This window comes from Myxine glutinosa, chromosome 13, assembly GCF_964187855.1.
Source record: "Myxine glutinosa chromosome 13, kmMyxGlut1.1, whole genome shotgun sequence".
NCBI lineage: Eukaryota > Metazoa > Chordata > Myxini > Myxiniformes > Myxinidae > Myxine > Myxine glutinosa.
The window spans coordinates 39,391,980-39,536,158 of NC_136273.1; the positions used below are offsets into that span (position 1 = coordinate 39,391,980).

Sequence of the window (144,179 nt, forward strand, 5' to 3'; positions counted from 1 at the left end):
CATGCTTTTGGATGGCGGATCTGAGATGGTGGTGAACAGTTGTCTTGAAGATCTGGAGAGAAGAATGAGATGGAAGAGAATGTGGAAGTGGTTCCATAGGTGGAAAAAGAGGAAAATAATGAATGAGTGGAGGTGAGAAACGAATGAGTGGATATTAATTTTAAATAGCATTATCAGCTGGTCCTAGTTCCTCACAGGATGGTACATAGATAGGTACCACACTTTCCTTTGAGCCGTCTCATCTGGGCTCGATTTCAGGCCCGACTAAAAACTGTCAGCTTCACATTCATGATGCTCCATCACAAGGTGCACCTTCCCTTAGGTGGACGATATGCCAGGTGTCCCATCTATCGGCATTGTCTGGTGGACATTAAATATCCCACAGTTTCCTTTGTGGAGAGTAGGTGAGCAATTGCAAGCACCAGAAACAGATTTATTGATGAACAGCGGGAACTACAGTAGATCGACCACATCACCAAACTGGTTTCTAAGGCAGGTGAAAGCCTCGGTATTTTCTGCTATTTTTTTTTCTCAATTTTGATCTACTTGAGCTCATTACCAGTGTAATCTGAAATATCATTGTACACTGGTCCCCACTCTGGTGACCCTGGTGTTGGGCTAGCGGCTAGGGTGCCGGCTTAGGATCCTAGGATCCTGGGTTCGAATCCCGGTCGATCGCTGAATTAACGCCAGGGGGGTTGACTCAGCCTGTCATCCTTCCGAGGTCGGCTAATTGAGTACCAGTTCACTGGTAATTCCCTGTTTGTCGTTAAAGGCGTCAAAAAGGGTTGGCGTCAGGAAGGGCATCCGGCCGTAAAACATTGCTTCTAAAAGGGGACCAAAAAACAACAACAACCACGGTTCACGAAAAAGGCGAACCCCCGCTTGCGGGGAAAAATGGCCTCTAAAGGTGTGTTACGGTCCGCGGATTAGATGTTATTTTTACCGAGCGGTGGTGTAACCGCGGCCGAACTGTTCTTCCCCGATTCACCCGATTTACCCAAACGTTGGCCGTATCGCGCCACAGATACTCAATCTGGAAAACTCTAAAGCGACCGAATGCAAAGAGGAAGAAGACGTACAGAAGAGTAATGGGATTTATTATTATTTACACACATAAGCAAAAAGAGCAGTCACGATTATTTACAGGGGACATGAGACGCAGGTGACACAGTGAAAATTACTAGCTTATACAGACTTAGTTACTACCCAGGACAGAACAAACAAAGACGACTCACACGGGGAATTGCAGAGTGGATTGGCTGGAAGGAGGTGTGTGTCTGGAGGGGGAGGACGGCACGGAGCTGCCTGGAGCTTGATCCCGCACAGGACGTCGGGCTGGACCTCGACGGCCGCTGATGCCACCGATCCTGTCGTGTGTGCGGGATCACGGGTCGGATCACGGTCGGAGCCGACGCGCTGGTGGGGGGTCTGGCGTGACGGGTTCTCTCCTCTCTCTTTCTTGGTCCAACCACTCTTTCTCCACCGACAACTCAACGCAACCAACGCAACCACTCAACGCAACCACTGACCACCCCTGATGACCAACTCAGCTCTTGTCATGGACCTCTCTTTTCAGACTCATCTCCTTGTCTCAGTAAAAGCGCATCTCTTCTGGGGGCGTCTCTCATGGGTTATATATAGCCCCTCCCTTGAACCTTTGCGAACCTCCCCGATCGCTCTTCCTCCGCCCTCTCAAACCAAACCCCTCGTGCTTGGTTGGTTGTTCGGGGCCGGGCCACTCCTCCCCTCTCCGACGAGGTGGGGACCCGCCTTTCTTTCCCAAACCTGCCTCGTGGCCAATGGTGGTTGAAGAAAACCGCCCAAAATGCAGTTGGCCATTGAAATGAAATGAAAGGGGATCTACTCTTATTTCACTCGGTGCAATGGAGTATTTAAATTAATGGGAGACACAGCCTTACCCGAAGACACATAATAAGATATAAGCTACTGAACAAGGGTTTTATCGGGTCCTGCAATGTGGTGTTTATGGAATAACTACCGAGACGCCCTTTGACCTTTACACTACGGAGGTATTTACAAGGAATCATTACATTTTACAGAGGGTGATATTTACAACAATTTACTATACAATACAACACAATAAAAAAAAAACACAATCCTCATATCCGCAACACTGCACCCTCCTCCTCTTAGGCACGTCCCGGGCCTACAACTTTAATTTAGTGTGACACGTAGGTGTAGTTCCCTCTACTTTTAACCTGACCCTGAGTGCGACAGTTTTAAAACAAATAAATGTGTCCCGCTGCTCCATTGCACCCTGCCTAACAGACTTACGCCCACAGTTAACCGAATTGCGGAATGGTCTTCAAACTATACATTGACGGTGGGGAGCATTATTTACAATTGACGCTACTTTTATTTACAAAACTAACCCAGGACCTGTAATTGTTCTTTCTGGGGGGGAGACAGTCTGCTCTGCATCGACGCACCATGAAAGCACCCAAAAACGCACCAATACACCCCCAAGCACCAATCGGTGCAGTCATCACTGTTCATCAATGTTCAATAATAAAAATAACCAAACAACCCCTAACCCTGCAGGTGATCTCTTGCTCTTCGGCTCCCTCTGCTGGCTATTATTATTTCTTCCAGTTGTTGTCATTTTCCTTTGCTGGTGGCCTATTTGTATTAAAACTTGCACCCAACGTGTCCCTTTTATTTATTTATGGCCCACCAGGCTGACTACGTGTGGTTCACCTGTGGGGCATCGGTGCCCTGTGGCCAAGGTCCGCCAGCAAGATTTCGGGCCCTCATGGCCGGTTCCAGCAGAGGGGCCATGCCCCCAACCCATGGGGTCCATAAGTGGTGCTCGGCCACTGACATGTGGTCCATAATGTGGTGCATCGATGCAGACAGCTGGTTCTGGGAGTTCCGGGCGCACAATGGCCGACTCGCGCACGCTCCCCTCGGCGCCCAATGGCGCACAGGTCATGTGGGAGACAAAAGGGGGACAAGACAAATGAGTGAGGGGTAAGGTCACAAGGGTACACGTCAATAAGGCAATGCAAGGCGAAATGCGTACGGAGAGCGAAGTGAGAAAACTCGTCCCTACCGTACGTCACCCCCCCTGTCACCTACACTACCCTTGCCCTTACCCCATATTTACAAAATCTACACATTTACAAATTCGTCGCTACTGTCACGTCTTCCCCACATTTCCCTTACACCAAATTCGTCACCACAATCCCTCTAGCCAAAATTTGCCATCACCCAATTCGTCATCAATCCTCATGAGGAAGAGATGGAACAACAAAGCACAATGTCACACCCACGTCATGATGCGTCTCACAATCCAAAACATTTGCATCAAAAATAATTAAACCAACCTGGCATGGTGTGGAGGTACGTCATCTTTACCTCAGGTGAGTGCATGGAGATGGTGCGAGGAGACTTCCTAATCCTAACTATCCTCTAAATGACTTTAACACACTTTACACTACCCGGGGTCTTTCCCTGCCAATCCATTGGCCAACTTACACTATGGGTTCTAAAAACCAATTCCCATTGACCAAACTGTGGTGCTTCTCAATTTGGGGTCTCACTCCCCCGATTCATCTCCCGGTGCCCTTGCACAATTTCTGGGCTGGGTCGTGTAGCTCTCCCAGCAGGTCTACCCACCTGCACACCTCCACTACTGTAGTTGCCACCCGAGCTTACCTAGCTCCTCACCCTAACCTAACTAACTGGGGAAGGCCCCTCCTGGCTCTGTCACCCCACTCGGTGCCCTCTGGCACTGGGCTACCCGGGTCCGTCCTCCGGATCCTCAGGCCCCATCCACAACAACTACCGGCTCCCAGAGCCCACCTGCGGCCTCACCTGGCCGACATCCTTACAGTGGTGGAGTGCCCAAACCAACTACACACACTAACAGGCTACACACCCAGCCATTTCCACAACACTAATGCACCCATCCAAACCTCATTCTTCCACCCGCACCACAGATGCTAATATCCAACCACAATTTACCTATACCCTCTACCTAACACTTACACTACCCGCCCCGGGTATTCGTGATGGGGGTCCACTCTTCCCCCATTCACACCTCCGCACCATCCACTCCACTCCACAGTTTCCACCATACTCACTCCACCACCATCCATTCCAATACTCCATATATTCCACACCATTTATTCCATACACCTGTTCCTCATACCTGTTGTCGCACACCTGTGCACTCACACCTGGTGCCACCTGCACCCTCCTCCTCTTCCTGGACCATCTGGTCAACACAACACGCAATCACCACTACTCCCTCATACACTGCTCCATACACCTGTTCAGTTGCACACCTGTGCAATCACACCTGTTCAATCACACCTGTTGAATCCTCAAACACACGGCATCATCTCATCTAACTGCTCCCCTCTGAAACTTGCGCTGCCCAGTCGCCCCTTTAAACTATTGCGCTGCCCAGTCGCCCCTTTAAACTATTGCGCTCCCACGTCATTATCATCCACTCTAATCTACCTGCATCCCCACTACAGGTATCCTTGTCACTAACTAATCTTAACGTTACCTAATGTCATCTCTCTAGATCCCTACACACGATATATCCTAACCCACCCGGGCTAGTTTTCACTGCCATCAACCCCATAAACTAGTGCTCCTTTGCCCCCCCGTTGTGAGGGATGGTGGATTGGCCATCCCATCACATGGGGCATCTCTTACTATAAATTTTTCTCGTCCAATTTCCACAAATCAAAAATTTGCCAATCATCTGCCAATCACTGTACCATTACCAATCATCTCTGCCAATCCTTTGCCAATCATCAAATTTTGTTTTTCTAATTTCGGGGCCAAAACACTATCCTCGTCATCACAGTCTACTTACTAGTGCCTCTCGGTGCGCCAATTCACTTCCAGAGCTCGGCTTCATAAAGCCGAGCAATGAATGCGGGTTGTTTTGTGCCAGCGGCTGGATACGTCCCGCATTCGGTGCAGGGACGGGGGCTTACCCGGGCCGAGATCCCACCCACCCCCTCGGCACGGAGCCATCCCATGGCCCGATCTCGACCTGCCGGAACGCGTCAACAAAAAGGGGTCGCTATGACGACCCTTCCTATCGGGCTGCCCGCTCCACCTAGTGGAGCACGGACGCGGCCGTTCAAAGCGATGCCCAGCGTGGATCGCGTACGGCGGTCCTTTCGAACCCGCCGTGGTTCGGATCCCCGCTGGTCCTCGCGGCACGCGAAGCTGCCCGACGCGCACCGAGGGCCCCATTCGGCTAAATGTCGTTCTAACCGCTAACCCGGTTACCGTCGATGCCTCACCTGCATGCTTACACGCATACGCTACCCCTTTCACCCTCACTGAGCTCGATGCTCCAACGCCGCCCGTACACCCCGCGTACTTCGCTATTGCAGTCGTTCTTTCGCTCATACATCCAGCTGTCCCCATGCTCCTCGTCATTGCACCTTCTCTTACACACCCAGGTACACTCATTCCGCTCACCGACTTGGTCACACACCTGACCACCGAACACCTTGGCACACATTCGTCGTTCGCACACCTCACCAACACACCTCTTCGCGCCCCCTCCTCGGTCACCTCCTCTGTGACAACCACAGGTGCGCTCTCACTCGCACACCAAACCACGTGCCTCACGACCAATTCCAGTGTGCATTCCCACACACGCTCTACCATTCCAGGTGTGCTTCCTTTCTCACCTGTCACAACCAACTCACGCTCCGGGTCACTCTCACTACTTTCACCTCCACTCTTGACAGCGCACTCACCCTTACTCTCGACAGCGCACTCTTTCCTCATGCACCTGTCCGTTACACACCTTTCTCGCGCACACTCTTGCGCACACTCTCCCGTTACTTCCTCTGTAACACTCACCACAGGCGTGCATTCTCCCTTACTCTGGACAGCGCACTCTTTCCTCATGCACCCGTCCGTTACACACCTTTCTCGCACACACTCTTGCGCACACTCTCCTGTTACTTCCCCTGTAACACTCACCACAGGCGTGCATTCTCCCTTACTCTGGACAGCGCACTCTCCCTTACTCTGGACAGCGCACTCTTTCCTCATGCACCCGTCCGTTACACACCTTTCTCGCGCACACTCTTGCGCACTCTCTCCCGTTACTTCCACCGTAACACTCCCCACAGGTGTACACTCTCTCGTTACATCCTCTGTAACACTCACCACACCGCGCTTCCATGTGCCCTCTCGCACACGCGCTACGACCGACTCACTCTCCACAGTACACTCACTCCTTGGCGCGCACTTTTTCCTCACACACCCCAGAGTCTGACATTCTCGCACACCTCTTTTTCGCACACCAGACCTGTCGCACACTTCACCAACGGCCTCTCACGAACACCCGGATCCGAATCAACCCCCAAGCCGACTGAAGCTTTCCTCACATCATATACATTGCCGAATATTTCGCCACTCACCTTGGCACTTCGTCTCCGCACCTCCTTCGCCACCTGCAAACTCTTTATTTGGTTAGCGAGCACATCATCACGATTTGAACACAGACCTTGCACATACTCCATCACTTCCTCCCTTATCTCCTTTTTAGTTTCTGTCCGTCTCTTCTTAATTTCACTCACCTCTTCTTCCACTTCCTCTAATTTTTGCTTCACCTCTTTTATTTCCCGGTGCGTCTCCTCAAGTTCGTCCTCTAAGGCTATCTTGACCGTTTCTATGTGCGTCCTCACCTGCCGGTCCTTTGTCTCCATTACCTCTGTCACCTCGTCCATCATCATTGTCAGTCCCTCACGTACCATCTGACATTGCCTCTGTGTCGCTATCAAGTCATTTTTTATGTCGTTTTGTGTCGCTTTTAACCCTACTAGTACCGCAGTGTTCCTTTGAACCTGCTCCACTAACCCCGTCTGTCCCACCGTCAGCTGTTCCACCTCCTTCGTCAGGTCTTCTATTCCCCCCTGTTACCTAGCCGTTCCATTTCTCACCTCTTTCTCTATACGCTTTTCACCTCGCTTTACCTCCTCGCGTACCCCCGAGACCTCCTCACTTACACCTCGTCGTATCTCCTCCTTCATCTCCTCCCTCTCTTTTGTAGATGCTGCCCTCATCTGTCCCAATTCATCCCTCTGAGCATCCAGTTTGGTTTCTACCCCGATTTTCACCTCCTCTATCTGCTCTCCCATTTGTTTAATTTCTCGGGTGGATTGCTCCCCTATTTCCCGCAATTTGCCTTCCATCCTATTTTCTAACCCCATTAACCCATTTTTCACCCCCTCTATCTGATTCTCCTGGGCAGCCATTCTATTTTCCACCCACGTTAACCCATGTTTCACCCCTTCTATCCCATTGTCTAACCCCTCAAATTTCTTGTCTAATCCCTTAAAATTATTGTCTAGCCCCTCAAATTTAGCTTCTAGCCGTTCCCCCATTTCTCCCATTTTGCCCCCCATTTCGCCCATTTTGTCCCCCATTTCGTCCCTCATTGCCCCCATACTGTTTTTCAAACCTCCAATTTGGTCTCCCATTTTGGCTTCTAGCCTGTCCATAAGGGCCCCCATTTGTAACATAAAAAGGTCCGAATCCCCCAGCGGCGCTGCTACGGTCACGGGCGCGGCTAGATTTGGTGCCGCTGTAACCGCGTGCGCAAAGGCGCCATTTTGCGCGCCTGAAACCTGGACCTCGACGGCCGCTGATGCCACCGATCCTGTCGTGTGCGCGGGATCACGGGTCGGATCACGGGTCGGAGCCGACGCGCTGGTGGGGGGTCTGGCGTGACGGGTTCTCTCCTCTCTCTTTCTTGGTCCAACCACTCTTTCTCCACCGACAACTCAACGCAACCAACGCAACCACTCAACGCAACCACTGACCACCCCTGACGACCAACTCAGCTCTTGTCATGGACCTCTCTTTTCAGACTCATCTCCTTGTCTCAGTAAAAGCGCATCTCTTCTGGGGGCGTCTCTCATGGGTTATATATATAGACCCTCCCTTGAACCTTTGCGAACCTCCCCGATCGCTCTTCCTCCGCCCTCTCAAACCAAACCCCTCGTGCTTGGTTGGTTGTTCGGGGCCGGGCCACTCCTCCCCTCTCTGACGAGGTGGGGACCCGCCTTTCTTCCCCAACCCTGCCTCGTGGCCAATGGTGGTTGAAGAAAACCGCCCAAAATGCAGTTGGCCATTGAAATGAAATGAAAGGGGATCTACTCTTATTTCACTCGGTGCAATGGAGTATTTAAATTAATGGGAGACACAGCCTTACCCTAAGACACATAATAAGATATAAGCTACTGAACAAGGGTTTTATCGGGTCCTGCAATGTGGTGTTTATGGAATAACTACCGAGACGCCCTTTGACCTTTACACTACGGAGGTATTTACCAGGAATCATTACATTTTACAGAGGGTGATATTTGCAACAATTTACTATACAATACAACACAATAAAAAAAAAACACAATCCTCATATCCGCAACAGGTGGTTATTATATATATATATACTGGTCCCCACTCTGGGTCTGCTGCCCGAGAGGCAGTCAAGTCCAAGGTTTGGTGTTGTTTGCACATCTCGGCAGGAGGTCGAGTCCCAAGGTCTGCTTCTCGCCCACGGCAGTCAGCTTGGTGGACTCTGTCTTTTCCATTTCCTCAGGCCTCTTTCCTCCTGCCATCCCCAAGCCAAGGTTGTGTGTGTTCTCCTCGAATCCCACACCTGAGTCCATTCTTTAATCCTAGTCTCTTGTGTTCGAACCAACGTCCTGTGGGTGGTCTCATGTCCCTCCCTTCAGTTCTTTGGTCCTCTTTCAGCTTGTTCTCTTGTTGCCTCTTGTTTAGCTCCTTTTTGTTTATAAATCTGTTTAAAACATCTGACTAAGGTGTGACCTATGGGCTAAATGAACGCTCTATCGGATAAGAGGGTACTTTAAAGGTGTTGTCCAAGCCCCACCGACTTGCCTTGGGCACATCCTTATTTCATTCCATATAGACGTGCTAGTGTGTCCTGTAAAATTGCGGTGCGGTCATCCACAGATATCTGAGAGATCGTTCATTCTCTGATCATACAAGATCATCAGAACGTGTAACTTTACGTCACATTGGAAACTTTGAGCTGTCATCCCACGTGCAACGCTACTGTATATTAATGAGCCAAGGCCACGGGTAGCCACAGGTGGAGGTGCAGGAAGCCACACCCAGAGGGACGCCGCTACCCTTGATTCAAGCGAACAGGTTGGATAAAGTAATCGGGTTTGATTCCCTTTATGATGGTTTTCCTGGTGCTGTCGAAGATAAGGAGGTAAAGCACAGGCATGGTGGCCCAAATGGCCTAACTATCGTGTCGACTTTGCCTCGTATTTCTTTTGGCTCGGTCGAGTTCCAAGATGGCGCTATTCACCCACTATAGTATTCACCAGTCACTGAAGCTCTCGAGGATGGAGCTTGGCTTACAGACCAGACTCCACCCACAAATCAGACGTCCGCCATTTTGTTCACCACTCGTAGGCCTCAGGCTTCAGAACAACAATTTTATCATGCAAAAAATGGAAGATTGTGCAAATCCAGGATTTATGGAAGGTTGTGTTAAAATAATTTCATTTTTCAGAGTTTTCAAGGCTGAATCGTGTGCAAAAACAACCTGTATTTCACATGTGCATGGACATGTATTCACATGATGTGAAGTAAATAAATAGTGTACATTACGTCACTTCTGGATCTGCTGAATTGCCAGTAGCCATTTTGGGAAACGACGTTCAGCATGTAAGTCAAGATGTTCAAATGTCATGCAGGTCTATGCCCGTGGGTTTCCCATGAGTGATGGCCTACTGGTCGTGGTTTTAATACACGACCACGTACTTCGGTATGAACAAGTGGCGATGATTTGGTGATTGTTCTACTCTTCACGTACAAAATGCCCTGGACTCGCGCAACACAATGAACAAAGCATAAACGAGTCAATACGTTGGAACAGGTCATTTGGACCATCATGCTTGTGCCGCACAGGTATACCTGCACCTGCACACGATGCATGTAAAACACAACACATCTTAGGGTGGATGCGGAAAGTGTTACTGTGGAATAGAAAAGGAAGAGTAAGCTCGAACACCTGCATGAAGAGGACGTGCAGAGATCGACACAACGAAGTACGTTTCCACCTGTTACTTCATTCACCCTGTTGTACCTAAGTGCCTTTGTTTAGCACAGTTACCTGGCTGTTCTCATTTTGAACTTTTTTTTCATCCACGAACATTCTATGCAAGATATACGTACACAATTACTGCAGGTGTAAAATGCAATGACAGCCAGGTAAATGTTTTTTTTTGTTCCGAGGTGATATAATCGATAATCGAAGAGTGAAGGTGAGCAGAGAGTCTTGATTTTGGCAGTTTCACCGTAAGAGGGTTGCAGGCAGATCTTGTGCGATCTGTAGGAATATTTGGGGGACACAGCACAGACAGAGATGGGGCAGCAAGGCCGGAGAGGAGTCGGTAGAAGACAGAAAGACCACCAACCTGCACGCAGTGAGTAAGTGTAAGGCCTTCAGAGATAGCTTCATCGGAGGAGATTCCAATGATTCTGAACGCTTTGGTTTCAACAGCGTGAAGCCGAGCTAGGTGTGAGGCAGGAGCACCGGCCAGAGGGGGGGAACAGTATTCCATTGAGCTGCGGATGAAAGCCTTGTATGTGGTGAGGAGCTCAGGTGTGCCAAGGAAGGACTTTGCACGACCGAGGATGCCCAGTCAGCGACTGGCTTTGGAGGCCAGATTGGAAATGTGGTTTTCCCAGGAAAGATCATGGCAGATAGTGAGACCCAAAAGCTTGAGTGACAGAACTTCTTGGAGAGGATTGTTCAGAAAGTGGATGGGAGGGTTGTCCAGTCGGTCTTTTCGGAGAGACATAGTAAGAGTGTGGGATTTGTCAGGATTGAAAGACATGTTCCACTTGTTTGACCAGTCTGTGATTTTGTCCAGGTCTGCAGAGAGTGAGGAGGCTGCAGACTGCCGATCTGAGGGATGAGGAATGGAGCGGCAGAGAGTGGAGTCATCAGCAAAGAGATAGTGAGGATTTTCAACAGAGTCGGAGAGATCATTTATGAAGACCAGAAAAAGCAAAGGGCCCAGAACACTGCCTCGGGGAACTCCAGCCTGAGCAGGAAGGGGTGATGAGAGAAATCCATTCAGGGCCACACATTGACTACGACCAGAGAGAAGGTCCGCAAGCCATGCGTGGAGATTTCCATGGATACCAAAGGAGGAGAGTTTGGTGAGCAGAGCGGGGTGCCAGACAGTATCAAAGGCACGTGATATGCCACGGGGGACAGCTCTGATTTCCTGTTTGGCATTGAGGACCTCCATCCATTGTTGAGAAGTCCTATAAAGTCCTATCAATTATACCTGGAGTCCTATAAAGCATCCGACATGTATCTTATTATTCGTACAATTCCTAACCTCTATTCACACATAATTCAATCCATCAATTCCCTCCTTAATGTTGTTGTGGAAATGACTTCGAGGGGATAATAATGCAAAGATTAGAATAGTTATTTCACTTAATTTATATTTCCTTTTTATTGTTGTCCCTTGTAAATTTGTCCTTTAATTCTGTTATTTTAAAATATAGTGGGCTTGGAGGCAGGCCAGAGGACACAAGTTGAAGTGCAGTGATTTTGAACAAATTTGGTGTTGATGCAAAGGTCAGTCAAAGGTCAAAGGTATATATGATGCAAAGATGCACCGATTGGATTATGGCATCAACAAGTCAAAGGTCAGGGTTCAGGTTAAGTAAAAATTATGTTGCCCACCAACTTGTGAACTGGTGATGGGATTTTGAACAAACTTGGTATAAGTATGTATGATGCAAAGATGAACTGATTATATTTTGACATCAAAGTTGAGGAGTGAGGTTATGTTGTGATTTTGATGAGGTCAGAGGTCATGCCAGGTAAAATGTGATACTTGAGAACAGCTGAATGGATTTAAATCAAACTTGGTGTGTATAATGATGTAATAATGTGGGCGGAAGCATATTGGTCGACATCGTGACGTCGAATAGTGTCGTTCTTCGAGTAGTTTAACCCAGTTTGTCGATAGGCCCTTGAGGGGGAATGCAGTGCTAGACCTCCTTTTAATAAAGGATCCAGTGAAGAAATGGGGAACGATAGACATGTTAGTTTGACTTCAGTTGTGCAGAAGGTGTTGGAAACACTAATTATGGATCAGATGAGGAACCATTTAAATAAATGCAATCTAATTAAAGGTGGTCAGCATGGGTTTACCAAAGGTAGACCTATCTAAGAAATATTTAAGAGTTCTATGAAGCAGTTTCTGATTGGGTGGACCTGGAAAAATAAGGGATGTGGGAATGAGGAGCAGGGAAGGACTACAGGGTGGACAAGATGGATACAGAAGCAAACTCTCAAGAAGGAAGAACTGGAAATTTGGAAGGAGGTGAGTTTTGGGGAGAGGGTGTTTAACAGGTGTAAGATAATGGTTTTGGATGGGGGATGATCTGAGATGATGATGAGGAAAAGCTGTCTTGAAAACCTGGAGGGAAGAATGAGATTGAAGAGAATGTGGAAGATTCCACAAGTGATTCCACAAGCTGGGGAAAAAAAAGAGGAAAGATGAGTGGAGGTGAGCTTTAATCCTGAATTTATGTAGTTTCACCAGAAGGGGCTGGACTGTGTGCGTCTTAAAGGCAGAATGGACCATGGTGAGAAAGGACTTAATTCTGCTGTTAACCAAACATAATTATAACCAAAAAGGAATTTTTAAAATTTCCATCTCAGTAACCATTGAAGGACCACATCTTCCTATCCCAACGACTACCATTTTCAACACATTTACCAATTAAAACCAATGAATGAATATAACATTTCATAAAGAAACAAGAAAGATTGCACTGTAGTCGCAACCTGCGGAAAAATCCAGCAATGGACCAATTGGGAAACACGCATTTAAAATGAACAGTGCGATTGGGAAACACATTTAATGTGTTATTTAAAAAATTACTCGGCACCTCTCATCCATGACAGCCTCCGCCATGGTTATATCAGAACGAGCTGATTCGTCACATGGTCAGGGATTGCTTAACCTCAATATGGGCCGATTAAAAATTACATAACACTTTTATTTTAAGGAGCCGCTTAACAACGGGCTTGATTAAACCTTACTGAGAATTTTTATTCGACATATGATTTGATTTTGGGGGTCCCTCATTGTGAGTAACACGCAGCTCAAACAAAGCCAATGGAAATCAGATGCAACAAAATCCAATGCAAAGCAGTGTATAATCAGCAGAGGCCTACAATCCTGATCTATTAGGCCCACCCAAAAACCAAGATGGCGGCCATATTACTTCATCTGGGTGCCATGGTGTTATCAAGTGATAAAGTCAAGTGATAAATGTGGGTGCGGTCTGGCAGCTGTCTGACCAATGGGTGCACATTACAAAAATAATGCACTCCCAACAAAAACAGCAACAACAACCACGTGGAGCTCTTGTCGACCTGCGACACATCGCAGATAAAAAGTTTGATGTAAAAATTTACTTCATTTAATGCATTGAAATGACAACACTTCATTGTGTTAATATGCTGTGCCAGCATCGATCAACAGTACCACTTGGTTAAGAAAAAAAAAAAAAAAAAAAATTACATAAACAAAGGGCAGCCTTACTTCAATACAAAACTTCAGATTCTCCTTTGGTTGTAGAATAATCCTCGATTTGAGGCCAACATGTAAATGTCCATTCGGAATAATAAAAACCTGTGCCTATAAATCAGACATTTTCACACAAGCATAAAAAGCTTTGCTAAGCTGACATATTCATCAGTTTGCCTCAATTTTAAATTAACATTTCTCAAATTTACCCACTGTACATGAGATGAATTGTACATACCAATAAAACATGGCCACATATGTAAAAGACAAATATAACACATTTCAGGAGTATTTGACTTCAATGCACAACTTGTTGAAAACTTTTTCTACTGCAGGACCCTCTCTCTAGTCTAGACATACAGTTCTGTACAAAGGTTTGGGTTATTTCCACTTTTGTGGTGATATTTCCCATTAAACATTTTGAGGAAGTTCGAAGCATGCAATATCGGTAGATAATAATTTAAAATTGCTGGGAAAGTTAATTGAATAAACTTAATTGAATAAAAAAGTTAATTTAATAAAGCTTTCGGAATTAAATAAACTTTCGAAAATAAATAAGGGAATTTAAACAGTTTTATTATATTATCATGTCCACTTACCACAAAGGAAATATTGTACATGCATGAAGCTCAGTTTGTGGATTTTTGTCCAGTAAATAATAACAAATTATTGAAGTAATCGGCACCAATTACATTCATGCAAATTACAAGAAACTGCAATAAAAGTTGCAAATTTGTGAATATGTGAAATTAGTTTTCATCAGCTTGCTTCCTTTGAAAGTCTATCAATGGGTTCAGAACGGCACGGAGTAAGCAACTTTCAACAAAACAGTGTGTGAAGATCCAAACTCTGAGAAGAAAGGGGGACTGAGATTTGCAAGGCAACACCTAGATTGAAAGACTGAACAATGGAATCTGGTACCCTGGTCTGATGAATTGAAGTTTGAACTTTTTAGATCGAAGATATGCCGGATCATATGCCGAAGACCTGCATAGCGTTACAAAACACATTGTTTGCAGCCGACTGTTAAACACGGGGAAGGCTTTGTGATTGTCCGGGGTTGTATCTCAGTCTTTGCTGCAGGAAAACTTGTTAAAATCAATGGGACGCTAAAAATGAGACGTGCAAGCAGATACTGCAGCACCAGGCAGTTCCAAGTGCAAATTATTTAAATCAGAGGAGGATTCATTTTCCAACAAGATAATGATCCAGTACACACTTCCACAATAGGAAAACAGTATTTGGAGAGCAATGTTGCAGCTGGTTTGCTCCACATGTTAGATTGGCTACCCCAGAGTACAGGCACGAGTCCCATAGAAAGGTGTATGTGTTTACGTGGAAACAAAGAGGAACACGAGGAGAAAAACTAACCTTACGGAACTGTGGAATGTACTACAGGATATTTGGCAAAAAATGCTTCATTCGTACATGGGAAGCTGAGGAAAAGTGTTGGCACTCAACAAGGCAAAGGGTGGCCATACAAAGTATTGACTGAAACTATAAAATGACACTGTTTTTATTTACTTAAGCAGTTTGATTGCTATGCATTTATAAAGGGTGACAATTTACAATATTAAGGACACATAAGACTGTTATCACTGATAAATGTACCCTAAAGTATTGTTATGAATTTGGTAGAGCAACATCTAGAGCTAGGTAGATCTGTATAGGTAGGTATTCGACTGTCGTGACAGGGACTCTACATGTAATAAGTTCTTGATGTTTAGGCGTTTGTCGGGATAAAGTGTATAATTGTGGATCTACCAGGAGATTCGTGTGATAAGTAGTGAGGGATTAAAGATAACGCCCCTGTGAGTCTCACCTAGTAGTCAAACCTTTGTCCATTATGGCACTGCAAACCACATAAACATTAGTTAGGTCCCTAGCGCAACATTAAATAATTCCTTTCCCTGACAATGACTTCGGAACAAACGGACAGGAAACCAGGCCAAAAACACCGCCACAATTGGCCGCCACCGTTTACACCTCCAAGGCCTACAAACCTCGCCTAGCACGTGTTATAACACAAGGACCACGGGGTCGGGGACGGGAGAGTGGAGTGATGCCGCAGGGGGCATGACCTGGGCGAGCCGGGAGGCTATTATTGGCTGAGGAGTGCGCCAATGTGACGTCATCGGCCAGAGAGATTATCGACGGTCGGACGCCATTTTCGGCAGTTGGCACTTGGTAGTTGGCACTTGGTAGTTGGCTGCCAGCACTCCCGCAGAGAGTCGAGTCGAGTGGAGTCCGAAGGAGTTCACGGCTTGAGAGGGCCCCGGTGCGATCGAGTTTGGAGAGTCCTTCCTGTCCCTGGTCAAGTGGAGTTCGTTTGCTTTGTGCAGCCCTGCGTTGGACCTTTGGAGCAAGGGAGCTGGTGGTGTGCCGTTGAACCGACGAGGCCTGGTGGTGCTCGGAGGCGGTCGGAGAAGGCCTGGTGGCGGCCGAGCGGGGCCGTGTTACAAGAAGACGACAGAGACAGATATGCCCGAGCTCCGTGTACACTGTACACGACGTGACGTGTTTCTTTTGTAATTCATAATCTCCCTCGTATCGTGTTTGATATCTGTTGTGTGTGGGATCCCAATTTAGGCTTCTTATTAGAGTTATTACCGGCGCGTGCTTTTTCACCGTCTTTACTTTTCATGAATAAATCCTTGTATTATTTTCTGTATATATCTGAACGCAGTTTCCTGTTTGATTTTAATAGGTAAGGCTGCGGAGCTTTGCTGTGTCTCGTCCCGCCATTCCGCGCCTTTAACTTTAAGTGTTTGATTTGGAATCCGCTATTGAGTTTTCGCCTCGGGAGTTAAAGCCTCGTCATCGGCAATCCGCAACTGTGGTGTTAATCGCGGTTGCGCGACAGTATCAATATCATTTGAATAACCCAAACTTCTGCGCAGTACTGTATAGCAAGCTTTTGATACAGTCTGGCATCCCACCTTGCTCTCCAAACTCTCTGCCTATGGCATCCAAGGCTAACTCCACTCTTGGGATAATGACTTCCTCCAATCTCGTAGCATCTCTCCCTGTCAAGGTTGAAGTGCTGCAAGGCAGTGGTCCAGACCTGATCGTATTCCTGATCTTCATCAACGATCTCTCTGACTCTTTGGAAAAGCCCCTTAATCTATTTGCTGATGACTCCACTCTCTGCCGCAACATCCCTCATAGACAGGCTGCAGTCTCCTCTCTCTCTTCAGACATTGATAAAATCACAAACTAGTCAAACACTTGGAATATGTCTTTCAATCCTGCCAAATCTCACTCTCTCACACCCAAACTCTTATCCAAGGTCTTCATCTGCAGGAAACATGGATTACTGTTCTCCCTCTGAGATGGCACCCCTGCATCACACCTTGCTCAGCTTTATGATCTGGAATCCAAGGCCTTCCAGATCATTGAAATCTCCAATGATGAATACGAGTCTACGGGCCTATCACTTTCCCATCACAGACAGGTCGGTTGTCATTCTCTCTTCCACCGCCTCCTTTCTGGTCTTGCTCCCTCAGCTTTCCAAGCTTTGCATCCCCCCCTCCAGGTTCCTACTGGGGCACACGGTCCAACACCAACCTCCTTCTGGTGAAATTTCTAAAATACAGAATCACTGCTCACCTCTACTCATTTGTTGCTCTTTTTCCCCATCTGTGGAACCAAGTTCCACAGTCTTTTCAATCTCATTCTTCCCTCCATGTCTTCAAGACAGTTGTTCACCATCATTCCTTTTTTACCCCATTAAACCACCGCACCCACCCCCAATATTTTTTCTTTAATTTTCGTTCTTACCCACATCCCCTGTTTGTCTGTCTCCATCTATTTTGCCCCTCTGTCTTACTGTTGGCGTTTCCTCTACCCCTATCTTAATGCTATTCCCTTTGTTCTGTTGTGTCTTGATCCGTTATGTGTTGTAGCCCTTCCACGAGCTTTGACTTTATATCTAAAAAAAACCATGGGGGTGTCTGTGCACTATCCTCCAGGTTCTGAGTGTTAAGTGAGAAAGCAACACCGACCATTTTAAAGATCTTTTGTACGACTTGGCCAAATTAAGAATACACCAGGCAACCTGCCAGACCCAGACTGGATGCTCCAATCACAATGCCAATGAGTCTGGTGTATTATGGTTGAGATCATGAACACTGATCCTCTTTGTCATTGATACATTTACAGATCTTGTCTGATGTGCATAAAGGCATGATGCAACTAGAACGTCACTCGGTAGAGAGCATACCTCCGCCAGACTGAACAGTTTACGTTTGTATCCCATTGATAGGCCCGATATGGATTCAGACTTGAACCAAACTCTAATCGCTTTGTTCTTGTCACCTACCAACACATCCACCGAGTTTTGTCAAAATCCGTCCACAACCTTTTGAAATATCATGCTATATATCGTTTTTGGCCCTATCACTCAATGGTGAAGAATCACTTACGGACTCAATCATTTACGAATCACTCAATACGGATCTGTATCCGGATATTCACCAAATTGAATCGATTCTTCCTCGTCACACACCCAAGCTGTCCACCAAATCAAGTCCACCTTTGGTGGCGGAGGTAGTAAAAAAAATGCTTGCTGGCAACTCAAATGCAACTGAGCTGAGCAGGATAATTTCGATGATGCGGTTCAACTACCAGTACATTAAATATGTAAAAAAGAATTCTGTTAAATATATGCTTGTATATAATTTTTGTTTTTCCTTTTACAATAACTTGCCTTTTATCGTCTGTACTCAAACTCAACCAACTATCCGACAAGCTGGTATTTATTTACGATAGACATTCACTTGGTGCAGTGGACGTTTCGTTTCGTTTTATCTACAGACTTTTTGGAATGCAGCGCTAAGTAAAATTGGAGAGCTACATTAGATAATTGATCTTAACACAGGTTATGACAGGATTAACCGGACAATAACTTTGTGTAGCCAGGTCTACAACAGTAACATTCACCAAATCTTCAAATTACAAGTAATGATATGTTTGTAACGTTACTTCCAGGGAGTGCTGAAAGTGCAAAAATACAACAACAAAACTTGTAAAAGCAAATAATAAAAATGCAAACATAGCTAATTGATTTTGGCTTCAGCCTCAGCTATTACAAATACGATTTAAAAAAAAGATATCTGGTAGAAGAGCTGGAACAAGAGGGAGCAAAAGTCATGCAGTGAGAGTCTCTTATGGATTCACGTGGTATCCCCACAACCGGAAGCAGGACGTTCGCACTCGCAGCTGTGTTCCTCTTCTTCCTCTGCGCTCCATTCGCCGTGACCATCCGTACCAAAGTAACGATCACCAAAATTACCTGCCAGATCAGCTCGATTGGGATCAACGAGGACACCGCCACACGCCAACAAAAACACCCCAATCTACAGGATAAGATATAGCTGTCTCAAAATCCTCAATATTTGCCAGTACAAATCTTGTTCACATATAGTTATATTCACATATAATTATTATATAATTAATTATAATTAAATTATTATTAAATAATTAATTCTAATCAAATTATTAAATAAAAACAAAATTATTAAATTATTATTAAATTATTCATTCTAATTAAATTGTTAAAATTATTAAATAAAAATTAAATTATTAAATTATTATTAAATAATGAATTAAATTCAAATTAGTAAAATTATTAAATTAAAATGAAATTATTAAATTATTATAAAATAATTAATTATAAGGAAATTATTAAAATTATCAAATTAAAAAAAAAAATTAATAATTAAAATTAGCTTATTAAAATTATTACATTTAAATTAAATTATTAAATTATTACTAAATCATTAATTAAAATTAAATTATAAAAATTATAAATAATTCACATATAATTATTTTGTTCACATATTGTTATATGTGAACAAAATAATATCATTTATCATAAAGGTCATATGCTAAGCTGATGGTGGAAAGTTCATCTCACAAGTCCAAGCAGAATGCTCACCAATGCCAGGAATGATGTGGAATTGGTCGTTGACGTCTTTATCGAGAGCAGTTGTTATGATTTTCACCTTGGGGAAGGCGTAAGCCACTGAATGGATTCCTACTTGAGCCATGAGGATGGACACCAAGAAAATTTTGTCCTCACAGACATCGTGATCCTGCACAGAATTCATTGTCATGCAAAACAGTAATAGTAAGGTGTCAGATAATATGATCTCGAATGCTAATTTTAATTGATAAGGAAACAAAAAGTAATGGCATCATTTTTTCAATTACTCGGAACAGCAGCTAAGCAATACAAGAAGAACTACAATGGAACTCAGAAGAGTGCATACCTCTGCCAGGTGAACAGTTTATGTTTTGTATCCACTGATAGGCCGGATCTAAATTTGGACCTGAACCAAAATCGATTTGTCCTTGTCACCCACCCAACCTGTCCACCAAATTTCTTCCGAATCCGTCCATACCTTTTTGAGCTATCCTGCTCACAAACAGACAAACAGACAGACAAACAAACAAACAGGGGTGAAAACACAATCGGTGGCAGAGGTAAAATGAAACCATCGCTTTCTTGCAAAAGACAAAACCACCTTTAGAGGCCATTTTTCCCCGCAAGCGGGGGTTGGCCTTTTTTCGGGGACCGTGGTTGTTGTTGTTTTTTGTTGGTCCCCTTTTTTGAAGCAATGTTTTACGGCCGGATGCCCTTCCTGCCGCCAACCCTTTTTGTCGCCTTTTTACGACAAACAGGGAATTACCAGCAAGCTGGTACTCAATTTGCCGACCTCGGAAGGATGACAGGCTGAGTCAACCCCCCTGGCGTTAATTCAGCGATCGACCGGGATTCGAACCCAGGATCCTAGGATCCTAAGCTGGCACCCTAGCCGCTACATCAACACCATGCTTCTTGCAAAAGACAGATAGATATAAATGACAGCACAAAGATGTTTAGTATCGACATTTCAAAATACAGGAAATTATTTAAGTTTCACAAATGCTTGCTTGAATGGGCCTTTCCCTCGATCAAAATATGAGATTATTTTACATGTGTGTGCGGAGAGCAGTTGCATGAACTAATGTTATTTGCATTAATTAATTAATTAATTATATCGCTTTATGATCCAGTTCAAATCATAATTACTTATTCCAATGTTTCATGCACCTATCATCCATACTAGTCATACTTGCATAGAGACTACAATGAGTAAACAACGATCCATTCACATTGTCATATTTAAGATAATCCAATAAGATTTTGTGGAGAAGGGCAGGGGAAAAAAAAGCAGGGATTCCCTCCCATCAATATACAGAATGTTTGCGTTGCAGGCCTTTAGAAATCCAAATAAAGGGATTATCAAGCTTCTGGATGGTACACATAACATTGTCCTTGTAAGTTATACAGGGTTGGTCACAAAGAATTGACACAATTTTAATTGTTTGTTAATTAAATCTAAAAATTTTAATGCAAGACGATATAATTTACATGATACAGAAAGGAAGTCGTAAGGTTTTGTTTGACTCAAACAAGTGTTTAAAATGCCCTCCTCACTGTTCTGCACACTTACGGTTACGGATGGAATAGTTTCCGAATACAGACTGAAGTGTTTCACATGAGACTATATGAATATAACCCTCGTTGCAGCATCTTTGAGTTCTCTGTGAAAACATTTTCTTTAACAAATCCTGACAGAACAAAATGTAAAGGTGAGAGATCAGAAGATCTTGGAGGCCAAGGAAATCCAGATCAGTGTGGAATTAATCTGACAGAAAAGTGATTATTGAGCCACTGCATGGACAAGCGAGCTGTATATTCAGTTGTTCCATCTTATTGAAACCAAGCAACAGGAACGTTTCTCATGTGACTCCAGAAAAATGTGTTGAACATATGTACGCAATGTTCCGCATTCACAGCCAGCACTTCCTCGGTATCCTCATCTTCAACAAAGTATGGACCGTAAATCCGATGACTACCAAGTGCACACCATAATCGTTATTTTTGGGGAGTGGAGAGGTGACTCGACAAAAGCGAACTGGTTTCTCTATGACCCAAAACTCACAATTCTGTTTATTTACCATTCAAGTAAACAGGACATTCATCACTCAAAATTGTGTCCTCCATGTATCCCACTGAATTGCACACAAAATTGATAACGTCGACACTCGTCATCTGAAGTTAACTGCTGTATCAATTGAATTTTGTCAGGAAAAGCCTTCAGATCAGATTTTACCACTCTAACGACTGTTTTGAGACATTCCAATTTCATGTGATTCCAGCCTCTGCCGTATCGTTTATCATCCTTTAGACCGGCAGGCAGCAGCCTCTTCTCTCTCTCCAGACCTGGATAAAATCAGGAGCTTGTCCAACACTGGGAATATGTCTTTCAACCCCAACAAATCCCACACACACACCCAGTCTCTCTGGAAGGACTCTCTCACAAATCCTCCCACATACTTCCGAAACAAAACATTTGACAACTATCAGAGACGCCTCTTCACAGTGGTTGTACCCCCCCCCCCCACCCCCCTCCAAACGCAAGTCGGTGGACAAATCTTCCCCATTCTTCCCTGCTGCCCCCATTCTTCCCTTCAGAAAGCAGATGGGAGGGTTGTCCAGTCGGTCTTTTCGGAGAGAGATAGTAAGTGTGTGAGATTTGTCAGGATTGAAAGACATGTTCCACTTGTTTGCCCAGTCTGTGATTTTGTCCAGGTCTGCAGAGAGTGAGGAGGCTGCAGACTGCCGATCTGAGGGATGAGGAATGGAGCGGCAGAGAGTGGAGTCATCAGCAAAGAGATAGAGAGGATTTTCAAGAGAGTCAGAGAGATCATTGATGAAGACCAGAAAAAGCACAGGGCCCAGAACACTGCCTTGGGGAACTCCAGCCTGAACAGGAAGAGGAGATGAGAGAAACCCATTCAGGGCCACACGTTGACTACGACGAGAGAGGAAGTCCGCCAGCCATGCGTGGAGATTTCTATGGATACCAAAGGAGGAGAGTTTGGTGAGCAGAGTGGGGTGCCAGACCGTATCGAAGGCACGTGATATGTCGAGGGAGACAGCTCTAATTTCCTGTTTGGCATTGAGGACCTCCATCCATTGTTGAGACAGCAGAAGCAGCATGTCCAGAGTAAAGTGACCTGGTCTGAAACCAAATTGATGATCAGAGATCAAGCCATTGGAGAAGAGGAAAGATTTCATATCTGAAGCAATGATGGATTCCATGACTTTGCTGATAATTGGGAGAAGGCTGATTGATCTGTCGTTGCTAGGATCTGTTTTTGCACCTTTTTTGTGCAAAGCGGTGATGTTGGCTAATTTCCAAGCAGATGGCAGTTGACCTTGAGCAAAAGAGAGGGTGAAGAGAACAGAGAGAGGGAGTGAAAGAGCGGAAGAACAGGATTTTAGGACCCGTGGGCTGATGTCGTCAGGTCCAGTTGCAGAATCAGAGTCGAGGGTTGACAGAAACTTTTCCACCTTGTCAGGAGGAAAGGACACGGAGTCCAGGAGCAGCTGGGTATGACTGGGTACAGTGGGTACAGAGAGGGATGGGTTTGGGACACAGGATTTGGAGGCAAACACAGAATTGAGGCATTCAGCTTTTTCACGTGCGGAGTCAGCTGTGTAGCCGTTTGAGGTAAGGGAGGGGATGGAGGGGGAACAAACACCAGAAACAAATTTGACCAGATGCCACCAGGATTTGGAAGAGGGAGACAGATAAGAGAGTTCGGTCTTGAGAACGGAGAGATATTGTTTCCTGGCTCTCCTGAGGGTGGACACACACTTGTTTCGGGCTTTGTGAAAGGAAATGAGATTTCCTTCCATTGGATTTGCTTTCCAGGAGACGAAGGCAAGTTGTTTCTGGGCAACAGCCTCACCACAAGATTCCGTGTACCATGGACGGGAGGAAGGGTATGACAACTGGAGACGAGATGGGATAAATCTGTGCATGAGAGAGAGCAATTTACTTTGGAAGAATTCCCAGGATGAGTTGATGTCAGAGGTGGTAGAGATGGGAGACCAGTCCAGATGATTGATGGCTGCTTGAAGACCGTGCCAGTTGGCCTGAGTGAAATGCCAGACTCGTCGACGCTAGGCAGGCTCCCTGAGAATGGTCAGAGAGATGTCCACTTTAACAAACACATGATCAGATGAGCCGATCGGAGCAGAAGAAGAGCAGCAGACATTTTCAGGGAAGTTAGTCATAACCAAGTCCAGAAGAGAAGATGCTCCGTTGACTGAGATCCGGGTCGGGAAATTGACAGATTGTGTCAGTTCCAGTGAGTCGCAGAAGTCCTTTGCTGAGGAGCCATGGCTGGTGAGAGAGGTACCCACACCCAGCCAACTGGCATGGTGACAATTGAAATCACCACATATGAGGAAGAGAGAGTTGGGATGAGTAGACAGAAGTTGGTCCATATTATCAGACAGCAAGATGTAGATTGAGTCATCACTGTTTGGTGGACGGTACAACACACATATGAACAAGAGGTGGGAGCGAAGGGGAAGCCGTAGCCAGAGGTATTCCTGGGGGTGAGGTGGAGAGAGTGCATTGCAGGGCGAGTGAGGAAGAGAGTTTTTGATAAAGATAGCAACCCCACCTCCAGGACGAGGCTCAGGTCTATCATACCGGAGGAGGGAGTAACCCGAGAGAGATACTAAGGAATCAGAGACATCATGAAGGAGGAAAGTTTCTGTTAAGCAGATCACGTCTGGTTTGACAGAAGCAACTTGTATGGAGAGATCAGTTGAGTTTGAACGAAGGGCCCGGATGTTTGAGGTCCATACCGTTAATGAAGAGGAAGGGGGAGCATCGGATACAGAACAGGGGGGAGGAGGGGTAGGGAGAGCTGTTGAAGGTGTGTCAGAGATTTCAGAATAGCTCGGAGAAAGGGAAGGATGGGGCGGACAAAAGGTTTGATGGTGATTGGGTGAGGCACAATGAGGTGTTATTTGAGGCGGGGGAAGAGCGAGGCAGAAGCTTGGGGGAGATGGAGGTGAGAGTTAGAAGCGGGAAGAAGCGGGGAGGACGCCTTGAGGAGGGGGAGTAAGAGGGGGGAAATTGAGAAGAAATGAGGGTGGGGAGATTTGAAGGGGAGGGGCGAGGGGGGAGTTTAGGAGGGAAGGAACAAGGGGAGGGATTTGAAAGGGATGGGATATGGGAGAGATTTGGAGGGGAGGGGTGAGGGGGGAGTCTAGGAGGGGAGGGGTGAGGGGGGAGTCTAGGAGGGGAGGGGCGAGGGGGCGTCTTGGAGGGGAGGGGTGTGGGGGGAGTTTAGGAGAGAAGAGGCAAGGGGGGAGATTTGAAAGGGATGGGTGATGGGGAGGATTAGGAGGGGAGTGGCAAGGGGGAAGATTTGGATGGGAGGGGTTATGGGGAAGATTTGGAAGGGAGGGGTGAGATTGGATTTTAGAAAGTGTACGATTAATGGGAAACAAACATTTATTGCAAAATGAGTTTCTTGTGATCTTCGAGTCAAAAATACGTTTAAGGACGCTGGAGGGAGGATGGAGTGCAGGAGAGTTTAGGGAATGTAGAAAAGAGACACTGAAAGAGATGGAATTTTTTTTGGGGATGAATAGATTTGGTGAGCAAGTCGAAAGCAGCCTTTTAAAGAAGAAGAAGGAAAAGGTGTTATAATATACGACGGAATACAGAACTTGAGGGGAAAGTGTAAACATTTTAAGGTTAATAACAGTGAAAACTATCTGGGGAAATGGGGGAGAAACACGTGGTCAAAGAACGAACGAACGAATAAGAAGGAATAAACGAATAAGAACAAAGAATAAGAACAGAGAAGGAAATGTTTTTTTTTGTTGTTGATTTTAAACAAGGAAGTAGGCTATGGGGTGAAAAGACTGGGAAAAGCAGAGAACGAAAGTTATTGGAGCACAAAACGACGGACCGCTGAGAGGAAAACAAAGCCTCAAGGTTGGACACTGTACAAGGCCTCAAAAGACGACACGAATTAACACGATTTTCTATACAAGTATGAAAGATTTGCACCGAAAATCTTCCTCGGGACACACGATACGTACAACACCATAAAATAAATACAGTTATAACGAAAATACAAATGGGAACAATTACTTAACTTCGATTTCGATGGAGAGCGTAGACAGCTGCGAATAAACTAAACCTCGCCGGCAAGACCGGAAGCGGTTGTCCAACGAGACGGAGAGGAGGATATATGGAAATGCTGTTGAATACAGAGAATGAATGGGATGGCAACATAGAGAGTAACCCAGTTTTAGGACCGGCAGAGAAGATAACTGAGAAGGAAGTTGAGGAAGCGATAAAAGCAATGAAGAGTAGAAAAGCGGGAGGGCCGACGGGAGTTGTGGGAGATATGTTGAAGGCAGCAGGAAGTTGGGGTGTGAAGAGAATGACAGAGATCTGTAATCTGGTGGTGAAAGAAGGCCGCATTCCAGTGGTTTGGGAACTGAGTACCCTCGTCCCTCTATACAAGGGGAAAGGTGACCCTCTGGAGTGTGGCTCGTACCGAGCGATAAAGTTATTGGAGCATGGAATGAAGGTATTGGAAAGGGTGTTGGAGAGTAGGATAAGGAAGAAGGTGAAGATCGACGAAATGCAGTTTGGATTTATGCCAGGAAGAGGAACGACAGACGTGCTCTTTATTGTGAGGCAGTTGCAGGAGAAGTACATGGAGAAGAGGAAGAAGTTGTTTCTTGGGTTTGTTGATCTGGAGAAAGCATTCGATAGGGTTCCACGCGAAGTATTGAAATGGGCATTGAGGAAGTTAGGAGTGGAGGAATGGTTGATCAGACTAGTGATGGCAATGTACAAAAGAGCGCGCACAGCTGTAAGGACGAAGGACGGGAACAGTGGTGAGTTTGAGGTGAAGGTGGGAGTGCATCAGGGGTCGGTACTAAGTCCACTACTATTTGTAGCTGTGATGGAGGTGCTGGCTCAGAACGTAAAGGAGGGTTTACCGTGGGAGTTGTTGAATGCAGATTATCTGGTGTTGATTGCGGAAAGTATGGATGGACTGAAGGAAAAGATGAACAAGTGGAAGGAATGTATGGAGACAAAAGGTCTGAAAGTGAATATAGGAAAGACGAAGGTGATGTAAAGTGGTAAAGCATGTGGTGAGGTGGAAAGAACTGGGAAGTGGCCATGTGCTGTGTGCAGGAAGGGTGTCGGAGTGAACTCCATTCAATGTACAATGTGCGCTGAGTGGGTTCATCAAAAATGTAGTGGTCTGAGAGGGTCATTAACCAGTGTGGCAGCTACATTCAAATGTAAGGTGTGCACAGAGGGAGCTGCAGATGGAGGAAATGTTGAGTTGGATCTTGGAGACGGCGTGAAGCTGGAAGGTGTGAAAACATTTTTCTACCTCGGAGACATGCTGAATGGAGAAGGTGGATCAGACACGGCAACGGTTGCAAGAGTGAGATGTGCATGGAAGAAGTTTCAGGAACTGAGTGGTGTGCTGATGAGGAGGGGAGTGTCGTTGAAGCTGAAGGGAAAGGTGTATTCTGCATGTGTGAGAAGTGTTATGATTTATGGGAGCGAGACATGGGTAATGAACGTAGAGCAGCAACGAAGGCTGGAAAGGGTGGAAATGCGAATGGTTCGGTGGATGTGCGGAGTATCGTTTAGAGAGAGGAAGACAAATGATGAATTGCGAAAGATGATGGGAATAGAGCCTGTGATTGATGCTGTGAAGAGGAACATGTTGAGATGGCTTGGTCATGTGTTGAGGAAGGATGAAAGTGACTGGTTAAGAAGAGTGATGGAAATGAATGTAGAAGGAAGTGGAGGATGGGGAAGACTGAGAAAGACTTGGCTAAAGATGGTGGAAGAAGAAATGCGGGCAAGGGGGTTAACAAGGAGAGATGCAGAAAATAGGGCAAAATGGAGAAGATTGTCATGGGGACCGCAAGGCTAACCCCCACTCTTGCAGGGAAAATGGCCTTAAAATGCATGTTGTTGTTGTTGTTGTTGTTGTTGTTGTTGTTGTTGGTGTGGAAGAACTTGACTGGCCTGCACAGAGCCCTGACCTCAACCCCATCGAACACTTTTGGGATGAATTGGAACGCCGACTGCGAGCCAGGCCTAATCACCCAACATCAGCACCCAACATCAGTGCCCGACCTCACTCATGCTCTTGTGGCTGAATGGAAGCAAATCCTCACAGCAATGTTCCAGCATCTTGTGGAAAGCCTTCCCAGAAGAGTGCAGGCTGTTATAGCAGCAAAGGGAGGGGGGGGGCGGGGGAGGGGGGGGGAGACCAACTCCATATTAATGCCCATGATTTTGGAATGAGATGTTCAACGAACACATATGGGTGTGATGTTCGGGTGTCCACATACTTTTGGCCATGTAGTGTATATACAGAGACATGGGCTTGTTTAAACTGAGTATAATGACCTGACTGAATTTGAGTTGCTATATTATCATGTTTACACCAATCATAATACAAACATTTCTTTTGTACAAATTTATTTGTAATATTGGTAATATTATTTATTTGTAATTTTGGTGATATTATTTATTTGTAATATTGGTGATATTATTTATTTGTAATTCATTTGTAATATTGGTGATATTATTTATTTGTAATATATTTGTAATATTGGTGATATTATTTATTTGTAATTTATTTGTACTATTGGTAAGAGTATTTATTTGTAATTTGTTTGTAATTAAAAAAAGGTCCAAGTGGTGTGAAGCTCTAAAAGTCTAAATGGTCAAATGTCCAAGCTGTCTAATCGGTCTGAAGGGTGTAAGCTGTAAGGGGTCTAAATGGTGTTAAGGTCTAAGGGGTCAAAAGGGACTTAGGGATGTAAAGGCTTAAAGGGTATACAAGGTTGGAAGAGTGAAGGGATCTCTCGGTGTCTAAAGTATTGAAAGGGTTTTAAAGGTAAAAGTGCTCTTCAGGATCTTGGGGTTTAATGTGTCTAAAGGGTCTGATGTGTCTTACCTGGTCTTCAGGGTCTTTTTGGGTCTTCTGGGTCTTTAAGGGTCTTCAGTGCATTTTGGGTCTTCGGGATCTTTTGGGTAGTTTGGGTCTTCAGGGTATTTTGGGACTTTTGGGTATTTTGGAACTTTTGCGTCTTCGGGGTATTATTTTCAAGTGGTGTAAAGCTCTAACGAAACGTATATTCCAACAATCCGTAATTAATATACATACACTAGCTTCGTTACAGAGGAACGGGCTTATTTTAGGTGAGGATAATGAATGTACCTGAGTTGCTGTGTTGTCATGATTTACACCAATCATAATACAAACAATTATTTTGCACAAATGTATTTGTTGTGTTTGTGATATTACATTTTTATAGGCAATTTAGGTTGAAGATTTAGGTTGAATGTTGTTTTTTCAAGAAAGAACCCCTCTGTACATACATAGGGGAGGGGGAGGTGCAGACTGGAAATTTGGGACGATTACACCTCACCACCACGTAATTTAAAACACCTCAACAACAACAACAACCTCACCAAGTAATTTAAAACACCTCACAGCCATAAAACAAGTAATAAAAACACCTCACAGCCATAAAACAAGTAATAAAAACACCTCACAGCCATAAAACAAGTAATAAAAACACCTCACAGCCACAAAATTAAAAACACCTCACCACCACGTCATTTAAAAACACCTCACCACCAAGTAATTCAAAACACACCACCACGTAATTCAAAACACCTCATCACCAACTAATTCAAAACACCTCACCACCACGTAATTATAAATACCTCACCACCAAGTAATTTAAAACACCTCACAGCCATAAAACAAGTAATAAAAACACCTCACCACCAAGTAATTTAAAACACCTCACAGCCATAAAACAAGTAATAAAAACACCTCACCAACAAGTAATTTAAAACACCTCACAGCCATAAAACAAGTAATAAAAACATCACAGCCATAAAACACGTAATAAAAACACCTCACCAACAAGTAATTTAAAACACATCACAGCCATAAAACACGTAATAAAAACACCTCACCACCAAGTAATTTAAAACACCTCACAGCCATAAAACAAGTAATAAAAACACCTCACAGCCATAAAACAAGTAATAAAAACACCTCACAGCCATAAAACAAGTAATAAAAACACATCACAGCCATAAAACACGTAATAAAAACACCTCACCAACAAGTAATTTAAAACACATCACAGCCATAAAACACGTAATAAAAACACCTCACCACCAAGTAATTTAAAACACCTCACAGCCATAAAACAAGTAATAAAAACACCTCACAGCCATAAAACACGTAATAAAAACACCTCACAGCCACAAAATTAAAAACACCTCACCACCACGTCATTTAAAAACACCTCACCACCAAGTAATTCAAAACACACCACCACGTAATTCAAAACACCTCATCACCAACTAATTCAAAACACCTCACCACCACGTAATTATAAATACCTCACCACCACGTAATTATAAATACCTCACCACCAAGTAATTTAAAACACCTCACAGCCATAAAACAAGTAATAAAAACACCTCACCAACAAGTAATTTAAAACACCTCACAGCCATAAAACAAGTAATAAAAACACATCACAGCCATAAAACACGTAATAAAAACACCTCACCACCAAGTAATTTAAAACACCTCACAGCCATAAAACAAGTAATAAAAACACCTCACAGCCATAAAACACGTAATAAAAACACCTCACAGCCACGTAATTATAAACACCTCACCACCACGTCATTTAAAAACACCTCACCACCAAATAATTCAAAAACACACCACCACGTAATTCAAAACACCTCATCACCAACTAATTCAAAACACCTCACCACCACATAATTAAAAACACCTCACCACCACGTAATTATAAATACCTCACCACCACGTAATTAAAAACACCTCACCACCATGTGATTTAAAAACACACCACCACGTCATTTAAAAACACCTCACCACCACATAATTCAAAATACCTCACGTGATTCAAAACATCTCACCACCACGTAATTCAAAACACCTCACCACCATGTGATTTAAAAACACTTCACCACCACGTCATTTAAAAACACCTCACCACCACATAATTCAAAATACCTCACCACCACGTGATTCAAAACCACCACGTTATTAAAAACACTTCACAACCACGGAAACAAAAGTTTGAGGGAGTCGTTAAGTGACAACACAGACACTGCCCAGATGTGTATAGATAAATGACTGTACCATTTAATGATAAGTTGCTGTTTTGTCATGGTTTAAACCAATCATAATTCAAACAATTATTTTCCACAAATGTATTTGTAATATACGTGATATCACATTTTATAAACAATTGAAGTTGAAAAAAAAAATTTGGAAAATGTTTCAAAAAAAATACCCTTAGGACATACCGACGGGAGAGATATGTGCATACCAGAAGTTTGGTACGATTTCACAAAAGTTTGAGGGAGTAGTTCAGTGACAACACAAGACAGACGCTGCACAGATATATATATATATATATATATAATTAATAGACAGGATGCAACCGGCGTTCAAACAGTACGTAATTAATAGACACAATCACAACTTCATGGCTTTACTGGGGTCTTCTGGGTCTTTTGTGTATTTGGGGTCTTCTAGTTATTTTGAATCCTTTGGGTCTTTTGAGTCTTTAAGGGTTTTCGGAGTTTTCAGGGTCTTTTGGGTCTTTGTGGTCTTTCGGGGTCTTGGTGGTCTTAAGGGTCTTGGGGGACCTAAAGGGTTTTCAAAGGTCTAAAGGATCTCAGCAGTCTTAAGAGTCGAAAGGTATTCTAACTATATGTCATTAACAGATGTACATAATTATACATAATTAATAGACAGGAAGCAACCGGCGTTCAAACAGTGCGGTATTAATAGACACATCCACTTCCCGGAAGGACAGACAGACGGCTTCACAGACCGTGTTTTTCGATTATTTATATATATATAGTGAGCTGCTCAACCGCACCTCAGTAAATGATGCAACTAGCGGAATTAGCTCTGCCTTCCATGTCCAAACGTTTCCCCTTTCAGAGGAGCATGTTCCCTCTGTTGTTGAGGGCAACACATTTAAGTGACCCTTCCTCCCGAAATGGTTTCATTGGCGATTCCCTCACCAAGAGCACACGTACGGCCATCATGGCGGCTGCTCCAGTCGACACGGTGCTGTCCATCAGAATCACGTGGTCTTCGTGAATTTCACGTGGCAGCCGCAAATAATGTAGCTGTCACGCAAACATACAGCAATCATATCAACATGGCAAATGGTCAGCAAGTCACAAAAGCCTGACATCTCAAAAGGAAATGGAAAAAAATTGGCAATCATCTTTTATCGTTGACAATAACTCAGGTTGGCTTAAGCCAAGTGTTACACAAACAAAGTGGAAAATCCAACCTGCACGCACCCCAGCTCCTACAGTGCATTCAGAAAGTATTCAGACCCCTTCACTTTTTTACATTTTGTTATGTTGCAGCCTTATGCTGAAATCGTTTAAATTCATTTTTCCCTCATCAATATACACTCAATACCCCATAACGACAAAGAGAAAACAGGATTTTAGAAGTTTTGCAGATTTATTAAAAAGAAAAAACTAAATATCACATTTACATAAGTATTCATACCCTTTGCTATGACACTTGAAATTTAGCTCACGTGCCTCCCATTTCTCTTGATCTTTGAGATGTTTATACACCTTGATTGGAGTCCACCTGTGGTAAATTCAATTGATTGGACATGATTTGGAAAGGCACGCACCTGTCTATATAAGGTCTCACAGCTGACAATGCATATCAGAGCAAAAACCAAGCCATGAGGTCGAAGGAACTGCCTGCAGAGCTCAGAGACAGGATTGTGTCGAGGCACAGATCTGGGGAAGCATACAAAAAAATTTCTGCTGCATTGAAGGTTTTCAAGAGCACAGTGGCCTCCATAATTCTTAAATGGAAGAAGTTTGGAACAACCAGGACTCTTCCTAGAGCTGGCCACCCGGCCAAACTGAGCAATCGGGGGAGAAGGGCCTTGGTAATTGAGGTGATCAAGAACCCGATGGTCACTCTGGCTGAGCTCCAGAGATCCTGTGTGGAAATGGGAGAAATTTCCAGAAGGACAAACATCACTGCAACAGTCCACCTATCTCGGCTTTATGGCAAAGTGGCCAGACGGAAGCCTCTCCTCAGTGAAAGACACATGAAAGCCGCTTGGAGTTTGCAAAAAAGCACCTGAAGGACTCTCAGACTGTGAGAAACAAGATTCTGTGGTCTGATGAAATCAAGATTGAACTGTTTGGCTTCCGTCTGGTCGTGACATCTGTTTTCATTTGGCAAAACTTTGGATTCATAAAAGAAACCAGTAATAAGTAATAAGTGAATAACAGCAGTTGTAGCAAGCAGACAATAACTTCTTGTGTCAAAGTGGTATTGTTACCTTCGCAAAAGCGGAAGGTTATGTTTTGATCGCTGTGTATTTATTTGTATGTCTGTGTGTGTGTGTGTATGTTATTCGCATAACTCAAAAAGTATTCAACCGAATTGCATGAAATTTGGTGGGATGATTGGTTATTATACGGGACACATTTGATTAGATTTTGGGAGCAATCGGGTCAAAGGTCAAGGTCAAGGTCACGAAAAGGTCAAAATCGTATTTTTGTTGTTCTGTTCCCTACACTCCCATGCCAAGTACAGAACAGTAGCTGCGGCGAAGGTATGCGCTCTACCGAGTGCCCGTTCTAGTTGGCATTTGTCTCATTCAGGATACTATAAAAATTGCTATAAAAATGTAGAGTCAAATTTATTTCAATCTCTGCAGAAACCTCAATTACGAGTCCACAAATTAGTCCAAATTACCCTACGCCTACGGGCGGGGCTTCAATTGGGAAGCCCAAATGAAAAGGCAAAACATCAGAAGGCTTTTTTCATTTTAAACGATTCATATCAACATCCGTTGAATCATATCACACGCAAATCATCAAAATCTAAACAGTACATGGCGCCCATTTTGAAAAAAGATTGAATTCTGCAAAACGGAAGCGGCCGCTGCACGTCTTTCTCAATCGCACGTTTATGTGTGAAGAGTGCGCGCCGAATCTGTAACACGGAAGCGGCCGCTACACCTGTTTCTCAGTCGCTTTGCACATGCTGCCATGTTATTTCGGAGCCGCACGTTTATGTAGGAAGAGTTCGTCAGGAGTCGATCTACTCTCTCCTGGTACGTAGAATTTCAACAAAAGCCACATCACTGTTCATATCGGTAAATATTATTCCATCGTGTTTGGAAAAACTGGAAAATTGGAAAACTTAGAAAAATTAGAAAAACAATATAGCCTATTTTACTCCCAGGGGTCCCAGGAATACCCACCCAAAATATCGTTGCGATCTGTTGAGCCGTTTTTGCGGTACCTTCGAACGGACAGATGGACATTTGGTGAATTATAGTAACATGTGTTCATCCATTGCATCTCACGATTGCAACACTACACCGTACAAACCTCAGGCTCTCCAGTGCTGTGGTTTGTCTGAATAAGAATCTTTCCAAGATGGATGTCTTTGCAAATGGCTCGTAGTGCCGGTTCCATTGTCTCACCAGCTCTCAGGATTGATACGCCCGTAATCTGCAAACAACAAGTGCAGTGGTACAGCATGCTTGTGTCAAACGAGGTTACAGCATGCTTGTGTCAAACGAGGTTACAGCATGCTTGTGTCAAACGATGTTACAGCTTTGCTTGTGTAAAACGAGGTGACAGCTTTGCTTGTGTAACAGCCCACCATGACTCCCACAATGCATTGTGATACACACATAATGATACGAGTGACCAGAGTGTCATGGAAACATAACATACTCGCTTTCCATCAAACGTCTTGCCTTCGTACGTCGTGCCTTGAGGAGTTTCCACAGTGACACTCTGATAAAAACAAAACAAAAGCAAAATGAACTGGTGGGTGTACATGAAAAATAATAACGATTAAGGCAGCTGTCAGTTTCTTATACACCGCCCAATAAAGGTATGCGGCAGAAGAACATGCTGTATGCTCAGAACAAGATCACCCATGGGCCAAGTACTCTGCTAATCATAATAATGTTTCATGTTTACTTTAATAATTTAATTCCGACGTTTGGTTTCTTTTTGGCACTTTGGCACATTTCCTGTTTTGATTGAGCATATACATCTAAGATATTCTAAACCACAATACATTCTACATTCCACCAGACTTTAGTAAGGCTCCCGATCTCCTGGTCATTTGAGCTCCTCCCAAACTCCGCATCAGTCTGGACTCACATTCCAAGTGATGACATTTAGGACCTGTGTGACTTCCAAATGTGTTCCATCAGGGAATACCTGTCTAAATCCCCTGGTCATTGGAGCTCCTCTCAAACTCCGCATCAGTCTGGACTCACATTCCAAATGATGATATTTAGGACCCGTGTGACTTCTAAATGTGTTCCATCAGGGGATACCTGTCTGTTTCAAAAGATGGCAGAACTGAACATTATTTGCTTTATTTAATTTCCTCGAATAAGAAACGAGGAAGTGATGCTGTGTGACATCTTACAGCCTGTTTTGCCCACTTGTGCTCCACCATACTTGTCTTACAGCCCCACCCAACTCAATTTTCCCTTCTCCTTCAACCTCCCCCCACCCTCTCATTTATTGTCCATCCGTCATCTCATTCCCTCTCTTTTGAAGGGTAAACGAACACTTGGCAAATGTGTTTACTCACAGCTGAAGGACATTATGCGGTTAAAACAAACACATGATGATTTGTACCATTTTGTTTTTACCCCCGTGCGTGAAGCGAAAAGCAAGGTGAAGCAATCAGTTCACTTTCTCTTCAGTACTTGGACAAAATATTACGCCAATTTACGCCATCTCGACCAATCAAATAACAGCTCGCACTCTCAGCATTGGGGAATATTGAGATTTAGACAAAATGGCGGCTCATATGAAATATAGATTGTGTTCAGAAACGCCGAGCAAGTTTAAAAGACCCTCACCATGTCCATTTTATCAAGATTACATGGGGTAAAATGTTCTATGAACTCTAGTCTTCACACGGTTTTCAAAACCAATTTTAAATCTTGATCCTTGTTGGAGGAAAACTTTTTACAGTGTGCAAATCTGCAAAATGATTGGGCATCAATCAGAAATAACATAATCAATATCAAGCTCAAATTCTTTTCCGTTCAACATCATCATTATCATAATAATATATTATTATTACCCTGAATGGTAGGAAAGACAAAACATGTTCTATCAAAAGCCGCATGAGTCGTTTTGAGTAGAAGATAAACTCATCCCGACTGGTGTCTTTATTCCTGGAAGAAGAGACAGTTACGTCAGCATCATGCATTGCGGAAGAAAGTGGCAGCACAGGGAGACAAAATAATCGACATTCAGCTGCTCAAACTTGACACATTAAACTCATTTGCAAAGTTAACTATACTTGTTAAATTTAAAGTTAAAAAAAAAAAAAAACTTTATCAATATAAAGTAGATCATAGTTCAACAGGTGGTTACATTTTTTGGTTAATTTATACAATGTTGAAAAAAAATATTTGTGAACATCATCTCTCGATATTATAAAAGACAGTTTTTGTTTGTTTGTCTGCGCAAGCTAATCTCCTGAACGGTGAAAGATAGGAGGAAACCTCTAATACAAAAAATGTCGGGACGGGCCCCGATAAGGTTTTCGGCTAGGTGGCGAGGCCGGTTGAGGCCGCGCCGGGCCCATTTCGCAATTAAAAGCTGAGCTGAAATATAGTAGTCAATCGTCTACAGCCACGAGTAAAAGCTGAATTATAGTAGTAAATTCTTTCAAAAAGAACTTAAAATGTCGGGACGGGCCCCGGGAAGGTTATAGGCTAGGTGGCGAGGCCGGTCGAGGCCGCATCGGCCGGGCTGGGCCCATTTCGCAATTAAAAGCTGAGCTGAATTATAGTAGTCAATCTTCTACGGCCGCGAGTAAAAGCTGAATTATAGTAGTAAATTCATTCAAAAATAACCCGGGCAACGCCGGGTGCTTTCAGCTAGTCTCTTCTCTCTTCTCTTCTCTCTTCCCTCTATATTATAAAAGAAAGTTTTTGTTTGTTTGTCTGCGCAAGCTAATCTCCTTAACGGTGAAAGATAGGAGGAAACCTCTAATACAAAAAATGTCGGGACGGGCCCCGGGAAGGTTTTAGGCTAGGTGGCAAGGCCGGTTGAGGCCGCTTCGGCCGGGCCAGGCCCATTTCGCAATTAAAAGCTGAGCTAAATTATAGTAGTCAATCTTCTTCGGCCGCGAGTAAAAGCTGAATTATAGTAGTAAAGTCATTTTAAAAGAACCCGGGCAACGCCGGGTGCTTTCGGCCAGTGTCTTATTTTAAAAACCCCATCCTATCCCCTCCTCATTAATCTTCACTGACTGCATTTGCTCAGTTCATGTTGATGACATTACTTCGACTACAGTATATCTGAAAACCAGTATGAACACTCTCACTGAAACACACAATACTTCAGGAATTGGAGTGGCTCAAGGTGAATGAATTTAGAGTGGTTCTCATTTTTTTTTGTCTAAGGAAATCCCTTTTGACATTTTTCATATTAAAATTCAGAATAGATATTGGTTAGTTACGCTAGTCAAGCCCTAAGGCTGGTTGGGTATGCTAGTCGAGCGCTAAGGTTGGTTGGGTATGCTAGTGGAGCCCTAAGGCTGGTTGGGTACGCTAGTCGAGCCCTAAGGCTGGTTGAGTACGCTAGTCGAGCCCGAAGGCTGGTTGAGTACGCTAGTCGAGCCCGAAGGCTGGTTGGATACGTTAATCGAGCCCTAAGGCCGGTTGGGTAAGCTCGTCGAGCCCTAAGGCTGGTTGGGTAAGCTCGTAGAGCCCTAAGGCTGGTTGCGTAAGCTAGTCAAGCCCCAAGGCTGGTTGAGTAAGCACGTAGAGCCCTAAGGCCGGTTGGGTAAGCTAGTCGAGTGCTAAGGTTGGTTGGGTACGCTAGTCGAGCCCTAAGGCTGGTTGAGTACGCTAGTCGAGCCCTAAGGCCGGTTGGATACGCTAGTCGAGCCCTAAGGCCGGTTGGATACGCTAATCGAGCCCTAAGGCTGGTTGGGTAAGCTCGTCGAGCCCTAAGGCCGGTTGGGTATGCTAATCGAGCCCTAAGACCAGTTGGGCATGCTAGTTGAGCCCTAAGGCCGGTTGGGTACGCTAGTCGAGCCCTCAGGCCGTTTGGGTAAGCTCGTAGAGCCCCAAGGCCGGTTGGGTGAGCTAGTCGAGCCCTAAAGCTGGTTGGGTATGCTAGTCGAGCCCCAAGGCCGTTTGGGTAAGCTCGTCGAGCCCTAAGGCCAGTTGGGTAAGCTAGTCGAACCCAAAAGCCTTGCTGCATACCTCAAACCGCTGATACTGTGGGAAAACATTTGGGACATCAACTATGCATTCAAAGTGTTAAATCAACTGATGGTTAAATTAGACATTAAAATGTTATTGCTCCATCAGACAACTTTGTTCAGTGGTGCCGAAGGACGCCTGGGGTCAATATTAAATTGTTATATTAAATGTTGTTGGCAGGCGGAACACACGTACACACAAAAACAAACACACACACACACACACACACACACACACACACACACACACACACACACACACACACACACACACACACACACAGTCACGTGAAAAAGTAAGTACACCCCATGTAAAGTTTTGACTTTTTCAACATATTTCAACATACAGCTATTTGATCTTCATTTCAACAATATTGATAGATAACGGTGATATAATATAACAAATATCATGAAACATTTACATTTTGTAGTCCAATGTATAATTTAAATAAACATAAATGCAAATTTCGCATGTGGAAAAAGTAAGTACACCCTTGGCTCTAATAGGTGGTATTGCCCCCTTTGGCAGAAACAACCTCAAGTAGGCGTTTCTTATAACTGTTTACCAGTCTCTGACATCGACTGGGAGAAATTTTTGCCCACTCCTTCATGCAGAATTCTTTCAGCTATGCGAAGTTTGAGGGGTTTCTTGCATGCACAGCTCGTTTCAAATCCCCCCACAACATCTCGATGGGATTCAGATCCGGGCTTTGACTTCGCCATTCCAGAACCCTCCATTTCTTTCTTTTCAGCCAATCCTTGGTGGATTTACTGGTATGTTTAGGGTCATTGTCATGTTGCAAGGTCAACCTTCGGTTGAGCTTCAACTTTCCGACAGATGGCCTCACATTATCCTCAAGCACCCTCTGGTACAATGATGAATTCATTGTGGATTCTATGATGGTGAGCTGCCCAGGCCCTGATGCAGCAAAGCTGCCCCAAACCATAATATTTCCAACACCATGCTTTACAGTTGGTATCAGGTTCTTGTGGTCAAATGCTGTCTTTGGTTTTCGCCAAACATGTCTTCTGGTACTGTGGCCAAATAGCTCTACCTTTGACTCATCTGTCCAGAGCACATTGTTCCAGAAGTGCTGGTCTTTGCCGAGGTGTTCATTGGCAAACTTTAGTTTTGCCCTGATGTTCTTTCTGGACAGCAAAGGTTTTCTCCTGGCACACCTCCCATGTTGATCAAATTTGTGCAGCCTCTTTCTAATGGTAGACTCACGCACTTTGACATCAACAGTGGCAAGAGCTACCTGTTGGTCCCGTGATGACATTCTGGGGGTTCTTAGAGACTTCTTTCAGCATCTTGCGGTCTGCTCTCGGGCTGAACTTGCTGGGGCGGCCTGGCCTGAACAAGTTGGCAGTTGTTTGGAATCTTATCCACTTGTAGATGATCTTCCGGACAGTCGAATGATTGATTTCAAATTGTTTGGAGATCTTTTTAAATCCCTTCCCAGCCTTGTAGGCATCTATAACCTTCTTTCTGAAGGCCTCAGAGAGCTCTTTTGATCTAGGCATGGTGACGTCGCACACTTCAACAACAAAGAGCAAACCAAACTAAATGTCTGAGGTTTAAATAAGACAGGTTCCTCCAAGATCCTCTCTCACGATGTTCTAATCATTTGCACCTGAGCTGGTGCACCTGATTCTAATCTTAGGTATTTGAAGTAGTGATAAATGTAGGGGTGTACTTACTTTTTCCACATGCGAAATTTGCATTTATGTTTATTTAAATTATACAATGGACTACAAAATGTAAATGTTTCATGATATTTGTTATATTATATCACCTTTATCTATCAATATTGTTGAAATGAAGATCAAATAGCTGTATGTTGAAATATGTTGAAAAAGTCAAAACTTTACATGGGGTGTACTTACTTTTTCACGTGACTGTAGCATTAAAGAATACATATATATATAAAACATTTATTTAAATGTTTTGCATTGTATACACTTTAAAAACAATTTTGGTTGTTCTGGGCCCCTTTTAAGTCTGGGTCCAGTGCTGAGGTGCCATTTTAGACCCTAACCATATTCCTGGTGTTTTACAGACAAGGCGAAACACATAAATGTCTGTGCCATCAAAAAGATAGGGGTTAAACTGGACATCCCATCTGCCAACATAAGTTGGTGGACGTAAAAAAATCCCACAGCGTCCATTCGTGAAAAGTATGTGAATGGCTGAAATATGCCCCACCAGGCTGAAAAAAATTACAAAATCCTGCTCTAGCCTACAGGACGCGTTGCATCCGCGGCTTTACCACATGATGTCGGCGGCAGCACCACGCTCCTGCAAGAACTGATGCAAACCCACAGCCATGTGCTGTACGCAAACATATGAAGGAACGAACGAACAGAGATTTAATACCTACGCATTTGTTACAAAGGACATGTTCATAAACATAGGGGCAATACCCCTGGCACTCACCTGGTAGAATAAACAGTACACTGCACCGACTAAAGGTATTTTAAACCAATTTCAATGCTTGCTAGAAGACAGCATGTGGAATCATGAACATAATCATAAGACTTTAAACACACAAAGAAAAAAATACCTATTTTAGGGGGCAATACCCTCCCGCCCCCCTCCCACCCCATGTACCTCCTCAGACCCCAATTTTTCCAATGCCTTGAACAAACATTGGTACATCACTGATGATGACGGTTGTGGTGAAGTTTCATCAAAATTGTGTGTGTAGGTTCTAAGAAAAAAGCAAATACCTATTTTGGGGGTCAAGCCCCCCCATAGACCACCCGAGACCCCGATTTTTTGAAATGCCAGGAACAAACTTTGGTAGAACAAGGGTGATGAAGGTTGGTCAAGTTTCATCGAAATAGGGTGTGTAGTTTCAGAGGAAAAAGCAAATTCCTATTTTGGGGGGTCAAATCTGGATCCACTTTGACCTCCGGCTGACCCCCTTAGACCCCGATATTTTTAATGCCGTGAACAAACTTTAGTCACAACACAACAAATATAATTTGTGCCCAATTTCGTCACAATCCCGGAGAAGAAGTTTTCAGTGTTTACGGACTGACGGACGGACGGACTGACGGAAGGACAACGCGCCATCGCATAAGCTCTCCTGTTCCAGGTGAGCTAAAAACGACATCATTGCTTGTTAACACAACATGGCTCCTTAGTGAAGCTGGCATTTTTCATAACATTATCAGCTCACCTGATGATGGTGTGCATTCCACAGACCTGCGGTGTGCTCTCAAGTACAGACAATGTTGCAGGGAGCGGTTGCGCCTGATGTGCTGAGGCCAGGGCTGCCCTGCCATGGTAACAACCATCATTCACATTTATGCAACGCAACAACCAGGGGATGGGTGGCAGATGCAGATGAGATACTTTTGAATGGCGGATGGAGATTATGAGAAGCATTTCCAATGTAAAGAGGCAGCCTGGTAGGAAGGGCGTCAAAAGCAGCTCACTGCATCACTCCAGCATACGATTGGGTGCAAAAGCCTCAAAATGTAAAAGGATTGTAGTTAGTCAGATACCCAAAAAAAAAAGTTCTGAAAACATTTCACATTTCATTATTATTACTCCATGGAAACTTGGAAATATAGCTTCTGCATGATTAGCAGGGTATATGACCAAATTGATCTCAAATTGGTGTGCCAACACTGCACCCGTAGCATTTTGGGACTTTTGCACCATGTGCGAGTGTTAGAGTTATTGGGATACTCTGGGTTGGAGTTGATGACCATAAACGGAGTTGTGCTTCACATAAAGTTACCCATGGAACCAAATCATAAATTGTATTTTTATCAACTCGCACTTCCATGTTCGAGAAATTTTGAGGAAACCAAAGCCATTCGACTCTTACATTTTGAGATCTCATTTTATGAACATTTTACAACCAGCCTGAAGGGTGCGGCCTAGTGATTCAGGATGGCTGAACATACCATGGGGGAGCCAGCTAGGTATGACCATGATGAACCACTTACCTGATCGTTATCTCTTTGGGTTTTGCGAGTTGAAAGTTTTGTGTGTGGGTTTTTAATTTTCCATGTTTTTATTTTGCTAAAGTTAAGATTGGGGGGAGGAGGGGGAGTGGGGTGGGGTGAAGAAGCGCTCAATAAAGGATCTTTCTTCAGATGTGATCTGTAGTCTTCAACAAACACTTTCACGTATGTGACTGGGCCTAATAATGTGAGTAGGACAGTGTAAAATGAAAGTTTTAAAATTGAATATAATGTTGCGGTTTTGGGAAACCACTAAACAGTAATGGCAACCACCATACAGGTCCCTTAGAATAGTTATTTCATCGCAGACCATTATCTTAGTCCCTTTCCCTTATTTTGGGTTAGTATGTCTTTATGCGTTGGGGAAAGGGAAAGACAGGTCCTCCACTCATAAGGGATAATTTGCCAGTCAATGCACCAGGCTCCAAGGCACACCATGGTGTCCAGGTTCAGAAACCCACCAATCAGGGCCTGAGTCATTTTGGGAAAGTTTGTGGGGCAGATTAATGGGCTCCACCAATCGGGAGTCAGGACACCTCCAAGATTCCCCCCCATCCTCGGTGAGGGTGAACAAAGAGAGATTCAAGACATTGATTCTTTCTCTGGCCGCTCTCTCTCGGCCCACTCAGCACGTGGACATTTTACTCTTGGCTGGTCTTTATTTGAGTCTGGGCCTGTCTTTTGTGTGCACTCACCACGTGTCTGCAAGATTGCGACACTCTGGGCCTGTCCCTCTCTGCTAGGTTCACCGAGCACAGCACATGTGCATCCGCTCTAGGCCGGACCCTCTCAAAAGCCTCTACACGTGATTGCCCTCTGCTGGCTGCCAGACTCCCTCTCGGTGCATATGTGCACGACCTCATCTGCCCTTGTTCGAGCTGACGATCGACCTCACTCTGCCTGTCCCATCTGGGATCGCCATTACCTGCTCGTGCTGCTCGGTGGTGACCCCGGGACGGGGGCGTCACGAGGAGAGGCATCTGGAACATTGTGGTCTTTGTGCGAAGAGTAACAGGTTTCCAACGTTTGTTCGTCCCTCTCCTTTCCAACGGATGTGCGGAGTATCGTTGAGAGAGAGGAAGACAAATGATGAATTGCGAAAGATGATGGGAATAGAGCCTGTGATTGATGCTGTGAAGAGGAACAGGTTGAGATGGTTTGGTCATGTGTTGAGGAAGGATGAAAGTGACTGGTTGAGAAGAGTGATGGAAATGAATGTAGAAGGAAGCAGAGGGCGGGGAAGACCGAGAAAGACTTGGCTAAAGATGGTGGAAGAAGAAATGCGGGCAAGGGGGTTAACAAGGAGAGATGCAGAAAATAGGGCAAAATGGAGAAGATTGTCATGGGGTCCGCAAGGCTAACCCCCGCTCTAGCAGGGAAAATGGCCTTTAAAATGCATGTTGTTGTTGTTGTTGTTCGTCCCTCTCCTCTCCCCGGTGAAAGTGTGCTGGGCCCATGTGGTGTTTATTTGTTGTAATCGTAATAAGGCATAGAATAAGCTAAGTTCCTGCTTCTCGTCCGTTTTTCTTTCCTATTGAAATAATTACATTGTAAATATCTGTAATAAATCAAATCGTTAAAACGTTTTCCCTTTCTCTCTGTCCGTGAATGTCTTTTCCTATATTAATCCGCCATTGCTCATGCCAAGGTTAACATCGACCGTAATGACATGAGCATTACTCCAGCGGTTACCAACGGTTTTCGCTCGGCCATCTAAAGTGGTGTACCGCCGGAGGGTACGGTGCGTTCCCCGATTGGGAACGTCACGTGGTACAGGTAAGCTATCGCGCGACGGACCAATTGGCATTCGTAGTTGCTGATTCACAACCTGCAGGTCCGGTAAGTTTGGGAGGGAATGGAGGTTAACCCCCTCATAGTAAACCCAAACCCTGGCAACCGTAACAATATTATTACGTTGGAGGGGATATTAATTAGGTGGCATGTTAAGTTAGCGTGGTCAGTGTGTTAGAATATATTTTTTGTAATGAGGGATCCATTAGATTGAAGTTGTCTTGTTCTTATGTCTGCCATGATGGGTAGTATAATTGGCATAGGCATGAGGTAGGAATGCGTAATTCGTACGTGTCCTCTCTGTGAACAAGGCAAGGCAACCAGGCAGGGAAAGATGAGGGGCAGTTTTGGACATGTCCGCATCCCGTGTGTGGCTTTTAAAACCTCCCTGCGGCACTCGATGGTTCGAGAGGCGCCATGATGCCAGTCGGCCTTCATGATGCCACTGCAGTGGCAATTGAATGTTGTACGGCTGGTGAAGCTGTTATGGGATGAAGGAACGCTTGCTGCCCACTCCTCTCCCTGCAGTCCACCTCTCTTCCTTCTCCCTGCAGGACGCTTCTTCACCTCTCAGCTGGATGCCACGGCTGTGGGCTGGTCCGTGCTGCTTGAGTGAGAGACCTGCTCACCTTGGAGCTGTATCCTCAAAATCCTTAGAAAGACGTTGTCTGGCCCCACATTGTGAGTTCAGTTCATTATGTTGTATTAAGTGCCTTTTGTTTTATTGTGTATTTATTTATCTTTATATATTGTTACGGTCTGGCTTTTGTCTCGGGACTCTCCATTTGTGGCCCTGTGCCTCTTTTCAATAAATTGTTACTCCAATAAACTGTGAATTAAGTAAATATGTCACAGAATTTGGATGGAAAATCATGAGGGGGAGGACGGAAACCACGCTAACTGTTCGAGCGTGATCGCCTTTAATTTGGCCATTCGTGAAGCACATCGTCTCGGCGTGGCGGGTCCACTTAAGCAGACCCATTTAAGCGACATTTTTTTTTTTTATCAGTTTTATTTTTGTTATAGGATATATCAAACAATTCATATTGGAAATGGATATATTTAATTTTAACTGCAACCCAGAGTGTCTTTTTAAGCAAACACAGAAGACGCTGCAATGTTTGCTCAGTGCACTGGCCAAGGAAGCAAAGGCCTCTTCGCCCAAACAAGAAATTAGCATCTTTGGCCTGTGCAGCTGTGAGGTGCTTGGCAGGGATAGGCTGTGTATAAAGCACGATTTGGCAGATTTGGTGGTATGTCTGTACAAGAACAAACTGTACAGATAAAATGGAAACAAGAAGGAATTTGTGAACAAGTTGTCAAGACAGTTCCAGACTGGAAAGAAAAGTACATTTTAAGCCTTTAGGAATGTTTAAAATATTTTTAAAGTTTTACAGTATCCAATAATGAATCTCATGAGAAAATGACATTCAAAAAAAGGAGGGATGAAAGAATAGGGCGATACATTTTGGGAACTCATACGGTCTGCAGGAGACACACAGCTGCCACCAGAAGCTTGTTTTTCAAACAGATTGTGAGAACCACCACATATTTAAGGAAGATGAGGAAAAGGGGGGATGATATATAATTTCCTCACATATCCCAGCGGAGTTTTCTCTGGTTGGGTTGAAAAAAAAAATTCAGTGCAGGGCAAATAATGGAAGAGAATGAGACGTTAAATAAACAATAGAAAAAATATTCCAAACAAATAAACTAACAAGTTTATAAAGCCAATAAACTGACTATTTGGAAAAGAAAATCATTTTAAAAGTTGTGGGATTAAAACAATGCATCAAAGAATCATTAAGAGATGCCAGAGGCCGAGAACAGAACGGATGTAAAAAAGGATGCTACTACTACTAAACAAGGCCATACTCGAAAACTGCAATACGAGAAGAATATAAAAATATGTCACACATTCATGGATGATAAAGTGCATGCAAATGTACAAGATCATCTCCAAATAATTCAACCCGATTGAGAAAGCAATGGAGATCTTCAATACCACACTAATACTGCAGCACTCAAAAGGAGAGATTGAGGTACCCAGGAGTGAACATATTATGCGAGATCTTTCAGGGTGACGTGTGCGCGCACGCACACGCACACACAATTCCTGAAACAATCGCTGTAGCATTATCATGTTGTTCAAACACTAAAAATTATCACAATTATGATGCCAGCTAACCTATCCCTATGGGAATGCTCTGTACAACGTTTGGATACTGTCTGGCACATATAGGAGGAAAACAAGAAGAAAAAGACATAAAATGTCATAGCCCCTGCCACGGTTTTCGTAATTTTGCGGTACGGAGCTAAAGGCCGTCAGTCAGCCATCTTTGGACGGATGACAAAACAAAATCTTCTGCATATGTATATTCATGTAGTCATACCCCGTTTTACGCCATTTCGACCTACGTCAAATCCGACTTTACGCCACTCTTCCAGAGTAAATTTCAGTTCAACGAACGTCATTATGTGCGACTTTACGTCAATCCTACGGACGTGAAAAAAATTAATTTTTCCTTTAAAATATATTTAAAATAAATAAAATAGTACATAAATTAACAATAAAGAAAGGTAAAAAACAATTTAAAATACAATAAAAAGCACATTAAAAATATATATATAATGTACGTACAGTATACTGTACGTACGCGCAGCTGCTGGTTCTCATTCAAAACAGAGGCGGCGTACAGTATTCCTTTACTGTGTCTGTGGTAGCCATGGGTCCTAAGAAGGATAGTGCTAGTGTGTCCAAGCGTAATGTGGTTACGATGGAAGATAAGTTAAATCTGATTAAAAGGTATGAAAAAGGTGAAAAAGTGTCGGTGATAGTGCATAGACCTGACCTTATCGCGAATCGGAACCGCAATGCATCAAGGGATCGGAAAGGGGCAATAGCGCCGCCGGCGGTCGCTGTCACTTTGACAGACTGCTTGTTTACATTGACACACTACGTGATCCTTACCACTTTAAACTACTTTTAGGACTTTTTTACTGTGACAAATTAACAAATTAACTGTGAACTGTGATCAGCACATGAGCCAGTATTTGCAAGCCAAGGACACCGTCGCAAAACTGAAAGCCGCCATTGCAGTATATAAGAAGAAGCTTACTGTTTCGGACATAGCAAACTGTGATGACCTTGTGAAACTTTATACAGGTTTACCTAGTTTTGACCTGTTTAAGTGGTTATTAGCAGAAGTATCCCCTCATGCACAGAACCTTCATTATTATAAGGGGAAATTATCAATGGAAGACAAGACATGGCAAATAAACTCATGAAGTAAAAACATGACACTCATGAAGCTTCGGCTTAATCTTCGCGACGAGGACCTCGCATTTCGCTTTGGATTAGGACAAAGCACCGTCTCCCAAGTTTTGTTCGCAAGTGTACAGCCAATATGTCAAGACCTACTCTCAAGTGCCTTGTTGGTATTACATCTAGCGGAACAATTTCATACATTTCCAAACCGACAGGAGGAATCACGTCGGACAAAAAAATTGTAAAGATGACGAACATGGTAGACAAGTTCCAGCCCGGCGATATTTGTATGGCCGATCGAGGTTTCAACATTCAGGAACTGTTCTTGCATAAGCAGGTTGTTTCTCTTCTCCAATGGGAACCCCCCTTTCCCCCAAATATTTCTTTAAATCGCTGGATTTTAATGCCAAAAAACGCTGAATTTCTTTCACATTAGCCATCTTCCTTTCCGTAAACACAGCGTCGATCATAGACAGACGCTTCCTCTTCTGGGTTCAAGTTTACGTTTGCCCCCTTTTCGATCCCATCATGCTTTGCGGTGTAGCGCCCTCTGTTGATATTTACCGATTCGCGATAAGGTCTATGCCTTAGGGCTGCCACGGTCGACGGTATCGACCATCATTCATGATAGGGAACGTATTCTCGCATACGTCACTGAAAAAGCGCCGCCGGCTAAGACTGCTAAAATGTGTGTTTGTGTTCAGAAGAGACGCCATGTTTAAGGTGAATAACATAATCTTATTAATTTTATTTATTATTCTTTACAAATTCATTTATTAATTGTGTTCATTACTCATTAAAAAATATGACTAAAATGTGTTTTTAGTGTTCTTTAAGGTTTAGGGATAGTTATATACTTTCTCGGGTCCCTCGAGCGACGGGGCTTGCTTCGATCTCTCCACGGCATCAAAGTTTGAGTGTTTTCCCGTTCATTTCTTTGTCAAATTTCCGCTGCGTATTTTGTTGTGTATGTGTTATTGTGTTTCTATTTGGTTTTGGTTTTGTAGTTGTTGCAAATTTGTGTGTAATTAGTCGTTTCTTTGTCCGCGACTCGTGCGGCCTGGTGTCTCGTGCGGCCTCCTCGTCTCGACTTGTGCCCCGCCCCCTATATCTCGTTTGTTCTTTCACCTCTGCTCCTGCTTTCTCAAATCCACGTTCTCACTTAGAGACTTTTCCCAGATTGTTTTCATGGTTTTGTTTAATATTTATTTTAATATGTTTAAACCGCAGCGGTAATCCCCCCCCCCCCCCCCCCCCCCGATAAAAAGCAATGAAGGGTAGCGATAAAAGCGATAAAAGCAATGAAGGGTAGAAAAGCGGGAGGGCCGACTGGAGTTGTGGGAGATATGTTGAAGGCAGCAGGAAGTTGGGGTGTGAAGAGAATGACAGAGATCTGTAATCTGGTGGTGAAAGAAGGCCGCATTCCAGTGGATTGGGAACCGAGTACCCTCGTCCCTCTATACAAGGGGAAAGGTGACCCTCTGGAGTGTGGCTCGTACCGAGCGATAACGTTATTGGAGCATGGAATGAAGGTATTGGAAAGGGTGTTGGAGAGGAGGATAAGGAAGAAAGTGAAGATCGACGAAATGCAGTTTGGATTTATGCCAGGAAGAGGAACGACAGACGCGCTTTTCATTGTGAGGCAGTTGCAGGAGAAGTACATGGAGAAGAGGAAGAAGTTGTTTCTTGGGTTTGTTGATCTGGAGAAAGCATTCGATAGGGTTCCACGCAAAGTATTGACATGGGCATTGAGGAAGTTAGGAGTGGAGGAATGGTTGATCAGAGTAGTGATGGCAATGTACAAAAGAGCGCACACAGCGGTAAGGACGAAGGACGGGAACAGTGGTGAGTTTGAGGTGAAGGTGGGAGTGCATCAGGGGTCGGTACTAAGTCCACTACTATTTGTAGCTGTGATGGAGGTGCTGGCTCAGAACGTAAAGGAGGGTTTACCGTGGGAGTTGTTGTATGCAGATGATCTGGTGTTGATTGCGGAAAGTATGGATGGACTGAAGGAAAAGATGAACACGTGGAAGGAATGTATGGAGACAAAAGGTCTGAAGGTGAATATCGGAAAGACGAAGGTGATGGCAAGTGGTAAAGCATGTGGTGAGGTGGAAAGAACTGGGAAGTGGCCCTGTGCTGTGTGTAGGTAGGGTGTCGGAGTGAACTCCATTCAGTGTACAATGTGCGCTGAGTGGGTTCATCAAAAATGTAGTGGTCTTAGAGGGTCATTCACCAGTGTGGCAGCTACATTCAAATGTAAGGTGTGCACAGAGGGAGCTGCAGATGGAGGAAATGTTGAGTTGGATCTTGGAGACGGCGTGAAGCTGGAAGGTGTGAAAACATTTTGCTACCTCGGAGACATGCTGAATGGAGAAGGTGGATCAGACTCGGCAACGGTTGCTCGAGTGAGATGTGCATGGAAGAAGTTTCGGGAATTGAGTGGCGTGCTGATGATGAGGGGAGTGTCGTTGAAGCTGAAGGGAAAGGTGTATGCTGCATGTGTGAGAAGTGTTATGATTTATGGGAGCGAGACATGGGTAATGAACGTAGAGTAGCAACGAAGGTTGGAAAGGGTGGAAATGCGAATGGTTCGACGGATGTGCGGAGTATCGTTGAGAGAGAGGAAGACAAATGATGAATTGCGAAAGATGATGGGAATAGAGCCTGTGATTGATGCTGTGAAGAGGAACAGGTTGAGATGGTTTGGTCATGTGTTGAGGAAGGATGAAAGTGACTGGTTGAGAAGAGTGATGGAAATGAATGTAGAAGGAAGTAGAAGACGGGGAAGACCGAGAAAGACTTGGCTAAAGATAGTGGAAGAAGAAATGCGGGCAAGGGGGTTAACAAGGAGAGATGCAGAAAATAGGGCAAAATGGAGAAGATTGTCATGGGGACCGCAAGGCTAACCCCCGCTCTAGCAGGGAAAATGGCCTTTAAAATGCATGGTGTTGTTGTTGTTGTTGATAGTTATATACTTTCGCGAGTTATTTACTCTAGTTTTACGGTGTTAGTCTTCATTTTAAGGCATTTTTAAGGCATTACGCCCGGTTTACGTCAAAAACCGAGTTACGTCACGGCTTATGGAACGAATTAATGACGTAGGCCGGGGTATTACTGTATTGTCTTTGTGCCAAGTTTGAAGAAAATCGGTCCATGCATGTCCGAGAAAAGTATGGGGACACATTTAAGTAACAAAATGGCTGCCAGTCAACATTCTTGGATCTGATCTCAAAAACAAGAAAAAGAGCAATCAGAGATTGCAAACCCTCACCAGGATGTATTTTCAGTGGTTTTTCAGGCTTTTGTGTTAAAACAAATATAGCGGCCGAACCACGTGACCGATGACGTCATCAATATTTTTTTTCTAAACTAATTTATGCCTAGATTATGCTCAAGAAATTTCATCTTGATCGGATGAAGTTTTGTACTTGTCGAATTATGACCTCATAATGGAAGCACCGATGACATCAACATATTTTATTCCCCATGGAGGGTTCTTTACAATGAACCATGTCTCAATTTTTTCTATTCAGCACTTTCGGAGATATAGAGGTGCAAAGTTTTTCGATTTTTTGAAGATGGCGGTCGAACCATGTGACCTATGACATCATAATTATCATTAAAAAATTATGCAGGTGGAGTTGCACCTAGGGTGAAAATTTCCTGTCAGTCGGACCAACGGTTGCAGAGAAAATCATATTTATTCTGGGTGGACAAACAAACAGACAAACAAACGGACTCAAATGCAATACCCTCTCCTCTGGCGAGGATAGTTACGTGCATATGTAACTCATCATTCCTTATCTGTATGCCAAGTTTGAACAACATCGGCAAATGCTTGTCCGAGAAATGGTTCAAAATTGGGTTTTGTTACAACTAAAATGGCCGCCATTCTACCAGTCGGCCATCTTTTATCAGATCGCAAAATAAAGTGAGGTGCATGTGTATGCCATCATGTACTGTACGTTTGCCGAGCTTGAACAAAATCGGACCATGCATGTCCAAGAAATTGTTGGAGACACGTTTAAGTAACAAAATGGCCGCCAGCCGGCCATCTTGGATCTGATCTTGAAAAAAATGACGTGCATATGTTAACCATAATTTAATTATCCATGTGCCAAGTTTGATCAACATCGGCAAATGCATATCCGAGAAATGGTTGAGGACGTGTGCAACATCGGGGTTTTTTTTACAACTAAAATGGCCGCCAGCCTACCAGTCGGCCATCTTTGATCAATCGCAAAATAAAGCGATGTGCATATGTGTACCGTCATGTATTGCCTTTGCACAAAGTATGACCAAAATCAGTCCATACATCTCTGAGATATGGTTGCGGACGCACGGACGGACGAGACCAAATGCATCAGCCCCCGTTTCGGACTAAGTCCAACGGGGGCTAATAAACTGGTAATGGCTGGGAAGGTGGGGGAATGTTTTTAGGAAATGCAATGAACATTATACAGGGTCCGGCTGGGAGGTGTGACGATTTTCAGAAAACTCGTACACAGTTATTTTTAGTCGAATTTCAATTTTTTTTTTTTTTAAAGACTACATATATAATGCCATGTAATACACTGTAACAAAGACATTTAAAAAATGTAATTCATGTTTGAATTGGGTATAACAATGCAAGTGGGGGGTCTAGCGCATGCGTGATGGCTGTTGGTTACTCGTTGTTAGGCACCATTTCAGTAGCCATGGAGCTGTGGACGATTGAACATCGCGTCTTTGTTGTTGAGACGTTTATTCAAACGGGTAGTTCGGTGGTGCTTACACAGCGCAGATTTCGTACTCACTTCAATGTTGGTCGACGTGGCGCCGTTCCGTCTCAAAACACAATATTGAAGTGGGTAAAAAAACTTCAGGACAACTGGATCTGTGAGGCCGGGAGCAGCTCGGGGAGGTGATCGAACCGTTAGGACCCCGGAAAACATCAAAAGGGTTCGACAAGCTGTGGAGGCCAGCCCTCGTCGGTCGGCGGTACGGCACGCTCGCGCTCTACGGATGTCAGACAGATCAGTTCGTCGAATTTTGCACTTGGACCTTCATTATCACGCGTACAAAATCATGGTGGTTCAAGAACTGCAGCAGAATGATTTTGTACGGCGGTTTACGTTCGCAGAAAGAATGCTGGAACTGCTGAGGGATGTTGCTGTGCTGAGAAATGCTGGAACTTTTCCGCGCGTCTGCAAGAATGCTTGGACAAGAACGGCCGCCATTTAGATGTCATTTTTCAAACATGAGTTACATTTTTTAAATGTCTTTGTTACAGTGTATTACATGGCATTATATATGTAGTCTTTAAAAAAAATAAAAATTGAAATTCGACTAAAAATAACTGTGTACGAGTTTTCTGAAAATCGTCACACCTCCCTGACGGACCCTGTACAATACCCCCCGCCTGCAAGTCTTTCTCGAGTTCTTAATGGAAAATGAGCAAACTATATTATGTAGAATATATCAACAGTGTAGGTTACAACCACAAGCACTTGCCTTTTCCAGCTGCAGGTGGACATGTTGCACAATGAGTCGTAATGCCACATCATTTTCACCACCTCAAACACAAAAAGGTGAAAAAACAATATTTCTCCTTCACAAACACTGCAAATAAGAAAATACTGATTTTCATTAAAGGTTTGGAAATTTCTAGCACCACAATTAAAAAACACACCACGAGGGACAACGATGTCTGCCAACTGCATCGTGGGTTCGATGTATTGCTCGAAAGCTGGCTTTACAAACTTGTTGTACTGCTTTATTACACCGTGGATATCCCGGCCACGTTCTGATATGTCTCGGCGCAGCCGTCGTACAAGGCGGATGTCTGAGTCCGTGTCCACAAACACCTTCATATCCAACACCTGAAAAATGTACACAAGGTTGCACAAATCACGCATGGGTCAAACCAAAAATGGACAGGAAATATGACATGACAGTTACAACTGAATTGTTTTTTAATTGCAAAAATTTGTATGTACACTTATCCCATGCAGTGCAAATATATGAGTAGACATCAGTGTTATTAGGTTTCCTCTGCATTTAAATGCAGAGGAATACCTATTGTTTTTCCGAGAGTTCCTCTTTATCTTCCGCCAGTCGTTCACTTTCTAAAACTTTAAAATGACTGTTTTCAGCAACCGTTGGTCAGATTGGCACGAAATTTTCACCAAGTGATTGGCTAGACATGTATAATTTTTACTGCTAATTATGACGTCATAGTTCACGTAGTATGGGCGCCATCTTGGAAAACACCTTCAACTTTACCCCTTTATATCTCCAAAACAGCTCAATCGAAAAAAATTGAGTCATGGCTCATTCTAAAGAACTCTGCAATGGGACCAAAAAACATGTTTATTTAGGATACTAGGGGGCCCGTTGGTCCGTTGTACCTAATTTTAATTAGTCTTCACGGCCTTGTAGCACACCCCATTCATTAATGATCATATATCATTCAGATCATTAATAATCTCTCCGACTCTCTGGAAAATCCTCTCTATCCCTTTGCTGATGACTCCACTCTCTGCAGCTCCATAACTCATCCCTCAGATTGGCAGTCTGCCACCTCTTCACTCTCTGCAGATCTGGACAATATCACAAACTGGTCAAACAAGTGGAACATGTCCTTCAATCCTGACAAATCTCACACTCTCACTATATTGTCGCGCAACTCCAATTAACATCAGAGTTGCGGATTGCCGATTACGAGGCTTTAACTCCCGAGGCGGAAGCTCAATAGCGGATTCCAAAATCTAAGCGCGCGGAATGGAGGGAAACGGCAAGAGCCCCGCAGCCTTATCTATTAAAACCAAACACCCAGGAAAACTGCGTTCAGGTACATGTACAAAAATAATATAAGGATTAATTCAAATGAAAAAGGCAGGACAGGAAAATGCGCGCCGATAATAAATATCCTAATCGGGATCCCGCACACCAGGCTAAACAACAGGACAAGGGATGAATTAACGAAAAGAACACGTCGTGTAATTGTGAATTGTGGTGTGAGCTTATCTGTCCCGTCGTCTTGTCCCCACTTGGCTCCAAGCCCCGCCGCACACCACGAGGTCCCTTGCTCCCGCACTACAGCACCGCGAAGGCCCCAGCCAATGCCCACTCCAGGCCCCTCGTTGACCGCCCACGAGGTCCGTGCACCACTTCAGGCTCCAGAAGCACCAACCACCGCTCCAAGCACCAGCACCGCTCCAAGCACCACGCGTCCAATGCACCAAAAGCACCACGCGTCCAACGCAGGCTAGCGAAGAAGCCAAAAACTCGAGCAAGAGCTGGACGTGCAAGAGGACGTGCTGCGCAAACAAGAACCGGATGTGCTCTCTCTCTCTCTCTCTCAAATGTCGTTTGGCCCACCCTGATATAACCTGGCCGGTGACGTCAGCATTGGCGCACAACCAACCAGCGACTTCCACCGAACCTTCCAGCTTCGCGCCTCCCGCACTCGTTGGCTGGAGGTTCGCGCCTAGCGCGTTGACCAATCACAGGCCCGTAGCATGGTAATAGCTCGTGCTACTCGATGTTCCTAGGCCGCCAGAGGTGTAGCGGCGGCGGCAATCATCAGCGGTGTCCTGGCCTGGTTTCTTTGCCTGTTCCTTCCGAAGTCATTGTCAGGGAAGGAAATTATTTAATGTTGTACTAAGGACCTAACTAAGTGTCTATGTAGTCTGCAGTGCCATAATGGACAAAGGTTTGATGACCAGGTTGGACTCACAGGGGCGTTAACTTTCATCCCTAACTACTTAACACTCGAATCTCCTGGTAGATTCACAATTATACACTTTAACCGACAAAACGCCTAAACATGGACTTATTACAGGAAGTGTTCCTTATCGCGACATCTCGAAGCATGTTACCTACTCAGATCTACTCTGCTCTACATTTTGCTCTACCCCCAGACATAACAAGCTCTCTCCGAAAAGACCGTCTGGACAACCCTCCTTTCTGAACAATACTCTTGAAGAAGTTCTGTCACTCAAGCATTCCGGTCTCAATATCTGCCATGATCTTTACTGGAAAAACCACATTTCCAAGCTGGCCTCCAAAGCCAATCGCCGACTGGGCATCCTCCGTCGTACGAAGTCCTTTCTGAGCACTTCTGAGCTCCTCACCACATACAAAGCTTTCATCTGCAGCTCAATGTAATTATTGCTCTCCCCTCTGGGCTGGTGCTCCTGCCTCACACCTAGCTTGGCTTCACGCGGTTGAAACCAAAGCATTCAGAATCATTGGCATCTCCCGCGATGAAGCTGATTCTGAGGGTCTTTCTCTCTCTCACAGTAGGCAGGTAGGTGGTCTTTCTGTCTTCTACCGACTCCTCTCCGGCCTTTCTTCTCCAGCTCTCTCTGGGCTCTGTCCCCCAAATATTTCTGCAGGACACACAAGATCTGCCAGCAACCCTCTTCTGGTGAAACTGCCAAAATCAAGACTCTCTGCTCACCTTCACTCCTTCATTCCTCTTTTCTCCCGCCTCTGGAACAAACTCTCACACTCTCTTCAATCCCACTCCTCCCTCCAGGTCTTTAAAACAGCTGTTCACCACCATCTCTTATCTTCCCCCATCCAAAACCTTGATCTTTTCTACCCCCATTAAAACGCCGCAAATCCGCCTCTTTGAATCCCCAGCTTCTTTCCTGGGGTTCCTAGAAGTGTTAATTTGCTTTGTACCGTGTACCCCTCCCTCCTCCCCCAGCCCTCTCCCTTCCACAGATCTACCGGCGTCCCTGTTCTCTTCTGTTGTTGTGCTTGTGTGCTTCCCTCTATCCCCCTCTTCTCTCCCACTACCTTCATTGCATGTTTTGTGTGCCTGTGCATGTTTTTCATGTTCAATGTGTTAGCTCTTAAACGAGCCTCGATTCTGTATACACCTGGCCTGCAGGGGGGTCTTTTGGGTCCTCTGGGTCTTTTGGGACTTTGGGGGGTCTTTTGGGTCATCTGGGTCTTTTGTGTCCTCAAGGACCTTTATACCATCAAGGACTTTTTGGGTCCTTGGGGACTTTTGAGTCATTAAGGACTTTTGGGTTATCTGGCTCTTTTGGGTCCTTGGGGACTTTCTTGTCTTTTGGGTCCTCGAGGACTTTTGGGTTACCTGGCTCTTTTGGGTCCTTGGGGACTTTCTTGTCTTTTGGGTCCTCGAGGACTTTTGGGTCATCAAGGACTTTTTGGATGCTTGGGGACTCTTGGGTCTTTTTGGTCATTAAGGACCTTTGGGTCATCTGGGTCTTTTGGGTGTCAAGTGTTAAAGGTTTGAGGGGTCTCAGCAGTCTAAAAGGTTAAAAGGTAGATTTTAATAGTATGTAATTAATTAATATACATACGTAAGACACAAAAGGTATGTCTCACATGTGCGTGCGCACACACACACACACACACACACACACACACACACACACACACACACACACACACACACACACACACACACACACACACACACACACACACCTATTTATAGTAGCCTAGCAGAATGCACCCGGCGTTGCCCGGGTTCTTTACCTTCGCAAAAGCGGAAGGTTATGTTTTGATCGCTGTGTATTTATTTGTATGTCTGTGTGTGTGTATGTTAATCGCATAACTCAAAAAGTATTCAACCGAATTGCATGAAATTTGGTGGGATGATTGGTTATTATACGGGACACATTTGATTAGATTTTGGGAAACAGATTTGCTCAAATTCTGACTATTTTTAACTCGATCGTATTTCACTCAAAGTTATGAGCGACTGAAGAAGAAGATGTCCATCCAGGACGTCATCACTATAACGCGATCTCCCGCGATCATTTCAACCTCAAAAAAAATTATAATTGCAGATTTGACAATAGATGAGGCATATTAACAAACGAATGAAACAGATTTGCTCAAATTCTGACTATTTTTAACTCGATCGTATTTCACTCAAAGTTATGCGCGACTGAAGAAGAAGATGTCCATCCAGGACGTCATCACTATAACGCAATCTCCCGCGATCATTTCAACCTCAAAAAAAATTATAATTGCAGATTTGTCAAGAGATGAGGCATATTAACAAACGAATGAAACAGATTTGCTCAAATTCTGACTATTTTTAACTCGATCGTATTTCACTCAAAGTTATGAGCGACTGAAGAAGAGGATGTCCATCCAAGACGTCATCACTATAACGCGATCTCCCGCAATCATTTCAACCTCAAATGAAATTCAAATTGCAGATTTGTCAATCGGGGAGGCATATTAACAGACGAATGAAACAGATTTGCTCAAATTCTGATTTTTAAAAATCGATCGCATTTCACATAAAGTTTGAGGTACTAAAGAAGAAGAAGATTCGTTTATCTTCTCAGATAAAATAAATAATTCTGTCTGCAATTTCAGGTTAATTACCTTCGCAAAAGCGGAAGGTTATGTTTTGATCGCTGTGTATTTATTTGTATGTCTGTGTGTGTGTGTGTGTGTGTATGTTATTCGCATAACTCAAAAAGTATTCAACCGAATTGCATGAAATTTGGTGGGATGATTGGTTATTATACGGGACACATTTGATTAGATTTTGGGAGCAATCGGGTCAAAGGTCAAGGTCACGAAAAGGTCAAAATCGTATTTTTGTTGTTCTGTTCCCTACACTCCCATGCCAAGTACAGAACAGTAGCTGCGGCGAAGGTATGCGCTCTACCGAGTGCCCGTTCTAGTTTTCAATTAATTTACTACTATAATTCAGCTTTTACTCGCGGCCGGAGAAGATCGACTACTATAATTCAGCTCAGCTTTTAATTGCGAATTGAATGAATTTACTATTATAATTCAGCGTTTCCTCACGGCCGTAGAAGATCAACTACTATAATTCAGCTCAGCTTTTAATTGCGAAATGGGCCCAGCACGGCCGAGGCGGCCTCGACCGGCCTTGCCACCTAGCCTATAACCTTCCCGGGGCCTGTCCCGACATTTTTTGTTCTAGAGGTTTCCTCCTATCTTTCACCGTTCAGGAGATTAGCACGGGCAGACAAACAAACAAACAAACAAAAACTTTCTTTTATATATATATATAGAAGATTAAAAGTGCTAACGTTACTAAGTTAGAATTCGACAAATAGACCCCTTGATGCCACGAATGATTTTTTGTTTTTTTTAACATGACCTTAGTGCAAAAAAATTCAGAATGCAAAAACATTTGACGCCATATGTCACATGGTTTGGTCGCCATATTGTTTTTCGTGAAAACCACTAAAACCCCTTTTTCTCCGCAACGGCTGAACAGATCGAGCCCAAACTTTGAAGGCACAATCACATGCACAATCGCACGCCCATGACAAACAAAAAGTTCCCGCATGACAACGTCGTGCATCGCATCTGTTAGGAGTTATGACGTTTTTAAGCACAAAGCTTAAATCCTATCTCCTCCATATTTTTTGAAGATATAGAGTGGAAACTTTACACAAACGTTCCCCATGTGGAGAAGTTAAAACGTTACTTGGGAAGTTTAAAATTTCAACATGATTGGTTGTACGGTCTGGAAGCTAGAAGTCGTTATTGTTGAAAGAAGAAAACACAACTCTTTTTTTTTTCTCAGGCCATGTAACTGATTGGTTTCCTGCATCGCAGGCAGCTTTGCATACCCTTGGTGATTTTGAGAGATAAGCACAAGAGGATAATAATAAGGTAAGTTGGAAGTTTGTGGGATTTGTAGTTTTTAAGTTGTCGAATAAAGAAATCGTGCCTTTGCTGATGGCCGTGCCTTAATTTTCACTTGGCGCGATTCGTGCAGGCTGGCCGTACGGGCTTGTTTTAGCTCGGATTTGAATTCGGTTTTCAAAATTGGTAGTGGCTCGGGGGTGTTAACACTCGAACACAACAAACCTGGTGCAAATCGGATACATTTCTACCGAGTTACCTCAGGTGGCGAGGGGGTAATTATTTCATTTTTCACTTGGCGCGATTCCCGCAGGCTGGCTGTACGTGCTTGTCTTAGCTCAGATTTAAATTATATTTTCGCTTTTCATGGAATGTTGGGGGTTGTCAACTGCTGATAACTTTTAATTGGTCAAAATTGGTAAAACAGCCACTGAAATACCCTGACAGTACTGGAACCATGCATGCCATGTGTTGTGAATAAAGATGTGTGCAGGAAATGTCCACCAATGGCTGTATGTACTTGCAGGAAGGGGGGGAGGGTGTGGTGTGTGTTTGTGCGTGTATGTGGATGTGTGTATGTGGATGTGTGTATGTGGATGTGTGTATGTGGAATGTGGATGTGTGTATGTGGATGTGTGCATGTGGATGTGTGCATGTGGATGTGTGCATGTGGATGTGTGCATGTGGATGTGTGCATGTGGATGTGTGCATGTGGATGTGTGCATGTGGATGTGTGCATGTGGATGTGTGCATGTGGATGTGTGCATGTGGATGTGTACATGTGGATGTGTACATGTGGATGTGTGCATGTGGATGTGTGCATGTGGATGTGTGCATGTGGATGTATGTATGTGGATGTGTGTATGTGGATGTGTGGATGTGGATGTGGATGTGTGTGGGGATTTTTTTTTTTTGTTACTTATTTATATTCAAGATCAAGGCTTGTGTAAAAGCTAACATTCATCACCAAAAAAAAAAAACTGACATAAAACATATGATAAAGGGAGCGGGAGACAAGATGGGGAGAGAGAGGGAAGCACACAAGTACAACAGTAGAGAGCAGGGACATCGGGAGATCTGTGGGAGGGAGAGGGCTTGGGGGAAGGAGGCATGGGAAGGGGGGGGAGGAAGAGGGATAAAACACATGGACACTGCTAGAACTTCCACGAAAGAAGTCGGTATTTCAAAAAAGTGGATCTGGGGTGAATTAACGGGGGTAGAATAGATAAAGGTTTTGGATGGTGGAAGATAAGAGATGGTGGTGAACAGCTGTTTTAAAGACCTGGACGGAGGAGTGGGATTGAAGAGAGTGAGGGAGTTTGTTCCAGAGGTGGGAGAAAAGAGGAATGAAAGAGTGAAGGTGAGCAGAGAGTCTTGATTTTGGCAGTTTCACCATAAGAGGGTTGCAGGCAGATCTTGTGCGACCAGTAGGAATATTTGGGCGACAGAGCAGAGACAGTGCTGGGGGAGCTAGGCCGGAGAGGAGTCAGTAGAAGACAGAAAGACCACCAACCTGCCTGCGGTGAGTGAGTGAAAGAAAGGCCCTCAGAGTTAGCTTCATCACAGGAGATTCAAATGATTCTGAAAGCTTAGGTTTTAACAGCGTGAAGCCAAGCAAGGTGTGAGGCAGGAGCACCAGCCCAGAGGGGAGAACAGTATTCCATTGAGCTGCGGATGAAAGCCTTGCATGTGGTGACGAGCTCAGGTGTGCCAAGGAAGGACTTCGCATGACGGAGGATGTCCAGTCGGCGACTGGCTTTGGAGGCCAGCTTGGAAATGTGGTTTTCCCAGGAAAGATCATGGCAGATAGCGAGACCCAAAAGCTTGAGTGACTTTTGTGGAGAGGAAGTGGAGATGATTTTTCAGAAAGTGGATGGGAGGGTTGTCCAGTCGGTCTTTTCGGAGAGACATCATAAGAGTGTGAGATTTGTCAGGATTGAAAGACATGTTCCACTTGTTTGACCAGTCTGTGATTTTGTCCAGGTCTGCAGAGAGTGATGAGGCTGCAGACTGCCGATCTGAGGGATGAGGAATGGAGCGGCAGAGAGTGGAGTCATCACCAAAAAGATAGAGAGGATTTTAAAGAGAGTCGGAGAGATCATTTATGAAGACCAGAAAAAGCACAGGGCCCAGAACACAACCTTGGGGAACTCCAGCCTGAACAGGAAGGGGAGATGAGAGAAATCCATTCAGGGCCACACGTTGACTACGACCAGAGAGGAAGGGGAGAGTTTTGAAGGGGAGGGGTGAGAGTGAAGTTTTGAAGGGGAGGGGTGAGTTTTGAAGGGGAGCGGTGAGGGGAGAGATTTAGAGGGGAGGGCGAGGAGGATTCGAGATAATTCGACAAGTACAAAACTTCATCCAATAAAGATGAAATTTCTTGAGCATCATCTTGGGATCAATTGGTGGAGAAAAAAAATGATGAAGTCATCAGTCACGGTTCGGCCGCTATATTTGTTTTAACACAAAAGCCTTAAAAACCACTGAAAACACGTCCTGGCGAGGGTCTGCAATCTCTGATTGCTCTTTCTAGTTATTATTTTTCATACCATAGCTGCTTCTGCCAGTTGTTGGCGATATAAATTACATGCATGTGATCTATCTGCAAGCTATAATCTTGGGTGGCGCTACTCCGCACCAGATGTGGAATTCCGAGTGCACTGCTACTCATTTCGCCGACCTCGGAAGGATGACAGACTGAGTCAACTCCACCTGGTGTTAGTTCAACAGCCAACTGGGATTCAAACTCAGGACCCTAGGATCCCAAGCCAGCCACCCTAACCGTTAAGCCAACACCACAGTGAACCCTTGTGCAATATAAAAAGGGACCTATTGTTGGCAATACTGTATCATTCCATTATACCCTGGCTTCCCATCTGCCCTTGATGGAAAATGCCAACAAACAATCTTTGCAAAAAAAATTTGTCAAAGGTGTCCTTACTCTTTTGGCTGAAACTAATATGAAACAAGACAAACTGACACAATACACCGACAACAAATATGGAGATAGCATCTTCAATAAGAAATTTCAAGTGTTTGTGGGTTTGTTTGTACTTTATTCTTTCACGGCCATACCGTATAACCCAGCGGCCCTAAATTTTGGGTGCATGTACATCAGAATCTGGGTAATCTTTTAAGCTACCATACGTTGGTCTTCGCATCTGTTTTGAGGTCACTAAAGGCCGTTATAAAGTGCATATTGGGATGTGGGGTCAGGCAGTGCTGCTGCCAGTCCAACAGGCAAAATGTAACTACCATGAGGCCAATAACTCCATAGCTTTTCAATATCCAACATGTTCTGAAACCACATTTGGGAAGCTCACCCAGGCTCACCCAAACCACAGACGCGGATTTCTCCCAATGGCCCATCCTCCGTTTTGGTTTTGGGAATAATACATTTTCTTACTAATGTGTCCTGTTCCTCTTCTACTTCAATAGGTTCATTTGATCAAATGCTTGTTAAAGTCGATCATTCTCTCTGCGTCCATTTCCTTCTGCCTGGAAGTTACCCCACATCATTGCAATGCACAAACATCGTGCAAAAAGATAACCTCTAAACTACAGGCCTATTAGCTTGCTTCCAATTGTAAGCAAAGTCATGGAATCTATCATTGCATCCTTCCTTTTCTCCAACGGGCTGATCTCAGATCATCAGGTTGGTTTCAGACCCGGTCATTCTACCTTGGACATGCTGCTTCTACTCTCCCAGCAATGGATGGAGGCCCTCAATGTCAAACATAAGATCAGGGCTGTCTCTCTGGATATATAATCGAATATTTGATTCAGTCTGGTACCTCGCCTCGATGTCCAAACTCTCGGTTTATGGCATCCAGACTTTCTTGGACAGACCATACATCCAAGATGGCTTCCAAATCCAACCACTGACTGGGCATTCGTTGTCATGCAAGGCCTTCCCCTTGGTCAATTTTAACTTCTGACAACCTGCAAGGCATTCATTTGCAGCTTGATGGAGTACTGCTCTCCCATTTGGGCTGGCGTCCCTGCCTCACACCTTGCCCTTATTGTTGCTGTGTAATGCAAAGCTCTCAAAATAATTGGGATCTCCCACGCCAAGTTGATTGGTCTGTAAGTTTCGTATCATAGACAGGTTGGTTGCCTCTCATTACTGCAATTACAGTGCACATGTCAGATGATGAAGAATCTTGTGATTGCATCATTGCCAAGTGTCTTGAAATATGAGAAAATACAAAGAACTTTAATGCAGGAGGAGGCCGTTTGGCCTCACATGCCTACATCACATCAACACCACAAGAGCGTTTGAACCATGACCAACCAAACAACAAACCCAAGTATATATCCATGAAGCTCCAAGGTCTTCAAAACCATCACGCCAATGGAGTATCGTTTCTTTGGGAAGGTCATATGGACCTCCGGGATCGTGCCAAGACCCCAGCTCACAACATGCCTCCATTATTTTATTTTTTACGGATATCGCCCCAGACAAGGCATACAGCCACTCTAGGTAAGGGGCTAAGAGAAAGTTAGAAAAATAAAAGGATAAAGCAAAACAAAATAAAAATAAATAAATCACAAGAAAACATCCAAGACACCAGAAGTAGCAGAGGTCGGGTAAAATGCGATTACACCTCAAAGATGTAGGAAGTATGAATTGACATTCCTCTTCAAGCAGAGTAAATCGTAGGATAATGGGAAGCATGTTACAGGTAGTAAATTCCAGAGCGAGACAGCACGAGGGATAAAACTATCAGCATAGCCTTTCGTTCTGCACTTTGGATCAGCTATAGTGTATGGGTGAGCGGCGATGGCAAGCCAAGTCTTGTGTCCAAACACTCGTATGGGAGAAACCAAGTTAGAAAGTCCAACAGAACGTTTGCCATGAAAATATCTGTAGAACAAACCAAGAGTGGCAATCGACCTTTGGTGAGAGAGTGGTTGAAGAGTTGAACACATCTCCACACCAACCAGGTTGACTATGCGTTTCTGGAGCCTATCAAGTTGAGGTTAGTGGCTGGCTGGTGCTCCAGCCCAAATATGGCAACAGTACTCCATGAGGGGACGTATAGTTGCCTTATACAAAAGGTACAAAATGGCCTCAGGAGGTAAATATCTCTGCGCTCGATGAAGACAACCAACTCGCTTGGAAGCACTCTTAGCAATTCCAGAAATGTACTTATCCCAACGGAGGTTAGAAGGCATGTCCAGACCAAGAAGCCGAATCTCCGATGATTCTGTTAAGGTTGAAGATCCCATGTGCACAGAAGGGGACAACAACCTGTTTCTAGAACTAGATATGGACAACAGTTTAGTTTTCTTTGCATTGAAGGTTACCAGTCAGTCGTGCCCCCACTTCAACACATTCTCTGAGTCATTGTCCAGAGAAACTCCAACCTCATTATGAGTGGCATTGAGTGAATCAGCAGATGTACAGTAGAGTGAGGAATCATCAGCATACATGGCTAGCTGAGAGAACATTATCAGGAAGATCATTGATATAAACAAGGAACAATGTGGGGCCAAGGACAGAATCCTGTAGAACACCAGAATTGATGGAGCAAGTAGGAGAAGATTGACCCTCAAGTGCCACCTTCGTCTTGCGATTTGTAAGGAAAGCTGAGATGATTGAATGCATCACTCCAGATACACCATTTGACTGAACCTTGTGGAGCAGACCCCTGTGCCAAACGTTATCAAAGGCTTTTGAGATATCCAAAGCAACTAATCGAGCTTCACCCTTCAGCTCCAATGCCCTGTTGAAATGATCCGTAATAAAGGATAGCAGATCACCAGTAGAGCGAGAATAGCGAAAGCCATACTGGCAGTCAGTGAGAAGTTCATTGTCCTCCAGGTGGCTGAGAAGTTGTTCATTGATGAAGCATTCAAATACCTTACTTATTACAGGAAGCAGGCTGATGGGACGATCGTTAATTGGTTCAGAATGCTCACCAGCACCCTTGAAAACAGGGACAACAGAAGCCCCTTTCCATGATGAAGGAAACACTGAAGCAGACAAGCACATGTTGAATAGCTTGGCAATAATCGATGACAGTTCGGGACAACACATCTTCAATGCAATCACAGGGATTCCATCAGGATCATTCGCTTTTGAGGCATCTAGGGTACAAATAATTCTGGCAACCTTCTTAGGAGTGATACATGGAACAAGAATATCAGAGTCTGTACGAGATGGAAAATCAGGAAGAGAGCATCCCTGATCATTGTGTTGAATTAGAAACAAAGCGGTTTGAAAAAAGGTTAGCCTTATCCAGAGGTGAAGTAACAACCTCTGGTCCATGAAAAAGAGGAGGTATAGAATATTTATTGCGGTCGAGTACACTGTTGGCAATCCGCCAAAAGCCCCCAAGCCGCTGAGCTGCAATGTTGTCGGCAACAGAAGCAGCATATTGTTGCTTGGCACCCTCCTGGATAAATACCATGTCTATGCATTAAAAGGAATGTTCGTTCTCAATGGATATTCATTTTTGATTACATTTAATTAATTGTAAAAACATGATAAGTACAAATCATATGTAAAGTAAAATTATAAAAATTAGTAACGAGTTGTGGATATGAGAAGGGTATAATCCAATTTTCCTTGTATATCCTGCACGTGTCTATAATTCCCTTCATCTTACAAGTAATTCAAGCTGTCCTTGGCCTAAAATGCAAGGAACTCTTCAACTCCCATATGCGCCCCCAGAAAATTTTAAAAATTGTGAAAACTTTTAAGTATTTTAAAGATTACATACTAAAATCTACTGTGTAATCATAACCGGCAGTGACTAACAATATCACACTTTGTCATCAGTTTTATCATCAAGTGTAATCTCATCAACACTGCCCTGTGCATACCTTGAGTAGCTCTTTATTAGCAAAAGAAAGGATTCCCTCAACGATGATAACATTTGCTCCATAAACGATTTTCTGGAAAACAAGGACATGGAAAAGTTGTTTTTTTTTAACCAGTAAAATACAAAATGGTAATCTTCAGAGCATGGCTCAGAGACTATACTCAATAAATAGCCCTGAGTGGGCTGACGGGCATCTCTTGAGTTTGTGATTCAGACCACTACTTATTTACGGGGACCCCCTTGAGAGCCCCTCTGATCCACTGGGAGGCCCCCCCGATACAAAATTGAAAAATCTAAGACTGCGTGATGTTGCGGACCATCGAGTAGGAGGACTGTATCGGGTTTCAGAGCAATCGGCTGGCAAATAAGGGAGTAGGGATCTGAAGTTTCAGGGGTGGTCCCCCTGCCTCTCCCCCACCCCCCGCCTCTCCCCCACCCCCCCCCCCCCCCCCCGGGAGGCACCATGATCCAAAATCGGAAAAATCGAAGCCCGAGAGATTGTGTGTGTGAGCTACTGCCTTGTATTAATGTGTCAAGTTCCGGAACAATCAGCCGGATGATAATGAAGGAGTAGTAAAAATAGCAAAAATTTAACAGACAGACAGACATACGGTCATCACAACCCATTTTATAATGTCATCTCTTCGAGAATCAAGATGAGATGTCCTAAAAAAGTCCCATGAGAAGAGAGATACAACAAAGCAACAAAACACCTGTGTTAACAAGTCACCACTTGTAAAAGGGTAGATCTCTATGGACCAAGTTTCCACACATGCTCAATTAAACCAATAACAACAGTGCCGATTATCACTAGGAGAGCAGAAAACATGAGATAGAAGTGGAGAACACAACAACATACGATGGAAACACATTTATATACTTTACCAGTTCAAAACCAGGTGCCTACAAGCGATGACAGTGTTTTTCAAGAGGTATAGATGAACCATAAAAAAATTTCCAGAGATGGAGCTCTGAAAGAAGACAAACAATCTTCAACTCTCAACCTCAATCCTCTCTTGAGGTTGGTGGGCCTCCGCTAAACGATAGCCCAAAAGCTACACTCCGAGAGAACTTTGTTCACTTCTTCATGAAAGAGACCTGAAGATACTCCAGGCTGCCAGGCTCTACTTTTAGCCAGGGATATAACTCATTCATGAACCAAACATCTACATATGCCCAACACGCGAGTTGGGAGAAGTGGCTACACTTAAAACGCACCACAATCACCTCTCACCGATCGCCTCTCACCAATTGTACCATTCAAAATGAATATGCAGTTGAAAACTCAATAACCTTCAAACCTTTTTTCAAAATAACCTTTCTACAAACCTCTCGCCCATAGCAAGAACACGCACGCGCACACGCGCACGCACACACATATACTTTGAGACCTGGGAGGGCTCCATTGACTATTAACGTTGTGATGTAACTATACCTAATGATCATCTACACTAAACAATTAGGCTGGGCCAAATCGGAGGTGATTTTCCTAATTCAATGTAATTTACCTAAAAGTTGTGAGTGAGTATCAGGAACAAAATCATGAAAAAAAATTTCAAAAATATTGACGTTTTACGGTCAGACAGCCCGTTACCATAGCAACATCATCTCGCGAGATCTTGGAGACGGCGGCAGGGATTTTCGAAGCTCCACACGGTCTCCACGTTTTTCGAAGTTAAGTCTGTTCACAATTGTATTTTGTCGAAACTGTATTTATCTTTCGGTGTGTGAAGTATTGTGTGCAACTTTGGTTGTTTCTCGGTGTTTATCTTTCATAAATTGATCGTCTGTTTGCCGTGTCGCGAGCAAGGCCTTTGCCGCGTCGCGAACGATTTGAAATCGAAGTTAAGTGATTGTTCCCATTTGTATTTTCGTTAAAACTGTATTTATTTATGGTGTTGTACGTATATTGTCCCGACGAAGATTTTTCGGTGCAAATCTTTCATACCTGTATTGAAAATCGTGTTAATTCGTGTCGTGTCTTGAGGCCTTGTACAGTGTGCACTGTACAACCTTGAGGCTTTGTTTTTCTCTCAGCGGTCCATCGTTTGTGATCCAATAACTTTCGTTCTCTGTATTCCCAGTCTTTTCACCCATAGCCTACTTCCTTGTGTAAATCTCAACTCAAAAAAAAAAAAAAAAAAAAAAAAAAAAAAATACATTTCCTTCTCTGTTCTCATTCGTTTATTCATTCTTATTCGTTCGTTCGTTCTTCGACCACGTGTTTCTCCCCCATTTCCCCAGATAGTTTTCACTCATTAACCTTCAATGTTTACACTTTCCCCTCAAGTTATGTATTACGTCATATTTTATAACACCTTTTTCTTCTTCTTCTTTAAAAGGCTGCTTTCGACTTGCTCACCAAATCAATTCATCCCAAAAAAAATATCCATCTCCTATAGTGCCTTTTTCTACATTCCCTAAACTCTCCTGCACTCCATCCTCCATCCAGCGTCCTTAAACGTATTTTTAACTCGAAGGTCACAAGAAACTCATTTTGCAATAAATGTTCGTTTCCCATAAATCGTACACTTTCAAAAATCCAATCTCACCCCTCCCCTCCAAATCTTCCCCATAACCCCTCCCCTCCAAATCTTCCCCATCACCCCTCCCCTCCAAATCTTCCCCATCACCCATCCCTTTCAAATCTCCCCCCTTGCCCCCTCCCTCCTAAACTACCCCCTCACCCCTCCCCGCCAAGACGCCCCCTCGCCCCTCCCCTCCTAGACTCCTGCCTCACCCCTCCCCTCCAAATCTCCCCCATATCCCATCCCTTTCAAATCCCTCCCCTTGTCCCTTCCCTCCCAAACTCCCCCCTCACCCCTCCCCTTCAAATCTCCCCACCCTCATTGCTTCTCAATTTCCCCCCTCTCACTCCCCCTCCTCAAAGCGTCCTCCCCGCTTCTTCCCCCTTCAAACTCTCACCTCCATCTCCCCCAACCTTCTGCCTCGCTCTTCCCCCTCCTCAAATAACACCTCATTGTGGCTCACCCAATCACCATCAAACCTTTTGTCCGCCCCATCCTTCCCTTTCTCCGAGCTATTCTGAAATCTCTGACACACCTTCAACAGCTCTCCCTACCTCTTCCACCACTTCCACATCTTACCCTACCCCTCCTCCCCCCTGTTCTGTATCTGATGCTCCCCCTTCCTCTTCATTAACGGTATGGACCTCAAACATCCGGGGCCTTCGTTCAAACTTAACTGATCTCTCCATACAGGTTGCTTCTGTTAAACCAGACGTGATCTGCTTAACAGAAACTTTCCTCCTTTATGATGTCTCTGATTCCATAGTATCTCTCCCGGGCTACTCCCTCCTCCGGTATGATAGACCTGAGCCTCGTCCTGGAGGCGGGGTTGCTATCTTTATCAAAAACTCTTCCTCACTCGCCCTGCACTGCACTCTCTCCACCTCACCCCCAGGAATACCTCTGGCTACGGCTTCCCCTTCGCTCCCACCTCTTGTTCATGTGTTGTACCGTCCACCAAACAGTGATGACTCCATCTACATCTCGCTGTCTGATGATATGGACCAACTTCTATCTACTCATCCCAACTCTCTCTTCCTCATATGTGGCGATTTCAACTGTCATCATGCCAGTTGGCTGGGTGTGGGTACCTCTCTCACCAGCCATGGCTCCTCAGCAAAGGACTTCTGCGACTCACTGGGACTGACACAATCCGTCAATTTCCCGACCCGGATCTCAGTCAACGGAACATCTTCTCTTCTGGACTTGGTTATGACTAACTTCCCTGAAAATGTCTGCTGCTCTTCTTCTGCTCCGATCGGATCATCTGATCATGTCCTTGTTAAAGTGGACATCTCTCTGACCATCCTCAGGGAGCCTGCTCAGCGTCGACGAGTCTGGCATTTCACTCAGGCCAACTGGCACGGTCTTCAAGCAGCCATCAATCATCTGGACTGGTCTCCCATCTCTACCACCTCTGACATCAACTCATCCTGGGAATTCTTCCAAAGTAAATTGCTCTCTCTCATGCACAGATTTATCCCATCTCGTCTTCAGTTGTCATACCCTTCCTCCCGTCCATGGTACACGGAATCTTGTGGTGAGGCTGTTGCCCAGAAACAACTTGCCTTCGTCTCCTGGAAAGCAAATCCAACGGAAGGAAATCTCATTTCCTTTCACAAAGCCCGAAACAAGTGTGTGTCCACCCTCAGGAGAGCCAGGAAACAATATCTCTCCGTTCTCAAGACCGAACTCTCTTATCTGTCTCCCTCTTCCAAATCCTGGTGGCGTCTGGCCAAATCCGTTTCTGGTGTTTGTTCCCCCTCCATCCCCTCCCTTACCTCAAACGGCTACACAGCTGACTCCGCACGTGAAAAAGCTGAATGCCTCAACTCTGTGTTTGCCTCTAAATCTTGTGTCCCAAACCCATCCCTCTCTGTACCCACCATACCCAGTCGTACCCTGCTGCTCCTGGACTCCGTGTCCTTTCCTCCTGACAAGGTGGAAAAGTTTCTGTCAACCCTCGACTCTGATTCTGCAACTGGACCCGACGGCATCAGCCCACGGGTCCTAAAATCCTGCTCTGCTGCTCTATCTCACCCTCTCTCTGTTCTCTTCACCCTCTCTTTTGCTCAAGGTCAACTGCCATCTGCTTGGAAATCAGCCAACATCACCGCTTTGCACAAAAAAGGTGCAAAAACAGATCCTAGCAACTATAGACCAATCAGCCTTCTCCCAATTATCAGCAAAGTCATGGAATCCATCATTGCTTCGGATATGAAATCTTTCCTCTTCTCCAATGGCTTGATCTCTGATCATCAATTTGGTTTCAGACCAGGTCACTCTACTCTGGACATGCTGCTTCTGCTGTCTCAACAATGGATGGAGGTCCTCAATGCCAAACAGGAAATTAGAGCTGTCTCCCTCGACATATCACGTGCCTTCGACACGGTCTGGCACCCCGCTCTGCTCACCAAACTCTCCTCCTTTGGTATCCATGGAAATCTCCACGCATGGCTGGCGGACTTCCTCTCTAGTCGTCGTCAACGTGTGGCCCTGAATGGGTTTCTCTCATCTCCTCTTCCTGTTCAGGCTGGAGTTCCCCAAGGCAGTGTTCTGGGCCCCGTGCTTTTTCTGGTCTTCATCAATGATCTCTCTGACTCTCTCGAAAATCCTCTCTATCTCTTTGCTGATGACTCCATTCTCTGCCGTTCCATTCCTCTTCCCTCAGATCGGCAGTCTGCTGCCTCCTCACTCTCTGAAGACCTGGACAAAATCACAGACTGGTCAAACAAGTGGAACATGTCTTTCAATCCTGACAAATCTCACACTCTTACTATGTCTCTCCGAAAAGATCGACTGGACAACCCTCCCATCTACTTTCTCAACAATCCTCTCCAAGAAGTTCTGTCGCTCAAGATTTTGGGTCTCACTATCTGCCATGATCTTTCTTGGGAAAACCACATTTCCAAGCTGGCCTCCAAAGCCAGTCGCCGACTGGGCATCCTCCGTCGTGCGAAGTCCTTCCTCGGCACACCTGAGCTCCTCACCACATACAAGGCTTTCATCCGCAGCTCAATGGAATACTGTTCTCCCCTATGGGCCGGTGCTCCTGCCTCACACCTAGCTCGGCTTCACGCTGTTGAAACCAAAGCTTTCAGAATTATTGGAATCTCCCGCGATGAAGCTATCTCTGAGGGCCTTTCACTCACTCACCGCAGGCAGGTAGGTGGTCTTTCTGTCTTCTACCGACTCCTCTCCGGCCTTGCACCCCCAGCTCTCTCTGTGCTCTGTCTCCCAAATATTCCTTCAGGTCGCACAAGATCTGCCAGCAACCCTCTGATGGTTAAACTGCCGAAATCTCGGCTCTCTGCTCACCTTCACTCTTTCATTCCTCTTTTCTCCCGCCTCTGGAACAAACTCCCTCATTCCCTTCAATCCAACTCCTCCCTCCAGGTCTTTAAAACAGCTGTTCACCACCATCTCTTATCTTCCCCCATCCAAAACCTTGATCTTTTCTACCCCCGCTAATTCACCCCAGATCCACCTTGTTTGAAATTCCAACTTCTTTCCTGGAAGTCCTGGCAGTGTCCATATGTTTTATACCTCTCCCACCGCCCCCTTCCCACGCCCCCCCCCCCCCCCCCCAAAGCCCTCGCCCTCTCTCAGATCTCTCGATGTCTCCATGTCTCTCGGTCCCTGCTCTCAAATGTTGTGTTTGTGTCCTTCCCCCTCTCTCCCCATCTTGTCTACCGCTCCCTATGTTATATGTTTTATGTGTCGGTTTGTCTTTCTGTGTGATTAATGTTCGCTCTTTCACGAGCCTCGATCTTGTATACAAAAAAAAAAAAAAAAAAAAAAAAAAAAAAACAGTTAGACGACTCAAAAAATGCCTAAATTGACGATTTCTCAAGCTGTGTTTGACCCCCAGAGTTGATTCTGGTACCAAAAGATGCAGAATTGAAAGCCAAGGATGATTGGATAGCTTAACAATGTCTGTGACACAATTCAATACCACTTTTATCCAAAAAACTGATTTTTGTCTGAAATTTCAAGCATATTTATGGAAAAAAATTGAAAATTTTGCTTTTTAATCATAGGATAACCATTAATCAAATTAAATTTACTTTAAATTGTCTTTTACAACCTTGTATTGTCCAGTTTTTATAACTGTTATAACGTTGTTTAAATTTGGCCATCTTAATTTCAATAAAAAAAAAGTTAACAAAAGCAGCTTACAATCATTAATTTTAATGCCTGCTTTCGGTTGTTACTGTAACCATTCATCAGGCAAGTATGCTGTTTTTGTTTACTTTTCTCATTCAAACATTATATTAATAATTGTTTTTTTTATTGCAGTGCATCACATAGGCAATTAGGCATGGATACAAAAGCCAAGACCATGTTGTGGCTCTTCGAAAAGTGTCCCCCCATCTTCAATCTACCAGCAAACCAGGGATTCACTGGCCCTTATCCACCAACAGGGGAACTGGTTGTTCTCCAGTACCATGGGTATCACAGACATCTGCAGGAAACCAGCCACCTTCAGTCTAGCAAAAAGGATGCAGTCAAGCTTGTAGTGAAGGACTTGCAGGACTGGTGGGGAAATACCGGTTTTACCCTCAAGTCGTGGCAAGCCATAGAGAAGATGATATTTAGGGATATTGAGGAGTTCAAACTAAGGAAGAGTAAGAAGAGTAGGACGACAGATGCAGAGACCAAGAAAAGGAAGGACTTCTTAGCAAATATGAGGCAGACATTTTGGGTCGTTCAACCTGACTTTGAGAAGAAATTGGAAGCAGCACAAGCTGTGGAGAAGCAAGACAAGAGAGATAAAGACGACTGGCTTTACCTACAAGGTGTACGTGGGGATAGCTGTACACGTACAGCAACGCTTGGGTCTAGCGATGAGAAATTAGCAAATAGGAGGAAGCGCAAGTTTCTTGATCAGCAGGCAGAGCAGGTGAGAAGAGATAGGGATTGTCTGCGCACTGCCCCTAATGTAGATGTATCAGAAGATACTGATGACTGAGGAGACCACTGATACACCACTCTACACTGTTCCTGTGCAATCCCCAAAGGTCATCAAGAAGATTTCAAATAGGGCAATCACAGAACTGGCTGCTGCCTTTCACAAAGACGACGGGAAGAACCTGGAGCAGTACAACCTATCAGTGAACACAACGGGGAGGAGGAGACAGTCTGTGAGGGTGGAGAAGGTGGGAGACATCGCTAAGTGGCAACTTGGTGACAGCACTTCCAAAATGTATGCTCTGCACTGGGACGGGAAGCTGATCAAGTCCTTAACCCATGTGGGCAAGGACATGGAGCGAGTGGCCGTGATACTGACAGGGACAGACGGCCAGGAGGTACTGCTGTCAATTGTTGGGATGGAAGGGAGGTCAACTGCTGAAAATGAGGCGGCAAAGATTATTCAGGTATTTATGCTCTACAGTTCTGTTAAGTTAATAAAAATCCTTATTTTTCGCTTTTTAGTTATACAATTTAGATTTGAGTTTTGTAAATTTTGGAAGTTTCTTATGTTTGTTCATTGAAGACAGTGAAACTGTCCAACTTGAAATATCCAAAGTCTAAAAGTGAAGTAACAGTAGCGGTGTAGTTGTAGGTACCACAGCCAAAGGGTGTTGTGGATTTTGTTTAATTATACAAAAAGAACTACTTGTAAGTAGCTACATCAAATTAAGAATTTACTTGGAATATGTTAGTTATTTTTAATATAATAATGAAGCAAATTAGCAATTTGGCATTCCACACTAATTTGATCAAATTGATATTAGTCTATAAAGTATATTCTAACTTATGTTCTATTATTAGTAGAATATAAGTTATCATTGGTGTCTTTACCTTATTCTATTTATTTTCTATCCAGGTCCTCAATGAGCACCCAATCGACACATCAAGGATAGGCGCTCTTGTCTTCGATACAACGGCAGTGAACTCTGGGGTCAAGAGTGGAGTCGTAGTAAGACTGGAGACTGAGTTTGGCAGGAGTCTTCTGCAACTGGCGTGTCGGCACCACATCCACGAATTGGTTGGAGGGGCGTCTTGCTCAATAGTGTATGGCCCCACCACAGGACCTAATGAACAGCTGTTCAAGCGACTGCTCAACACGTGGAGTGAATTGGACCGGGGCAACTACACATTGGTCGAGGTGTCTGCTCAACAGAGAGAGCTGGCTGGCCATGTACATGCCACCATCACCTTCCTTCAGACGTGGATGGAGAATAGCACAAAGGAGACTCTTCGACACGACTACCTGGAGCTGGCACACCTCACACTGCTGTTTCTTGGAGGGACTGTCCCTGATGGTATGAGGACCATCACTATCAAAGCTCCTGGGGCATTCCACCATGCCCGTTGGATGAGCAAGACTTTATACACTATAAAGGTGGCACTCTTCCGTCGGCAGCTGGGAGATATCTACACACCCGAAGAGCTGGAAGACATGACCAGTCTCGCTGCATTCATGTCAGTCTTCTACACTAAAGCGTGGTTGACATGTACCAGTGCTGCAGATGCACCATCTAACGACCTGTACCTGATGAAGAACCTCCTCAAGGCTGAGGCCAGTATCGCAAAGAATCCAACAAAGTGGCCTGCCAAATTTCTGTCCTTTGTGACTGTGGCCCGAGAGAAGCTACAAAACCATTTGTGGTACCTCTCAGAGAGATTGGTCTCTTTGGCACTCTTCTCGGACAGAACGTCATCTGACAAGCAGACTATGAGAAGGGCTATGCTCAGGTACCATGGGACTGCACATAACATGATACAGGAGATGCCAGCCTCACAGCAATTGGGGAGTAAAGCCCTCAAAGACTTTGTTGGTTACGACTCTTGGAGCATGTTTGAACTCTTGGGTATTGACTCCAGTTTTGTCAAGCTCCCCGTTGCACAGTGGCCCACCTCAGACAGCTATCGTCATGGCAAGGAAGTTGTGGCCAAACTCCCAGTTGTCAATGACGCAGCAGAGCGGACACTTGGACTCGCCACAGATTTGAACACTAACAAGGCCCCCACATCTGAGGCGCAGCTCCAGGGTTGTGAAGGGCATCAGGGAGAAGCTGCATGGACTGGCAACATCCACTGAGGTTGTGACTAAGAAGTCATTGGCCTCCATTGATTACAATTGGGACTAGGTTTTTTATTTTGTTATCAATGTTCAATGTCAGACCTTAAATTTTGAGACAAAAAAGCTTAATCAATGACAAAGGTTAATCTAAAGTACATTTAATTTGACTATAGCTCTGATTAATGATTAAAAAGCAAAATTTTCATTTTTTTTTCAAACAAATGCCTTAAATTTGAGATGAAAATGAGTTTTTGGGATAAAAGTTGTATTGAATTGTGTCACAGACATTGTTAAGCTATCCAATCATCCTTGGCTTTCAATTCTGAATCTTTTGGTACCAGAATCAACTCTGGGGGTCACACACAGCCTGAGAAATCATCGATTTAAAGAATTTTTTGAGTCGTCTGTAACGGTTGCTATGGTAACGGGCTGTTTTACCGTAAGACGTCAATATTTTTGAAAAAAAATTTCATGGTTTTGTTTCTGTTACCCAGCCACAACGTTTAGGTAAATTACAACCTTGTAGTATGAAAAATTGAGAATCACCCCTGATTTGGCCCAGCCTGCTAAACATGGTAATGTGCAGTATGGGTTGGGTTGGCCTGTTTGCACCAATGGCTTATGAGTCTCAGAACCCAGAGCCATATTCAAGATATTTAAAATAAAAAATTAGCACAGAGTGACCCAAAACCTGGAAGACTCACACATTCCTTTCGACGACCATGTGTTGTAAAGTCGTATACCGGCACCTTCACACTTTTCATCCTCTTTAGCTTCTGCAGTGTGGATATGATCAACTCGAAATCAAAGGCATCAGGATGATCAAAGTTATATTCGTTCAGGGTGGCCATCTGCTGCTCCTCTGGGTTCAATACCTGCCACAAAAAGTGCAAACCCGCTTATTCAAAGTCATCAAATGCATTTCAATACAATCAGTGTACAACGATGGCAAAAACAAGGCTGCATTTGCTGATTTAGAATAGGTAACAAAATCAGTACTTTGTGGTGCATTATTTTTCCACAAGCAAAGTTAATAAAGTATTGAATGATGAAACGTATAAATTCTCAGTTTTTCAAATTTGAGTTTACAACCCCTTTCACAATAGACCGTGGGCCATGCCTCAAAATAACACTTTTTCGTAGTCTCCACTTGGGGGCTACTTGATATTTCCAACAGTAATAGATAATAGGTCACAGATTACTTTTTTCAATGTTCCCATCATACTAAAATACACCATTTGTGTTGTCTGTCTGTCTGTCTGATGAATTTTTGATGCCAATACATTCCGTCCTTACTTATCCAATCTCAACCAAACTTGACAGGATGATGAAGGATTACATAATGAAGGTTGTAGCACATTAATTTCCCCCCCTCCACAATGGGGGTTTCTCCCCCGAGCGGCTTTTCTCCACCATTGCCGTCAATGGGTTGCATGTTGAGGTGGATATCAATTTAAAGTTAGCTTTATCGTGGCGTTTTTCCAAGGCCGCTTCGAATAACAAAACCATCGATAATAGCATAATATTAATGTTATGACAAAACAATATCAATAGCATTAATATCCCACCTCCCCAAGGTGTTTTTCCTCCTTGAACAAACATAGAGTCAACGTTTATAAATAGCTCATCATGGCGTTTCCGTGGGAGCAACGGCCCAACGACCTCCACCAGAGGTAAAAATATTATAAACCACAAACATGTATGATTAGCTTTTTAAACGGTTGCTCATGCTATTTATAACACCAATAAAACACTAAATAAAGAAATTCGGAGGAAACCCGACGTCTGTGAGGTAGGTTTTACTTACAGAACTGAGCGAAGATCTACTGTAATCTATATACCTCACACGGGTTGGGTTAATAACATGACCCTTCCTGGCGCTAACATAGCATTTTTCGTTGCAAACTTTTGAAACTCACTCCTGCTATTTAACACGAAACTAAAATGGAGGAATCCTGGGTTGTGCTCATTTACCAAGCAGCTAGCTAGCGCTTGCCAAGCAAGCTGTTCCTTAACGGTTTTGAATGGAGTGCTTGCTCGAATGCTTAAACCACTTGGCGATCTCTCCACAAGAAACTTGGTAAATTAACACACCCAATGTTGTTGAGACCCGACCATAGATCTACTGTAATCTATATACCCCAAAGAGGAATGACACTCCCTGCCACTCCCGCAATCAGCGGGTGTACGTCTAGAAAAATGCGAGATGAGAAAGATGTTAGAAGTGTTGTGGATACTATTTCCAACATGGTAAATCCCTTTGATTCTTCCCTGGAATCCGATCAGCTTTTTCACATTACCTCAGGGAAAGTTGCATCAACACCTGTGGTGCAAGATCTCCAGCAAGCGCATGAGAAAGGAGAAGCAGCATTTCAGACGTTTTTTGAGAAGCGACTCCAAGCCTCAGACATCGGCTTTCATGATCCCGTCACAAAAATGAAATTGAAGACATTCAAGGACACAGGAAAGGCAGCGGTATCAAAGGTGAAGGGTAAAGAGATCACTCTCAAGGCTGACAGGAATCGTTTTGCCAGGCTTATGGTGATTGGTACAGTGTGGAAACTGGATATTGATGAGATTCTAACTCATTCACCGAGTCCTTTGCCCTTGCCACTTGCAAACTATGACGGATCACTCAACAAGACCAACAAAGCAAAGCTCTTACACTTTCTAGAGGGAGCAGTAGATTCTACTCCTACCATTAGGTATATTCCAATTGATTCAACATGGGTGTGGGATGCTATGGCATTGATTCAAGTTCTAAAACCACCAGGAACATTTGGCCAGCTTGCTGATCAGGCACTATCAGTCCTAGTGAGACAAGCCAAACTGGATAAGTCGAAAGTGGCACACTTTGTTCCTGATAGATACCATACTAACGGCATCAAAGGTGGTGAGAGAAGTAGACGGTCAGTAGGAGGAATACATGTCAACAAAATCTTCTCTGCTGAACAGAAGATACCCAAACAGTGGTCAAAATTCTGGTCATGTGGCCAGAATAAAGAGAATCTTTCACAGTTCCTCTTTGAATACTGGTGCAGGAATGCAAGGGAAATCATTGATGATGTAACACTCATCGTTGGACATGGCAGTGAATGTCATGCTCTCCGTCAGAATGAAATGAAAACTGATCTTAAAGTAGTAGCCATCCAATGTCTCTTCACCAATTAAGAAGAGGCAGACACTAGACTGTTATGGCATAGTGCATTTGCAGCCAGATCAAGTGATCATGTTGTCATTCGCAGCCCAGTCACAGATGTATTTGTGTTATGTATTGCATCCTGCCAGCATATTGACGCAAAACTCTATTTCCACACTGGAAAAGGAAAGGCTACACATACACTTGACGTCCAGCATATCTTTCATCACTTTAGAAAGGAGGTGTGCTCTGCTCTGGTTGGATTTCACTGCTTTTCTGGATGCGATTCAGTCAGTGCCCTGTATGGATGGGGAAGGTGAAGTCTGCAAAGATCTTGCTATCAGGTAAAGAGCACTGTGCTACATTTGAGAAGTTGGGAACATCTTTTGAGGTTTCTGAAACTCTGTATACAGGACTGGAGATGTTCACTTGTGACCTCTATGGCCAGAATGGCTGTGTAGATGTGAACCAGGCCAGGCGTCAGATGTTCAAGACCGGTAGATGTGAAGACAAATGTTTGCCACCCAACAAGGATGCATTACACAAACATATCCAACATGCAAACCATCAGGCAGCAATTCATAAGCGATGTCTTGAGAACTTGCCAAACATTCCACCTCCAACAGATCATGGATGGAAATTTGATGGTGGTGAGCTAGCGGTCGATTGGATGGGACTTCCCCCTGCACCTGCAAGTGTTATGGAGTTGGCACACTACTCACGCAAGAAAATGCAGTGTTCACAAAGGAGATGTTCTTGTTTGGCTAACAAGGTTCCTTGCACAGACCTGTGCTCTTGTGCAGGATGTGAAAATGTTTCACTTTCACCAGATCAACCTGAATGCAATGAAAATGACACTTCTGACTCTGAGGATGAATTGTAGCTTGTTCTTGTCTTTCGTGTATTTCACAAAAGCAATGACTACCCGATTTTTCTGTCAATATATATATATAATTAATGCTTTGAGACATTAGGAGTATATCAAAATCTCTCTCCAGCCTAGTTTTGACATTCCAGTGCTGCAAAACCTGATAATCTTGCTTACATGCCATGGTTGCTAGGGTAAAATGGCCTTGGCAACCATTTCTTTGTATTTCATTGTTTTTCTTTGACATTGTCACTAATTTCTGCTTTGAGATATTATGAGTATATCTAAATCTCTCTCCAGCCTAGTTTTGACATTCCAGTGCTGCAAAACCTGATAATCTTGCTTACATGCCATGGTTGCTCGGGTAAAATGGCTTTAGCAACCAAATTTTTTTTTTTTTTTTTTTTTGTATACTGAATCGAGGCTCGTGAAAGAGCTAACATTTACTTCACAAACAAATCAACCAGACAAACAAAATATATAAAAAGAGGGAGCGGAAAACAAGATGGGGAGAGATGGGGAAGCACACAAACACAACATTTGAGAGCAGGGAGATGTGTGGAAGGGAGGGGGCTTGGGGGGAGGAGGCGTGGGAAGGGGGAGGGAGAAGTATAAGGGGGAAGGAGAAGTATAAAACACAAGGACACCAAGGACTTCCAGGACAGAAGTTGGTATTTCAAAAAAGTGGAATTGGGGTGAAATTAGCGGGGGTAGAAAAGATCAAGGTTTTGGATGGGGGAAATTAATAAAGGTGGGCGCGATTCGGAAAATTTTAAGTCCGCTTACCGCTTATCCGCTCCACCAGCCCGTGTAGTCCGATTCGCTTATCCGCTTCAGCGGCCGAAAATCTTAGTCCGCTTACCGCTTATCCGCTTCGATTCGATTTTTTAAAAGCGCTTCGACGTTTTTAAAGCGATTTTTGACGTTTCTAAAGGGAATTTAATGCTTTTTAAGCCTAAATAGCCATTTCTAACTACTACAAAGACAAACAAAGCTTTTAAGATCAAAAATATACATTTTTATTTAAATAAAATTTATTCAAAATGTATTGAAATAAAGTTTTCCACTCGACTCTACTGTACTCTACAGTTAATTTAAATATAATTTTAATATATGCAAGTTACATTAAAGAAAAATCAATTTGCCCGTCCTTTCTTTGACAAGAGAGTCTACTAGTCAACAGACTAGCACTAGCAGTCTGTTGACTAGTCCTCGTCTTCCTCCTCCACCTCGTGGGCCTTCTTGAGGATTTGGAGGTTGCCCTTCATGAAGACGAGGGCCTCGAAGTTCGGTGCAGCCAGGGCCGATCTCTTAGGCCTGAGGATGTCCGACCCGTAGCTGAACACGCGCTCGACCGAGGCAGAGCTCGGGAGCGGCGTGTTATGCCTGAGAAACAGAGTTACCCAAGCATCACGGAACTCGAGCGGGAAGAGATTGGGCGAGAGCTGTAACGTTTGGTTATTCAGACACAAACAAGTCAACAAGATGGCGGGCCAACGGACTGCCGTTTATTCGTCATGGTGTCGTGAACATGCCGTAAACCATGACGTGAACATAACGTCATGATGTAATGCGTTATGTTACAACCATGTCGTAAACCATGACGTGAACATAACGTTATGATATAATGCGTTATGTCGCAAGAGCCGAGTTGTTAGGGTTTCACTTATTATTCACTTAAATAAATATTCACAATTCTAGAGTAACGGCTCAGGCTAACAGCTGATTTGGCGAATCGCGATGCGCTTTAATTTTTCGGTAGTCCGCTTACGCTTATCCGCTTCGGTTTCCGGGGGTTGTTCCGATTCGCTTATCCGCTTCGAAAACGTTAGTCCGCTGCAGCGGATAAGCGGATAAGCGGACTTTCGAAGCGGACCGCCCACCTTTGGAAATTAAGAGATGGTGGTGAACAGCTGTAAAGACCTGGAGGGTGGAGTGGGATTGAAGAGAGTGAGGGAGTTTGTTCCAGAGGCGGGAGAAAAGAGGAATGAAGGAGTGAAGGTGAGCAGAGAGTCTTGATTTTGGCAGTTTGACCATAAGAGGGTTGCAGGCAGATCTTGTGCGACCTGTAGGAATATTTGCGGGACAGAGCCCAGAGAGAGCTGGGGGGGGCAAGGCCAGAGAGGAGTCGGTAGAAGACGGAAAGACCACCAACCTGCCTGCGGTGAGTGAGTGAGAGGCCCTTGGAGTTAGCTTCATCGCGGGAGATTCCAATGATTCTGAATGCTTTGGTTTCAACAGCGTGAAGACGAGCTAGGTGTGAGGCAGGAGCACCAGCCCAGAGGGGAGAGCAGTATTCCATTGAGCTGCGGATGAAAGCCTTGTATGTGGTGAGGAGCTCAGGTGTGCCAAGGAAGGACTTCGCACGACGGAGGATACCCAGTCGGCGACTGGCTTTGGAGGCCAGATTTGAAATGTGGTTTTCCCAGGAAAGATCATGGCAGATAGTGAGACCCAAAAGCTTGAGTGACAGAACTTCTTGGAGAGGATTATTCAGAAAGTGGATGGGAGGGTTGTCCAGTCGGTCTTTTCGGAGAGACATCGTAAGAGTGTGAGATTTGTCAGGATTGAAAGACATGTTCCACTTGTTTGCCCAGTCTGTGATTTTGTCCAGGTCTGCAGAGAGTGAGGAGGCTGCAGACTGCCGATCTGAGGGATGAAGAATGGAGCAACAGAGAGTAGAGTCATCAGCAAAGAGATACAGAGGATTTTCAAGAGAGTCAGAGAGATCATTGATGAAGACCAGAAAAAGCACAGGGCCCAGAACACTACCTTGTGGAACTCCAGCCTGAACAGGCAGAGGAGATGAGAGAAACCAATTCAGGGCCACACGTTGACTACGACTAGAGAGGAAGTCCACCAGCTATGCATGGAGATTTCCATGGATACCAAAAGAGGAGAGTTTGGTGAGCAGAGCGGGGTGCCAGACCGTATCGAAGGCACGTGAAATGTCAAGGGAGACAGCTCTGATTTCCTGTTTGGCATTGAGGACCTCCATCCATTGTTGAGAAAGCAGAAGCAGCATGTCCAGAGTAGAGTGTCCAGGTCTGAAACCAAATTGATGATCAGAGATCAAGCCATTGGAGAAGAGGAAAGATTTCATATCTGAAGCAATGATGGATTCCATGACTTTGCTGATAATTGGGAGAAGGCTGATTGGTCTGTAGTTGCTGGGATCTGTTTTTGCACCTTTTTGTGCAATGCGGTGATGTTGGCAGATTGCCAAGCAGATGGAAGATGACCTTGAGGAAAAGAGAGGGTGAAGAGAACAGAGAGAGGGAGTGAAAGAGCGGAAGAACAGGATTTTAAGACCCGTGGGCTGATGCCGTCAGGTCCAGTTGCAGAATCCGAGTCGAGGGTTGACAGTATTTCTATGTATTTCTTTGAGTTTGTATGAATTTCTCAATTTGCTCAATTTTCAGACTTGGGAACAATTTATTTTGTGTTCAGGTACATCTTTTGAAAATATTAAGGAAGGTTTCATGTAGTCCCCATGTGGAGACTGGAACTCAAAAACTAAGAAGAAAAATTGGGTATGGCCCATGGTCTACAATGAAAACAAAGTAAAGGTACAACATTATACAGTACTCAAAATATAATACAATGATTTTCAATGCAAAATTATCTACAAAATAAAAACATAAAATATCAGGAAATCACAAGACTTCCTGTATAGTGACGGCACAGACACGCCATATCTTATGCCTAGGTCACACATAGGCGGATATTTTGGCGACTACCGGCGACTGCCGGCGATCAAGATTTTTCGGCGACTACTGGCGATGTCGGGCGGTCAAATATGGGCAGGCGGCAGTATGGCGACTGCAGGCGGCCACATTGCGCCTGCATTGCGACGACGCCCCGAGTGGGATGGCGACTGTCGAAGATCGACGACGACTGCATTGCGGATGCACGGCGGCAGCGTGGCGACAGTCTGGCGGCTAGATTACGACCGATGGCGGATCGCGGCGACTGCATTGGGGCCGGGTGGCGGTTTACTCCGACGTCCGCAAGACTGCAATAAGACCGCCGGCGATTGGAGACGATTCACACAACTTTTTTTAATCTTTATCTCTCTATTTTACATTTCACTTTATTCATTTCAATGATGTATGACATGAAGCATAAAGATGTTTGATGTACAATTTATAAAGTTAATAAAGATGTATCATTGTAATGTAATTGTTGGAACCGATCTGTGGATCGGTCCCATCGGCCGATGGGTCTGGCCCATCTGTGGATGCACGAGAAATGATGGTGCAGACCCATCGGCCGATGGGTCTGCGCCATCTGCGGATGTGTTGTTCACCTTGAAGGAATGTGTATGCATCAATGGTGGATGAGTATGTTTATTTGAACCTAAAAATAAGCAATTGATGTCATAAATGTTTATAAAGCAGTCCGTGACATGTGGTTTGTCGATAACCGTTTGTCGATAAGATAAAAATAAGATAATGTCGCTCCATTTAAATAAGATAATGTCGCTCTCCATTGTTTATATGGCAATTCCTGGCACCATTCTGTGGGGCGATTGCGGAAGACTATGAGCGACTGGGTTGCGGTCGCTTTACGCTCTTATTACGGATACCGACGACAGCATGGCGGCTCCATCACGACAGCATGGCGGATTTTTTTCCATTGCGACTGAGCGCGCCATTTTTAAACATTTTAAAAACGTTTTGGCCCCTTTGCGACTCTTGCCGACTGCAGCCGACCTGGGGAGGATAACCGCGACTACAGGCGACCGTCCATTACGGTTTCATTACGATTGTCGGCGGATGGTGGCGATTTTTTCAGTCGCCAGTAGTCGCCGACAAATCCGCCTATGTGTGACCTAGGCATTAGGTTTAATATATATATAAAATAACCACCTTTAGAGGCCATTTTTCCCCGCAAGCGGGGGTTGGCCTTTTTCGGGAACCATGGTTGTTGTTGTTTTTTTGGTCCCCTTTTTGAAGCAATGTTTTATGGCCGGATGCCCTTCCTGACGCCAACCCTTTTCGCCGCCTTTAACGACAAACAGGGAATTACCAGTGAACTGGTACTCAATTAGCCGACCTCGGAAGGATGACAGGCTGAGTCAAGCCCCCTGGCGTTAATTCAGCGATCGACCGGGATTCGAACCCAGGATCCTAGGATCCTAAGCCGGCACCCCTAGCCGCTAGCCCAACACCAGGGCTAGATTAATACGACACAAATATCAGGAAGTCATAAAGATCAACCAAATACAAACTTATAAACATATAAGTACCTACGAGTCGTCTGTGGATGATTTCACATCCAAAAACTCTGATTATAAACTTTGGGACATCATCGTAAACTAAAAGAAACTGAACAACTCAAAATGGCCGTTTTTTAATTCTTATTCTTTTCTATTGTATTCCACAGGCGGTGGGGGGGGGGGGGGGGGAAGGAACGAATAGGTGGAGGTGAGGAGTGATAATGGATTTTGGGAGTTTCATCAGAACGGTGGTTCGTGGTGGACCGCGAGCCCTGCAGAAACTTGGCGAGACAAAGCACGGAAAGAGCAGAGGGTACAAGCCCAGAAGGAGGTGATAGGAGACAAAGAGACCACCGACCTGTCTGCGATGGGAATGTTATAGACCCATAGACTCAGCTTCATCACGGGAGATTCCAATAATCTGGACAGCCTTTGTTTCCACTGAACAAGATATGAGGCCGGGACACCAAAGAGCAGCACTCCATCAAGCTGGGGATGAAAGCCTTGTGGATAAGAGTTCAGCTGTGCCAAAGAATAACTTTGCACCTGATTCTTGTGTTATATAATTGTATAATTCCAATTGTGAAATTTATCTCCAGGTAGACCAAGACAGGATGTCTTGAGACAAAGATGTCACCAAAGAAACGTGGGCCAGTCAAATCAGTCTGTAATGCACACTCAGAATGACCACAGGCTAGATCCTCAAAGTTATGGACAGTGTTTGCAAAGTGACCAGATACTGTCGGTGAACAAGATGGTTACCATCGTGGATGCTATCCTAACTTCACCACGCTTTCTGGAGTTCAGGATATGATAGCATGGGCTTTCGTTCGAAAGAGGTCAAATACCATCACGAGTGTCAAAGGGACTATTTAAATATAGCCTGTTCCACTGCCAATGTTTCCCAGGGAGAAGAGGAATCACAAATGGCATGTGACAATGCATTCAAATCCCTTATTACATACATTCAGGTTTCAGTGATCGACAACAATTGTCCAGAGTTTTTAACATCTCTGCCTTGACGTTACTGTTTTGACATTGACAAAATGGCGCTGTTCAACATCACTTGCCCATTTGCAGCCATCAGTGCAACTTCCAGGAAAAAAGAGAATTTAATACTTTGATGGGCTAGTAGCAATGGACAAGCACAGTAAAAACAAGGGCTGGTGCTTTTTGAGAGGAAATGCTCAAAAGAAAATGCTTTGAAGATGGCTGCAGACTGCAGGTCTTAAAAGGAATTTACTGTCAAAGGGTTAGCGTGTTATCTATGGAGAACGTACAGCAACTTCACGAACATCATGCGATCTACAGAGAACTATGCTCAATTTGATGGTCAACATCTGATCTTCCCAACTCACTGATCTTGGAAGACTGAGACCATCTGTGGTGATTGTCAGAAGGATCTCTCAGATGGTGTGGCAAGACATGTGAGCTCAGCAGCACACGTTTTGTATGCTGTCTCTAAAGGGAAGTTGAAACCATCCAATAATCTTTGCATGTCTCGGCATGAAGAGTTTACCAGCAGTCGAATGGTATCGATGTTGTTGTGTTTTTTTTTTTTTTTTTTTTTTTTTTTTTTTGTATACAAGATCGAGGCTCGTGAAAGAGCGAACATTAATCACACAGAAAGACAAACAGACACATAAAACAAATAACATCGGGAGCGGTAGACAAGATGGGGAGAGAGGGAGAAGGACACAAACACAACATTTGAGAGCAGGGACCGAGAGACATGGAGACATCGAGAGATCTGTGGGAGGGAGAGGGCTTTGGGGGGAGGCATGTGAAGGGGGGGGGGGGGGTGCGAGAGGTATAAACATATGGACACTGCCAGGATTTCCAGGAAAGAAGTTGGAATTTCAAACAAGGTGGATCTGGGGTGAATTAGTGGGGGTAGAAAAGATCAAGGTTTTGGATGGGGGAAGATAAGAGATGGTGGTGTACAGCTGTTTTAAAGACCTGGAGGGAGGAGAGGGATTGAAGGGAGTGTGGGAGTTTGTTCCAGAGGCGGGAGAAAAGAGGAATGAAAGAGTGAAGGTGAGCAGAGAGCCGAGATTTCGGCAGTTTAACCATCAGAGGGTTGCTGGCAGATCTTGTGCGACCTGTAGGAATATTTGGGGGACAGAGCACAGAGAGAGCTGGGGGAGCAAGGCCGGAGAGGAGTCGGTAGAAGACAGAAAGACCACCGACCTGCCTGCGGTGAGTGAGTGAAAGGCCCTCAGAGATAGCTTCATCGCGGGAGATTCCAATGATTTTGAAAGCTTTGGATTCAACAGCGTGAAGCCGAGCCAGGTGTGAGGCAGGAGCACCAGCCCATAGGGGAGAACAGTATTCCATTGAGCTGCGGATGAAAGCCTTGTATGTGGTGAGGAGCTCAGGTGTGCCGAGGAAGGACTTCGCACGACGGAGGATGCCCAGTCGGCGACTGGCTTTGGAGGCCAGCTTGGAAATGTGGTTTTCCCAAGAAAGATCATGGCAGATAGTGAGACCCAAAAGCTTGAGCGACAGAACTTCTTGGAGAGCATTGTTGAGAAAGTAGATGGGAGGGTTGTCCAGTCGGTCTTTTCGGAGAGACATATTAAGAGAGTGAGATTTGTCAGGATTGAAAGACATGTTCCACTTGTTTGACCAGTCTGTGATTTTGTCCAGGTCTTCAGAGAGTGAGGAGGCTGCAGACTGCCGATCTGAGGGAAGAGGAATGGAGCGGCAGAGAGTGGAGTCATCAGCAAAGAGATAGAGAGGATTTTCCAGAGAGTCGGAGAGATCATTGATAAAGACCAGAAAAAGCACAGGGCCCAGCACACTTCCTTGGGGAACTCCAGCCTGAACAGGAAGGGGAGATGAGAGAAATCCATTCAGGGCCACACGTTGACTACGACCAGAGAGGAAGTCCGCAAGCCATGCATGGAGATTTCCATGGATACCATAGGAGGAGAGTTTGGTGAGCAGAGCTGGGTGCCAGACCGTATCAAAGGCCCGTGATATGTCAAGGGAGACAGCTCTGATTTCCTGTTTGGCATTGAGGACCTCCATCCATTGTTGAGACAGCAGAAGCAGCATGTCCAGAGTAGAGTGACCTGGTCTGAAACCAAATTGATGATCAGAGATCAAGCCATTGGAGAAGAGGAAAGATTTCATATCCGAAGCAATGATGGATTCCATGACTTTGCTGATAATTGGGAGCAGGCTGATTGGTCTGTAGTTGCAAGGATCTGTTTTTGCACCTTTTTTGTGTAAAGCGGTAATGTTAGCTGATTTCCAGGATGCTGGCAGATGACCTTGAGCAAAAGATAGGGTGAAAAGCACAGAGAGAGGGTGAGATAGAGCGGCAGAGCAGGATTTTAGGACCCGTGGGCTGATGCCGTCTGGTCCAGTTGCAGAATCAGAGTCGAGGTTTGACAAAAACTCCTCCACCTTGTCAGGAGAGAAGGACACAGAGTCCAGGAGCAGTTGGGTTCGACTGGGAAAGGTGGGAACAGAGAGAGATGGGTTTGGGACTAAGGATTTTGAGGCGAACACAGAGTTGAGGCATTCGGCTTTGTCACGTGCGATGTCAACTGTGTGGCCATTTGAGGTAAGGGAGGGGATGGAGGGGGAACAAACACCAGAAACGGATTTGACCAGACCCCACCAGGATTTTTTTTTTTTTTTTTTTTTTTGTATACAAGATCGAGGCTCGTGAAAGAGCGAACATTAATCACACAGAAAGACAAACCGACACATAAAACATAACATAGGGAGCGGTAGACAAGATGGGGAGAGAGGGGGAAGGACACAAACACAACATTTGAGAGCAGGGACTGAGAGACATGGAGACATCGAGAGATCTGAGAGAGGGTGAGGGCTTTGGGGGGGGGGCGTGGGAAGGGGGCAGTGGGAGAGGTATAAAACATATGGACACTGCCAGGACTTCCAGGAAAGAAGTTGGAATTTCAAACAATTGGAGTTGTTGGAAGTTGGAGTTGGAGTTGGAAGTTGGAGGAAGGAGACAGGTTTGAGAGTTCATTCTTGAGTGAGGAGAGATAGTGCTTCCTGGCACTCCTGAGGGTAGACACACACTTGTTCCGAGCTTGGTGGAAGGAACTGAGATTGCCTTCAGTTGGATTAGCCTTCCAAGAGGCAAAGGCAAGTTGTTTCAGGGCAACTGCCTCACCACAAGATTCAGTGTACCATGGACGGGAGGAAGGGTAAGACAACTGAAGGCGAGATGGGATAAATCTGTGCATGAGAGAGATCAGTTTGCTTTGGAAGAATTCCCAGGAAGAATTGATGTCAGAGGCAGTGGAGATGGGAGACCAATCCAGACGATTGATGGCTGCTTGAAGACCGTCCCAGTCGGCCTGAGTGAAATGCCAGACTCGTCGACGCTGAGGAGGCTCTCTGAGAATGGCCAGAGAGATGTCCACTTTGACAAGCACATGATCAGAAGAACCGATTGGAGCAGAAGAAGAGCAGCAGACATTAGCAGGGAAGTTTGTCCTAACCAAGTCTAGAAGAGAAGATACTCCATTGGCTGAGATCCGGGTCGGGAAATTGACAGATTGTGTCAATCCCAGTGAGTCACAGAAGTCCTTTGCTGAGGTGCCATGACTGGTGAGAGAGGAACCCACACCCAACCAGGTGGCATGATGACAGTTGAAGTCACCACATATGAGGAAGAGAGAGTTGGGATGAGTGGATAGAAGTTGGTCCATGTTGTCAGACAGTGAAATGTAGATGGAGTCATCACTGTTTGGGGGACGGTACAGAACACATATGAACAAAAGGTGGGAGCGGAGAGGAAGCCGTAACCAGAGGTACTCTTGCGGGTGAGGAGGAAAGAGGGCAGTGCAAGGAGAGTGAGGAAGAGAGTTTTTGACAAAGATAGCCACCCCACCACCAGGCCGAGGCTCAGGTCTATCATACCGGAGGAGGGAGTAACCAGGAAGAGATATTAAGGAATCAGAGACATCTTGAAGGAGGAAAGTTTCTGTTAAGCAGATCAAGTCTGGATTGTCAGAAGCAACCTGTATGGAGAGATCAGTCAGGTTTGAGCGAAGGCCCCGGATGTTTGAGGTCCATACCGTTAATGAAGAGAGAGGGGGAGCATCGGGTACAGGACAGGGGAGGGGAGGAGTAGGGTAAGATGAAGGATGAGAGGGGGAGGTAGGGAGAGCAGTTGATAGTGTGTCAGATGTTGCAGAAGAGTTCCAAGAAAGGGAAGGATGAGGAGGATGAAAGGTTTGATGGTGAAGGGATGAGGCACAGTGAGGGGTTGTTTGAGGGGGGGGCAGAGGAAAGTAGAAGGTTTGGGGGGGTGGAGGTATGAGATAGAAGGGAGACCAAGTGGGGAGGAGGCAGCTTGGAGGAGGAGGGGGGAGGAGGGAGAATTGGAGAGGAATGGTATGGGGGGAGAATTGAATGGGAGGGATTGGGGGGGAGTTTTGAAGGGGAGGAGTGAGGGGGGAGTTTAGGAGGGCAGGGGCAAGGGGGGAGTTTTGGAGGGAAGGGGCAAGGGGGAAGTTTAGAAGTGGAGGGGCAAGGGGGGAGTTTAGGAGGGGAAGGGCAAGGGGGGAGATCAGGAGTGGAGGGGCAAGGGGGGAGATCAGGAGTGGAGGGGCAAGGGGGGGGATTAGGAGGGGAGGGGCAAGGGGGGAGTTTATGAGGGGAAGGGCAAGGGGGGAGTTCAGGAGTGGAGGGGCAAGGGGGGAGTTTAAGAGTGGAGGGGCAAGGGGGGAGTTTAGGAGTGTAGGTGCAAGGGGGGGGATTTGGAGGGGAGGGGCAAGAGGGGAGTTTAGAAAGTGGATGATTAATGAAAGACGAACATTGATAACAAATTGGGTTTGTTGTGATTTTCAAGTTAGCAATCCGATTCAGAACGATGGAGGAGGGATGGAATGAATGTGAATTTAGACCATGTAGTGAGGGAGACGTATAAGATATTGAATTTCTTTTTTTTGAAGTGGAATGAGTTGGAGAGGAAATTGAGAAAAGCCTTTTAAATAGGAAGAAAAACAGCGTGTTGTAATATACCACTGAATAAAACACAGAAGGGGAAAGGTTAAACATATTTAAATAATATTTAAACAGAAACGTGAATAATCTTATATGCACAAAAATACCAACGGGGGGGAGAGCCGAGAGGGACCACCACGAGTCACGTGAACAGGGCAAACGGTGGATGGCAAGGAGATAATGGGGGCAGGGCGAACAGCACACCTGGACAGAAAATACAGGATGAGACAACAGTACACGTGGAGAAAAGAAAATAAATGTTTTTTTAGAACGTTAGACAGAGTATTATGTTCGGGGTAGAAGGGAAAAAACCAAGAGCCAAGCAAAACACGCTTAAGTTAACAAAACACCGACGGGGGTACAACTACAAGGCCACACACGAGGAGCAGAACACGATTAATTAATTACGAGTTACAGGAAATTCAAACCAAAACTAACTATAATCAAACAATATCGCATGGACGATAAAATAACGAGTTGAAATTTGACAATCTATCTGGGGAAATGGGGTAGAAACACGTGGTCGAAGAACGAACGAACGAATAAGAATGAATAAACGAATGAGCACAGAGAAGGTCATGTCATTTTTTTTTTGTTTTTTTGAGTTGAGATTTACATAAGGAAGTAGGCTTTGGGGTGGAAAGACTGGGAAAACAGAGAACAAAAGTTATTGGATCACAAACGACAGGCGCTGAGAGAAAAACAAAGCCTCAAGGTTGTACAGTGTACACTGTACAGTGTACACTGTACAAGGCCTCAAGACGACACGAATTAACACGATTTTCAATACAGGTATGAAAGATTTGCACCGAAAATCTTTGTCGGGACAATATACGTACATACACCATAAAATAAATACAGTTTTAACGAAAATACAAAATGGGAACAATTACTTAACTTCGATTTCGATGGAGAGCGTGTGGAGCTGCGAAAAAACGTATTTGCATCAACTTGGTATTGCACTTGGCTTGGTATTGGCTTGGCTTGGCTTGGTATTGGCTTGGTATTGGTATTGGCTTGGTATTGCAAAAAAAGTATTGCATCAACTTGGATATTCAGTAAGTCATCACTGCAGAGGAGATGGAAACCAAACTTGCAAAAACTCTAACCAATAAGAACCAAGTAACACCTGATGGGCTCCTGCAATATTGTTGTAGTAGTCAGACTCGTCCCAGTTACCCAGTTGCCTGGTCGTGGCGTTTTCCCGTTTTAACTTTTGCATGACGGCCTGTCAAAACACTTTAAAGGACAAAAGGCAGATTACGAAAGGAATAACATAAAAAAGGGTGTCAAGGAATGGTGGTTTTAAACACACACATGTTTGGGGGGAGGGAGTGGAGAGGCGGAAGACACCGTCTTTATATACATATATCCAGTGCCTTCAGAAAGTATTCCCTCCCCTTGACGTTTTTATATTTTGTTGTGTTAGAGCCTGAATTTAAAATAGATCGAGTTGACATTTTTTGTCACTGGTCTATTAATAATACCCCAAAATGTCAGTATATATTTTTATTTTTATTTTTTTTACAAAATAATTCAAAATGAAAAGTTTAAATGTCTTGAGTCAATAAGTATTCAACCCCTTTCCTATGACACTCCAAATTGAGCTCAGATGAATCCTATTTCCTGTGCTCATCCTTGAGATGTCTCTACAACCTGATTGGAGTCCACCTGTGGCCAACTCAATTGATTGGACATGATTTAGAAAGAAACACACCTTTCTAGGTAAGGTCCCACAAGTGACAGTGCATGTCAGATCAGAAACTCTACCATGAAGTCCAAGGAACTCTCCGTAAAACTCCGAGATAGAATTGTGAGGAGGCATAGATCTGGAGAAGGGTATAAAACAATTTCTAGACTGTTGAAAGTTCCTAATGGCACAGTGAGCTTCATCATTAGGAAATTGAAAGAATATGGAACTACCCAGACTCTTCCTAGAGCTGGCCGTCCGACCAAACTGAGCAACCGGGCAAGAAGAATCTTGGTCAAGGAGGTGACCAAGAACCCAATGACCACTCTGACAGAACTACACAGTCCCTTGGCTGAGATCGGAGAACTTGCCAGAAGGAGAACAGTCTCTGCTGCACTTCATAAATCTAGGTTTTATGGGAGAGTGGCCAGACAAAAGCCACTCCTGAGAAAAAGGTACATGACAGGTTGACAGCACTCCTGTAGTTTGTGAAACGGCACATGACAGATGCTGAAATTATGTGGCCTTATGAGATAAAAATTGAACCCTTGGCCTGAATGCAAAGCACTACATGTGGTGGAAACCAAGCACAGCTCACCACCAATCTACCACCATCCCTACCATGTAGCATGGTGGTGGCAGCATCATGCTATAGGAATGCTTTTCAGCAGCAAGGACTGGGAGATTTGCAAGGATAGTGGGAACAATGAATGGAGCCAAATACAGGAAAATCTTTGAGGAGAACCTACTTCAAGAGTGCAAAAGACCTTAGACTGCGGCGAAGATTTAGATTCCAACAGGACAATGAACCAAAGCATACAGCCAAAGCAACAATGGAATAGCTTCAGAACAAGATTGTGAAAATCCTTGAGTGGCCCAGCCAAAGCCCAGACTTGAATCCCATTGAGAATCAGTGGAAAGACTTGAAGATTGCTGTTCACCGATGCTCCACATCCAACTTGACAGAGCTTGAGGAAATCTGCAGGGAAGAATGGGAGAAACTCCCCAAATCCAGATATGCAAAGCTGATAGACATACACAAGAAGACTCGAAGCTGTACTACTAAGTATTGACTCAGGGGGTTGAATACTTATGTAAATTAGATATTTCTGATTTTCATTCTTAGTTATTTTGTAAAGAATTCTAAAAAATAAAATTTCCACTTTGTCATTATGTGGTATTAAGTGCAGATCAGTGACACAAAATCTCAACTTAAACCATTTTAAATTTAGGCTGCAACACAACAAAATGTGAAAAAGGTCAAGGGGTGTTAATACTTTCTGAAGGCACTGTACGTCTATAGCATATCATATATCACATTTAAATTACCTCTTCTTTATGATAATTCATGTAGTATGGGAAATAACTATCGCTATACTATGCAAAGTTACCCCCGAAAGGAATTCCCACAACAATATGATGAATTGATTAAGACACTATCCGGCAAAGACACACTGCACGATACAGTTGGAATCTGTTATCAGAATAAAACAACTGTTGAACCACAAACCACAGACAAGAGAGCAGATGATAAAAGTCATCAGGAAACCCCAGCGAAACGGGGATGAAATTATCCGTTGTAATGACACTGACATTTTTATCCTCCTGCTGCACCACACAGAACAGGTGGAGGCATCTTTATGGATAGATATAGACCTCGGCTCAGCAAACTCACGAAGAATATGCAACACAACCGGACTGCCTGGACAGCTTGATGAGATAGGTCTTACCAAATTTCCAAGCCTTTACTAACAGAAGTATCCATGATTTCACAGCAGCTTTCATGCATAAAGGCAAAGTGAAGCCTTATCAGCTGATGGTATAAAGAGATATGTATGATATTGTTCCTCAGATAGTGAGCGATATGTGATGTTACATCAAAAAACTAGTAATAAATCAACATTTCCTTCTCTTGTCTAGACATTTTAGTGGATATTCAACTAATCACCTTGGAAATGAATAGACCTCTTCAAATGCTTTCATTTCATACCACATATGGCTATATGCACGCTGAAAGATCAATTACATTGGTTTTCGGCCTTGGATATTGGCTCTTGGTCGGCAATGCCACTTTACATTATTCATCAACATCTAGCACCCCAGTCCACCACTGAGGAACCTGTAGACTAGGAGTTTTAAATACCAAGGGTAGGCCCAATAAGAAATCCCAACCAGACACATTTCAAGCAATAAAATGACCCCCTTGCTCTTGGACGAAAAGCAAAGGCCTGTCTGTACCTTGTAGAAGGAATCCATGGACAGCAACACAACCCAAGGCACATCCAGTGCCTCGATAATCTTGTTCGCTACTGTGGTCTTGCCACTTGCACTGCCTCCACATAATCCTATAAAAGGGAAAGAGAGCATGGGTCCAAATGGTTACGTGGTGTGGATAAACAAAAACGTGATAAAACAATATCACACTGACATTTTCATCCTCCAGCTGCACCATAGAGGACAGGTGAAGGTGTCCGTGCTGGTTTTGCAACAACAGGGCCGGATATCAAAATGAAAACATTTGATGTAGAACTCAGGAGCACGTGTGTTGAAAAAAATGTGTGACAACAAAACAATGTACGTTTACGTGTTTACCGTGTGTTTCAGTGAGGAAACATGCGGTTCATACAATACCGGCTCACCGATGACAAACGCCTCTTCAAACTGAGTGCCCTGCTCATTGTACCAGGGCGGTCGCCCTGCTGTATATATTGTTCGTTTGCTCGTGCGAAGCAATGGTGGTTCAATCTTGCTTTGGCTCGTTGTTCGTTTGCGCTGAACTCGGCTTGCCCTGTGGGGAAGCTTGTCGAGTAGGCCTTGAAGAGACTCTTCATTGCTGTAATGTTTAATTATTGATATTGCCATTAAAAATATGTTACTATTATTGATATCATCTGTATAACATTATAAAAACGCAAACATCAACCATTTTTTGTAGCCTGACCTAGCACCATAATACAGGACTTTCAAAATGGCATATGAATGCTAAAGAGGCCTTTTGCTCATGTGCTGTTTGTGTGTTTTCAGTGACTTGGTTCGGCTCGCAGTGCACTTTCAACCTGCCGTTACTGGCACGAAATCTGCAATTAAAAGTCTTTTCAACATGATTTTCACCATTCAGGTGAAAGAGAAGCAATTTCACAATGGTTAACCATAATTGTTGTTCCCGAATGTAAATCTGACATATGAGAATATAGCAACATAAAAAAATATCTGTGGATGAGAAGAGTCGAGTTTGTACCATTTACTGTTAATACAAGTTAGCGGCGGCAGTGGACACGTGGACACACGGACGGACGGACGGACACACACACACACACACACACACACACACACACGATGGTGGCGGTGAGAGAGGTAGCATGACTTGCCAGTCGTGCCGCCTTTTTCTCGCCTGGGATGGAGAGGACCAGGAGCTGTGTCGAATATATCGGTTTCGAAGACAGCAAAGACCGACCTGCGAATGGCAGTTTTGATGGGATGAGATGGTGGTCAGGGCCGTGCCATTCAACGTGTGTTTGGGCAGCCTGTCTCTGGAGCTTGGTGGGACTTGTGGGCCCTATGCTGCAAGGCGGGAAGGCCTGGGCTTCAACGGACCTCGTCCTGTAGAGCTACGTCCGTTGAGGATGTGAGAGAGCGAGGTGAGATTGAGGATTTGTGCCATGTGCGGCGGCTTCGAAGTGCACGGCGGCTTTGATAGGGCGGAGGGCTGTGCACGTGCCATCCAAGGTCATGTGATGGCCTGGCGGATGTGGCCTGGCCTGGCGGCTTGCTGGTTCCTCCGACTTCGTCATGCTGGGAGCGAGGACCTGGGATTTGGTGACTCCCGTTAAGCCATGTTATGCCTGCGGGGAACCGAGCTCCATGAGATCCAGTAACGTGCCGAATACAACAGCTTCATGGGCAGCTTTGGTGGGGAGAGGTGGAGGCACCCGTGGCTTGATGGGTTTTGTCAATTCCAACCCGTCGAGGACACGCATGCGCGCACAGGAAGGGAGCCCTAAATTTGGCGAACCCGAGTGGAATGTGGGGTACTAAGATTTTGGTGGACTGGAGTGGAAGGGGGGCCTGACATTTGGTGGATCAAAGTGGAAGGGGGCCCTGAGATTTGTCAGACTCGATTGGAAGGGGGCCTGAGATTTGGCGGACCCGAGTGGAAGGATGACGCACACATGTGTTTGGGCACGCCATTTGATGTGCGCATGCACACGCACACGCACACACACACACACACACACACACACACACAATTATGGTTTATACACGTTTGGGTTTTGTTGCACTTTTGGTTATGTTTTTGTTTTTGCTTTGGCATGTTTTGTTTTGTTTTGTATCACATCATATGCGGTGTATTGTTTGCACACATTATTTGTATGCATTATAAACATATACATATTGTGTACATGTATTGTATACAGTGTACACACGTTATATGTGACATGTTCTACAGTGGTATGTTGGGTACACACATCTTGTGCATGACATATTGCACATATTATGTGTGCAAACTCAAGCGTGCACACACACACAAATACACGTACACATGTATGCACACATGTACGCACACCATGAAGGTGCTGTTGGTGCTGTTGATGCTGCCACACATGGACACATGTACGCACACCATAAACACACACACATCACCCCCAATTCCTTCTTAAATAAATGTGAACTTCCTACAGAGTTGGGGGGAAAGGGTTGGGACAGGTGCGTACGAGGGAGAAAAGCAAGTCAAAAATCTGCTAGATTTTCAAACGTAAGAAACAGATAGCCCTTATATAAGATTTTCCACCAAAAGTTTCTGCACATCAAGGACACCGTGGGATCTTTAACGTCCACCAACTAATGCCAGCACATGTGACGCCCAGTTTAACATCCATCTGAGGGACAGCGCCCACACCGATGTATCCCCCTGCCTGTTAAACACCAGAATGACCGTTTATAGTTGGGTCAAGATTCAAACCCAGGCTAGACAGCTTAGAGGCGAGTACACCCATGGATACTCTGTTGAGGAAACTTTAAATGGAAGGCTTGTGCGTTTGAAAGGAGATGCTGGCAAGAAAGGTTGTGACAACAACTGGAAAAGCAATCGGGGTTAAATCTCACAGCGGTGCAGGTAAAAAGGGCGGCCACATCAGGTAAGCAAGACAAGTATCAAAGTACAGTGTCTTACCTTGAGTGCTCTCTTAAGGTGGATTGTGCGGAAACAACGGCACCGAAGTAAACATCCCGATAAGACATAATCCTTGAGCGTTTTCAGGAGCCAAAGTCGTTCAGAGTGGAGACATTTATACCAACAACACAAATCAGGTGGTTTGCGCTCACACGAGCATAGGCAGGTAGTATGTAGTAGTGAATGCAATACAATGGAGGACGGTCGTGTGGCAAATTTATCACCCGAAGACTTACTCACATAGCCCGCGAGGTTTAACTCTGGGCTACCGTGGATTATATCTTATAAATAGATACAAACAGGAATGGAAGGCAAGGTTCGGGTAACGCGCGTCACGTGCTGCTCATCCGACACCCTGTTTGGTTCAACAAAAAGTACTCGAATACCTCGACCTCGAGCAGCGCCACAATAGTTTACCGACAAAGCACACCTGTAGTATGAGCAAGACCTAAACATTATGTAATGTACCTTCACAAGTCTCCTCCTCCTCAATCTCCTCACCCTCCTCCATCCCCTCCATCTCCTCACCTTCCACATTCCCCTCCCCCTTCTCAATCTCCATGCCCTACTCCTCCTCCTCCCCCCGCCCAATCCATCTCTTCACCCTCCTCCTTCCCCTCCCCTCCTTCTCCACACACTACTACTCCTCCTCCTCCCCCCACCCAATCCATCTCCTCACCCTCCTCCTTCCCCTCCCCTCCTTCTCCTCCACACACTACTACTCCTCCTCCTCCAACATCTCCTCAACCTCCTCCTTCCCCTCCCCTCCTCCTCCATGCCCTACTCCTCCTCCTACTCTCCCTCCATCTCCATCTCCTCATCCTACCCCTCCCACTCCTCCTCCTCTACCCACTACTCCTCCTCCCCCTCCATCTCCTCATCCTCATCCTCCCCCTCCCACTCCTCCTCCTCCCCATCCATCTCCTCACCCTTCTCCTGCATCTCCTCACCCTCCTCCTTCCCCTACTCCTGCATCTCCTCACCCTCCTCCTTCCCCTCCTCCTCCCACTCCTCCTCCTCCCCGTCCATCTCCTCACCCTTCTCCTTCCCCTACTCCTGCATCTCCTCACCCGCCTCCTTCCCCTCCTCCTCCTCCTCCTCCCCTTCCATTTCCTCCCCCTCCTCCTTCTCCACCCACTTTTAATTCAATAATTTGTGCACAATTACAGATGTAATTTCTTGGTTGGTGGAGAAAGAAGACATTTAAAGTCTGGAATAATTAAAATGCAGATTTCAGGAATAATGGCCAACTGTTTGTACAACTGAATGGTGTCAAAATAATTTCAGATTAGAATGGCAATCAATTTCCAATATAGGGTTTAGTTTAGAAACAAAATCATGTGTGTGTGTATATGTGTGTGTGTGTGTGTATGTGTGTGTATATGTGTGTGTATATGTGTATGTGTGTGTATGTGTATGTGTATGTGTATGTGTATGTGTATGTGTATGTGTATGTGTATGTGTATGTGTGTGTGTGTGTGTGTGTGTGTGTGTGTGTGTGTGTGTGTATATGTGTGTATGTGTGTATGTGTGTATGTGTGTATGTGTGTATGTGTGTATGTGTGTCAATGTGTGACAATCTTCAAGTCACGCTACAGATTTTCGATTGGATTTAGGCCTGGGCTCTGACTGGGCCACTCAAAGTAATTTATCTTTTTGTTGTTTACCCACTCCCATGTGGCTTTGGCTCTGTGCTTCGGGTCGTTTTCATGCTGAAAGGTGAACTTCCGTTCCAATTTCAGCTTTCATGCAGAGGGCAGCAGGTCTTTCTCTGGAATTTTTCTGTATTCTGCTCCATCCATTTTCCCTTCTATCCTGACAAGTGCCCCAGTCCCTGCTGATAAGAAACATCTTACTATAATTCACCAAATGTCCGTCTGTCTGTCTGTTCGAAGGTACCGTAAAAACTGCTGAACTAATCTCAACAATATTTTGGGTGGATAATCCTGGGATCTCCAGGAGTAAAATAGGCTATTTAGTTTTCCCAATTTCAGCTTTAGTCTCCAGAATGCTCAGGTTTCGACTCCCGCATAACATTCGCGTTCGCATATTTAACGTTCATTGTTCTCATTGTGACGATGTTGTTTTCCCGGGTGCCGCACAAACGGCTGCACCGATCGCTGCACAGCTGCACTGATCGGACTCGGTGACCTCGGACAAAGACCTTTTATAAGGACATGGGTTGAATCCCTGCTTGAGAGAATTCCATCCCCCCTCGCTCCCCGCCATCACGGCCGTCTCTCAAACTTACAATCCCACGAGATATGCGGAAAGGACGACCCAAAACCAATATAAACATCATTAAACATCATTCGTATATAAACATCATTAAAAGTAAATAATGACCTCGGCCAAAGTTCAAACGCGGATTAATCCCTACATGAGAGAATTCCACATAGCTATTTGGGCGGTGTATACGCTAACAGATCGCTGTCTCCATCGATCTTGCCAAGGCCGTAACAACTATCGGCTCAAAATCCTTTTAACTGTTGATTTGGTACAGTTACACGTATCGGGAATTTGGTACACGTATCGGGAATTTGGTACACGTACCGGGAGTACATACGACATAGCGATTGTGAAGACGATTATCGATCACGATTCACGATCACGATCATCACGATTTGAAACACGATGGAATAATATTTACCGATATGAACAGTGATGTGGCTTTTATTCTAACGATACTGTTTAGATTTTGAAGATTTGCGTGTGATATGATTCAACGGATGTTTATATGAATCGTTTAAAATAAAAAAGCCTTCAATTTCTGATATTTTGCCTTTTCATTTGGGCTTCCAAATTGAAGCTCCGCCCTTAGGTCGTGTACCGTTGCAAGTCCGCATAACATGATGCTGCCATCACCATGCTTCACACCAGGGATGGTGTCTTTGGATGATGTGCTGTGCTGGGTTTGCGCCAAAAGTAACGTTTTGCATTTAGACCAAAAAGTTCCATCTTGGGTTCGTCAGATCACCAAACTTTTTGCATAATGGCTTCAGAATCTCCAGTGGTTTTTTGCATACCTCAAATGGGACTCAAGGTGGGCTTTTTTGAGTAATGGCTTCCTTCTTGCCAGCCTACCATATAGGCCAGACCTGTGGAGTGCTTGGGATATTGTTGTCACATGCACATAGTGACCAGTCTTTGCTATAAAGGCCTGTAGCTCTTTAAAAGTTGCCATTAGCCTCTTGGTGGCCTCTATGTTCAGTTCTCCTCCTTGCTTCGTCACCCAGTTTGAGGGACGACCTAATCTAGGCAGCGCCTTAGAAGTTCGCCTTCCACATCTTAATTGTCTTGACTGTGCTCCTAGGGATATTCAAGGCCTTTGAAATATTTTTATACCCATCCCCTGATCTGTGCCTTTCAACAGCTTTCAAAAAAGCTTGTGCGCATGCTGGACTACCCATGTGTTCTGAGGAGGAACCAAGTAATGCTCTAGAAAAGTTCATATAAAGGGGCGCCAATTTGATTCATACAGCTGTATGAAGAAGTAAATGTATTTTAACCTATATATGGAGGGCACCCCATATATAGGTTATTCAAAATCCACCAATTGGGAGATCAGTGTGGGTACCAAACAAGCTCCGTCTTCAGAGCCTTTTCTATGCCCCTCGCATTTTTCCCATTAATGTCCCTTCTTTTCCTTAGTCTGCCTCATGGCACATACCATATAAAGGGGCATTTTCTATGCCCCTAGCATTTTTCCCAAGAATATCCCTTCTTTTCTGTAGTTTGTCACATGGCACATACCATACAAAGGGGCCTTTTCCATGACCCGGGCATTTTTCCGAAGAATGTCTTTCATTTTCTATGGCCGCTACAAGATGCCATTACAATGACGGATGGAAAAATACATGGAGACATCACAAACATCAATTCAATGAAACAAATTAAAAACCAACCTATTTCCTCCGGTCTGTATGAGGGGTCCTGCCCGATACTGTAAACCATCTCTCCCATTGCTTGTCATGAAATACAGTATCAATCCAATCCTGGACAAAGAAAGAAAAAAAATTCCGCCATTCTTTTTGTGCCCTTTCACCCCTCAGCCCAAATTGGGCTAAGGGGTATTGTCGTCACGGGCGGGCGTCCGGGCGTCAGGCAACTTTTGGTTTCCGTCAATTTCAAGGAGAACGGCTTGTCCGAATAAATCCATTTTTTAAGTGTGTGTTGGGGTTGAGTAGAGGAAGGTTCCTTTCGAAAATGGGCGCGCTGCGATTTTCAATATGGCCGCCACAGCAGCCATCTGGGCGTCCGTCAACTTTTGGTTTCCATCAATTTCGAGCAGGACGGCTTATCTTCCGCTCCCTCTTTTTATATATTTTGTTTGTCTGGTTGATTTGTTTGTGAAGTAAATGTTAGCTCTTTCACGAGCCTCGATTCAGTATACAAAAAAAAAAAAAAAAAATGTGAAACAGAGAAAAATAGTGATAGTCGGGAGACAAATCTGAAGACAGATGACATCAAAGTTTGGAGATTCGAGGTCCACATGGCGTACAGCAGGCGTGTTGATGTTGGAGTAGATACACACTCCTCCTTTGAAGCTGAATCTTGAGTGAAGGTTGTAGTTTGTAAAAACTGTTGCAATTTCAAATTTAAGCACTGAAGGCGTATTTGTACAACACTCCATTAGTTATGGACAATAAAAACAGAAATAAAAGGTTGTTTTTTTTGTGTGTGTGTGTGTGTGTGTGTGTGTAGAAGATCGAGGCTCGTGTAAGAGCTAACATTGATCACAAAAAGACAAACTGACACATAAAACATAAAACATATGATAAAGGGAGCGGGAGACAAGATGGGGAGAGAGAGGGAAGCATACAAGTACAACATTTGATCGCAGGGACATCGGGAGATCTGTGGGAAGGAGAGAGCTTGGGGGGAGGAGGCATGGGAAGGAGGTGGGGGGGATGGGAGAGGTAAACAAAAAACACATGGACACTACAAGGACTTCCAGGAAAGAAGTCGTTCTTTCAAGATAGTGGATCTGGGGTGAATTAACGGGGGAAGAAAAGATCAAAGTTTTGGATGGGGGAAGATAAGAGATGGTGGTGAACAGCTGTTTTAAAGACATGGAGGGATGAGTGGGATTGAAGAGCGCGAGGGAGTTTGTTCCAGAGGCGGGAGAAAAGTGAAATGAAAGAGTGAAGGTGAGCAGAGTCTTGATTTTGGCAGTTTAATCAAAAGAGGGTTGCAGGCAGATCTTGTGCGACCTGTAGGAATATTTGGGGGACAGAGCCCAGAGAGAGCTGGGGGAGCAAAGCCAGAGAGGAGTCGACAGAAAACAGAAAGACCACCAACCTGCCTGCGGTGAGTGAGTGAAAGGCCCTTGGAGTTAGCTTAATCGCGGGAGATTCCAATGATTCTGAAAGCATTGGTTTCAACAGCGTGAAGCCGAGCTAGGTGTGAGGCAGGAGCACCGGGCCAGAGGGGAGAGCAGTACTCCATTGAGCTGCGAATAAAAGCCTTGTATGTGGTGAGGAGCTCAGGTGTGCCAAGGAAGGACTTCGCACGACGGAGGATGCCCAGTCGGCGACTGGCTTTGGAGGCCAGCTTGGAAATGTGGTTTTCCCAGGAAAGATCATGGCAGATAGTGAGACCCAAAAGCTTGAGTGACAGAACTTCATGGAGAGGATTGTTGAGAAAGTAGATGGGAGGGTTATCCTGGACGTACATAGTAGGAGTGTGACATTTGTCAGGATTGAAAGACATGTTCCACTTGTTTGACCAGCCTGTAATTTTGTCCAGGTCTGCAGAGAGTGAGGAGGCTGCAGACTGCCGATCTGAGGAATGAGGAATGGAGCGTTCAGAGAGTGAAGTCATCAGCAAAGAGATAGAGAGGATTTTCCAGAGAGTCGGAGAGATTGTTGATGAAGACCAGAAAAAGCACAGGGCCCAGAACACTGCCTTGGGGAACTCCAGCCTGAACAGGAAGGGGGAGATGAGAGAAAACCATTCAGGGCCACACGTTGACTACGAACAAAGAGGAAGTTCGCAAGCTATGCGTGGAGATTTCCATAGATACCATAGGAGGAGAGTTTGGTGAGCAGAGCGGGGTGTCAGACCGTACCGAAGGCACGTGATATGTCAAGGGAGACAGCTCTGATTTCCTGTTTGGCATCAAGGACCTCCATTCATTGTGGAGACAGCAGAAGCAGCATGTCCAGAGCATAGTGACCTGGTCTGAATCCAAATTGATGATGCGAGATCAAGCCATTGGAGAAGAGGAAGGATTTGATGTCAGAAATGATGATCGATCCCAAGACCTTGCTGATAATTTGGAGCAGGCTGATTGGTCTGTAGTTGCAAGGATCTGTTATTGCACATTTTTTGTGTAAAGCGGTAATGTTGGCTGATTTCCAAGCAAATGGCAGATGACCTTGAACAAAAGAGAGGGTTAAGAGAACAGAGAGACGGTGAGATAGAGCGGCAGAGCAGGATTTTAGGACCCGTGGGCTGATGCCACCTGGTCCAGTTGCAGAATCAGAGTCGAGGTTTGACAAAAACTTCTCCACCTTGTCAGGAGAGAAAGACACAGAGTCCAGGAGCAGCTGGGTATGACTGGGAAAGGTGGGTACAGAGAGAGATGGGTTCGGGACAAAAGATTTTGAGGCAAACACAGAGTTAAGGTGTTCGGCTTTTTCACGTGCGGCGTCAGCTGTGTGGCCGTTTGAGGTAAGGGAGGGGATGGAAGGGGAACAAACACCAGAAACAGATTTGACCAGACGCCACCAGGATTTGGAGGAGGGAAACAGGCTTGAGAGTTCAGTCTTGAGAGTAGAGAGATATTGTTTCCTGGCTCTCCTGAGGGTAGACACACACTTGTTCTGAGATTTGTGAAAGGAACTGAAATTGCCTTCAGTTGGATTCGTCTTCCATGAGGTGAAGGCAAGTTGCTTCATGTCAACTGCCTCACCACAAGCTTTCGTGTACCATGGACAGGAGGAGGGGTACAACACCTGAAGACGAGATGGGATAAATCTGTGCATGAGAGAGAGCAGTTTGCTTTGGAAGAATACCCAGGAAGAGTTGATGTTAGAGGCAGTAGAGATGGGAGACCAGTCCAGATGATTGATGGCTGCTTGAAGACCGTGCCAGTCAGCCTGAGTGAAATGCCAAACTCGTCGGCGCTGAGGAGGCTCTCTGAAAATGGTCAGAGAGATGTCCACTTTAACAAGGAAATGATCAGAAGAACCGATTGGAGCAGAAGAGCAGCAGACATTTGCAGGGAAGTTTGTCATAACCAAGTCTGGAAGAGAAGATACTCCATTGACTGAGATCCGGGTCGGGAAATTGACAGATTGTGTCAGTCTTAGTGAGTCGCAGAAGTCCTTTGCTGAGGTGACAGCTGGCATGATGACAGTTGAAGTCGCCACATATGAGGAAGAGAGAGTTGGGATGAGTGTATAGAAGTTGGCCCATGTTGTCAGACAGGGAGATGTAAATGGAGTCATCACTGTTTGGAGGATGGTACAGAACACATATATGAACAAAAGGTGGTAGCGGAGAGGAAGCTGTAGCCAGAGGTACTCCTGGGGGTGGGGTGGAGAGAGGGCACTGCAAGGAGAGTGAGGAAGAGAGTTGTTGATAAAGATAGCCACCCCACCACCAGGATGAGGCTCAGGTCTATCATACCGGAGGAGGGAGTAGCCAGGATGAGATATTAAGGAATCAGAGACATCTTGAAGGAGGAACGTTTCTGTTAAGCAGATTACGTCTGGTTTGTCAGAAGCAACCTGCATGGAGAGATCAATCAGGTTTGAGCGAAGGCCCCGGATGTTTGAGGTCCATACCGTTAATGAGGAGAGAGGTGGAACATCGGGTACAGGACAGGGGAGGGGAGGGGTAGGGTAAGATGAGGGGTTTGAGGGGGAGGTAGGGAGTGCTGTTGATAGTGTTTCTGAGATTGCAGAAGGGTTCGGAGAAAAGGAAGGATGAGGAGGACAAAAGGTTTGATGGTGATGGGAAGAGGCACAGTAAGGTGTTGTTTGAGGGGAGGGGGGGTGGGGGGGAGGGAGGGCAGAGCAAAGTCGTATTGTATAGTAATAGTGTTGTACAGTAATAGTAGCAGTGACAAGTGGTGCATTTACAGTATAGTACAGTAAAAGTGACAGTATTGTACAGTAACAGTTACAGTGTTGTACAGTAAGACTAACAGTGACAAGTGGTGCAGTTACAGTATTGTATGGTAATAGTTACAGTTGACAGTATTGTACAGTAATAGTAAGTGACAATATTGTACAGTAATACTAATAGTAACAGTTACAGTATTGTACAGTAATACTAATGGTAACAGTTACAATATTTATTGTACAGGTTACATATTAATGTTAGCCTGTATGTAGTGTTATTGAAAGATATGACATGAGTTTTTGGGAAACAAAGACAGAAACATGTACCACGTGTATAATAAAACCACGGAGAAATGTACAGTATTGTACAGTCACAGTTACAGTGACAAGTGTTGCAGTTATAGTATTGTACAGTAACATTTACAGAGTCAAGTGTTGCCGTTATAGTATTGCACAGTAATAGCAACAGTGACAAGTGTTGTACAGTAACAGTAGCAGTGACAAGTGGTGCATTTACAGTACGAGCAACGGTACCCTCCCTACGGGCGGTGCTTCAATTGGGAGGCCCAAATGAAAAGGCAAAATATCCGAAATTGAAGGCTTTTGTTTTAAACGATTCATATAAACATCCGTTGAATCACATCACACGCAAATCATCAAAATCTAAACAGTATTTGTAGAATTTCAATAAAAGCCACATCACTGTTCATATCGGTAAATATTATTCCATCGTGTTTGGAAAAATTGGGAAATTGGAAAAACAATATAGCCTACTCCAGGGGGTCCCAGTATTACCCACCCAAAATTTAGTTGCGATCGGTTCAGCGGTTTTTGCGGTACCTGGGAACAGACGGACAGACAGACAGACATTTGCAGAAATATAGTAAGACAGTACAGTAATATTAACAGTGACAGGATTGTACAGTAACAGTTACAGTATTGTACAGTAAGAGTAACAGTGACAAGTGGTGCAGTTACAGTGTTGTACAGTAATCATTACAGTTGACAGTATTGTACATTTATAGTTACAGTATTGTACAGTTATAGTAATAGTTACAGTATTGTACAGTAATAGTGACAGTGACAGTATTGTACAGTAATACTAATAGTAACAGTTACAGTATTGTGCAGTAATACTAATAGTAACTGGTACAGTATTGTACAGTAATACTAATAGTAACAGTTACGGTATTGTACAGTAATACTATAGTAACAGTTACAGTATTGTACAGTAATACTAATAGTAACAGTCACAGTATTGTACAGTAATAGTAAGTGACAGTATTGTACAGTAATAGTGACAGTGACAGTATTGTACAGTAATACTAATAGGAAGGATGAGGAGTACAGTATTGTACAGTATTGTACAGTATTGTACAGTTATACTAATAGTAACAGTTACGGTATTGTACAGTAATACTATAGTAACAGTGACAGTATTGTACAGTAATACTAATAGTAACAGTCACAGTATTGTACAGTAATAGTAACAGTGACAGTATTGTACAGTAATACAATAGTAACAGTTGCAGTATTGTACAGTAATACTATACAGTTACAGTTTTGTGCAGTAATACTACAGCAGCAGTTACAGTTTTGTGCAGTAATAATAACAGTGACAGCATTGTAGTTATAGTAACAGTTACAGTTTTATACAGTAATACTAACAGCGTCCTCCTCGCTTCTTCCCCCTTCCAACTCTCACCTCCATCTCCCCCAACCTTCTGCCTCGCTCTTCCCCCTCCTCAAATAACACCTCATTGTGCCTCACGCAATCACCATCAAACCTTTTGTCCGCCCCATCCTTCCCTTTCTCCAAGCTATTCTGAAATCTCTGACACACCTTCAACAGCTCTCCCTACCTCTTCCTCCTCTTCCTCCTCTTCCACATCTTACCCAACCCCTCCTCCCCTCTGTTCTGTATCCGATGCTCCCCCTTCCTCTTCATTAACGGTATGGACCTCAAACATCCGGGGCCTTCGTTCAAACTCAACTGATCTCTCCATACAGGTTGCTTCTGTCAAACCAGACGTGATCTGCTTAACAGAAACTTTCCTCCTTCATGATGTCTCCGATTCATTAGTATCTCTCCCGGGTTACTCCCTCCTCCGGTATGATAGACCTGAGCCTCGTCCTGGAGGTGGGGTTGCTATCTTTATCAACAACTCTCTTCCTCACTCGCCCTGCACTGCACTCTCTCCACCTCTCCCCCAGGAATACCTCTGGCTACGGCTTCCCCTTTGCTCCCACCTCTTGTGGGAGTGCAGTGCCATCTTTGACATCTAAACTTTGACACGGCCACCGTACCCAGTCATACCCAGCTGCTCCTGGACTCTGTGTCCTTTCCTCCTGACAAGGTGGAAAAGTCTATGTGTGTTGTACCGTCCACCAAACAGTGATGACTCCATCTACATCTCGCTGTCTGATAATATGGCCCACCTTCTGTCTACTCATCCTAACTCTCTCTTCCTCATATGTGGTGATTTCAATTGTCACCATACCAGTTGGCTGGGTGTGGGTACCTCTCTCACCAGCCATGGCTCTTCAGCAAAGGACTTCTGCGACTCACTGGGACTGACACAATCTGTTAATTTCCCGACCCGGATCTCAGTCAACGGAGCATCTTCTCTTCTGGACTTGGTTATGACCAACTTCCCTGAAAATGTCTGCTGCTCTTCTTCTGCTCCAATCGGCTCATCTGATCATGTGCTTGTTAAAGTGGACATCTCTCTGACCATTCTCAGGGAGCCTCCTCAGCGTCGACGAGTCTGGCATTTCACTCAGGCCAACTGGCACGGTCTTCAAGCAGCCATCAATCATCTGGACTGGTCTCCTATCTCTACCACCTCTGACATCAACTCATCCTGAGAATTCTTCCAAAGTAAATTGCTCTCTCTCATGCACAGATTTATCCCATCTCGTCTTCAGTCGTCTTCACCACTCCCATCTACTTTCTGAATAATCCTCTCCAAGAAGTTCTGTCACAAGCTTTTGGGTCTCACTATCTGCCATGATCTTTCCTGGGAAAACCACATTTCCAAGCTGGCCTCCAAAGCCAGTCGCCGACTGGGCATCCTCCGTCGTGCGAAGTCCTTCCTTGGCACACCTGAGCTCCTCACCACATACAAGGCTTTCATCCGCAGCTCAATGGAATACTGCTCTCCCCTCTGGGCTGGTGCTCCTGCCTCACACCTAGCTTGTCTTCACGCTGTTGAAACCAAAGCGTTCAGAATCATTGGAATCTCCCGCGATGACGCTATCTTCGAGGGCCTTTCACTTACTCACCGCAGGCAGGTTGGTGGTCTTTCCGTCTTCTACCGACTCCTCTCCGGCCTTGCTCCCCCAGCTCTCTGGGCTCTGTCCCCCAAATATTCCTGCAGGTCGCACAAGATCTGCCTGCAACCCTCTTATGGTTAAACTGCCAAAATCAAGACTCTCTGCTCACCTTCACTCCTTCATTCCTCTTTTCTCCCACCTCTGGAACAAACTCCCCCACTCCCTTCAATCCCACTCCTCCCTCCAGGTCTTTAAAATAGCTGTTCACCACCATCTCTTATCTTCCCCAATCCAAAACCTTGATCTTTTCTACCCCCGCTAATTTCACCCCAAATCCACTTTTTTGAGGTGACTTTTGACTTCTTTCCTGGAAGTCCTTGGTGTCCTTGCGTTTTATACCTATCCTGCCTCCCCCCAGGCCCTCTCCCTCCTAAACATCTCTGGATGTCCCTGCTCTCAAATGTTGTGTTTGTGTGCTTCCTCCCCTTCTCTCCCCATCTTGTCGACCGCTCCCCTTTTTATATACTTTGTTTGCTTGTTTGTTTGATTTGTTTGTTTGATAAATGGTCACTCTTACGATGTGTACGATAAATGGTCTTACGATAGTACCAGTTACAGTTTTGTACAGTAATAGTAACAGTGATAGTATTGTACAGTTACAGTAACAGTTACAGTATTGTACAGTTATAGCAACAGTGAGTATTGTACAATTATAGCAACAGTGACACTATTGTTCAGTAATACTATAGTACCAGTTACAGTATTGTACAGTTGTAGTATTGTACAGTAATACTATAGTACCAGTGACAGTTTTGTACAGTAATAGTAACAGTTACAGTATTGTACAGTTATAGTATTGTACAGTAATACTATCGTACCAGTTACAGTTTTGTACAGTAATAGTAAGTTACAGTATTGTACAGTTATAGTATTGTACAGTAATACTATCGTACCAGTTACAGTTTTGTACAGTAATAGTAACAGTGATAGTATTGTACAGTTATAGTAACAGTTACAGTATTGTACAGTTATAGCAACAGTGATAGTATGGTACAGTAATACTATAGTACCAGTTACAGTTTTGTACAGTAATAGTAACAGTGATAGTATTGTACAGTTATATGATTATGAACAGTTACAGTATTGTACAGTTATAGCAACAGTGACAGTATTGTACAGTAATACGATAGTACCAGTTACAGTTTTGTACAGTAATAGTAACAGTGATAGTATTGTACAGATATAGTAAGTTACAGTATTGTACAGTTATAGCAACAGTGACAGTATTGTACAGTAATACTATCGTACCAGTTACAGTTTTGTACAGTAATAGTAAGTGATAGTATTGTAGTTATAGTAACAGTTAGCCTACAGTATTGTACAGTTATAGTAACACAGTATTGTACAGTAATACTGTGGTACCAGTTACAGTTTTGTACAGTGATAGTATTGTACAGTTATAGTAACACACTAACAGTTACAGTATTGTACAGGTGAGTTATAGCAACAGTGACAAGTGGTGCAGGTACCGCACAACCCCAGATCATTTAACCGTCCGCTCCTCTCCTCCTATAGCTCGGGGGAAAAACCCAACAGGGGTTAGAACACGGGGACAAGACCCACGAGCTGGAACTCCTTTCGCTCAATTCCGATCGCGTCCTTTCAGCGCGAATCTGCTTGCACGCCCTCACTCAGTCGCTCACCATTCTGAGGCAGTGACCAGGCGAGCCACGTCGTAGCGAACACTGGCGGATACGTCAGTCGCGTTCACCAAATCATCCATCGATCCTCCCGCTTTTCGTGTTCATTCGGCACGCGGCAGGTGACGACCGAAGACCAGCGTTGGATATGAAGGGAGGAGCGCAGTACGAGAGGGAGGAGCGTAGTACGAGAGGGAGGAGCGTAGTACGAGAGGGAGGAGCGGAGTACGAGAGGGAGGAGCGTAGTACGAGAGGGAGGAGCGTAGTAAGAGAGGGAGGAGCGGAGTACGAGAGGGAGGAGTGTAGTACGAGAGGGAGGAGCGTCGGAGCGTAGTACGAGAAGGAGGAGCGTAGTGCGAGAGGGAGGAGCGTAGTACGAGAGGGAGGAGCGTAGTACGAGAGGGAGGAGGGTCGTACGAGAGGGAGGAGCGTAGTACGAGAGGGAGGAGCGTAGTACGAGAGGGAGGAGCAGAGTACGAGAGGGAGGTGCAGATAATGAGGTGTATTCGTATTATAATTACGTGTAAGCAATTTTATTTTAAATGCACAATTAAAAACATTACAATTTTGTTTCGAGCCTTTCGTGTAAAGCACAATGAGATTTCGCACGAAGTTGTTATTATTATTCCAATCTCGAATACAGAGCGTTGATTCTGCCGATGCAGTTTATTGGCCTGTTACGTAATACAATAGTGTTGTCATGCTTAGCGGTAGTGATGGGAGAAACGAGGATTTCTGAAGCTTTGAATCAATTTCTTCGGAAAATGATTCACTGTTTCGAAATAGCGCACGTCGGAGTTCTTGTGTGACTGGTAACGTCGAACCACCAAAACTTCGAAACGTTTCGAAACAGTATGACGTAATGAAGCTTCATTTGCTGCAACCACGTGTGTTGTTCCACCGAAAGAACACCAATTCAGCTCAATTCAGAGTGCCTTTTGTTGTGGGAGCAGCAAGCACAACACCGCTTCCTGGGCCCGCCGCCCTGGAAGTGACGTGTACATCCGTAATCCGTATCCGCTTGTTATATGTTGTCGCCGGTGAGGTCGCGATGTTGCATACATCACATCTAGATGATTACCAAATGTCCATATACAACATTTTTATGTCAATTGTGAAAACCATGAGCAATATTTTGGCAAAAGTTAATCAACACAAAACGGTGCTAAGTTTAGGAAAACTAAAACAACACAACAAACTAAAACAACACAACTTGAAGTTAAGGAAAACTAGAATAACACAACTTGAAGTTAAGGAAAACTAGAATAACACAACTTGAAGTTAAGGAAAACGAGAATAACACAACTTGAAGTTAAGGAAAACTAGAATAACACAACTTGAAGTTAAGGAAAACGAGAATAACACAACTTGAAGTTAAGGAAAACTAGAATAACACAACTTGAAGTTAAGGAAAACTAGAATAACACAACTTTAAGTTAAGGAAAACTAGAATAACACAACTTGAAGTTAAGGAAAACTAGAATAACAACTTGAAGTTAAGGAAAACTAGAATAACACAACTTGAAGTTAAGGAAAACGAGAATAACACAACTTGAAGTTAAGGAAAACTAGAATAACACAACTTGAAGTTAAGGAAAACTAGAATAACACAACTTGAAGTTAAGGAAAACTAGAATAACACAACTTGAAGTTAAGGAAGACTAGAATAACACAACTTGAAGTTAAGGAAAACTAGAATAACACAACTTGAAGTTTAGGAAAACTAGAATAACACAACTTGAAGTTAAGGAAAACTAGAATAACACAACTTGAAGTTTAGGAAAACTAGAATAACACAACTTGAAGTTAAGGAAAACTAGAATAACACAACTTGAAGTTAAGGAAAACTAGAATAACACAACTTGAAGTTAAGGAAAACTAGAATAACACAACTTGAAGTTAAGGAAAACTAGAATAACACAACTTGAAGTTAAGGAAAACTAGAATAACACAACTTGAAGTTAAGGAAGACTAGAATAACACAACTTGAAGTTAAGGAAAACTAGAATAACACAACTTGAAGGTAAGGAAAACTAGAATAACACAACTTGAAGTTTAGGAAAACTAGAATAACACAACTTGAAGTTAAGGAAAACTAGAATAACACAACTTTAAGTTAAGGACTTCCGCTTCCGGTCCGGTCTGGAGAGGACGCTGGCGTTACTTGTTCGCCGCTTCTCCGACTGGGCCATTGTACATAGTTTGCTTTTCTGGTGGTCGTGGCGGATTTTTGACCGTTGGGTCTGCCCTCCGCTCGGTCCCGGCTCTGCTCCTGGCTTCGCCTGCCCGGCTCCTCCACTGTTTCCTCAGGCCCGCTCCCGTTGTTTGCGGCGGTGGCTGTTTGCCGCTGTGGTCTTGATTAGCGGCTGCAGTCGTTTGCCGCTGCGTTTGCCGCTTTGCCTCCTCGACCTTGGCCTCGTACTCGTCCCTTCGCTCCTGCCTGGCATGGCTCTGAGGTACTCCGCCGCAAGGCTTCTTCTGCTCAATACCCGCTCCACCCCATCATGCATCTCTGCCATCAAATCAAATGGACTCCTCCGACGACCCAGGTACATTCACCGTGGCTCCGGTCGTAAGTTTGTTTATTTGCAATCAGGTCACTCCATCCCCGTCCTCTGGTCGGCTCAGCGCACTCTCACTCTTCGTCCCAGCGCACCTGGTCACAGCAACGCACACTATCGCACCTCCTGCCTACGAACCCTGGCTAAATCACCTGAATTCATCCCTGCTGTTCAAAACAACATCAAGCTCACCCTGTTCAACACCCGGTCCCTCAACAACAAATGCCTCATCCTGAACGAATACATCCTGGATAACAAACTGGACTTTCTCTGTCTCACCGAAACCTGGCAACAACCTCTGGACTACTACACACTTAACCTCACCACACCCAATGGATATTCCTACGTCAATAAACCACGCTCGGAGGGCCGAGGTGGTGGAATTGCCGTTATCCACCGTCAAGACATCAAGACCAACCTCATCTCCATCTCATCTGCTCCATCATTTGAACACCTGGCTTTAAAACTCTCTGGTCGCACGCAGTCAGTCATGGCTGTCGTCTACCGCCCTCCCAAACCACACCCATCATTCCTGTCTGACTTCTCCTACTTTCTGACCCAGCTATGTTCCCTCTCCCCCTCAATCCTCCTCCTTGGTGATTTCAATATCCACATGGACTCCACTGACTCCACAATAACCACTGACTTCACTGATTTACTCACCTGCTTTAACCTCACTCAACATGTCGACTTTCCTACCCATATCCGTGGTCACATTTTGGACCTTGTCTGCTCCACTGGATTAAATTTGCACCATCTCTATGGCTCCGACCTCACCCTCTCTGACCACTTAGCCATCACTCTGACCATCAACATCCCCGCCCCAACACCAAGGCATTATCGCACAATCAACTTCCGTAAGCTAAACGCTCTTTCACCTACCTCATTCTCATCCACCCTCTCTGAAAAAATGTCCACTTCTCCCTTCATTGACCTCCACACCCCTTCCGACCTCACTGACTACTACAACCACACTCTCTCCTCCTGCCTTGACCAGCTTGCGCCTGTAAAAACCAAAACAGTTTCTTTCACCCATTCTGCTCCCTGGTTTACCCCTGAACTCCACCTGATGAAAACTCGTGCTCGCCAACTTGAAAGACTCCGCAATAAAACGGGTCTCACAGTTCACTCCCAAGCCTACAAGGACCACCTACAACACTACAAAGCTGCCCTCTCCCGCACCCGCTCTGCCTACTACTCTCAAATTATCCACTCTGGCTCCGGAAACCCAAAAGCACTCTTCTCGACAATAAACAAACTCCTCCGCCCCCTGAACACCACCACCCAGTCATTCACAGTAGACAACTGCATCTCCTTCCTCTCTTTCTTCCAACGCAAAATTGACAACATCTACAACAGCTTGACCACCGCCGCACCCGCTCCCCCTCCAACCACCTGCCCCCCCTTGTCCTGCCATCCCCTGTCTCGGTTCTCCCCAATCTCCCCTACTGACCTCTCTGAACTCCTCATAGGAATGAAAACTGCCACCTGCACTCTTGACCCCATCCCCTCCAGCTTTGTCAAAGCCTCCCTCCCTGCTCTCTCTCCACTTATCATTGCAACAATAAACTCCTCCCTGTCTACAGGCATCGTCCCACCTTCCCTCAAAATTGCTGCTGTTACCCCCATTCTAAAAAAACCTGGTCTAAACCCTGACACCCTAAACAACTTCAGACCCATCTCCAACCTACCCTTTCTGTCAAAAGTTTTGGAACGCGCTGTAGCCACTCAACTCAAACATCATCTCTCTGCCAATAACCTGTATGAAACATTCCAATCCGGATTCCGGTCCAACCACAGTACTGAAACTGCTCTCCTCAAAATCACCAACGACCTTCTCCTCTCCTCTGACGCTGGCAACCTCAACATTCTCGTCCTCCTCGACCTCAGCGCTGCCTTTGACACCATCGATCACACTATCCTCCTCACCCGACTTGAATCCACCTTTAACGTTACCGGCACTGCCCTCTCTTGGATTAAATCATACCTCTCTGACAGACGCCAGTTCATCTCCATCAATAACTGCAAATCCCCCACTGCTCCCCTCCCCCAAGGTGTCCCCCAAGGTTCAGTTCTTGGCCCCCTCCTCTTCATCCTTTACCTGTCCCCGCTCGGTCACTTAATCCGCCGTCATGGTCTCCAATTCCACTGCTTCGCCGATGACATCCAGCTTTTCATCTCCACCAAGTCCGTCTCCACCGACACCCACTCTATCCTGACAAACTGCATCACTGAAATAAAATCCTGGCTTCAAATCAACTTCCTCAAGCTTAACTGTGATAAATCTGAAATAATCATCATTGGCCCAAAAACGCTCACAAAATCCACCCATAACTTTGCCCTCAACATCGACGGTATCCCAGTATCCACCTCCCCTCACATCCGGAATCTTGGCGTCATCTTTGACCAAACCCTTTCCTTCGACAAATACACTAAACAGATCACAAAGTCAGCCTTCTTTCACCTGAAAAACATTGCCCGTCTCCGCTCATCCCTCTCCTCCACGGCTGCAGAAACCCTCATCCACGCCTTCATCACCTCCCGTCTGGACTACTGCAATAGCCTCCTCTATGGTTCACCCTCAAAAATCACCAATAAACTCCAATACATTCAGAACTCCGCTGCCCGTCTACTCACCCATTCCCGGACCCGTGACCACATCACCCCCGTCCTTTACAAGCTTCACTGGCTCCCCATCCCCCAGAGAATCCAGTACAAAATCCTCCTCTTGACATACAAAGCCCTCCATAACCTGGCCCCATCCTACCTGGCTGACCTCCTCTCCAGACACACTCCCACCCGCAACCTCCGCTCTGCTGGTACCAACCTCCTGACCCCCTCCATCCGGACCAAATTCAGATCCTGGGGGGACAGGGCCTTCTCCATCGCTGCTCCCACCCTCTGGAACTCACTACCTCACACCATCAGAGACTCCTCCTCACTCACCACATTCAAAACATCACTAAAGACCCACCTGTTCAACACTGCATTCAACATTCAACCCACAGCATTTAACTAAAGGTGGGCGCGATTCGGAAAATTTTAAGTCCGCTTACCGCTTATCCGCTCCGCCAGCCCGTGTAGTCCGATTCGCTTATCCGCTTCAGCGGCCGAAAATCTTAGTCCGCTTACCGCTTATCCGCTTATCCGCTTCGATTCGATTTTTTTAAAGCGCTTCGACGTTTTTAAAGCGATTTTTGACGTTTCTAAAGGGAATTTAATGCTTTTTAAGCCTAAATAGCCATTTCTAACTACTACAAAGACAAACAAAGCTTTTAAGATCAAAAATATACATTTTTATTGAAATAAAATTTATTCAAAATGTTGTTGTTGTTGTTGACCGCCGGGTTGTGGATGTCGCTGTGCTGGGACTGCTGGTTTGCATCGCTCGTGTGCCTGTCCCTGGCACTGCCGCTGGGCTGGAGAGTCAGAAATCTCTCCATCTTGACGTTATTGCCGCTCTAGCGTCCAATAAAATATTCAGTTTTCACTTATTATTCACTTAAATAAATATTCACAATTCTAGAGTAACGGCTCAGGCTAACAGCTGATTTGGCGAATCGCGATGCGCTTTAATTTTTTGGTAGTCCGCTTACGCTTATCCGCTTCGGTTTCCGGGGGTTGTTCCGATTCGCTTATCCGCTTCGAAAACGTTAGTCCGCTGCAGCGGATAAGCGGACTTTCAAAGCGGACCGCCCACCTTTGCATTTAACCCCTGACTATCTCTTCTCCTTCTCCCTCCTTTTGCTTTAAATATTTCCCTATTGATTCTTGTCTTTTTTGCAATTGTTGTTTTCATGTATTGTTATGCATTATGTTTGCCACTCTGTCAAAGCGCCTTTGGGCTTCTGGAAAAGCGCTATACAAAATAAATGAATTATTATTATTATTATAAGGAAAACTAGAATAACACAACTTGAAGTTAAGGAAAACTAGAATAACACAACTTGAAGTTAAGGAAAACTAGAATAACACAACTTGAAGTTAAGGAAAACTAGAATAACACAACTTGAAGTTAAGGAAGACTAGAATAACACAACTTGAAGTTAAGGAAAACTAGAATAACACAACTTGAAGTTAAGGAAAACTAGAATAACACAACTTGAAGTTTAGGAAAACTAGAATAACAACTTGAAGTTAAGGAAAACTAGAATAACACAACTTGAAGTTTAGGAAAACTAGAATAACAGAACTTGAAGAGTCAGGGGCAAACTACCCCAATGCAACAAGATGACTTTGACTGCCACATCTATAGGTCCATACGATCAGGGCATTTCCTGATTGTGGTTGATCGGCGTGGCAGGTGTACAGGAGAGTTGGTGTTGCTGTTTCTGGATGAGCTGCGTGGCAGGTGTGCAGGAGAGGAAACATCACTGCCTGCAGGTGGAACGACAGCATCGATTTCAGGCATGAGTGGATCAGAGACACCCGCCCGTTAGAGGCACGACATTCCCAGGTGCAGGCACAACAATGGATTGTTGCTGTTGAGGCTCCGGCATAACGACTGGCAGTATTGGAGGTTCAATGGGGCTGCAGTGATGGTAGACAACGTGGTCCTGGTGTCGACGGACAACTCAGCCATAATGCAAAAGTATTGTATGCGACAGTGGCCCAGGTTTGTCGATGACATCGCCAGCCAACCAAACAGCGCCTGCACCAAAGTTGTGGGAGAACACTGGATCCCCGATGTGAAGTGAGCGGATAATTTCTGACTTGTCATGATGTAACTTCTGGTTAAGTTGGCTCTGGTACACTCGAGAAGCCATATCTGGTTTCAGACAGTCCAGGTTGGTCCTTGGGTGTCGTTTTATCAGTAATTCTGATGGTATTACTCCTGTTGTACCATGAGGTGTAGTACGATACTTAAGGAGCAGACGCGAGAGCCTGTTTTCAAGGTTTCTGTCCTGCAGTTTGCGTAGTCCACCTCCCCCAACCTTCGACCTTCCTCTGCCCCCCTCAAACAACCCCTCACTGTGCCTCATCTCATCACCATCAAACCTTTCGTCCTCCTCATCCTTCCCTTTCTCGTAACTCTTCTGTAATCTCTGACAAACTATCAACTGCTCTTCCTACCTCCCCCTCTCATCCTTCATCTGACCCTACCCCTCCCCTCCCCTGTCCTGCACCCGATGCTCCCGTTCTCTCCTCATTAACGGTATGGACCTGAAACATCCGGCGCCTTCGCTCAAACCTGATTGATCTCTCCATTCAGGTTGCTTCTGACAATCCAGACTTGATCTGCTTAACAGAAACTTTCCTCCTTCAAGATGTCTCTGATTCCTTAATATCTCTTCCTGGTTACTCCCTCCTCCGGTATGATAGACCTGAGCCTTGTCCTGGTGGTAGGGTTGCTATCTTTATCAAAAACTCTCTTCCTCACTCTCCTTGCACTGCCCTCTCTCCACCCCACCCCCAGAAGTACCTCTGGCTACGGCTTCCTCTCCACTCACACCTTTTGTTCATACAAAAAAAAAAAAAAAAAAAAAAAAAAAATATGTGTTCTGTACCGTCCTCCAAAGTTTTTTTTTTGTTTGTTTTTTTTTTTTTTGTATACTGAATCGAGGCTCGTGAAAGAGCTAACATTTACTTCACAAACAAATCGACCAGACAAACAAAATACACAAAAAGAGGGAGTGGAAGACAAGATGGGGAGAAAAGGGGAAGCACACAAACACAACATCCGAGAGCAGGGAGATGTGTGGAAGGGAGAGGGCCTGGGGGGAGGAGGCATGGGAAGGGGGGGGGGAGGGAGAAGTATAAAGCACAAGGACACCAAGGACTTCCAGGACAGAAGTTGGTATTTCAAAAAGGGGAATTGGGGTGAAATTAGCGGGGGTAGAAAAGATCAAGGTTTTGGATGGGGGAAGATAAGAGATGGTGGTGAACAGCTGTTTTAAAGACTTGGAGGTGATGACTCCATTTACATTTCGCTGTCGGACAACATGGACCAACTTCTACCAACTCATCCAAACTCTCTCTTCCTCATATGTGACGACTTCAACTGTCATCATGCCAGCTGGCTGGGTGTGGGTTCATCTCTCACCAGCCATGGCACCTCAGCAAAGGATTTCTGCGACTCATTGGGACTGACACAATCTGTCAATTTCCTGACCCGGATCTCAGTCAATGGAGTATCTTCTCTTCTGGACTTGGTTATGACTAACTTCCCTGCAAATGTCTGCTGCTCTTCTTCTGCTCCAATCGGTTCTTCTCATCACGTGCTTGTTAAAGTGGACATCTCTCTGACCATTTTCAGGGAGCCTGCTCAGCGTCGACGAGTCTGGCATTTCACTCAGGCTGACTGGCACAGTCTGCAAGCAGCCATCAATCATCTGGACTGGTCTACCATCTCTACTGCCTCTGACATAAATTCTTCCTGGGAATTCTTCCAAAGCAAACTGCTCTCTCTCATGCACAGATTTATCCCATCTCGTCTTCAGTTGTTATACCCTTCCTCCGATCCATGATACACTGAATCTTGTGATGAGGCAGTTGCCCTGAAACAACTTGCCTTTGCCTCTTGGAAGGCAAATCCAACTGAAGGCAATCTCAGTTCCTTCCACCAAGCTCGGAACAAGAGTGTGTCTACCCTCAGGAGTGCCAGGATGCACTATCTCTCCACACTCAAGATTGAACTCTCAAACCTGTCTCCTTCCTCCAAATCCTGGTGGCGTCTGGTCAAATCTGTTTCTGGTGTTTGTTCTCCCTCCATCCCCTCCCTTACCTCAAATGGCTACACAGTTGACACCGCACGTGACAAAGCCGAATGCCTCAACTCTGTGTTTGCCTCAAAATCTTGTGTCCCAAACCCATCTCTATCTGGTCCCACCTTTCCCAGTCGAACCCAACTGCTCCTGGACTCTGTGTCCTTCTCTCCTGTCAAGGTGGATAAGTTTCTGTCAAACCTCGACTCTGATTCTGCAACTGGACCAGACGGCATCAGCCCACGGGTCCTAAAATCCTGCTCTGCCGCTCTATCTCACCCTCTCTCTGTTCTTTTCACCCTCTCTTTTGCTCAACGTCATCTGCCAGCATCTTGGAAATCAGCAAACATTACCGCTTTACACAAAAAATGTGCAAAAACAGATCCTTGCAACTACAGACCAATCAGCCTGCTTCCAATTAACAGCAAAGTCATGGAATCCATCATTGCTTCAGATATCAAATCCTTCCTCTTCTCCAATGGCTTGATCTCTGATCATCAATTTGGATTTAGACCAGGCCATTCTACTCTGGACATGTTGCTTCTGCTGTCTCAACAATGGATCGAGGTCCTCAATGCCAAACAGGAAATCAGAGCTGTCTCACTTGACATATCACGTGCCTTCGATACAGTCTGGAACCCAGCTCTGCACACCAAACTCTCCTCCTATGGTATTCATGGAAATCTCCACTCATGGCTTGTGGACTTCCTCTCTGGTCGAGGGCAACGTGTGGCCCTGAATGGATTTCTCTCATCTCCCCCTTCGTGTTCTGGCTGTAGTTCCCAAAGGTAGTGTTCTGGGCCCTGTGCTATTTCTGGTCTTCATCAATGATCTCTCCGACTCTCTGGAAAATCCTCTCTATCTCTTTGCTGATGACTCCACTATCTGCCGCTCCATTCCTCATCCCTCAGATCGGCAGTCTGCAGCCTCCTCACTCTCTGCAGACCTGGAAAAAATAACAGACTGGTCAAACAAGTGGAACATGTCTTTCAATCCTGACAAATCGCACACTCTTACAACGTCTCTCCGAAAGGACCGACTGGAAAACCCTCCCATCTACTTTCTCAACAATCCTCTCCAAGAAGTTCTGTCGCTCAAGCTTTTAGGTCTCACTATCTGCCATGATCTTTCTTTTGAAAACCACATTTCCAAGCTGGCCTCCAAAGCCAGTCGCCGACTGGGCATCCTCCGTCGTGCGAAGTCCTTCCTTGGCACACCTGAGCTCCTCACGACATACAAGGCTTTCATCCACAGCTCAATTGAATACTGTTCCCCCCCTCTGGGCTGGTGCTCCTGCCTCACACCTAGCTCAGCTTCACGATGTTGAAACCAAAGCTTTCAGAATCATTGGAATCTCCTGCGATGAAGTTAACTCCGAGGGCCTTTCACTCACTCACCGCAGGCAGGTTGGTGGTCTTTCTGTCTTCTACCATCTCCTCTCCGGCCTTGCTCCCCCAGCTATTTCTGTGCTCTGTCCCCCCCAATATTCCTTCAGGTCGCACAAGATCTGCGTGCAACCCTCTTATGGTTAAACTGCCCTAATCTATAGTAAGGGCATTTTATGAGATATTTCACAAATCTGTTAACTAAATTGTTACCAAAACATTTCTTCACCAATATGTTTGTAAAGGTGTGTAATAACATGTGTTAAAATGTTGAAGTTCAACTCCTGTGGGAAACCCAGAAAAAAAGCTGTTGAATTCGGGTACCGAAAAATTAATTTTCGAGAATTTTTATTTTTTTAAATCGGCCCTTAAGTAACTTATGAGGGGTCAAATAAGGGTTTTTCATGATTCTGAGTTGATTGTTAACATTTATATTTTCACTTTTACATTTACACACAAAGTAGCTTTTATTTCACATACATATATAATACTCAAGAGTTATTTCTCATTCACAATGTCAGAAGTTTCAACAGTCATTGTCTATGTCTTCTTCAGACTCAACAACATCATGACTGCAGTTTCTGCATGTAATGCCATTACAGACTCCACAGGCCGAGATGCACGTGACCCCATTCTTCTTGCAGCTGCATCGCCGGTTGCTGCAATCTCCATGACAATTACAGCTCGTGAACTGCAATAGCTCCTCAGGAGCCGTGGGGTCCAGTGTTGGAACTGGCTCATACCCATGCACACCTATTGTCCATCCATAGTCACTGGGGTTCAGAGACATGCTCTGTAGAAGGATCCAGTCCCGGGTCTGCAGGTAGGCACGGAGTGAATGTTGTGCAGCTGCACCCTCTGTTGGAGGTAGAGTCTCTGGTTTGATCACTCCATGAAGGTCTTCATGTCACCACGCTCCTCCTCAGTGAAGGCAAGTTTCATGATGTGTTGATAGATGGCTGCATCGATGAGGAGGTGAACACGGATTGCCTTGTCAAAACATCCTCCATCCATGATGTGGTTGGTTGTCGTACTTCCAGGATAGATCAACTGGATCACATCTAGTAGTCCAGAATCTTCCATGATGTTACCCATTGATCCAAGATAAGACTTCAGCAGGTGAAAACCACCCAACCTTGGAATGACGGGTAGATTTGCCTGCTTTATTATATTCACAGCCTTCAGCCAAATCGGAAGATCAAAGGTCACTATAGCGACCCCAGCGCCCCGTATGCACTCTTTCAGAGTGGTGAAGATGGTGTTAAGGTCATTAGGGTCTCCTTCAATAACTGGAAGGAACTCGATCTGTGTGCTCTGCTTTGCATCATTAGCATGGATTCTCTTCATCCAGCCATTCCAGTTGGAGTGTGGGAACTCAGGATCGTTGGCTTTGATCACCCACCCCGCTGCCCAGAGTGTGTCACCTGGAGTGAGGAGTGGCTGATCATGAGCCAGGGAGGAGGAAAGCTCAGCGAGGGGGAGAAACATGATCGCGTTCGTTCCTATCTGTTTCCTGTTCGTAAATGGAATAATCTTTACTTCAGTTCCTCTCAGGATCTTAGCTTTGTCGAGTGCCTTCAACTTCACCCAGGGGAAACCTGCTGTTGTCTGTGGATCTGGCAAAGGTGGTGCCGGAGAGGTGACTTCGATCCAACCCATTGAGTGAAAGGGAGTGTTTCCGTGAATAGAGACAATGTTTAAATCTATATTGTCTCCAACAAACTGAGTGACTGCATTGTTTATTTCCCCAACCTCCATAAAGACCACCTGATCATTACTTGACAATTCACTTTCACTGGCTGGCACTTTGGCTGTCATCACTGATTGATCCTCAAGCGCAGCATCAACCGCAACCTCATCATTGATCTGTTCATCGGTTTCCTCCACAATGGTGTCAAGAGTGCCAGAAGTATCTGGAACATCATCTCCACTCCTACTATTAAGGAAGCAGTATTTGTAGTTTTGTGTCTCCGTGTAAGACTCAGTGTATCCCAGCCGGTGGAACTTGTTGAGCATCCATTTTGACCCAAATCTATGATCAAGTTGTATGGCAAGCCCCATTTGGTGTGGCAATACTCCAGACCGAGGTCGACAGGCCTTAATAAAATTCTGCCCCCAAACGGCAACTCTTTCGTCTGTCTTGACAATCGGTCTCAAGAACATCTGAAGGCTTGCAGGAACAAGTGTCAGCTGACTATCGATGTCAGTCATACTGTGTGTGGTGGGGTATGACTTTGGACCTAAATCAATCAAGGCAATATCATTGGATATGAACTTGAGTGCCGTCTTTATGATCTGAGTCTTCTCATCTCCATGGTCACGATTAGCATGATGCTCTCGCAGAATATTGTCGGTGCCATCTTTGAGACAGAGTACATCTGCCCTTCTTTCCTGTGTTGTGAAATACAAGGTGTCTTCGTATTTCTCTAGAAGTTTTATCTTTAGCCAATGCTTTGAATAAGAAAGGCTCTTCTCTGGTGACTGATCAAACTCCTGCAGCTTTTCATGGACTTGGTCCATGTTCATTACCCCATGCTCTAATTCTGAGTCTAACCATTCGCAGAATTCAATAAAAACTGCCTCTCGCTCCTCATCAATACTCCTCTGTCCTCTCTTCCTTTTTCCTTCCTCATCAGTCTTGGACAAACTGTCACCTCTCGCAAACATAAGTTTGCATCGCAAATGGTACAGTGTTTCTTCTGCTACCAAGTCGTTGATCCCTTCCTGGCGTCCAGTGACTTCAGTGCGCCAGTCATCCCCGCGACTCCGTGCTGTCTTCAGCAAGCTTGCCTTCAGTGTATCTGCAGTCAAATTATCTGGCACTCTGTATTTCTTTCTAGCTTGTGCTGGATTATTTTTGTAGAGCTGGGCTGGTTGGTTGCAAAGAATGCATACATCCTTATACAGGAGGTCAACTGACTGTGATCTTCTAGAACTGCAGCCAGTTGATGAACTGAACTCACAAGTAGTGCGTCTTCTCTTCAACTTTGATGACTCTTTCTCTGCCTTTGATGCTTGAGCTGACTTATTGGTGGTTGCAACAAAGTTGTTGTACAGATCATTTTTACACTTCTGGTGGTACCTCAGTTTTCCTTCCTTTTGAGCCTCCTTCATACGTCCCACAACAGTAACATTTTCGACAGTTTCTGCTTGTTTCAATAAAGTTGAGTATCCCTTTGGAGTTGCCTGTATGAGCCTTTCAGCTGGTGTATCCGAGCGTGCACAGATGAAGCAATTGAGCACAGGTGGAGTAACGTCTTCATCCATATTGCTAGACTCCATGTCCTGCAAAGTAGAAAATGAGATATATTTAGAAATTATTTTTCCACAAAGGAGTGTCTGTGGTGAAATATAAATGTTAACAATCAACTCAGAATCATGAAAAACCCTTATTTGACCCCTCATAAGTTACTTAAGGGCCGATTTAAAAAAATAAAAATTCTCGAAAATAATTTTTCGGTACCCGAATTCAACAGCTTTTTTTCTGGGTTTCCCACGGGAGTTGAACTTCAACATTTTAACACATGTTATTACACACCTTTACAAACATATTGGTGAAGAAATTTTTTGGTAACAATTTAGTTAACAGATTTTCATATGTTTCCCTTACTACTAGGCTCTCTGCTCACCTTCACTCTTTCATTCCCCTTTTCTCCCGCCTCTGGAGCAAACTCCCCCACTCCCTTCAATTCCACTCCTCCCTCCAGGTCTTTAAAACAGCTGTTCACCACCATCTCTTATCTTCCCCCATCCAAAACCTTGATCTTTTCTACCCCCGCTAATTCACCCTAAATACTTTTTTCTTTTTTTTTTGGAAATTCCAACTTCTTTCCTGGAAGTCCTTGCAGTGTTCATATGTTTTATACCTCTCCCACCTCCCCCAAAGCCCGCCCCCTCGCACATTTCTCCCGTTGTCCCTGCTCTCAAATGTTGTGTTTGTGTCCTTCCCCCTCTCTCCCCATCTTGTCTGCCGCTCCCCTTATTTTTTGTGTTTTGTGTGTCGGTTTGACTTTTTGTGTGATTAATGTTAGCTCTTTCACGAGCCTCGATCTTCTACACAAAAAAATGTATATATATTAAACGGCATTTGTCATCAACTCCCCATGGGGGTATATATGGTGATAAGGATTGGTGAAGTGGTATTCCAGCCAATTGTTTGATTCAAAATCTTTGTCCGAAAAATCGGAAACTTCATATATCTGATCTATGACCCGATGTGAGTGAAGAAATAAATGTATGATGTCATTGGTCATATTGGATTGCAAATCCTTGCATATTGGATTATTGGATTGCATATTGGATTGTAGCAGGCATGAAGTTGGTGGTAGCTATAGGTCGCTGATGCGCAGGCAAAATGCGGCTTAGGGACCAGTAGGAGGGCAGGAATGACGTGATGGTGAGGCGACGTCCACGTCTCCAGCGAGCCGTACTCCCTGTTCCAATGACCAAGTGGAGAGCGAGAGACAGAGAGCGATGATATTTCACAAAGGTCCAACTCCAACTGCTGCGCACATGCGCGGACACAGCCCTCGTGGACTCTGGAACCACCTATGGCGGGTCCCATGAGTGGCTGCCTGCTGCTTGTGGGAGGCACCATCTGCAGGGTGGGAAAGCCCCGATTAAAAAAAGTCTTTCGTCCCTCTCCAGGGCTCTACCCATGGAATGTGGTGCACCAGGCAAACAGTTCATAATGGTGTCTGTTTTCCTCACGTAGCAGTTTCTTGACGCCGTTTGTGCATAAGTCCTCACCTGGTCCCACATGCTAACAGGAGGTTGTTTTTTATTTTAACACATAAAATCTTATCCCAAGCTATACTGTCTATAAATTACATACGCTGTCTCCTGATCATCAAGTTTACCAAGACAACTTACTCTGACGTTTTCCTTGTTTACAAGAGTAAAAATCTAAGCTATGTGAATCACATGCACCATGCTATTCTTACAACAATGGATGGATCCCCCCTTAAACATAACATTATCATTATTATATAAAAAATCACAACTCTGAGATAAAATCAAGAATGTAATGTCTAGTTACCCTGGGCTTGCGAAGCGAAAAGCGGGGTTAAGCATTCATGTGCGTACGTGTGCCGTGTGCCGTGTGCCATGTCTGCATTTAAAAAAAAATCATTTTCTCGGAAACCGTTGGTCCGATTGACACTAAATGTTACCATCGAAGCGCCTCCGCCTGTATAATTTTTTTATTCATAATTATAACGTCATAGGTCACGTGGTACGGGCGCCATCTTGTAAAAACGTTACACCTCCATATCTCCCAAACCGCTCAATGGAAAAAATTGAAACATGGCTCATTGTCAAGTACTCGCCATGGGGAATAAGATATGTTGATGGTGATGTCATCTGTGCCTTCGTTATGACGTCATATTTCGACAAGCACAACATGTATTGCACAACAATTCATTGTGAATTTTTTTCTCTGCAACTGTTGGTCTGATGGGCACAATATTTTCACCATAGGAGCGCCTCCACATGTAGAATATTTTAACGATAATCATGACGTCATAGGTCATGTGGTACAGGCGCCATCTTGAAAACACCCAAAAATGTTGCACCTCTATATCTCCAAAACCGTTGCATGGAAAAAATTGAAATAGGTGCTGTTAACGATGACGTCATTGGTGCCATAATTACGACGTCATAATTCGACAGGGACAACGCTTAGTCTGATCAGTTTGAAATGTATCGAGCGTGATCTATGCAACAATCATATGAGAGAATATAAATTTATGATGTCATCGCTCACGTGGTCTGGCAGCCATATTGGATCAAAGAATAAAAATGTTCAAAAACAGAAGAGTTGGCTCACAACAAGTTGAGTGCGCAGGGTAAGTATTCTATGAATACCATCTAGTTATGGGGTGTGATGCCCCTTCCAGGCAATGCACTACAATGAAACTTTTCTGGTCAGATGCAACTCCGTTAGGAGTTTAACTTGGACGCAGACAAGAGTCGAGCAGGTGACGGTCAGAGATGCACGTCGTGCGCGGATAACCTGTCAAGGTCTGGACAACAAAGTCATTAATAAATAAGTTTGCTACAACTCCATGTGCAATGAAACTTCAACTTTAATCAAACAAAGGGTAAAAGGAATACGACGGACATTGTGCAAAGAACACAGTTCCTTCAGGTACAACAGCTGTCTCACTTTCGCCTTTGAGGCAATTAAAATGTAGAAAACAATACTGTCGTTGCAAAAGCAGCAGATTATCATTATCGTTATTATTATTATTATTATTATTAAACATTTGTGTTAAAATATAAAGCCACGAACTTTGGAAAACTTAATTTTCACAAATTTAGGTTTCATTAAGTCAATGACATACTTTCGATGATTAATACATTCACATCCTTTTCCAATTGTCTGTGCACGGTTGCCATTCATGAAACTCAAACAATTCATTTAAATCCCAGAAAACAGTGTGGGTGAGGAACTTTTCTGCTTGAATTGTTTGCTATATGAAGTATCAGAGTGCAATTTAATAACATGTGTTAATCTTTTGTCGATGCGATGAGTGTTCATTGTTCAAAGCACACAAGCAAGTCAAAGTAAACTGTGAACAGAGAGAACCAGATAACCGGAGCCGCAATCACAGGAGGCCAGGCAGGTCGCCGAGGGAGGAACTTTGCAAATGCGTATATACAGTACAAACTTTTTGGGGAATTACTGGTCTATGGGATGTCGAGAATGATATAATAGAGGGTGCCAAACTGGTGCTGTTGAGCATTTTTAAATATCTTTGAAAATCCAAGATGGCCCCCAACAAATCATATACAAATCGACTTATTCTCATATCTTCGCAAGTAGATATGATCAAAACATGAATGAAATGTCTTTTTATATGTTTTCAGACATAAGGAATCAAATGCTGCCATTATATGACTGAGTATCAAAGCTATTAGCAAATCGATAACTTCAATCAGAACCCCAGCTGATTGCATGAACACGATGAGCAAATTTACCGCCAGCGATTAGATGTTTTTCGGGCAAGCACAGATGTGGGCATAGCTGTTGGGATACGTGAGGACTTCCCATTGGGTTGGTGAGCACCGGCCTGCACTTGTCGACTTTCTGACTGGTGGGTGATGTCTGTCTGCGAACAAACCGGGGAAGCCACTTTCTCCCATGCCAGCAAGTCTTCAGGCTTTCCCAGGCTCCGTGAGCGCGACAGTTTGGTACTGCTGCCTCCTGCTGAACAACATTGCAACATACAGTATATATATATATATGTATAGATAAACTGCATGTACATGTGTGTGCAATACATCATATGGTTCATAAAAAGGCACAGTCAACCAACAATTTATACGAAGCTTCACTCTACAAAACTCTACGCGCCACAAAATTTGGAACAAAACAGGAAAAAGCAGTCTTACCCTTAAGTGACGTTAGTGCTCCACAAACTCCAATATATATATATATATATATATATATATATATATATATATATATATATATATATATATATATATATATATATATATATATATATATATATTGTTACAGACGCGGCTTTTAGATGTTATATTGACCGAGCGGTGGTGTATTTAACCGCGTCCGAACAGTTACTCCCCGATTAAAACCCGATTCCACCCGACGTTGACCAGATCGCCCCACAGATATTCAATCGGGAAATCTCTAAAGCGACCGAAAGAGAATGAAAAAGAAGAAGAAGGATACGGAGGAAGAACAGATTTATTATACACACACAAGCAATGGATGGAAGAAGCAGTAACACAGCGAATGGTTAACTTACACTATTCATTTTTACTTAGCCCCAAGACAAACGAACAGGACAGGACGTTCACACTTACACAGGGGATAATTGCAGGCAGATAGGCTTGAGATGGATCGCTTGGTCGGGAGCGCGCAGTTCGCAATCCCTCGCGGTTTTGGCGGGAAACCCTTCGTCGTGCATCCACCGCGGTAGACGTCCCGCGCTGGTTCGGCACACCTGCTCCCCTTCTTGGGGCGGGGCCGTCTCCCTCCTTTCAGCGCGTCTCTCCAAAGCTGGTCTCCTTGCCGAGTACCTCTCCTCTTTGGCTTGGAGCGTTTCGCATCTCACCGCCTCTCTTTGGTGCAGCCTCGTTGCTCCTCTCCCAGGGTCATCTCCAGCTCATCTCCAGTCATTCTCTCATCTCCTAAAGCAGTCCCCTTGCAGTCGCTTTTATCACCTCGAGCGAAATCAAGCCGCCGACTCCGAGGGCACGCCTACCGGGTCACTCACCGCGGTGTTGATTGGCTGTTAGGGCTGGTTCACTCCTTGCTGCTTATGACGAGGTGGAGACACGCCTTTCTTCCCCAACCTTACCTCGTGGCCAATGGTGGTTTGAAGAAAACCAGCCAAAATGCGGAAGGCAATTGGAAGGGAGGTTTTGGGGAAATTGGAAGGGCCTACGCTTATTTTGTTTGATACAATGCAAAGTCAATCTAGTGGGAAAACACATACTTAGCCTACATGGAATAAGGAAATACACTATTTAAAAGATATATCGTGACCTGCGTGTATATTTCATGCAATTAACTAGGACGCTGACTGCGACCATTATTTACATTACAGGGTGGTACCGTACGTTTGTAACGTTCACATTGTAACGTTTCCATTGTAACGTTTTCACATTCATTACACTTCCTCCAAAATTGTTACACTTCTCAAAAACCGCTACACTTCTCAAATTCGTTACACACTTCTCAAAATCGTTACAATATATATATAAACCACCGTTTAGAGGCCATTTTTCCCCGCAAAGCGGGGGTTAGCCTTTTTCGGGGACCGTGGTTGTTGTTTTTTGGTCCCCTTTTTGAAGCAATGTTTTACGGCCGGATGCCCTTCCTGCCGCCAACCCTGTTTGTCGCCTTTTTACGACACACAGGGAATTACCAATGAACTGGTACTCAATTTGCCGACCTCGGAAGGATGACAGGCTGAGTCAACCCCCCTGGTGTTAATTCAGCGATCGACCGGGATTACGAACCCAGGATCCTTGGATCCTAAGCTGGCACCCTAGCCGCTAGCCCAACACCAGGCACCAGGCTATAGGCGTAACAATATATATATATATATATAGGCGTAACAATATATATATATATATAGGCGTAACAATATATATATATATATATATATATAGGCGTAACAATATATTGTTACGGATACGACTTTGATGGTATGGTGGGCCGAGCGGGATGGCCGCCGTATCCGTACAAGTTACCCGATTGTGCCCGAATGTTGACTAATCGCGCTACGCTGGCTCAATAGGAAAGAGAAGACACCCGGCTGGGTTACAATCACACAATACGACACCAGGGATACGGTTCTCAAAGGTTGTTATTACAATTGCGGAAGGTTTAGATTACAGGGACAAGAGGGAAACATAGGAAGGTGGGCACTTAGACACAACCTTATATTAACCCTAGACAGACCACAGATAAACGGGACAACGCTGACTCACACGGGATTTGATGGCAAGGAAAGCGGCAGTCGATGGCTCAGGTGCACCTGGCTCCGGGACAGAATCACGTACGGTGGTGTCCAGCAGATGCGGGGAGGTCGCTCAGCGCTCGTGGGTCGCGACTTTGGTGGAGATGCCGGGGAGGTCGCTCAGCGCTCGGGAGGGTGGCGTCTTGTCCTTCCAAGCTCGGGGCGCATCTCTTTTCACGTCCGGCGCGGGGCCGCGTATATCTCCGGCGGGGAGTGACACGCCCTCGGCTCGTTAGCGCCGCCCCAGATGGCATCGGCCCATGGCTTCTCATTGGGTGCGGGGGTTACCGGCTCCGCCCTTGACGAGGGGCCGACAGGGAGCCCCCTTCTGGGTAACCCCGTCGAGCACATGTTCAATGGCGGCCAACCGAGCCGGAGTGAGGACGCAAAGCCGCTGTTGTTGTGGTTGTTGTTGGAGCTTGAGATGATGGGAAGAGATGCGGGGAGGTATGGGAAGGTCCTAAACTCCTACTGGTGCCATATCATCACATTCTGGTGCAACGAAGAGTCATAATTACTGGAAACAAGTCCTTAACTGACATAGATTAAGAATAACTAGCAAGATGTCCTATAATTGTCTACGTGTGGTGCGGGGGACCTGGGCACGACATTTAATGGGGGAATGAAGGGGAAGATCGGCTCTAATGGGTGTTGTTTACAGACAATGGGACTAGGGAATGGGGTAAGGGGAGAGTTGGGGAGTATCGGAGAAGATAGGGGAATATTTACAAGCGGATATGGAGGTCAAATTCCATATTCGCAACATTGCACCCTTCTCTACCCTCGGGGCGTCCCGACCCGATAAATTTTTACCTACTTTAGTGTGGCACGCAATGTAGTTCCCTCTACTATTAACTCTACCCTGAGTGCGACAGTTTTACAGATATTCACAAATGAGTAAATATGTCCCCCTGCGACGTTGCACCCTTCTCCTCACAGAAACACACCCACAGGATAACCGAATCCGGAAAGAATTCTCAAACTAAACATACAGCCGGTAGGGAGCATTATTTACAAGACTACGCTGCTATTTACACTACGATCCAGGACCTGTTTTTGGAGGAACACATGCAGATGTTATGCATAGAGAGAGCGCGCTTGCCAACATCGATACACCAACCCACGAGTGCTCTGTGGCCGACGGCCTTTAATAACGTGCAGAGCACCCTTTCCGAGCATCAACAGCACCACCCCACCACCAATCGGTGCAGTCACCATTGTTCAATGAAATAAAAATAAATTCGACAACCCCTAACCCTGCAGGTGTCTCTTGCTCTTCTTGTGGTGCACTTGGTGTTAATTATTAGTGGTTCACCTGTATGGCATAGGTGCCCCGTTGACCCATAGGTCCATCCCCGGGTGGTGCTTGGCCGCAAAAGAACTACGGTCCATTGTGGGTGGCCACCAACATTGCGGTCCATATGGTGTATCGATCCAGGCAACAAGCAGCGAAAGTGCAGGCCCACAACTGCGTAGCCAGCACCTCTCTCTCCTCTCTCTCTACCCCAAAGCCAGATCCTCGGAGGTGGGAGACAAAAGAAGAAACAAGTGAGTAAGGTGGTAAGGGCGCAAAAATGCACGCAATGTAAGGTGATGCACACTGGGGGCACATGGGAACCAGGTGAGACAGGTACGTTCCTATCGTACGCCCCCCCCCCCACCAGGTAACCTACATGGCCCCTCCCTTACCCCTTACTGTATCCACACAACACAACACTACCCATAAACATCTACTTTACAAATCAACAAACATCCCTACTGTCTTCCCCGTTCCTCCCATATACCAAATTCGTCTTCTCTCCCTCCTAACCAATCAAATTTGCCATTTTCAACTCTCATCAAAATTTGCCATCTCCAACTCAACATCATAATTTGCCATTACCAATTCATCATCAGTCCCTCCTAGGGAGGGAGAGATGGAATCACCCCAATGTCTCATCCACGTCGTGATGCGTCTCACAAATCCTCACAGCAATTCTCATTTCTGCAACACTACCAAAGAAAACACAGGTGTGGAGTCATCATCATCACCACAGGTAAGTGGCTGCGTATGGTGCGACAGGTTCATCAATCCTAACTATCTCCTAAATGACTTTAACAACTTTACACTACCCGGGGTCTTCCTCCGGCCAAACCATTGGCCCTCTTACACTATGGGTTCTAAAAACCAATTCCCATTGGCCAAACTGTGGTGCTCTTCAATTTGGGGTCTCACTCCCCCGATTCATCTCCCGGTGCCCTCGCACAATTTCTGGGCTGCGGCGTGTACCTCTCCCAGTGGGTCTACCCACCTGCACACCTCCACCACTGCAGTTGCCTCCGAGCTTACCTGCTCCTCACCCTAACCTAACTACCTGGGGAAGGCCCTCTGGCTCTCTCCCCACTCCGTGCCCTCTCTGGCACTGGGCTGCCCGATCCACACCCGGGATCCTCAGGCACCCACTCACAACTACCGGCTCCCAGAGCCCACCTGCGGCCTCACCTGGCCGACATCCTCACAGTGGTGGAGTGCCCAACCAACTACACACACTAACAGGCTACACGCCCAGCCATTTCCACAACACTAATGCACCCATTCACAACACCATTCTGCAACCGCACCACAAATGCCAATATCCAACCACAATTTACCTGCACCCTCTACCTAACACTTACACTACCCGCCCCGGGTACTCGTGAAAGGGGTCCACTCTTCCCCCATCCACACCTTCGCACCATGCACACCACTCCGTACCACTCACTCCAACTCTCTCCACACACCTGTACCTGCACACCTGTGCTCTCACACCTGGTGCCACCTGCACCCTTCTCTCCCCAAGCGCATTCGCGCTGATCCACACACTCACTACTCATACACTGCTCCACACACCTGTCCAATTGCACACCTGTGCAATCACACCTGTTCAATTCTCACACACACGGCATCATCTCAGCTAACTACTCCCTTCTGAAACTTGCGCTTCCCAGTCGTCCCTTTAAACTATTGCGCTCCCACGTCATTATCATCCACACTAATCTACCTGCGTCCCCACTACAGGTATCAGTCACTAACTAAACTTAACGTTACCTAATGTCAATCCTCGCTAGATCCCTACACGCCATATCCTAACCCACCCGGGCTAGTTTTCACTGCCATCAACCCCATAAGCTATAGCTCCTTTGCCCCCCTCACATGGGAAAGGTGGCAGGGATGCCACCCTCTCCCACCGGGCCTATCGCTCCTCAATCCCCCAGTCCTCTGGCACTAATAAGCCCCCCTTATTCAGAGGTACTGGGTCCCGCCTCGGCATCTAAAGCCGAGGCGATCCACGGGGGCGCCTGCTCGCCGGTGTAAGGTCTTATCCGGTCGGCGTGGACGATCCGAGGGAGGGCTCGTGGCCCCATTTTGATCTTAAAGACCACGTCACAGATTTGCGACAGGACGACTCCTGGGCCTTGCCAGGGGGAGGTGAGTTTTGGGCACCTTCCCTTCCGCCTCCGGGGATTAAAGAACCAAATCTTCATCCCCGGAGCGTATTGACTCCCCTGGCTCCGGTCGTCGTACCTGCGCTTCATCTTTTCCCCCGCCAGATGGAGTTGGCGGCGGGCGAAGGCATGGACTAGCTCCATGCCTTCCTCTAGGTGACGTGCGTACCCCTCCCTCGGCGGGTTAACCACTGTGTCTGGCACGGGACCGCATAGCAAGTCGGCGGGAGCCCGTAACTCCCGCCCATACATAAGCAACGCTGGACTGCATGCGGTGGCCCCGTGCTGGCTGGTTCGGTAGGCCATGAGCAAGTAAGGGAGATGTTCGTCCCAGTCATCCTGACGGGTGGTGGTGAACAGTGCCAGTTGTTGGATTAAAGTTCGGTTGAATCTTTCCACCATCCCGTCAGATTGAGGTCTTAAAGGCGTTGTCCTGGTTTTTCGAATTGACAGGAGACTGCACACATCTTTTAGTAATTTGCTCTCAAAATTTCGTCCCTGGTCGGTGTGCAACTCCTGTGGAATCCCATGCCGGCACACAAATCCTTCCACGAAGGCCTGCGCTACCACCCCTGCTTCTTGGTTGGGGAGGGCGTAGGCCTCCGGCCACTTGGTGAAGTAGTCCATCACAACGAGGATATACTTATTACCTTGGCGGGTGCGGGGCAGCGGTCCTAGAATATCCATAGCCACCCGCTCAAGGGGGGCCCCCACCTGATGTAATTGAAGGGGGGCCCTCATCCTCCGTGCTGGTCCCTTTTTGGCAGAACAGGCGTCGCATCTCCGACACCAGTCCTGTATGTCGCGCCCCATATTCACCCAATAGAACCTCCGGCGGACCCGAGATATTGTCTTTGTCCTGCCCAAATGGCCGCCGGAGCGGGTACCATGCACCTGTTGCAATATGACGTTCTTGAATTTGTCAGGGACTATCACCAGCCAGGAAGTTCGATCAGAGGGAACCTCCACCCACTTGCGATACAAGATGTTGCCTTTCAATTCCAGGGTCTGCCACTGAGCCCAATATGCCTTTGTCTGCGCCCCGAGGGGGGTGACCTCTTCCCCCTTTGGTCTTTGCCCCAATTTGACCCATTGGAACACCGGCCCCAGAACAGGATCCTCCTGCTGGGCCGTGCTCCAAGCCAACTCTCCAAATTCCTCGTCCGCGGTTAGTGGCAAAATTGGCCCTCTCACCCGGGTTGCCCGGACGACGAGAATCGGGGCGGAATCGCCCAATTGCTCCCTCTCCTCGTGTCTCGCACAAAATTTACAGTTTTCCCCCAGACAAGGACGCCGAGAGAGTGCGTCCGCATTACCATGGGCCTTCCCGGCCCTATGGGCCACATCAAAATCGTACTGCTGCAACTTTTCCAACCACCTTGCAATTTGGCCCTCCGGTTCCTTGAACCGAAGGAGCCATTGCAAGGAGGAATGGTCAGTTCTAACCAAAAATTTCCGCCCGTACAAGTACGGGTGGAAATGGTTCATGGCAGCCAGCATAGCCAATAACTCTTTGCGAGTGACGCAATAATTTCTCTCGGGCCTACTTAAGGCCCGACTATAATAACCAATCACTCTCTCCACGCCCTCCTGTGTCTGAGACAAAACTGCGCCCAACCCTTCCTGGCTCGCATCCGTGTCCAGGGTAAATGTCCCGTCACTAGTGGGGTAAGCTAGAAGGGGTGCGGATGTTAGACACCCCTTCAATTTTTGGAAGGCCTCGTGGCACTCCCGTGTCCAATTAAATCGCGTCCCCTTCTCCGTAAGCCGGTGGAGGGGACGGGCCAACTCCGCAAATTTCGCCACAAAGCGCCGGTAGTAGGAGCAGAGTCCCAAAAATCCCCGCACCTCTTTGATGGTACGTGGTGCGGGCCACTCCTCTACCGCTTTAATTTTGTCTGGGTCTGTTTTTACCCCCTCGCGGCCAATCACGTGACCTAGATAGGCCACCTCTCTTGCAAACAAAGTGCACTTACTCGGGTTCAGCTTCAACCCTGCCTGTCTGAGGCACCCGAACACCTGGTCCAAATTAGCTAGTGCCTGGGGGAACGTTTGGGCATGTACCAGGACGTCATCCAGGTACACCAGGCATGACTGCCATGGCATGCCGCCTAGTACATGCTCCATCAATCTCTCAAAGGTGGCGGGGGCGTTACACAAACCAAACGGCATCACAGTAAACTGATACAGTCCCTTACCTGTGGAAAATGCCGTTTTCTCCTTCCCTGCCCTATCCATCTCCACCTGCCAATACCCACTCTTGAGGTCCAAAGTTGTGAACCAATTGGAGCCCGCAACGGCATCGAGGGTGTCATCAATCCTTGGCAGGGGATATGAGTCCTTGAGTGTCACGTTGTTTAGCTGGCGATAGTCCACGCAGAACCGCGTGGTCCCATCCTTCTTTTTGACCAGCACAACAGGTGACATCCAAGGACTTCCCGAGGGCTCGATCACACCTGCGTCGAGCATTTTTGCAACCTGCTCGTCAGCTTCCGCCCTCTTGCTCCAAGGGAGCCGTCGGGCGGCCTGACGAATAGGCCGGGCCTCACCGGTGTGGATCTGATGTTTCACCAGGCCCGTACGTCCAATATCCTCGGTGGACAGGGAGAAGAGGTCCAAATGGGACCCAACCAGTTTGTGTAAGGCCTCCCTCTGGGTACCTCCCAACTCTACGCTACTACGATTTACCATCTCGCAAATGGGATCGGGCCAATTCCTACTTGTTATTGAAGGCTCCCCCCGGGGTCGGCTCGGCTGGACGTTCTCGCCCCTCACTGTCGCGACTTCCTCCACTGGGGTGCAGCCAGCTACCCTCGTGCCCCTTACTATAGTGCGTGGTTCTGTACTCACATTTACTACTCGGACGGCCACTACCGGTCCGTCCGTTTTTACAAGGGTGCGGCCCACGATTAAACCCGGTATGGACTGCGCTGCCACCGGTTCGACCAGGCCGCAGGACTCCTGCCATGTTGGGCGAGCTGCCCACCGGGCCGGCACTATCGCCTCGGCCCTGGGGGGGATGGTCACGGCCTCGGAAGCCTCCAGCTCCGCTCTCTCGGCCGTGCTCACTCCCCCTAACGGCAGCTCTTCTACTCCCACCTGCAGGATCCCCCGGCACAAGTCGATTTTACAACCGCTGGCAGTCAACAGGTCCAACCCTATTAAACATGGGTCGCACACCTCCGCCACCCAAACATCTATCTCCCTCCTTACCGACCCTAACTTGAGGGTCACAGAACCACGCCCTATGATCGGGGCCGTTACCCCGGTAGCAAGCTGCAAACTATAATTTTGCAGGCGCTGGATCTTATCCCAGCCACCTGCGCTCGAATCAAGGACCACAGGGCTGATGATCGTGGCGCTAGCTCCTGTGTCCACGACGGCGTCTACCCCCACGCCGGCAATTTTGCATCTAATTGTCAGGCTACCGGTTCCAATTTGGCCACAATAAATGACCTGTCGCGTCAATGAGGGCTCTCCTCCATCCTCTGCTGCCGAACACCGCCCTACGTGCCCGACACCTTCTAGTTTCCCGGGGTCTGGCGGGGGGGTGTCTGGGGTCGGCTAACCCGCTCCCCCCTGGGCGGAGTTGAGGACCTCAACTGCCGGGGATCATCCCGGCGCGCGTTTCGACAGTGCCGCGCCAGGTGACCCAGGCGGTTGCAGGTATAGCACCTCACCTGATAAGGTGCTTGCCTCCGGAATTCCAAATTCCCCCCCCTGTAGGTCCGAATTGGATTACCCGCTCGTGGTCCACCGCGGGCCACCTCCGGGGCCGCCTGCCATGGTCCAGGTCCTGCCAGGCGCTGGTCCACCAGCCTCCGGACCATGCCCGCCAGGTCAGGACCCACGTCGGGGGCGGGCCCCCTAAGGGGTCCGCCCTCCATCGGGGGTCCCATCTGGCGGACCGCCATTGCGAGACGCTCGCCCCCCCGGGCCAGGGGCCTCGCTGCTTCCCAACGGGCCGCAGCGTCAGCCGCCTGGCTCAGAGTCTGCGGGCGCCACATGGCGAGCTGTTGCCGGAGCTCAATATCCGGGAGGGCCTGGATAAAATGGTCCAGCGCCAGGCTTTCCCGGGAATCCGCTGCCATGCTAGCATGTGCGATCCCCACTGCGCGGCGAATGTCGTGGGCAAGTTCCCCGATGGCTTCCTGGGGCTTGCGCTTTCGCAGCGCGAGCTGAGCTTTAACAAGCTCGCTCTGCTGTTCTATTCCAAATCGATTAATTAGGGCGTCGCGGAGGGCTGGCAGGGTGAGAGCACCCGCTGGTAATGCCGTCAGCACCTCCGCCGCCGCGCCGCGCAATGCGGCCACCAGGTGTACTCCACCTTCGTCCTCACCCCAACCGTTACCCTTACACACACAGTCGAACTGCGCCAGGTACGCGCGTAGATCACTCTTGCCGTCATACGGCGCGAGTGGGACCTTGTGGGACCACCTCGTATGCGAGTCGTTGCCCGCCGGCCGGACCCCGTGCGTCGCCCCTTGCGGGGTCAGCGCGGGGCCGAACCGGCCGGGCCCCCACAGTACACTACCCCCAAGGGGCTCTCGTGCCTCCCCGGTCCCTCCAACAACTACCCCTGTTGGTGTCGATGCATGGGTCACACCTCCGCAACCCGCTACCCATTCCATACCACCACAACCTTGCTCACCCACACCTCGCACCTCTCGTTCCATACCCTCCGGACCAGCCATACACCTCACTCTTGGCCTCTCACGAACATCCGGGTCTATCTCGACCCCCAAGCTTATTAAATCACCTGGCGCATCATACGCACGACCATATTGGTCACCACTTACACCGGGTCCTCTTTCTCTTCGCTTCTCCTCCATCACCTGCGAATCCCTCATCCGGTTAATGAGCACATCATCACGATCCGAACACAGACTTTGGACCAATTCTTTTACTTCCTCCTTTATCTCTTTCTTATCCTCTCTCCGTCGCTTCTTAATTTCGCTCACCCCTTCTTCCACTTCCTCTAATTTTTGCTTCATCTCCTTCATCTCTTCGTGCGCCCCTTTAAGTTCTTCCTCTAACTCCACTTTATTTTTTTCTATGTGCTCCCGCACCTCCCGCTCTTTAACCTCCATTACCTCTACCACCTTGTCCATTTTCCTCGTCAGGTCCTCATGTACCGTCTGGCACTCTTTTTTAATTACCCCTACGTCCTTTTTCATCTCCTTCTGTGTCGATTTTAAACCCTCTATTACCGCTGTGTTCTTCTTTACCTGGTCCCCCAACTCCTTTTGTCCCACTGTCAGTTGTTCTACTCCCAGCGTCAACTCCTCTATACCACCTTGCAATTTTACAGTCCCCTTTCTCACCTCTTTCTCCATGCGCTCCTTACAGTGCCTCACCTCCTCGCGCACTCCTCCGACCTCCTCACTCACTCCTCTTCTGATCTCCTCTCCCATCACTTGCATCTCCTGCCCAGATGCCACCCTCATCTGCTCCATTTCCTCCCTGTGAGCATCCAGTTTGGTTTCTACCCCCATTCTGACCCCCTCTATCTGCTGCCCCATTTGGTTAACTTCCCTTTCCGCTTGGTCCCTCATGTCCCTCAATTTGCCTTCCATGGTGTTTTCTAACCCCTCTAACCCATTTTTCACTCCCTCTATCTGATTCTCCTGGGCAGCCATTCTATTTTCTACCCCCGTTAACCCATGTTTCACCCCTTCTATCCCATTGTCTAACCCCTCTAATTTCTTGTCTAATCCCTCACCGGTACCCCTCGCTTCGTCCCTCATTACCCCCAATTGCTCACTCCGAGCCCTCGCTTCGTCCCTCATTACCCCCATTTGGCCCTCCATCCTATCCATTTTTGCATTCAGTTGGGTCAAGAATAATCTGAGGTCAAACCCGGTTTGCCCAGCGTCCCCAGCCGCCACCGCAGGCTCGCCCTCCGCGGCGCCGCTATTTTGGGACCCTTCAACCACGTGAGCGAGCGCGCCATTTTGCGCGCCCGCTACTTCGTGCGTGACGGCGCTATTTTGCGAACCTGCCGCCCTCACTGCTTCGCTCTCCTCCTGTCCCTCATTTTGGTCCTGGACCGACCCTACCTCACTCTCCCCTACCGGACCCCAGCCGTCTTGATCCGCCATAGCGCGACTTTCAAAATTCGGTTTTTATTTTTTATTTTCGTAAAACAAATTGAAATTTCGCCGTTATAATTTCGCGCGGGAAACGCGCTCCGAATCGATTTTCCCTCCCAAAATTTGGGCCTAACTAATTTAGTCCCGGGTTCGAATTCCACTCCTCGACACCAATTGTTACGGATACGACTTTGATGGTATGGTGGGCCGAGCGGGATGGCCGCCGTATCCGTACAAGTTACCCGATTGTGCCCGAATGTTGACTAATCGCGCTACGCTGGCTCAATAGGAAAGAGAAGACACCCGGCTGGGTTACAATCACACAATACGACACCAGGGATACGGTTCTCAAAGGTTGTTATTACAATTGCGGAAGGTTTAGATTACAGGGACAAGAGGGAAACATAGGAAGGTGGGCACTTAGACACAACCTTATATTAACCCTAGACAGACCACAGATAAACGGGACAACGCTGACTCACACGGGATTTGATGGCAAGGAAAGCGGCAGTCGATGGCTCAGGTGCACCTGGCTCCGGGACAGAATCACGTACGGTGGTGTCCAGCAGATGCGGGGAGGTCGCTCAGCGCTCGTGGGTCGCGACTTTGGTGGAGATGCCGGGGAGGTCGCTCAGCGCTCGGGAGGGTGGCGTCTTGTCCTTCCAAGCTCGGGGCGCATCTCTTTTCACGTCCGGCGCGGGGCCGCGTATATCTCCGGCGGGGAGTGACACGCCCTCGGCTCGTTAGCGCCGCCCCAGATGGCATCGGCCCATGGCTTCTCATTGGGTGCGGGGGTTACCGGCTCCGCCCTTGACGAGGGGCCGACAGGGAGCCCCCTTCTGGGTAACCCCGTCGAGCACATGTTCAATGGCGGCCAACCGAGCCGGAGTGAGGACGCAAAGCCGCTGTTGTTGTGGTTGTTGTTGGAGCTTGAGATGATGGGAAGAGATGCGGGGAGGTATGGGAAGGTCCTAAACTCCTACTGGTGCCATATCATCACATTCTGGTGCAACGAAGAGTCATAATTACTGGAAACAAGTCCTTAACTGACATAGATTAAGAATAACTAGCAAGATGTCCTATAATTGTCTACGTGTGGTGCGGGGGACCTGGGCACGACATTTAATGGGGGAATGAAGGGGAAGATCGGCTCTAATGGGTGTTGTTTACAGACAATGGGACTAGGGAATGGGGTAAGGGGAGAGTTGGGGAGTATCGGAGAAGATAGGGGAATATTTACAAGCGGATATGGAGGTCAAATTCCATATTCGCAACAATATATATATATATATATATATATATATATATATATATATATATATATATATATATATATATATATATATTGTTACGGATTCGTCACTTCCGCCTTTGTTGTTGATTATTTACTTGAAGGATTTTTAGTTTCAGGTAATAGTGTTGTTAAGATTTTTGTGTGAAATGGAGATGACTTCAGTAAAAGGTAAAAATAAATGTTGGTGAAGGAAAAAGGAAAAACGCGGCAAAGGAACCGGAAGAGGAGAGAGGAGGAGACAGCCATGAGAGAGATACAGCTGTGAGTCGCATCGAGGCTGCGAGCGGACTTATTTTGACATTGGTTGTGAATGAGTTCTGGGAAAGGGATTGCCCGCGACATCGTCATATATTGTGATTGCTATTAAACCTGCGTCTCAGGTTTTATTACCAAATGTGAGTTATTGTTGGTGGGAAAGCAAGAGCCTCCATTACAGGCTGATTCACCATTTTGTCCTCAAAGAAGCTGTCAGCTTCATGCATCGTGTTTGGTCGTTGGGATTCCCATATCGACATCCTCATGTTGATCGCCGATGGTTTCCATATCGGCTTAATCCCCATATTGAAATCATCGTGTGGATTGCCATTGGTTTACATATCGGCTCAATTCCCATATCGACCTCTCACCTCGTAACTCCTCATCCACCGCCGTGCCGATACCTGCCTGTTCTCATCATTCTGCACGACTTCAATCTTCACCTCGCGTTGCGATTTGTGCACGGAATTGGGGAATGTTACATTCCACTCACGTTTGGCGTATCGTGAGTTCATTGCTTTGAGAGCATTGGGGAATGATGGCACCATCATATGTATTGTTCATTTGGTGCAAGTGATATTTTCATAGTACTTTCTTAAGAGTGTTATTGTAGTGTATGTGAGAGTTATTAATACAATTACTTGTTTTGTTCTACCATTGCATTGGTGTGGTTTTACCATGGTTTATTAGAACACTCAAAATAACAAATCTTTCTGCCGTGTTCCCACTCGAGACTCTGAGGGGCACCGTAACCGGAGTTTGGGGAGGTAACACGTAACAATACATACATATATATATATATATATATATATATATATATACACATGTATATATATGTATATATATATATATATATATATGTATATTGTTACGTGCTCCTCCCCAACCCCCTGGTAACAGTGTACCTCCGAGCCCCGAGAGGAGTCACGGCAGAAAAATGTGTTATTCTGTATGTCAAAGATCACTGGTGAAGCCACACCAATTGTTACCAACAAACAAATATTGTATTAAGATCACACAAGAATAACAGTACAACAATAATAGTAATCAAAAGTACAATCAATATATATCCTATGATGGTACCATCAGTTTCGTAACATATAACTCACTGTGCTCCAAGTGAGTGAACCAAGAACATTCCCAATGTCTCTTTCCCTGCTTCAAACCAAAGTTGATTCCGGTTTCAAGCCGAAGTCGATCCCGGCTTCAAGCCAAAGTCGATCCGCTCCAGCGATCGTCAGAACGATGTCTAATCGAGACCAGAATCCCGTTCGGATGACGGTCACAGCCACATGGCCAAAGCTGCACCAAGGCGCCCTCAAGGCGACTGGGAAATCCAAAGGCGCCCTCCAGGCGACTGGGAAATCACACCCTCGTGTATGGACGTTTCACGGCTCACAGTCGGCGAACCTCAGATTTACCTTCAAAATCCGCATTGCACACACACACTCCAGATAAACGTCTGAATGTGGTGAGAACGGCTGAAGCGAAGCAAAGAAACCTTGCTCGACGCACAAAGTGCGCGAGTCAAAATGGCCGACGGCCCGTACTCGAGACGTAACGGCACGATGAGGATTCTCCTCGGAATCCACCGCCAACAACATGACACGCAGGTTGATCGGTCACAGCGATTACAACTCTGTTGCAGGAATCCCTCTCCCGGGAACCCAAAAGTTCACTCGTGACTCTTGCTCGCCAACGTTCGCTTCAGAACTCGGAGTGGCTCGGCTTTCTTGTCCGACTCACTCGCTCCGCCCTCTTTTCTCCCTCTTCTTCCTCTACGTTGTCCGGTTCCCGAACCAGTTTCCTGTTTCTTTTAACATTAACTTTTTTTTACCTTTTGAAAACAGTTCATGGACAATAAACCTTTTGAAAACAATAATAGTACATGGAATCAGAAATATTTACAGTAAATGAAAACCACCACAACGGAAGTGACGAATCCGTAACACCATGTTAAACAACACACCTCCCCCCTCACACCTAAGCCCACATCCTTCCAAGTTTCCAGTTTTTCCATCCTGAGGAGAGCTTGCTTCTGTATCCACCTTGTCCATCCCATGCATCTTCCACTACCCCACATCCCATATCTGTCCAAGTCTCCCTCTATTTTGTCCTGCAACTCTGCTGTTGGTGTTTCCCTCTTCCTTCTATTATTCTATTGCATCCTGATCCATTCAGTGTTCTTGCTCTTCCATGAACCTTAGCTTTGTGTGCAATTGTTTTTAGAAATTATAATTTTCGTTACAAAATCATGAACCAACCTCATGGACCAACATTGACAGTATAAAATACAGAGCAAAGTGTTTATACTGTACCTGTATTTCAATATTTTTTCAATATGTATACTGGATTTATACTTTTAAAACTATATGATGGCAATAAGTAAAAAAAATTAAATATCATTCCAGGTGTGAATTTGAATTGTTCTCACTGCCATCAATTTACAAACGAGTATGTAGTGAAAGGTTTTCATTTTTCCCCCAATACAAGAATGTACAACACAAATGAAGCACCTGATCTATTACTAGGTGAAGAGGCTTGGGAGTGAGAGGTCTTTGCCATAGGAGTTCTACTCTTCAAACTCCGCTGGCTGGAAGCTCTTGTCACCTTTCCCTGTGAAAGAATCCCACACAAGCAAATGTAAATAAATACAAATAGCGATATGATGTGCTTTGTTGCACTGGTACATGACGTGCAGAATGGATAAGGCTGTGGTGTGACGGTTGTGCCTTAGGATTGATGACGGCAGGTGCGCCAGAGATTTGCTGGGGTAGGCTAGGTGCCGATGGGCTCCTGCCCAATGGAGATCGGCGAGGCTTTGGTTGGAAAGCCGCTGCAGTGAGTCCCTTCCCATCGGTCACAGCGAGCCGATTAC

The 144,179-nt window shown here is 45.4% G+C and overlaps 2 protein-coding genes across 5 annotated transcripts in view; both read right to left on the reverse strand.

Moving 5' to 3' along the window:
- Window positions 1-17,390: 17,390 nt before the first annotated feature.
- Window positions 17,391-110,189, reverse strand: UCKL1 (uridine-cytidine kinase 1 like 1). 2 transcript variants are annotated; one of them, XM_068134287.2, is made up of 15 exons: window positions 110,052-110,189; window positions 94,470-94,663; window positions 94,069-94,175; window positions 75,623-75,793; window positions 65,362-65,433; window positions 52,592-52,781; window positions 52,414-52,475; window positions 45,247-45,266; window positions 41,063-41,161; window positions 35,739-35,832; window positions 34,358-34,420; window positions 34,007-34,129; window positions 31,640-31,747; window positions 19,558-19,714; window positions 17,391-18,912 (listed from the first exon to the last, which is right to left on the reverse strand). In XM_068134287.2, the coding sequence occupies exons 1-15, from the start codon at window positions 110,129-110,131 to the stop codon at window positions 18,794-18,796; spliced, it is 1,659 nt and encodes a 552-aa protein (XP_067990388.1). In that variant the 5' UTR covers window positions 110,132-110,189; the 3' UTR covers window positions 17,391-18,793. The 2 variants fall into 2 exon arrangements, with proteins under 2 accessions (XP_067990388.1, XP_067990389.1); XM_068134288.2 differs by lacking the exon at window positions 110,052-110,189 and adding an exon at window positions 97,001-97,461.
- A 16,577-nt stretch (window positions 110,190-126,766) lies between these two features.
- The window catches only part of LOC137438859 (plectin), a 230,855-nt gene continuing 213,442 nt past the window's right edge, over window positions 126,767-144,179 (reverse strand). For 2 of the 3 annotated variants that reach the window (XR_010986805.2, XM_068134291.2), the window contains exons 36-38: window positions 144,034-144,179; window positions 143,818-143,917; window positions 126,767-127,905 (exon numbers count right to left, since the gene is read on the reverse strand). The exon at window positions 144,034-144,179 is cut by the window's right edge and continues 33 nt beyond it. Coding sequence is in view for 2 of the 3 variants with exons in the window: in XM_068134291.2 (XP_067990392.2) it covers window positions 127,676-127,905; window positions 143,818-143,917; window positions 144,034-144,179 (476 nt within the window). In the remaining variant the exon portion in view is untranslated. Of the gene's footprint in view, window positions 127,909-143,817; window positions 143,918-144,033 lie in introns of all 3 variants that reach the window. The other variant, XM_068134290.2, reaches the window with a different exon arrangement.

Coding starts and splice junctions, on each gene's coding strand:
- UCKL1 (XM_068134287.2), bottom strand. CDS start 110,131: ATGGATGATTTGGTGAACGCGACTGACGTATCCGCCAGTGTTCGCTAC. Junction 75,794..94,068: donor CCATGGATTCCTTCTACAAG/GTACAGACAGGC, acceptor TTTTTGTGGCAG/GTATTGAACCCAGAGGAGCA. Junction 34,421..35,738: donor TGTCTTTCCTACCATTCAGG/GTAATAATAATA, acceptor TGTTTTTATCAG/AGTGTCACTGTGGAAACTCC.